At 40.5% G+C, this 140,026-nt stretch overlaps 2 protein-coding genes across 4 annotated transcripts; both read right to left on the bottom strand.

Annotated features, from left to right (window-relative positions):
• Positions 1-2,706: 2,706 nt before the first annotated feature.
• LOC139757826 (poly(A)-specific ribonuclease PARN-like) lies at positions 2,707-45,181 on the bottom strand. Its single transcript, XM_071678712.1, has 15 exons — positions 45,021-45,181; positions 43,177-43,309; positions 41,950-42,036; positions 38,936-39,057; positions 33,573-33,667; positions 25,855-26,136; positions 23,098-23,300; positions 20,776-20,963; positions 18,681-18,744; positions 17,887-17,942; positions 15,551-15,637; positions 13,716-13,807; positions 7,846-7,997; positions 5,395-5,471; positions 2,707-4,211 (listed from the first exon to the last, which is right to left on the bottom strand). The coding sequence occupies exons 1-15, from the start codon at positions 45,037-45,039 to the stop codon at positions 4,147-4,149; spliced, it is 1,722 nt and encodes a 573-aa protein (XP_071534813.1). The 5' UTR covers positions 45,040-45,181; the 3' UTR covers positions 2,707-4,146.
• Positions 45,182-48,595: 3,414 nt separating this feature from the next.
• On the bottom strand, positions 48,596-76,193 carry IFT54 (intraflagellar transport 54). Of its 3 annotated transcripts, XM_071678717.1 has the most exons (16): positions 75,920-76,193; positions 75,114-75,231; positions 74,402-74,514; positions 73,454-73,564; positions 71,099-71,416; positions 68,822-69,000; positions 67,142-67,256; positions 66,824-66,872; positions 65,015-65,146; positions 61,231-61,419; positions 59,991-60,219; positions 56,918-57,167; positions 54,552-54,728; positions 51,773-51,887; positions 50,966-51,074; positions 48,596-50,072 (listed from the first exon to the last, which is right to left on the bottom strand). In XM_071678717.1, the coding sequence occupies exons 1-16, from the start codon at positions 76,052-76,054 to the stop codon at positions 49,913-49,915; spliced, it is 2,499 nt and encodes an 832-aa protein (XP_071534818.1). In that variant the 5' UTR covers positions 76,055-76,193; the 3' UTR covers positions 48,596-49,912. The 3 variants fall into 3 exon arrangements, with proteins under 3 accessions (XP_071534818.1, XP_071534820.1, XP_071534819.1); XM_071678719.1 differs by lacking the exon at positions 71,099-71,416; XM_071678718.1 differs by lacking the exon at positions 65,015-65,146 and having other exon boundaries at positions 75,920-76,192.
• Positions 76,194-140,026: the final 63,833 nt, after the last annotated feature.

Genomic DNA, 140,026 nt, shown 5'->3' on the forward strand with positions numbered 1-140,026 from the left:
ATTGGAAGCAGAAATATAAATAAATGGTGCAGTATCCCATTTGTCCATCCATATTTCATTTATTATATGAATTTGTCATAATTTTGAGAACATGGCCTGCAGCCCATCATGCATTCCCATGCTGGTTCATTCTTGCATCACCATGTCATGTGGGATTATCGTGGGAACAGTCATATGGTCTTGTAATGGTGCTACTGTACTTGTGTGGTGAAATTATCTTATTTTCTTAATGAACTTTATCCATTATGCTGGTATTTTTATAATGCATTGTTTTGTGTATTATCAATAGTATAGGTATATGATATGAACAGTAATTATTTATTGGTGAGATATGTAAAATAAGTGTTTTATTATTTGCATTACTCAGGTTAATGTTTCCCACTTAATGTTTAAAAAACTGTATTGCACTTTGCTCAGTCATGTAAGGTTGGATAATACAGTACTCAGTTGAGCAGTGCTCAAATGCATATAGTTGCTCAAGTCTTGTGCACAAGTTTAGCAAGTACTCTTTAGCCATAATTGTAAGTAATACAGGTAATGTGTATGAATTGTTCATCTAAGTCTTATAAACTGTTACATTGAAATAAGGGTTGTTAGGTTCTTGAAGATATGTACATCATCAGGTGTTACAGAGTCATTGCCACCAATTATACCTTATGCTGAGGAGTTTTTTATGTTGGTTGGCGATGACATGAATTTGATGCTTTTGTTTGCACTCTGGGAAACATTATTTGAAAGAAACAATGGGGCCAATCCGGTTGATCGTAGTAGCGTGGCAAACACATGGATGAGGCTATGTTTTAACTCATGAAATGAAGCATCGCTAGAAGATTAGAAACTTCCGTAATACATCTTCCATTGTAGTGCTTAATGGGATGGCAGCTGATTTCCTTGTAGTTTTAATTTTAGGTTTTTATGATTTGCCTCAGTTTTTTATACCTGTTTATTTACATTATGTATGCCTTTTCCTCAGTTATTTCCTTTTCTTTATATGATGGTGTATTATGAGTATTGCCAAAGAAAAAATACTTCAGTACAGTAAATAAATTCTTAAGAAGGTGACTATGGCAGTAACTTGCAAATTTTTTAATAATTTCAATATCTTTGTTTTAGTGTTGTGACTGTTTGATATATCACATTCCATATATATATGAACAATATTTTTTACTAATGGTAGTTTATAAAATTTTCAACATTCCTTAGGTAGATTAGATATTTTTCATCTTCATTTGTGTGGCCAGGAGTAAAGCTTGTCATCTCATCGTGACCAAGACTTTAGTCTGTTAATTTGTAATAATTGGTTTACACAGGTCTGTGGGGACTGGATGTGGATAGGGAGCTTTGGTTTCAGTGCATTACACAGGACAGTTAAGAGAATGAGTGTGAATGAATATGGCCTTTTTTTGTGTTTTCCTGGCACTTCCTCGCTGAAGCAGGGGGTAGCAATGCTGTGTCCTGTGGGGCAGGGTATGTATGTATGTATATATTCATATGTTTTGTATATGTGCGTGTATGGGCATTTATGTAAATACATGTGTATATGAGTGGGTGGGCCATTCTTTTTCTGTTTCCTAGTGCTACCTCATTGATGTGGGAAACGGCGATCAAGTATAAAAAATTAATATAATAGTTTACACAGTACTTCATAAATATTTCATTAATAAAAGTTAGTTTTCCATGCATATTCGCCATTTCCCACATTAGCGAGGTAGTGTTAAGAACAGAGGAGTGAGCCTTAGAGGGAAAACCCTCACATGGCCCCCTTCTCTTGGAGAAGTAAGAAAAAAAATTAAGAGAGGATGATATTCAGCCCCCCTGCTCCCTTCCCTTTTAGTTGCCTTCTCAACACAGGGAATATGGAGGTAGAATTCTTTGTCCCCTACTTAAAAGTTATGTCCATAAAAAGAAGGCTAGTTGTAATCTAAAAGTAATCGATGAAAAAGCAGTGCATCAGCTGTGAACATTCATGAACAGCCAAATCGACTGTCATACTTCTTGGTTCATTCTTATACTTTAAATTTTTTTGAAAATTTTGTGAAATTTTCTAATTTTCTTTTTGCACAAGAATATTCCGTAGGATCAGTTACACAGTTTGAAGGCCTATTTGCTTCAAAGTAATAATAACCTCACAGTTATATGGGAGAGTATACTGCTTTTTTATTTTCTATATTTATGTTTATGTTTTATGAAAGATTCTTTTCTGAAACTGTTTTTTATAATAGATTATCCTTTAGGATCAGTTCTTCAGTTTAAGGGCTAAATATATATTAATTTAACTTTATTTTATTGAAAGGCTTAATTTTTTAAAACATTGAAAATGTATATTTATCATCTACAATCCACCATGAAATCCCCCAGATATTTTCATGTGATGTTCCTGTTTTTCAGTTTTATGTATTCAGTATTACGTATTTTACGTATTTTTAATTTTCCAAAAGAAGGAACAGAGAATTGGGCCAGGTGAGGGTATTCCCTCAAAGGCCCAGTCCTCTGTTCTTAACGCTACCTCGCTGATGCGGGACATGGCGAATAGTTTGAAAAAAGAAAAAGTATTCAAAGAAACTGTTTTAAGAACATGTGGGAAATATCCATGTTAATCTCTTCTGGTGATGTAGAATCAATTGCCTGAATATGTAGTATTGTAAATTTTCACCATTTATTTTTTTTGACAATATAATTGTGTATTGCTGTCAGAAAAAAATTCAGTTAAATCAAAATTTGTTTATTCTGATAACTTGTACTGTCAATGTATTCGTGTGTTATACTTCACAGGTGACTTATAAGCTCTTGACGCTGGACAAAAAATCATGCATGGGAACACTTGCAAGAATCAAATGCACATACTAAAGCTAGAATTTGTTAACTTGTGTAATTATATGTAATTCTAGCTTCATTTTTCAGTGTTCACATTTATGCATATAATTTTTTTTTCAACATGTCTTGTCTTTTATATATGTGGATTATAATACTTCATGCTGTATACAAGTACACACATTCATTAATTACTAAACATTATAGTTCAATTGGTTTCATCAATCAAAATACAAAAAATATAAAAATATATACAAACAATGGAGTCTATATACTCATGGTGCAAGGCTTCCATATACATATGTGAAAGAATTTAAGCATAAATCAGGTTTATAATAATAATAAATATACATCTTGCATTCTTTCCCCAATTTTGTAAAATGTGAGCAGTAGAATCAAGTCATAAACTGCATCAGATATTTAATATATACTATAAATCTGTTGCCCATTCCTTCCAGGGAGTGGCCATCAATTTTTACTTTTAAACTTTTTTCAAATATCATATTAACTGAAGGATGTTTCTAATTAAAGGGATTCAATTTAAAAAAGCTATCTTGACCAAGTCCGATGAAATGATCAAGAGGAACCACAGAATGGTCCATGGGGTTTGGCTAAAGGGGCTCTGATTTCAGTGCATTATCACAGAATACTAGGAGTGGATGTGAACAAATGAGGCAATTGTTTGTATATTCGTGGCACTACCTCTCCTGCAGGAAACAGCAAAAAAGGTATTAAAAAATTCCATAAAATTTGAATGCTGACACCAGTAAAACTGAATATCTTCAGTCATTTCCAAACATGTACAAATGAAAACATTTCATCAAGCACAACAATTCCAACTGGGACCATACATATTCTCAAAACCTTCACTAACAGCTGAGGATTTTTCTGAAATACTTGTTCTCATCACAAAATCACATATGATCACCTTTCGGCATATGCAACTAAAATTCTCTTACAGCAAGAAATATGCAACACCCAAATTTTAATGAATGACATGTACCTTGCTTCTATTGCCTTCGATGAAGACTTTTGAGAGTTTGGGAGTAAGTGAGATTATAAAACAAGTTTGTGGTACCTTTCCAAAAGCGGAGAGGTCATGAATGTATAACATACAAGATACAACATTCCTGTCATATGAACAGGAAAATTTAGTGCTTTAAGAATTCCAACTACTGTGAGCCTCACAGATTCTGAACAAAAATCATTAAAATACTAAATATAGCAGTTACAACAAACTGTGATGAATTTATGAAACAACTTAATATAGCAGTTACAACAAACTGTGATGAATTTATGAAACAAAGTATTTAACACACAAAGGATTTTGAGCAGCTACCACTCATCAGGTATAGAAAACACACCATCAAAAAGCGAATCTTGTGTGTCCACTTTTTTCCCTGAAAAAGAGAAAAAAAAATTAAATTTCCCAATAAATATGAACAATTTAGTTACGCACCCTACTTGCAGCTTGATCATAAGTATCATACAACCCTCTGTTTTACTAAAGATGAGTTTTACATAAACATTCTTGTGAAAACTATAACTAAACACCTAGAAAACCAACTATTGACAAGATTTTGCAATTGACAATAATAAATGAAGTTAAATAAGATATGAAATTTATGCAACAGGAATGAAGAGAGCTACAGAAATACAATATTATGAAATTTGTTATAGGAAATGAACATTTTGAAATATATGTTCCTAATCAAAGCCTGCTTGATTCTTTAATTAGAAATTTACACATCTGCAGAGTTAAAAAGTCCAGTTGAATGGTTCCGTGAAAAGGGATATAAGATGATGAAAGCCTAAGTCCAGTTGAATGGTTCTGTGAAAAGGGATAAAAGGTAGTGAATGCCTAGCATAGGATGAAATGTGATAAAGAAGCAGGGGTAGATGAAACTGTAGCCGAGCTTCTCAAAAAAAAAAAAGGCAACAGTTCTCCTAGTTTATTAGTCTGGCTGTCCACTAATTGTACAGCCCTGGGTAAGGTAAGCAGAATGCATGTATAATGCCCTTATATAGATGCAACAGGAAAAAAAGGCACTAAACTTGCCTTCTGTCAGAGGCTTGTTAAGGGTGAAGCAATAAAGGCTAAAAAGCAACTATGGAGTTCACTAGTTATTAAGATTATAGCCGTGGCCACTTCCTTGAGGGAGTTCCAGAAGGGAACAGGCATAAGAATATGGAGATAGATAGATGGTTGTAGAGAAAGTACATGATAGGGTTGACACAGGCCATGAGGAAGTTGCTACAAATATATAGGTTAAACAGACAGTTCTTAAATGCAGTGAAGAGTTATCAACAAAGTATGGCATGTGTGCAAGACAGAAGGAAAGACGATAAGTGTTTCTTGGTTTTAGTGGGTCAGCACCAAGGATTTAAGCATCACTCTAGTTATTTAATCTGTTTAAGGACAGGTTAGTAAGGGAGGTGAGTGCAACGGTTTTAAAAGTGTGAGGCAGGTCTTCAGCACACTTGAGTTGAGGAGGCATAGGAGGAGAATCAGATGCTTTAAGCATATGACGAAGTTCTCTTTTAAATTTGGTCTGGCTGAAACAACAAATTTTGTATTATTACCATTATCTCCATCACATATAGGAGGAGGATCCTCAGCACTGGGAGACTCTAGGGTCATCTGTGAGAGTTGATCAGATCTGTTGTGGCAAAGAAAAAAGTACATGAAAATTTGTAATATGTTCAGATTATTTCATTGACATCTCATATGATCAAAAATCAAAACTTGAAGTATCTTCACAATAAAATAATTATGTGTATGTGGGTGAAGTGCTCTGAATGGTCTGAACCAGGGCACATAAAACAGGGAAGTTGTGGAACAGTCTGAGGGGCTTGGTTGTGGATGTTGGGTTTGGCTACAGTGCATTATATATGACACAAGGTGAGTGGAGAAGAAATTGCACACAAAAACGACTGGCAAAATTCATGTATACTGTATTTAAATGAAGACAAAGGGGACAAGTGTGAATGTCTGAGTTACAGAAGTATATAATATCTCTTGAGGATACCTGTAAGAATGGTGACCGAGAGGGTTGTTACACACACATCTGACTGAATAGATGCAGCATGGCTCCGAGATAGGAGCAGCATGCACAGGCCAATTGTTTGAAGAATTTAAAACGACAAATAAAGACAAAGGGGACAGGTGTGAATGTCTGAGTTACAGAGGTATATGTCAGTTGAGTATACCTGGTAAGATGTATAGAAGAGTGGTGACTGAGAGGGTTGTGACACACACATAGCATCTGACTGGAGAGGAGCAGCATGGCTTTAAGAGTAGGATACACAGACCAAGTGTTTGCTTTGAAGAATTTATGTGAGAAATACCTCAAGAGGGATTTGAAAGGGCATTTATGGATGTGGAAAAAGCATATAACTGAGCTAATAGAGGTGCCTTATGGAAAGTTCTATAAATGCAAGGGATAAGTGATGAATTATCAAATGCAATGAAGAATATTTAGTACAACAGTAAGGCATGTGTATGAGTAGGGAGGGAGGAGGGTGAGTGGTTCTTGGAAAACATGAGAATGCAATGCACAAGAAGCTGACCAAAAGCACTGTGTGAGGCTATTGGTCAAGAAGGGTGGATATTATGTGCTTGTCTGTGTGAGGTGAGTGCAGGGAACTTATGGAGTAAGTGTCATGGTCTTCTAATTGAAAGTCAAATCTTGGGCAGAACTATGGTGATTCTGTGTTTGTAGTGTAGCAAAGACGAGTGGCATCCAGAGTAGAGAGAAGAAAGTGTTGTTTACACATACTTGGGTAACTTAGTTTCACATGTGTGTTTGGGAAGGCAGTTTAGTGATTGTTGAGTCGTTACTGTGCATACATGTTTAGTTAATGTCACGTTAGTTAATGAAGGGAGAATCTTTTCACTACTGATTGCTTAAGGGTGAAGCAAGGGTAAGTTTCTTGTTTCTGCTTGGAGTTGTAAGTCCGAAAGGATAGAATTTAAGACTGTATTAGGAGGGTGGTAGCTTACTGTATAACATCAACAATGCTATTATGGATTACGTGTTTGGTCAACGATATGTTTGTTGAAGAAAGGGAGATCTGTGAATATAGACTGCTAAAGTGCAAAATATTACTGATGGTTTTACTTGTTTGGGTGGGAGGGGTCCATGGCTGTTGTAAAGAACTGGGGGCCTAGGTTATTAAGAAGAGATAATACTGGAAGTATTTCTGTTTCACTGTGCACATGCTGAGTGTTTGTGGTTAACATGGAGCCAGTGATGGTTCCGAAGGCCTTGTTTTTGTGTAGTTCATACAGGGTGGATTATTAGGCACCTGAACTGTAGCTTACTGTGGAGTGAATGAATTTTTTGTAGAGGATGAGATATTCTTATCCTTGTCCAAAACTGGTGTCACTCAGTGTTCAGTGAGTTGCTAATTTGCTCATGTCCTTTGTACTGATGTCTGTGATGAGGGGAATCAGTGTCATGCATATGGGTTGTATGTGATACCTAGCATGGTTGGAGTTCTGTTTAGCTGAAATGGCTGGCCATTCAGGATTAGTACCTGTCTAGGGAGAAGAGGGTGATGGTGGATTTTTGTGGTTTTGCAGAAATTCTGTTTTGCATAAGCCCATGTTCTGAATGTGTGATGCACTGTTGCATGTTTGTTGTTGAGAAATATCAGGGTGTTATGATGTGATTCGGAGGTTATATGCACATGAGGGAACTATCACTCTGTGCCCTGTAGGAGTAACTAGAAGGTCATGTGAGAAGGGACTGAAGAGGGTTTGAAAAGAATTGCTCCTTGGGGTTTTGGAAGCCCATGTGAAGAATTCATAATTTATCAGACTATGAAAATGGTAAACCATTTTGACATTTTTGTGGAGAGTGGTGTCAATCATCTTTTGTGTGAAGATGCACCAGCAAAGAGAGGCAAATAATTTGTTGAAAAGTAAAGCCAATAATAAGTATACTTGTACTTGTGTTCAAACTTAAGTAAAGTTTCTGTGTCTGTGCTGCATATGTCATTAGGAAAATAAAGATGAGTCGAGAAACCTACCCAACACTTTTCAGTCTTTTGTACTCGTGTGCATGGCTTGCACCCCTCTCTTGATGAGGGGCTGCATCATCAGAAAGAGATTTTCTCTTTGAGCTTGATGTGTCTCCATACATTCTTACACGGATCAATGGTGGACATGAGGCTTGAATACCCTACAAAAGAAAGCACAATTAGACAGTACACAGACTCCCTACTTACCAAAATTATCACTGTCAATTTTGGAAAACCTAAACAATTATGTATAATAATGTAAGAGATAAGCAGGGAAGAACTGAGCAGATAGAAGGATGTGTTGATAAATAATATACCATTTGACTGAAAAATTATTATAAAGTGAAGGGGTTAACCCTGCATATGCATACCTTATATTTATTCTAAAGGCTTGTCTCTACTTCCAAAATTTGGTTTGGGACCATTCTGCACTGTTGTTTCTATGATCAATTATAAATTTGTAGCCATGCCCAAAGTCTGGATCACATGGTGCAATACACACACACACACACACACACATATATATATATATATATATATATATATATATATATATATATATAATTTTTTTTTTGCTTTGTCACTGTCTCCCATGTTTGCGAGGTAGCGCAAGGAAACAGACGAAGGAAATGGCCCAACCCACCCCCATACACATGTATATACATACACGTCCACACACGCAAATATACATACCTACACAGCTTTCCATGGTTTACCCCAGACGCTTCACATGCCCTGATTCAATCCACTGACAGCACGTCAACCCCGGTATACCACATCGATCCAATTCACTCTATTCCTTGCCCTCCTTTCACCCTCCTGCATGTTCAGGCCCCGATCACACACAATCTTTTTCACTCCATCTTTCCACATCCAATTTGGTCTCCCACTTCTCCTCGTTCCCTCCACCTCCGACACATATATCCTCTTAGTCAATCTTTCCTCACTCATTCTCTCCATGTGCCCAAACCATTTCAAAACACCCTCTTCTGCTCTCTCAACCACGCTCTTTTTATTTCCACACATCTCTCTTACCCTTACGTTACTTACTCGATCAAACCACCTCACACCACACATTGTCCTCAAACATCTCATTTCCAGCACATCCACCCTCCTGCGCACAACTCTATCCATAGCCCACGCCTCGCAACCATACAAAATTTTTGGAACCGCTATTCCTTCAAACATACCTATTTTTGCTTTCCGAGATAATGCTCTCGACTTCCACACATTCTTCAAGGCTCCCAGGATGATTTTCGCCCCCTCCCCCACCCTATGATCCACTTCTGCTTCCATGGTTCCATCCGTTGCCAGATCCACTCCCAGATATCTAAAACACTTTACTTCCTCCAGTTTTTCTCCATTCAAACTTACCTCCCAATTGACTTGACCCTCAACCCTACTGTCAGTGGATTGAATCAGGTTATGTAAAGCGTCTGGGGTAAACCATGGAAAGCTGTGTAGGTATGTATATTTGCGTGTGTGGACGTGTATGTATATACACGTGTATGGGGGTGGGTTGGGCCATTTCTTTTGTCTGTTTCCTTGCGCTACCTCGCAAACGTGGGAGACAGCGACAAAGCAAAAAAATATATATATATATATATATATATATATATATATATATATATATATATATATATATATATATATATATATATATATATATATATATTCACATTTACTCTTAACTTTCTTCTTTCACACACTTTACCAAACTCAGTCACCAGCTTCTGCAGTTTCTCATATGAATCAGCCACCAGCGCTGTATCATCAGCGAACAGCAACTGACTCACTTCCCAAGCTCTCTCATCCCCAACAGACTTCATACTTGCCCCTCTTTCCAAAACTCTTGCATTCACCTCCCTAACAACCCCATCCATAAACAAATTAAACAACCATGGAGACATCACACACCCCTGCCGCAAACCTACATTCACTGAGAACCAATCACTTTCCTCTCTTCCTACACGTACACATGTGAATAAGAGCAAGGTTATTAGGTACAGTAGGGTTGAGGGTCAAGTCAATTGGGAGGTGAGTTTGAATGGAGAAAAACTGGAGGAAGTGAAGTGTTTTAGATATCTGGGAGTGGATCTGGCAGCGGATGGAACCATGGAAGCGGAAGTGGATCATAGGGTGGGGGAGGGGGCAAAAATTCTGGGAGCCTTGAAGAATGTGTGGAAGTCGAGAACATTATCTCAGAAAGCAAAAATGGGTATGTTTGAAGGAATAGTGGTTCCAACAATGATGTATGGTTGCGAGGCGTAGGCTATGGATAGAGTTGTGTGCAGGAGGATGGATGTGCTGGAAATGAGATGTTTGAGGACAATGTGTGGTGTGAGGTGGTTTGATCGAGTAAGTAACGTAAGGGTAAGAGAGATGTGTGGAAATAAAAAGAGCGTGGTTGAGAGAGCAGAAGAGGGTGTTTTGAAATGGTTTGGGCACATGGAGAGAATGAGTGAGGAAAGATTGACCAAGAGGATATATGTGTCGGAGGTGGAGGGAACGAGGAGAAGAGGGAGACCAAATTGGAGGTGGAAAGATGGAGTGAAAAAGATTTTGTGTGATCGGGGCCTGAACATGCAGGAGGGTGAAAGGAGGGCAAAGAATAGAGTGAATTGGAGCGATGTGGTATACCGGGGTTGACGTGCTGTCAGTGGATTGAATCAAGGCATGTGAAGCGTCTGGGGTAAACCATGGAAAGCTGTGTAGGTATGTATATTTGCGTGTGTGGACGTATGTATATACATGTGTATGGGGGTGGGTTGGGCCATTTCTATCGTCTGTTTCCTTGCGCTACCTCGCAAACGTGGGAGACAGCGACAAAGCAAAAAAAAAAAAAAAAGAAAATATATATATATATATATATATATATATATATATATATTATCCCTGGGGATAGGGGATTAAGAATACTTCCCATATATTCCCTGCATGTTGTAGAAGGCGACTAAAAGGGGAGGGAGAGGGGGGCTGGAAATCTTCCCCTCTCGTTTTTTTTTTTAATTTTCCAAAGAAGGAACGGAGGGGGCCAGGTGAGGATATTCCAAAAATGGCCCAGTCCTCTGTTCTTAACGCTACCTCGCTAATGCGGGAAATGGTGAATAGTTTAAAAGAAAGAAAGAAATATATATATATATATATATATATATATATATATATATTTTTTTTTCAAACTATTCGCCATTTCCCGCGTTAGCGAGGTAGCGTTAAGAACAGAGGACTGGGCCATTGAGGGAATATCCTCACCTGGCCCCCTTCTCTGTTCCTTCTTTTGGAAAATTAAAAAAAATTGAGAGGGGAGGATTTCCAGCCCCCCCGCTCCCTCTCCTTTTAGTCGCCTTCTACGACACGCAGGGAATACGTGGGAAGTATTCTTTCTCCCCTATCCTCAGGGATATATATATATATATATATATATATATATATATATATATATATATATATATATATATATCATAGGGTGGGGGAGGGGGCAAAAATTTTGGGAGCCTTGAAAAATGTGTGGAAGTCGAGAACATTATCCCGGAAAGCAAAAATGGGTATGTTTGAAGGAATAGTAGTTCCAACAATGTTGTATGGTTGCGAGGCGTGGGCTATGGATAGAGTTGTGCGCAGGAGGATGGATGTGCTGGAAATGAGATGTTTGAGGACAATGTGTGGTGTGAGGTGGTTTGATCGAGTAAGTAACGTAAGGGTAAGAGAGATGTGTGGAAATAAAAAGAGCGTGGTTGAGAGAGCAGAAGAGGGTGTTTTGAAATGGTTTGGGCACATGGAGAGAATGAGTGAGGAAAGATTGACCAAGAGGATATATGTGTCGGAGGTGGAGGGAACGAGGAGAAGAGGGAGACCAAATTGGAGGTGGAAAGATGGAGTGAAAAGGATTTTGTGTGATCGGGGCCTGAACATGCAGGAGGGTGAAAGGAGGGCAAGGAATAGAGTGAATTGGAGCGATGTGGTATACAGGGGTTGACGTGCTGTCAGTGGATTGAATCAAGGCATGTGAAGCGTCCGGGGTAAACCATGGAAAGCTGTGTAGGTATGTATATTTCCGTGTGTGGATGTGTGTATGTACATGTGTATGGGGGGGGTTGGGCCATTTCTTTCGTCTGTTTCCTTGCGCTACCTCGCAAACGCGGGAGACAGCGACAAAGTATAAAAAAAAAAAAAAAAAAATATATATATATATATATATATATATTTTTTTTTTTTTTTTTTTTGCTTTGTCGCTGTCTCCCGCATTTGCGAGGTAGTGCAAGGAAGCAGACGAAAGAAATGGCCCAACCCACCCCCATATACATGCCTTGATTCAATCCACTGACAGCACGTCAACCCCGGTATACCACATCGCTCCAATTCACTCTATTCTTTGCCCTCCTTTCACCCTCCTGCATGTTCAGGCCCCGATCACACAAAATCTTTTTCACTCCATCTTTCCACCTCCAATTTGGTCTCCCTCTTCTCCTCGTTCCCTCCACCTCCGACACATATATCCTCTTGGTCAACCTTTCCTCACTCATTCTCTCCATGTGACCAAACCATTTCAAAACACCCTCTTCTGCTCTCTCAACCATGCTCTTTTTATTTCCACACATCTCTCTTACCCTTACGTTACTTACTCGATCAAACCACCTCACACCACACATTGTCCTCAAACATCTCATTTGCAGCACATCCATCCTCCTGCGCACAACTCTATCCATAGTCCACGCCTCGCAACCATACAACATTGTTGGAACCACTATTCCTTCAAACATACCCATTTTTGCTTTCCGAGATAATGTTCTCGACTTCCACACATTCTTCAAGGCTCCCAGGATTTTCGCCCCTTCCCCCACCCTATGATTCACTTTCGCTTCCATGGTTCCATCCGCTGCCAGATCCACTCCCAGATATCTAAAACTCCAGTTTTTTTCCATTCAAACTTACCTCCCAATTGACTTGACCCTCAACCCTACTATACCTAATAACCTTGCTCTTATTCGCATTTACTCTTAACTTTCTTCTTTCACACACTTTACCAAACTCAGTCACCAGCTTCTGCAGTTTCTCACATGAATCAGCCACCAGCGCTGTATCATCAGCGAACAACAACTGACTCACTTCCCAAACTCTCTCATCCACAACAGACTTCATACTTGCCCCTTTTCCAAAACTCTTGCATTTACGTCCCTAACAACCACATCCATAAACAAATTAAACAACCATGGAGACATCACACACCCCTGCCCCCAAACCTACATTCACTGAGAACCAATCACTTTCCTCTCTTCCTACATGTACACATGCCTTACATCCTCGATAAAAACTTTTCACTGCTTCTAACAACTTGCCCCCACACCAAATATTTTTAATACCTTTCACACAGCATCTCTATCAACTCTATCATATGCCTTCTCCAGATCCATAAATGCTACATACAAATCCATTTGCTTTTCTAAGTCTTTCTCACATACAACCTTCAAAGCAAATACCTGATCCACACATCCTCTATCACTTCTGAAACCACACTACTCTTCCCCAATCTGATTCTCTGTACATGCCTTCACCCTCTCAATCAATACCCTCCCATATAATTTCCCAGGAATACTCGACAAACTTATACCTCTGTAATTTGAATTAAGTACATGTGAATACATGTATACATCTGTGTGTGTATATATATATGTATACGCTGAGATGTATAGGTATGTATATGTACGTGTGTGGACGTGTATGTATATACATGTGTATGTGGGTGGGTTGGGCCATTCTTATATCTGTTTCCTTGCGCTACCTCGCTAACTACTTGAATATTCAAATCAACATCACACCAACGGTCACTGTAGAATTGAGGGTAATAAAAAGAATTTTGAGGTTCTCACAAAAGAACTTACTTTCAGATGTTGCTTGCATTTCCTGCTATCTATCCCCTCCAAAGGAATGACATAGACAAAAGTGTTGTTCACCCATACAAGCTTGACTGGCCCTGCAATGCATAAAATCCTTAATGGTGATTCCAGAAATATACAGAAAACAGCAAAAGGAACGAAGAATTCTTTATTTCTTTTAGCAGGATGATTTAACACAATGTCTATAATATGTAAACTATTTCAAACAATAAAATGAAAGATACTGCACGGTATACTTAAATTGCAGGAAAGCTTCAAAACATTATTTTGAATGTAGCAGAAAAATATATACAAAATGAAGAAGCTATGGTATGGAGGAATGAAATTACATTAATAGCTATCCTGTCAAAGATAAACAGGTATATTCAAAAGATGATGTAAGAGACCGATACATGTGAATCAGTTACACATAAGGATAGCAGGGTATCAGGTCTTTCTCTAGAGCTGGGCATTACCACCCTTTCGGCAAGGCAGTTGGGTTGAATCTGGGGACTCTAGCTCTACGAATCTTCCCCCACAAAAAGTGCATGTAGTCTTAGGCGATAGTAGCATCCCTGCGACTACTTTTGATGAGACATGCATATATATAAGGAAGAGTGGAACATGAAAGGAATATACGATGAATATGGAAGGATGAGACATAAGCAATTTAAGACAAGGAAAATTTGACATATTTGTTGTGTTTGTGTAAGACAAAGTTGTGCAGAAGTGGAATGTGTGAAATCGGGCCTTCAAGTTGATAAAGATGGTGAACCAAGAGAAGGTTATTGAAGGATGAATGGTTTGGAAAGCTGCTTAACTGCAAGAAAGTAAGAACTAGTTATTAGTTGTTAAGGTAAGAACTAGTTATTAGTTGTTAAGGTCAAATATCTGGGGTTAAGGATGACTGTGATGGCTGCATATGCACTGTATGATGATAAAGAAGGGGAGGAAAATGACAAATGTGAGCAAATATATGGACTGTTACACACACAGGCATAGTGTTGCAAATATTTACTTGAAAACAAACAATTGTTCATAAATACAAAAGGTACAGACAAAGGGAAGAGAGAATTGACAAGAGTATGGCTGATCTGTTTCTGGTGAGAAGGAATGTGATTAGCACTGTGCATGATGTGTGGTCTAAGAGAGGGTTGGGTGGGGTTTTGGTCAGGTCATACAGTAGTAATGTGTATGTCAGGCTTTTACTGTTAGATGGCATGGAGCTAGAAATGTGAATAATTTTTTTTAATAGCTCAACATCCCACTGGCAGTGGGCAACTCTAGCACAGCATTTTCAAAGGCTCCTACCTAATGTTCCTACCAATTACTACTGTCTAATGCATTTATCTAATGTTCCTCCCTAATGCTTCAGAGTGACTGCTCATGGCAAAATTAGTGAACCCATTGTTACAAGGCAGAATTAGGACTGGTAAAGTGTGTAAACCAGATTACTTCCACTTTGATAAACAGTGGAGGAAGCTCTGGAGAAAGAGGAGCATCTAGAATTTAAGAACATAAAAAAGCAGCTCTATGGGATTCTGACTTAATTTGATGTGCAAGGAAAACTTCTGAAAACAGTTTACATACCTATGAATATACAGGAAGTAAGAAAGTATATAGTTGTCATCTTTTCACTTGCAGATTAACTACATACAAGCAAAGTACACATACAAGTACAGCACAGCAACTCAATATATGAAGAAGCTAGTTCAAAGTATCCTTTAAAATTCCACAAATATAAATACATAGGCTTACACTTTTCAAAACTTAAATATGTACATCAAGAGCCTCATATGCTAAGAGTAATCTTAATTTCATTAGATAAGAAACATACTTACGTATCATTTGAAAAAGTTCATGGATCTGCACAGGGGTCGTAGTGGAGGGACATTCTACACAAAAAATTTGGCTTCTCTTTACCTCAACTGAAATAAGAAAAGATATATGCATGGAACATACTCACTCACATATTTATTTCTATTTACTTATTATACTTAATTGCTGTCTCCCATGTCAGCAAGGCAGCGCAAGGAAACAGACGAGGAATGGCCCAACTCATCCACATACACATGTATATACATAAACACCCATACACGCACATACACATACATATACATTTCAATGTATACCTACATATACATACACAGACATATACATATATACACATGTACATGTTCATACTTGGTGCCTTCATCCATTCCTGGCACCACCATGCTCTACAGGAAACAGCATCGCTACACCCCTACTTCAGCAAGGTAGTGCCAGGAAAACATGAAAAAAGGCCACATTCATTCACACTAATATATACATACTAATTTATATAAATAATTTCCTGCCCTTGGAGTCCTTTCTGTCTTTATGAGGTTCCTACAGTGCTCAGGAAGCCAGCTATGTCCACAGGTCAGGACCAAGATCAGAGTGATGCTGTTTGTAGTGCTGTATGAATGGGTGATAAATGGAGCATAAATGGGAAAGTGTGACTCATGTTTGTCTGGCAAGAGGTGTTTCTGATGGGTGTATGCCTGGTGAGGTGGAGTGTAAGACTGAGTTGGAAGGGAGATTGTTTAGTGCTTGACTAGTTATTTCAGTGTGCAAATGTTTCGTCTGTATCTGTGAGCAAAGGCTGCTTAAATGTGAAGCAGGGGTAAGCTTTTTATTTGTTCTTGGGGAATGATGGTTACTTTTATATGATATGGGTGAGAAGAGGTGTAGTGCTACTGCAATGAACTGAGTGCTAAGCACGTTGATTGTACTGGGAGGATCTGCATTTCACTGTGTGAGTGATGAGAGTTTGCAGTTGCTACTTAGCTTGTGACTGCTCTGAGTGCAATATTCTATGTGGTTTATAGTTCTGATACATTTGTTTGTGATAGGGAGGAAGATGAGGTATGTTTCAGAGTGGAACAGATGAAACGTGTATTCAGCATGTTAAAGAGATTCTTTGCCTTGTCCAAATTTCATGTTACTTAAGGTTCTGAGGGCATTTAGTTTACTTTTGTGATGATGTTACAGGGAGTGAGGATTGAAATATCATGTGTATGTCATATGGCTACTGTTCTGTTCAGTGGCAATGACTATCCATTCAAGGTGACTGGAGGGAAAGAGACTGAAGACTTTTGTGGAGAAGCAGACATTTTGTTCTGGGAGAGCCACTGTTCCAATTGTGTAATGTAGTGCCTCATGTATATTACTGTTACTGTGGTGACAGGGTGTCATGAGGTGACTGTGTGGTCATCTGCATACTTAGGGACCATGCTGTAGTTTGCCTGAGGTGATGGGAGGTCATATAGGAAGATTACAGAGGGCTAGAGAAAGAACTACTCATTGAGGAACCCCGTTGTAGAGTTTAGGTATTTTAGAAGAGGGAGTGACTCAGCAATGGTGACCAACTATGAAATTGGCCTATTACTTTTTGTCAATGTTGTTGAGGGTGGTATCAAGTATCTTTAGTGGAATGATGTGTTGGGAGAGCAGTGTCAAATGCTTTGGTTGAAGATATCTAAGATATATTGTGTGACATTACTGTGTAGTGTGGTGGTGGAACATCTGGGTTTCGAGCCATACTGTGTGGTGAGTGGGATATTTTGTTTGATTCTACTGTGGATTAGTCTTCACAGAGTTTGGATACTCAGGATAAAAGTGATAAAGAGGGAGGGAAGTTGGGTGGTTTGGAGGGGTTTAGGACTGGTATTGCTGGCAAGTCTCCAGATATTAGGGATTTTGTTGTGTAGCCAGGAGTGATTGAAGTTATCCGTAAGTGCTTGGACTGCCAATGTGCCAGTGTTTTATAAATATATTCTGCAGTATTTATTCTCCCTGGGGATAGGGGAGAAAGAATACTTCCCACGTATTCCCTGTGTGTCGTAGAAGGCAACTAAAAGGGGAGGGAGCGGGTGGCTGGAAATCCTCCCCTCTCGTTTTTTTTTCAATTTTCCAAAAGAAGGAACAGAGAAGGGGGCCAGGTGAGGATATTCCCTCAAAGGCCCAGTCTTCTGTTCTTAATGCTACCTCACTAACATGGGAAATGGTGAATATTACGAAAGAAAAAGAAGATTTATTCTCATTTATAATTACTAAATCCAAAACCTAAATCTGCATAAAATCAAGCAAAAATATGAACTGAAGCTTAAAAATTAAGTAACTAAGCATTTACGAAAACATATGAATGACATACCATCAGGGCCCACCAAGTTCAGGAATGGAATATCATGGGAGTTCATGTTGTTCAACCTGAAAACAGAAAAATCTACATAAAATACACATCTCAGTCTATGCTTTCCATGAATCTATAATCAAATAATGAGTCTGTGACAAAAGTGAAGAAAGTACCATGAGAAATGTAAAGAAAAAGTGACAGTTATTTTTAAGGGAATTCATAAAAAGGAGGGAGGTCTGCATGGAAAATGTTATCACTGACTTCAACCTAATTTTCTCATTACGTATTCATGGAATACATAATGGTGACAGATGATAGGTAAGAGGAAGACAACTTCTAAAGAAGAATACCTCCAATATCCTTCCCACACTCGCTAACGCAGGGAGACAGCAACAAAGCAAAATGAATAAAATATAAAATCCTTCCCACACATGCCAGCCACTCAAATGTCCTCAACACTTATTTCTAATGAAGACAACTGCAGAGGAGATTGATAGATGCAGTGAGGGAATTGATAAGGAAAAGATATTAAAAGATGAACATAACAAAGGAATGATTTAAATTAAGAGGCAACAGAAGCATTATGTGCATGGAATTAGTATGAAAGAAGATGGTATTACTGAAAACTCAATTTAAATGTGCAAGAAGCACTTCTATAGGAGTAAAAACCTGTTTCCTATTAACACAATGGGCAAGGGTTTAAGATGTGTGCAATTGAAGTTGCAGGGGCTACTTTTACTTGAACCAACACAATAAACTAAGAATTGAGTAACGATAATAGATAGACAGATATTCTATAACACTAACCTTACCTGTTGGCATATAAGACAAGATGTTTTGACTTCACTGCAGACTTCTCCTTCCAATGGATACCATCTGTTAACAAAAAAAAAGGACATCTGTGACTGGGGAGTAAATGCTTAAAGATCTTAAATAAGAATCATGAACAGATAAACTCAAAAGTAGCATGGTTGAAGAGGGGATTCAATTGAGAGAGTCTACAATTCTAGGGTAAAGGAGTTCATGGGTTTTATAAGTTCCTCTTTTCTTAAGTTACCAACATCATATGGGTAAAACATTCCTCAATCAAAGGCCATACTGTGTGAAAGCCTACCAACAAGGACCTCTGATAAAATTTTCCTCGATAAGTAAGGCAAGCACATAGTACTTACCACATTTACTGGCTGATGAACATTCAACCAATATTGTCATTACTGTATCAGCAATTCAATTGATGTTTCTGGTCTCTCCCTGCTCAAGGTTACACCACAAGTGAAAAGTCACATTTGGCTAGGGTATATCTTTAGAAGCATAGTCTGGTTAAAGAATTTCTCGCTCCAAAGGAGCCTATATATCCCTGCTACTTTTAGATGAAACAGCCTTAGGCTGCAGGAGCTTTTTAAAAGAATTACTGTGTAACACCAGGACTCTTTCATAAAATATGGACCTGGGGTAATGCTAAATATTAATAAATAACAATTCTTAACCATCAAAAGTTTTTAAGTCATCTGATATTACCTAAGTGAATGCTATCTTTTATAATGCAGGATGACCAATACAGATACTATCTCAAACATCATAATAATTATATGTATCCGCAGAAATACCGACAGAGATAACTTTTTCACATTCATCAAAACCTAAAGTTTTTGTTTCTCATTTTATTCATAAAGAGGAATGCATCATTTACTCACAGGCAGGCCTAATTATATGACTTTTCACATTCATGAGCTGTTTCTTTTGAGTTTACAGAAAAGCATCTAACGTACAGATAGTCTATCAATTTCTTAAATTTCAACTGCACTACCATTTACAATGTGGTAAATTAAGTACATACAGCCTCTCAGTTCACTCAATAAGTACCTTCAATACACATCCAGTGTACTAAAGTGAACAAAGAGTTCCACAATAATTCAAATAAAACCAGTAAACCATAATATTAAAGTTCCTCATATGTTTTATACTCATCTGCAGCACAATTAATTGTTCATTCTAAATACATGTGGTTATAAAGTGGGCTGTAATACCATACAATGATGGAAAATTAATAAGGCACATGGCTTTTGATTCTACTCTAATAGGTGGTAGAAGAGCCACTCAATTTTTGAGGTGAGGTAAGACCCAAGCTCACATGTAATAGCTCCTCATAAGAAAAATCACTGATTCTGTAATGTCAAGTCTGATGAAATTCTAACATAAGTGGAGTGTGGATCATACTCTGAACTGTAACATTTTGAAACTGAACAGCTTAAAACAAGTGAGACTAAGAAAAATATATGAGTACAAACTGTATTTTTGCACTACTGAATTTGATCAGGTTACTGCTTCCACATTCTGAGATGCTACACAGGTACACAATCAAAAAAAGGATATATACTCTGTGTAAAATTGAGTATCAAAATTAGAAGGAGAGGAAAAGTGTATCAAAAGATTTAAAGCACAAGATATAATTGGGTTATTTAAAGGCTGAAGAAAAAACAATCACAAATACATGCATAATATAGCATGTAATGATTAGTTATCAAAATGGTAGCCTTGGCACCATGTTGGAAAATCCACTCAGCCTTGCACACATATGCAAGGCTGAGTGGATTTTCCAAATGACACCTAGCAACTTATATATCAATAACAATTCAAATTACTAAACAATGATGCACATTTCCTAATAATTAGTGACAATGAGAAAAGCCATAGTTTTACTAACTACCTTTAGCAACATACCTCCAAAGGCTATGAATACTATTTACAAAGAAGTAAATGGAATATGTCAGCCAGTCTGCCCAAACACATGAAAAGAAAACAGACAAAACATACTTTGTATAATTCCTAAACAAATCAACTCTTCAAGCTATAAGATGAAATAAAAATATCATGGAATTACAACATAATGAAAAAAAAATAACTTACCAAGTCTTTTGACCATTGTCACAAAACAGACGCCTGTCATAAATGCATCATAGCCGGCGTCATGAGCTTTACTGCTCTCCCTAATACTGTAGCTTTCACATCCATCTTCAACAATAAATATTGGAGGACAGTATTTGCCACACAAAACACTATGCAGTGCTCCTAAAGATGTATTTGGAATGTCTACACTGAAAGAAAAATAAATGTTAAAAATTTCATGAAAATATATAAAGACTAAAATTGGTTCTCTTAAAGATACCTGCTTAATGATAATACTTTTCTTTCATACTATTCGCCATTTCCCGCGTTAGCAAGGTAGCGTTAAGAACAGAGGACTGGGCCTTTGTAAGAATATCCTCATCTGGCCCCCTTCTCTGTTCCTTCTTTTGGAAAATTAAAAAAAAACGAGAGGGGAGGATTTCCAGCCCCCCACTCCCTTCTCTTTTAGTCGCCTTCTACAACACGCTGGGAATACGTGGGAAGTATTCTTTCTCCCCTATACTGTCGCTAAAAATACAGCAAGTTAAACTAAAAAAAATCATTACTTTCTTACTTTTCAATGTAATGCTCTTGAAGACACAAATCAAAGCGAGCATTTTTAGCAATGCAAAGCATCCAAACCTGGAAAAGGTTCTAGCATTCCTTTTCCTTAACCATTCCTCATTCAAGTATTCCAATTTTAGAATATACAAACATCAACTTCCACTAATAATTATTTGAATTTCTAGGCTTCTAAATGTAAGGATCAGATTCAGACATGATGGCATATTAGCGCTCCTGATCTCAATATGCTAAGATATAGCCCGCTCATAAAAGATCTTTCGCAAATATCTACAAATCTGAATCTCCATACAGTTTCATCTCAATGCTGGTCCTAGAATGACAAGTTTATTTCACTATGGTTAAGGTAGTTATAAAATACTACCAGGAAGAAGAGGACTGACAACCATGATCAACAAGCTACAGCATCATAAGGAGGAAGTTCCAGCCCCTAGCCAACATCCTCCACACGGATCACGTCCAGTTTCCACCCTCCCACCTCAAAGGACTCTATCTTACTACTGTGCAAAGCACAGCATCAAACTGTCCCTGGCTGCTGTGCTGGTGACACCCAAACATTTAACACAAAATTTTTTTTCACCACTAGAGGATGATGCTGGCAATCATTCCCGGCTATTAGTTTAAGCTGGTGACATCACATTCACTCCTGAAACACCACGGGGCATCTGTCCACATAGCCAAACTTCTACCACCAGAAAGCACAACCCCATCAGATGCTTCCAGGAGGTAAAGCCTTCATTGCACATCACTCTCCTCTACAAAGGATTGCTCAGAGTTATGGATATGCAGCAACCAACTGAACATAAACACCTATATTACCCTACTAAACCATCATACTCTGGACAAGTAACAGCACAAAATACTCAACCCCACCCTTTACAAACTAACCCTACTGCTTCACAGAACCCTAATTTTACACTAAATATTATACAACTTGACACTAAATAATCTACAACTCAATACTATAAGACATCATTAACAAATGTACACAAGTATCTAACCTACTCCAAAAACAAAACATAAACATAGCACTCATCCAAGAAATCAAATTTACACCTATATTCACCTTCCCCCTATTCTTTAAATACACAACCTTGTGATAAGATAAACGTCAAGAACAAAGAGGAGGACTCACAGCACTTATACACCATAATATCCCATTCAGCACTCGGTTACAAAGATCACATGCAATAACAACACCTTTGATTTACACACTTTTCCAAACTTAGTCACTAACTTCTGCAGTTTCTCACTTGAATCAGCCACTAGAGCTGTGTCATCATTATCATCATTATTATCATTATACTTGTTTTTACTATATAACTCCTTGACCCCTTCTCTAGAGGTTCCTGCAGCTTCAAGGATGCACTGCAATCAGTAGCAAAGACAGGATGGACTCTTTTGGAGTTAGAAGTTCATCAATGAGTGTACTCTGATAGCACAACCTCACTGATGGTGAATTTTCACTAGTAGCATAACAAAAAGGCAAGTGGAGCTCAGTGATGCTGCCAACTCATCCATAATAGATTATACAACTATGGTCACATCACATATCCTTGACATAATGCATCAATAAGTCATTAAGATAGCCATGGATAAAGTGAGGAAACATATGAAAAAAAGAGGCATTACCATGACGGTGTGTAAAGTCCTGTGAAAGAAAAGGGATTTGAGGAGATTGTCTCCTTAAACAGATACAGGTAGAAAGAATGCAAAAAGAGAATGATCATATGTTGGTTGCATCATCATTTGTATACATACCAGAAGGGAGGATCCTTTGCTATGAGTTTCGTATCATAAACAGTAGGAATGTTGGACTTGACAACGGTCTTCAACTCTTCCCATTGTTCTGGTAGAGGCTGAACCATCTTGTCAATCACATGCAACAAATCTAACACACAATTATGACCAACTATTGGCTTATTGCTTTCCAGAATCTTTCGTATGACATGTGTAAAGCCAATCTGCAAAACATAAGTCATAACAGCATAGGTACAGTTTTGCAATATAAAGCATATCAAACATCATGATAAAATTAAATCCAAAACTGACTAACAACTGTCAGGCAAAACTAAAATGAAAAAATTAAGCATATTCAAAACTACAGTGACTCCATAATCACAAAATAAAATCACCTTAAACAAATGCTAATGCCTTCAAAGTCATATATTAAAAAGAGAATAAATGAGTAGTATAAAATAAAGTGTACTGGGATTACTGCACATACCTGTACAAATGTTTCTATATACAGATATAGACTATAAGTACATATGAAGGAACTGGGGTAAACCACAGAATTGCCTGAAGGGTCTGATTGTGGAAAGGGAAGCAGTGGTTTTCAACACAATACACATGACTGCTTGAGAATGGATATGAATGAATGACATATTTTCATCTATTCCTGAAGCTACCTTGCTTACATGGGAAAGTGAAAAATCATGAAAGAAAGATGTATGTATGGGAGCATATGTGTATGCATGTATGCATTTGTGGGTACGAGTAATGCCTGTTTAGCAACAGGGATACATTCCTGGAAACCTGTCATTAAGTGACCCACTTTTAAAGGGCAACTGAAGCCTAATATGTAAGAAGGGTTGTGTTCCTAAGCAAAAATTATCCATCTCTAGTGCTTAACTATGGAGTATACGTGAAATAGCATAAGAAAAACTTACACATTCTCTTATGTAATTTAAATGAAAATTATTCAAAATTTACTAGAAATGGGGTGATAAGGCTTGATGTGACAGTGGAGTAGGATTAGGTGAAGAGAGAGGTTTACTTAGAACTGGAGAGGAGAGAGAGAGAGAGGGGCACTAGGGTTGTCCACATAACCCCCTGAATTTTCTGATTCAAAAACTGTTTTAACTGAAGGAGGAGAAATGTTCCTAAGCCATTTGAAAAGGTATCCTGTGTTAGCTTTGAGGCTTGCCTCTTTCCAAATAAAGCTCCCTATAGTCATGTGAAATATCCATAAGCCCTCCAGAGAATAACAGGGTGACCATATCAAAATGGTATCCACTTATCCCTGTCCTTACATGCCTCCCTTGTATACACCATTCCACACAGTCTTCCCATTTTTCTTACTCCAAGACTCTTCCACTCTATTTCCATGTCACCATTGGTCCTCCTCTAACACCAATCCCTGTAATCATACTACCATAAACTCTCCTTGCAAAATCCATGTCTTGCATGAAATACTTCCAGAATATCTGAACTCATTAATAACAACCAGTTTTCTGTCTCAAACTACCAATCAGTTTCAAAAGTATGAAACCTGCTGTATTCTAATTCATTTTCAACATCCTCTTCCTTCATATTTTCATGCAAATATAAAAAAAGTAAAGTGTTTCAGATATCTGGGAGTGGATTTAACAGCGGATGGAACCATGGAAGGGGAAGTGAGTCACAGGGTGGGGGAGGGGGCGAAGGTTCTGGGAGCATTGAAGAATGTGTGGAAGGCGAGAACATTATCTTGGAGAGCAAAAAAATGGGTATGTTTGAAGGAATAGTGGTTCCAACAATGTTATATGGTTGCGAGGCATGGGCTATAGATAGGGTTGCACGGAGGAGGGTGGATGTGTTGGAAATGAAAAGTTTGAGAGCAGTATGTGGTGTGAGGTAGTTTGATCGAGTAAGTAATGAAAGGGTAAGAGAGATGTGTGGTAGTAAAAAGAGTGTGGTTGAGAAAGCAGAGGAACGTGTATTGAAATGGTTTGGTCACATGGAGAGAATGAGTGAGGAAAGATTGGCAAAGAGGACATATGTGTCACAGGTGGAGGGAACGAGGAGAAGTGGGAGACCAAATTGGAGGTGGAAGGATGGAGTGAAAAAGATTTTGAGCGATTGGGGCCTGAAGATACAGGAGGGTGAAAGGTGTGCATGGAATAGAGTGAATTGGAATGATGTGGAAAGTTTTGGGGGGCCTGGATGTGGAAAGGGAGCGGTGGTTTCTGTGCATTACACATGACAGATAGAGACTTAAAGTGAATGGATGTGGCCTTTGCTGTCTTTTCCTAGCGCTACCTCACACATGCGCGAGGGGTGCCATTTCATGTGTGGTGGGGTGGTGACAGGAATGGACGAAGGGAGCAAGTATGAATATGTACATGTGTATATATGTATATGTCTGTGTATGTAAATGTATGTATACGTTGAAATGTACAGGTATGTATATGTGTGTGTGTGAGCATTAATGTATGGACATGTGTATGTGGGTGGGTTGGGCCATTCTTTCATCTGTCTCCTTGCGCTACCTTGCTAATGCAGGAGACAGTGGCTAAGTATAATATATAATAATGTAATATATATATATATACATAATAAAAAAAAATAACATAGGTAAAAAAATATTTTTTTATTCCCTCTGTTTAAACTCTAAATACATAAAGCACAATTTCATCAATTCACATGGGTTTGCATTATGTGAAAATTGGTTTCCATACTATATCAATTTTTGTTGATTATACTTATTTACCATGCCCTCTCTATTGATCATATATAAAAAGAGATGTAACATACCTGTTTATCTAATTTCTGTTCTCTCTCGTCTTCTAGAAATTTAGTTCGGGACTCAGCAGAATCAAACTTGCGTATCTCAATATTTCTTTCACTGTTTGTGGTTATACTACGAATGAGAATATTTTGGTACTTGGCTACAATATTGTTGTACAAGAGCTTGCGAAAAAAACCTGAAATGGTAGTGCCAGGAATCACAAGAACATCTTGAGACTTGTCCATCATGAACACTTTCATTTTTGCTTCAGTCTCGTTCAAAAATTTTTTTGCACTCTCCTCTGCTACCTATGAAAAAAGAAAAAAAATCAGAATGTTGAATTTTAAGTAAATCTTATACAGGATACTGTATCTGTATTTCATATACTTTTTTCTATTTAATAAAAAGGTATGCTTGCGGCATGAGAAGCGTGGGAGGTGGGCAGATTAGAAAGGAGAGAGAGTGGCGGGATGAAGAGGTAAGACTATTAGTGAAAGAGAAGAGAGAGGCATTTGGGCAAATTCTGCAGGGAGATAGTGCAAATGTCTGGGAGATGTAAAAGATAGGGGCAAGAGGTCAAGAGAAAGGTGCAAGAGGTGAAAAAGAGGGCAAATGAGAGTTGGGGTGAGACAGTATCATTTAATTTTAGGGAGAATATAAAGATGCTTTGGAAGGAGGTAAATAAAGTGTGTAAGACAGGAGAACAAATGAGAACATCGGTGAAAGGGACTAATGGGGAGGTAATAACAGGTAGTGGTGATGTGATAAGGAGATGGAGTGAGTACTTTGAAGATTTGTTGAATGTTTTAGATGATAGAGTGCCAGATATAGGGTGTTTTGGTCGAGGTTGTGCACGAAGTGAGAGGGTCAGGAAGAATGGTTTGGTAAACAGAGAAGAGGTAGAGAAAGCTTTGCGGAAGATGAAAGCCGGCGGGTTAAGATGGTATTACAGTGGAATTTATTAACAAAAGGGGGTGACTGTGTTGTTGACTCATTGGTGAGGATATTCAATGTATGTATGGCTCATGGTGAAAAGCCTGAGGATTGGCAGAATGCATGCATAGTGCCATTGCACAAAGGCAAAGGGGATAAAGGTGAGTGCTTAAATTACAGAGGCATAAGTTTGTTGAGTATTCCTGGGAAATTGTATGGGAGGGTATTGACTGAGAGGGTGAAGGCATGTATAGAGCATAAGATTGGGGAAGAGCAGTGTGGTTTCAGAAGTGGTAGATGCTGTGTGGATCAGGTGTTTGCTTTGAAGAATGTATGTGAGAAATACTTAGAAAAACAAATGGATTCGTATGTAGCATTTATGGATCTGGAGAAGGCACATGATAGAGCTGATAGAGATGCTCTGTGGAAGGTATTAAGAGTATATGGTGTGAGAGGCAAGTTGCTTAAAGCAGTGAGAAGTTTTTATTGAGGATTTAAGGCATGTGTATGAGTAGAAAGAGAGGAAAGTGATTGGTTCCCTGTAAATGTCGGTTTGTGGCAGGGGTGCATGATGTCTCCATGGTTGTTTAATTTGTTTATGGATGGGGTTGTTAGGTAGGTGAATGCAATAGTTTTGGAGAGAGGGGCAAGTATGCAGTCTGTTGTGGATGAGAGGGCTTGGGAAAGTGAGTCAGTTGTTGTTTGTTGATGATACAGCACTGGTGGCAGATTCGGGTGAGAAACTGCAGAAGCTGGTGACAGTTTGGTAAAGTATATGAAAGAAGAAAGCTGAGAGTAAATGTGAGTAAGAGCAAGGTTATTAGGTACAGTAGGGTTGAGGTACGAGGCAATTGGGAGGTAAGTTTGAATGGAGAAAAACTGGAGGAAGAAGTGTTTTAGATATCTAGGAGTGGATTTGGCATTGGATGGAACTATGGAAGTGGAAGTGAGTCACAGGGTGGGGGAGGGAGCAAAGGTTCTAGGAGCATTGAAGAATGTGTGGAAGGTGAGAACATTATCTTGGAAAGCAAAAATGGGTATGTTTGAAGGAATAGTGGATCCAACAATGTTATGTGGTTGGGAGGCAAGGGCAATAGATAGGGTTGTTCGGAGGAGGGTGGATGTGTTGGAACTGAGATGTTTGAGGACAATATGTGGTGCGAGGTGGTTTGATTGAGTAAGTAATGAAAGGATAAGAGTAATAAAAAGAGTGTGGTTGAGAGAGCAGAAGATGGTGTGTTGAAATGGTTTGGTCACATGGAGAGAATGAGTGAGGAAAGATTGACAAAGAGGATATATGTGTCAGAGGTGGAGGGAATGAAGAGAAGTGGGAGACCAAATTGGAGGTGGAAGAATGGAGTGAAAAAGATTTTGAGCAATTGGGGCCTGAACATGCAGGAGGGTGAAAGGAGTGCAAGGAATAGAGTGAATTGGAATGATGTGGTATACCGGGGTCGACGTGCTGTCAGTGGATTGAACCAGGGCATGTTAAGTGTCTGGGGGTAAACCATGGAAAGTTTTGTGGGGCCTGGATGTGGAAAGGGAGCCATGGTTTCGGTGCATTATACATGACAGCTAGAGACTTAGTGTGAAGGAATGTAGCCTTTGTTTTCTTTTCCTAGTGCTGCCTCGCACATATGCAGGGGAAAGGGGGTGTTGTTTCATGTGTGGCGGGGTGGCAACGGGAATGAATAAAAGCAGCAAGTATGAATTATGTACATGTGTATATATTCCTACGAGTCCACGGGGAAAATGAAACACGAAAACAACATAAATATAGTATAAGAACGGGACAGGAATCAAATGCCTTGTTTAATCACGTTAAAAACTATGATCATTGTACTGACTGGAGTAACGCCATCTCAGTTGTTAACTCTAGCTCTATTACCAAGAGAAATATCATTGAATCTTCTATTATTAAATACACAAAGAATTATAATCTTAATATTAGTGATGGTCTGTACAAATTAGATAACTTTATTGTTGATAAGATTTGTAAAATGATAATTATGAACGCTTGTTGTATGTTTTGGACAATCACATGTTTACCAAATGGCGTCCTAGCTTTGTCTCTTCGATGTATATCAACTGACTATTATATTCCTCTCTTGTGTCTCCCCTGATGATGTGATTATTACACGAAAGTGCACTTGGGAACTTTTTGCGTTTCATTTTCCCCATGGACTCATAGGAATATCTTGATCACGCGCAAAATTGTGATCCTTTCCAATGTGTATATATGTATATGTCTGTGTATGTATATGTATGTATACGTTGAAATGTATCAGTATGTATATGTGCGTGTGTGGACGTGTATGTATATACATGTGTATGTGGGTGGGTTGGGCCATTCTTTTGTCTGTTTCCTTGCACTACACAGGAGACAGCAACAAAGTATAATAAAATAAATAATATATAATGTACTAAAGAATTTCGTTACATCAAACATATCTCTTACTCCTACATTCTGTCTTCCTACTTTACCTATGGTCTTCTAAAGTTACTCCTACCTATTATTGTAACACAACCCCTATAATTTCTTCATTCATCCCTCTACTCATTCTTTCTACTCATCATACATCCTTTAACTCTTTCATCATGCAAGGTTTCTGTTTTGTGTGCTCCCTAAACACAAAGAAAAAAAGAAATAAAAAACCTTTTTCCCTTACAGAATACTTCTGTACCACATTCTATTGAAGGAAATATGCAAAGAAGAAAAAATAGTATTTTCTTTATATTGGTACCAGAGGACACTGCATTGACAGGGGCAGGACCTGATTGGTGGCAAAAATGTGATTTCATTTTACACATATCTAAACGAATTACACACTGTACAGTTTTCTTCACCAAGAAAGATTTAAAATATCCTACACATTTAATATGCATATTTCTACCATATATTTTTTTTTTTTTTTTTTTGCTTTGTCGCTGTCTCCCGCGTTTGCGAGGTAGCGCAAGGAAACAGACGAAAGAAATGGCCCAACCCACCCCCATACACATGTATATACATACGTCCACACACGCAAACATACATACCTACACAGCTTTCCATGGTTTACCCCAGACGCTTCACATGCCCTGATTCAATCCACCGGCAGCACGTCAACCCCGGTATACCACATCGCTCCAATTCACTCTATTCCTTGCCCTCCTTTCACCCTCCTGCATGTTCAGGCCCCGATCACACAAAATCTTCTTCACTCCATCTTTCCACCTCCAATTTGGTCTCCCTCTTCTCCTCATTCCCTCCACCTCCGATACATATATCCTCTTGGTCAATCTTTCCTCACTCATTCTCTCCATGTGCCCAAACCATTTCAAAACACCCTCTTCTGCTCTCTCAACCACGCTCTTTTTATTTCCACACATCTCTCTTACCCTTACGTTACTTACTCGATCAAACCACCTCACACCACACATTGTCCTCAAACATCTCATTTCCAGCACATCCATCCTCCTGCGCACCACTCTATCCATAGCCCACACCTCGCAACCATACAACATTGTTGGAACCACTATTCCTTCAAACATACCCATTTTTGCTTTCCGAGATAATGTTCTCGACTTCCACACATTCTTCAAGGCTCCCAGAATTTTCGCCCCCTCCCCCACCCTATGATCCACTTCCGCTTCCATGGTTCCATCCGCTGCCAGATCCACTTCCAGATATCTAAAACACTTCACTTCCTCCAGTTTTTCTCCATTCAAACTCACCTCCCAATTGACTTGACCCTCAACCCTACTGTACCTAATAACCTTGCTCTTATTCACATTTACTCTTAACTTTCTTCTTTCACACACTTTACCAAACTCAGTCACCAGCTTCTGCAGTTTCTCACATGAATCAGCCACCAGCGCTGTATCATCAGCAAACAACAACTGACTCACTTCCCAAGCTCTCTCATCCCCAACAGACTTCATACTTGCCCCTCTTTCCAAAACTCTTGCATTCACCTCCCTAACAACCCCATCCATAAACAAATTAAACAACCATGGAGACATCACACACCCCTGCCGCAAACCTACATTCACTGAGAACCAATCACTTTCCTCTCTTCCTACACGTACACATGCCTTACATCCTCAATAAAAACTTTTCACTGCTTCTAGCAACTTGCCTCCCACACCATATATTCTTAATACCTTCCACAGAGCATCTCTATCAACTCTATCATATGCCTTCTCCAGATCCATAAATGCTACATACAAATCCATTTGCTTTTCTAAGTATTTCTCACATACATTCTTCAAAGCAAATACCTGATCCACACATCCTCTACCACTTCTGAAACCACACTGCTCTTCCCCAATCTGATGCTCTGTACATGCCTTCACCCTCTCAATCAATACCCTCCCATATAATTTACCAGGAATACTCAACAAACTTATACCTCTGTAATTTGAGCACTCACTCTTATCCCCTTTGCCTTTGTACAATGGCACTATGCACGCATTCCGCCAATCCTAAGGCACCTCACCATGAGTCATACATACATTAAATAACCTTACCAACCAGTCAACAATACAGTCACCCCCTTTTTTCATAAATTCCACTGCAATACCATCCAAACCTGCTGCCTTGCCGGCTTTCATCTTCCGCAAAGCTTTTACTACCTCTTCTCTGTTTACCAAATCATTTTCCCTAACCCTCTCACTTTGCACACCACCTCGACCAAAACACCCTATATCTGCCACTCTATCATCAAACACATTCAACAAACTTTCAAAATACTCACTCCATCTCCTTCTCACATCACCACTACTTGTTATCACCTCCCCATTTGCGCCCTTCACTGAAGTTCCCATTTGCTCCCTTGTCTTACGCACTTTATTTACCTCCTTCCAGAACATCTTTTTATTCTCCCTAAAATTTAATGATACTCTCTCACCCCAACTCTCATTTGCCCTTTTTTTCACCTCTTGCACCTTTCTCTTGACCTCCTGTATCTTTCTTTTATACATCTCCCACTCAATTTCATTTTTTCCCTGCAAAAATCGTCCAAATGCCTCTCTCTTCTCTTTCACTAATACTCTTACTTCTTCATCCCACCACTCACTACCCTTTCTAATCAACCCATCTCCCACTCTTCTCATGCCACAAGCATCTTTTGCGCAATCCATCATTGATTCCCTAAATACATCCCATTCCTCCCCCACTCCCCTTACTTACATTGTTCTCACCTTTTTCCATTCTGTACTCAGTCTCTCCTGGTACTTCCTCACACAAGTCTCCTTCCCAAGCTCACTTACTCGCATCACCCTCTTCACCCCAACATTCACTCTTCTTTTCTGAAAACCCATACAAATCTTCACCATGTCATATATATTTATATGTATTTTTTTTCATACTATTCGCCATTTCCCGTGTTAGCGAGGTAGCGTTAAGAACAGAGGACTGGGCCTTAGAGGGAATATCGACACCTGGCCCCCTTCTCTGTTCTTTTCAGTACTCATATGCCAGTTCTTTATTTAAAGTGATTGACAAACTATGCCCCAGTAATGGCCACTTTGAGTGGAAGGAAAACAGGGTAAGAAAAGACAGAAAATGAAATAGAGCTCATTAGGGGTCTGCAGACCTAATCTTAAAGGTACAATGAAAAGGGGAGAAGGAGGTAGCATAACTGTCAATCCTCACATGACTGGTCTCTACACAGGAACTAAGGGAAACAGCAAACGAACATGAGTCACAGGTCCAAGCCTTGGTGGCAGGGACACATCTGACAGTCTACACGAGCAGTGGCTAAAATATTACCTCAGGAAGGCAGTAAAGTCATGATGGAGAGAGAAATCAACAGCAACAGAAACATGAGACACTTGGCTCCTGTGAGCCTCAAAGCCCTGAAAAGAGATCCTTTCAACTATAGATATACAGTGAAAGGGTTGCATAGAACATCAGAGGTGTTTGCATCATAGCAGTTACGGGGAATTAATCATTAACATATGGAAATATTGCTCGGAAAAATCAAAATCATCAGCATTAGGCTTATTGCTCAAAGGTAGAATTTTCAAGTTAAGAGCCATGTCAAGTACCATGAGAAATTTTTCTAAAAGAAGTATATCCCAAGCACAGTTCAAACTAAAGAAATGGTCATTCAGCCAATCAATTCTTTACATTCTGGTAAACAAATGTATAAAATACAGTTTGATATGTCTGACCTAACTTTTCTGAGCTACACAGTTTCATATGTCTGACCTAACCTTTCTGATCAAGTCAAATCTTGTTATAGCCTGCTTAATTTCCATATCAAGCCATTTTTTAAGCAGGTATGCTTTTCAGATTTTCATGTATATCAATCATCTCCATTACACACTAGTAAAAATCTCCTCAAGCATAAGCTGTAAATTATGAGCTATTATCATTATCACTTTATTATACCCAATCGCCACTTCCTGCCTCAGCGAAAGAAAATAGACAAAGAATGGCCCATCTACTAATATATAACACTATATACATAAATGCCCATACACACATGATATATACATATACGTATCAACATATACACATCCCATTCCTCACCCAGTCCCCTCACGTAATTTGCTCTCACCTGCTGCCATTCTACACTAAATCTCTCCTGGTACTTATCACACAAATCTCCTTTCCAGGTTCACTTACTTTCACCATATATCATAATAAAGGCTGATGTAATAATGCATAAAGGAGAAAGTTCATAAAAAAGGCAGATGCAATAATACATATCGGACAAAGTTTTTGAAAATTCCAATCTTAACATTCTGCTCTGAATAAACTAATCTACTGGATTATCACGGCTATATTAAATTTCAATTCATATTTTCTATATATTTTACTCACCTTTAAAGGAGATGGCGTCAATGGTTCTAGTGACTTGACACTATATTTTGCTCTTGTCTCTGCTTCTTCCATCAAAGAAAGGTATGAAAGTCCACCTTCAAAAACAAAACAATTCAACTCACACTCTGCAGGAAATCTACTTATATATCAAAATTTTCCACAAAATGAGCGCAGTATCTTCATTCTTCACTGCTCAGTCCTATCTCCTATATATTTCACACAAGGAGACCTACACCATACATTTACATCTGAGAACATTTTATCAGATTTTTTGTATGTCATACCCATCTTGCAACCCTCACTGACTCAGATTCTTAGCAACCATTGATTTTCAGACAGATTATGTTCTTTAAGTAAAGTTTGAACATGAAAAATGTTAAACTTGAAGGTAACTTTCTACAGGAAATGAAGCGATGCATTCTGGTCTAAAGTTTCCATCCTCCAGTGCACCAACTTTAAAAAAAAAAAAAAAAAAAAAAAAAAAAAAAAAAAAAACATCATATTACAATGTACAATAGATTACTAATCAAGAACATTAAGTCTTATAAAATATATCAAAATACTAAAATATACAGAAACAATAGCATGCCACTTCACTGGACTAATTAATGCAATGAGCAATGAAGAACAATAGAGATTCAAGCACTGTAATGAATCTTACATGGCAGCATGCAGCATCGCAGAGACACAGAGGCTTTATTTAGCATACAGCATTAAAAAATCCAGATCCATATGATCTAATAGAATTTCACTGATAATATGTGCAAAATATATAAATGTAACACATAACTGGCTATAATTGACAAGTCTGACTGAAACAGATTCCATTAGTTCCTTTCAACAACAGAAATATGTAAAATTTTAAAACATGGTGAAGCAGTACACCATTCAAAAAATCATATGAAGTACAATTGCCACAGTCATATCTTGTTTTCATTACCTGTAAGCAAGTCAGTTTTTTACCCAAAAATAAGCAATGGCTATGCATGTTTTCCTGTTTTTATTTTTTCAAACATTTAGCACACCAGGCTGGTCCTTATTGTTCTTAAAGGAGGTACTACCAGCAGGGATAGCACATTAAAATCCCTCAGCTTATCACAATACCTTGAGGAGGAATGAGGAAAGGCTTCAAAAGATGATGAACCTGAAGAAATACTGAAGAATATGGATCTTATGATTGTAAAAACACCATTGATAACATGCACAATGGCAATGATAAGAATTCATCCATCAACTAACACTCTTCATCAAGTTAAAAAGATGATTATAGTGATGATGATGAAGGAGTACTTGCATTCCTGTACTGGCTGCGATTTTATCTACCATTTTCTTCACTCAAGATCCATAACTCAGTACTTGTGGTGGAACTAAAACAAACATCTACAAGAAAAGCATCATGTGTACAAAAGAAATGTGGAAAATAAAATCATGAAAAATTTGTCTTGACTGTCAATGAAGAAAGTGGCCTGGGCTAACACTGACATGACATCACCCTTCAGTTACCAACCTGGGTGCAACCACCCTCCACTGTAAAGCCACACTCAGATCTATCTCATTTTCATATCCATATGGTAAATTGTAACATCAGATAAAAACGATGTGTATTTTCATTAAATATGGGAGTGGATCTGGCAGCGGATGGAACCATGGAAGCGGAAGTGGATCATAGGGTGGGGGAGGGGGCGAAAATCCTGGGAGCCTTGAAGAATGTGTGGAAGTCGAGAACATTATATCGGAAAGCAAAAATGGGTATGTTTGAAGGAATAGTGGTTCCAACAATGTTGTATGGTTGCGAGGCGTGGGCTATGGATAGAGTTGTGCGCAGGAGGATGGATGTGCTGGAAATGAGATGTTTGAGGACAATGAGTGGTGTGAGGTGGTTTGATCGAGTGAGTAACGTAAGGGTAAGAGAGATGTGTGGAAATAAAAAGACCGTGGTTGAGAGAGCAGAAGAGGGTGTTTTGAAGTGGTTTGGGCACATGGAGAGGATGAGTGAGGAAAGATTGACCAAGAGGATATATGTGTCGGAGGTGGAGGGAACAAGGAGAAGAGGGAGACCAAATTGGAGGTGGAAAGATGGAGTGAAAAAGATTTTGTGTGATCGGGGCCTGAACATGCAGGAGGGTGAAAGGAGGGCAAGGAATAGAGTGAATTGGAGCGATGTGGTATACCGGGGTTGACGTGCTGTCAGTGGATTGAAGCAGGGCATGTGAAGCGTCTGGGGTAAACCATGGAAAACTGTGTAGGTATGTATATTTGCGTGTGTGGACGTATGTATATACATGTGTAGGGGGGGGGGGCATTTCTTTCGTCTGTTTCCTTGCGCTACCTCGCAAACGCGGGAGACAGCGACAAAGTATAATAATAAAAAAAAATAAGTAATTACAAATATCAAAGGAGCCTTTTTGAAATAAGTGAAGGGTCACTAGGAGAGATGAAGGATTCTTTTCGGGAAATGTTATGCCTGCTATTTACTAAGACTTTATCTGCTGGCAAAACATATCAAAGACCATCATTCACATCAGATGCATTGCATTTTCCCAGCCACTTCATATAAATTTCTTTTCCATTTCTTAAATGTTTTAGTTCCATTCTACTGCTACTGTGTGCATAAAATTAGTGCAGCAAATGTGCAAATCAATCATCTAATCATACCAGAGAGTCAACTTAGGGACAAGTCATTCTAGACGCAAACTGACTTTAACAACTACAGAAAACTAATTATCTTTTTTTATCACCATTCTCACTTGTTTCCCTTGTACTCCCCTTCCTCCTCCTTCTTCCATCCTGCTTAGCAATTGATATGACTTTTCCATTTCATCAATGTTTTCTTATCATCACACTAAAGCTATTGTGAAACTAAAAACTGTGCAAAGCAGCCATTAATCCAAACCAAAAAGTCAACTTAATGGTGGTGTGCATGAGGGGCATATTGTGGGGTGGTGTGTTTGAAGGGAAGGCAACAGACATAACACACAACCTCCCTATCACCCTCATCTCTATGGATTATCATTTAATGATTTTCTAATGTTTTATAAGTTATATAATCCCTGGGGATAGTCACTAAAGAATCACAATCACATATTTCACATGTGTTGTAGAAGGCCATTAAAAAGGGCAGGGGTGGAGGGCTGGAAATCCTCCCCTCGTGTAATTTTACTTTTTCAAAGAAGGAACTACGTTAGGAACCAAGCAAATGTTAACTTCAAAGGCTTAGTAATCTGTCCCTGATGCTACCTCACTAAAACAGAAAATGAAGAATAGGGATGAAAGAAAGATAAAAGAACTACTGTTTTACAATATCTGTAATCATAACAACAGCACATGTGCAAAGCAGTCTTCTGATTATACCAGAAAGTCAACTTATTGGCAGTGTGTGTGAGAATAAGAGTGGACAGTACAGTGCTGCTGTTTACTGTAAAGGGTTAATATTTTTTTTCATCATCATCTCTTTTAAAATTACAGGTACTTTGTTTTCTACATAAATTATTGGAGTAAATGAAGAAAACTGGAGCAATCTAGCAAATGTCTGAGAGACTTGCAGTGTATAGTAAATAGGTGGCAGTTTATATTGTTCATATTTGTTATCTTCTTGCCATTCAGAGGACATCATAAATTGCAGCATGCTATGTGTAAAAGAATAAAATGTTGAGAATTAATTTGTGAACATAGCAATGTGGGAGTAGGAAGATGATAAAAAAAAAATATCTGCAATTTCATATTATAATTTACAATATAATATAAACAGCAGAGTGATTGGTTCTCGGTGAATGTAGGTTTGCGGCAGGGGTGTGTGATGTCTCCATGGTTGTTTAATTTGTTTATGGATGGGGTTGTTTGGGAGGTAAATGCAAGAGTTTGGAAAGAGGGGCAAGTATGAAGTCTGTTGGGGATGAGAGAGCTTGGGAAGTGAGTCAGTTGTTGTTCGCTGATGATACAGCGCTGGTGGCTGATTCATGTGAGAAACTGCAGAAGCTGGTGACTGAGTTTGGTAAAGTGTGTGGAAGAAGAAAGTTAAGAGTAAATGTGAATAAGAGCAAGGTTATTAGGTACAGTAGGGTTGAGGGTCAAGTCAATTGGGAGGTGAGTTTGAATGGAGAAAAACTGGAGGAAGTGAAGTGTTTTAGATATCTGGGAGTGGATCTGGCAGCGGATGGAACCATGGAAGCGGAAGTGGATCATAGGGTGGGGGAGGGGGCGAAAATTCTGGGGGCCTTGAAGAATGTGTGGAAGTCGAGAACATTATCTCGGAAAGCAAAAATGGGTATGTTTGAAGGAATAGTGGTTCCAACAATGTTGTATGGTTGCGAGGCGTGGGCTATGGATAGAGTTGTGCGCAGGAGGATGGATGTGCTGGAAATGAGATGTTTGAGGACAATGTGTGGTGTGAGGTGGTTTGATCGAGTGAGTAACGTAAGGGTAAGAGAGATGTGTGGAAATAAAAAGAGCGTGGTTGAGAGAGCAGAAGAGGGTGTTTTGAAGTGGTTTGGGCACATGGAGAGAATGAGTGAGGAAAGATTGACCAAGAGGATATATGTGTCGGAGGTGGAGGGAACGAGGAGAAGAGGGAGACCAAATTGGAGGTGGAAAGATGGAGTGAAAAAGATTTTGTGTGATCGGGGCCTGAACATGCAGGAGGGTGAAAGGAGGGCAAGGAATAGAGTGAATTGGAGCGAGGTGGTATACCGGGGTTGACGTGCTGTCAGTGGATTGAATCAAGGCATGTGAAGCGTCTGGGGTAAACCATGGAAAGCTGTGTAGGTATGTATATTTGTGTGTGTGGACGTATGTATATACATGTGTATGGGGGGGGTTGGGCCATTTCTTTCGTCTGTTTCCTTGCGCTACCTCGCAAACGCGGGAGACAGCGACAAAGTATAATAAAAATAAAAAATAAATATAAACAATTCATAGTTTAACATATGGGTTTCCTTAAGACGATAAACACTATTTCTGAAATTAGTGACTTTCCAAAGACCTCTTGGTCCCAAGTATTTCGGATCAATGATACTTAAATGTGAAAAAGATGCAGATTAAAAAATCTATGAAGGCCACAACCATGGGTCAAAACACCAATGACACAAACCGAAGTCAACACTGCAAACCACAGCAAATGAATGATGGAGGGAGCCTAATGACATGACATGACATGACATCATAGGCTTGGGTGGGATGTGGGTCCCTATTCACAAGCATCTGCTAGCCATAAATATTATGGAAGATGAAGCAGTGGCTTAACCCCATAGGAGCAAGTGGTCTCTCATATGCTCTTATGCTTGTCCACATGAGAGGGCAATGGATACATTTAAAGGTAGTACATGCATACTATATACATAATACACATATCTACATAAAATACTTACTTTTAAATAATTTGTTGAAATTAAATCCATTATCAGCTAAGAATCTAAGACTGCTATTGTCGTAGTATAAAATCTCTCCTGTTTTTCCAAGTAGGTAGAAGCAGAATGTTGCATGACGATATCTGAAAGCAGTTACCATTATCACAGACCACCAAACAGTAAAGGAAAATCCTATTCTAAAAGTAAGGGATGAAAGGCACCAATCAGATACTCAACATAGTGAAAACAAATAAAGAGGACTCAATGAAACAGAGTGAAGTTGTGCAATTGTAAGAAAAATAAGTGGTTATTTCATTTATTCTAGATATACAGATATAAAATTAGTGAAATAAAGCAAAACTGATAAACTATGTGCATTCTTACTCATCTGCAACATTGCTTACTTTTCTCACCGTTTCTTGAAAAACCATAAGGAAAAAAATGAATGAGCTTAGGAGGAAACATCCTCATTTGGATCCTTCTGTTCCAACTTTCAGAAAGTATAATACAGATGAGAAGGATTTCCATCCTCTTCTGCCCCTCAGGGTTACCGTATACATCATGAAGATGTAGGGGGAGAATTCTATTTATTCATTTATCATCACTCAGTTTCCATTTCCAAGTGGAGGATAAGGTAAGCAAAATCTTGAAATGTCATTCACATGTACCTTCGACCCATGCCCAGTGTCTCAAGATGAAATATGAATTTCCACACTTATGAAGAGCTTAATTTTTTACTCAACAAATGATGTTGATCTGTCAAGTGAGACACACAACTCATTATTCATAACTCTAGATTTTCCTATGGTGAGCGCATTGCGCTATCCCTGCCTTTTGGCAAAATGGTACAAGCAATAGATAGCAGTAGTAGGTAGGAACATTAGATAGGAGCTTTTGGTTGAAACACTAGGTAGAAGTAGTAAGTAGGAGCATTAGCTGGGAGCAATAGTAGTAGGCTGTAACATTAGGCAAGAATATTAGGTAGAACTAGTTAGTAGGAACATTAGGTAAGAGCCTCTGAAAACTCTACACTAGAGTTGCCCTCTGCCAGTGGCCTGTTCAGAGTGAGGCACTAAAGTCTAAGAAGTGGTTCCTGGAGTTCAATAGTTATGAGATTCTTTTGCCGTGGCCAGCCCCGTGAGGGAGTTCCCAAAGGGAATGAGCATCAGAGATACAATAGACAGATAAGTAAAGTGAGACCATTTACACCATCTCCTTAAATAAAATGCTTCAATTTTACCTGATTTTCAATTTCTCTACCAACTATATCTGAATTATCCCTTATCCTAATCCAAGATCTCTCAACCTGGAGGTTATAACCCCAAGTGGGGTCACCAAGCATTATACTTGGGGTCAAAAAGCCACTGAGACTTCTCCCTAGCTGTCAATTCGTATCTGTTCTACTGCCAAAGTCTGCAGCACCTGTGTTAAAGAATACTTTAAAACTGTTATTAAGCTAACTGTTCTGTTGTTTGCTGTATCTGGTAACACCAGTTCCCCCAGTTACCCTATTCTTCTAGTTATAACAAACAGCCAGGCAAAAATATCCTTTCTTTTATTCTTGGATGAGGCTGCAAAAAGCTTGACAAAATCAAAATAGGTCATCACAGAAGTGATGAGACACTGCTTGAATCAATTCTTTAACAGCATCTACCCACATGTATTTACAGAAAGAGATCAATCACCACAAAGGGAGGTCAGCACTAGTACCACATGATATATAGCCAAATTCTTTTGAAGGAAAAAAAAAAAATGAAAGAAGCAGAACACTGACCAACCTGGCAATGTTGTTGTACACAAAATGGCACACATAACAATAATACATATGGAGTATCCAAAAGTGATATCAAATAAAGAACTGGAACACCATATATAATCAACATAATTGAGAGCTCACATCCAAACAAAGAAGGGTCTTCATAACCCATTCTTGGCACCACCTTGCTACATGGGTAAATGGCAAACAAGTATGGAAAAAATAATAAAGTAGTGTTCAATAGCAGAATTACAGAGCCATCAAAGGAGAAGGGAAAGCTTTGAGCAGTTTTGGAGAAACAGATGGGCAGAAACTGGTTTTTGAAGACATCAGACTTGAACAGGTTCCACTGACTCACTGAGATATCATGTCAAATGGAGTGGAGGAATTCTGCACTGTTTCATGCTACACCAGAAAAAATGAGAAACATGCATGTAACAACCACAGAAGCATTCAAAAGACAACTGGACTCCTCACTGAAGACAGTCCCCAATGAGCCTCGAATATATAATCATTTCGAAGACAAAAGAAATAGTGTAACTCAACAAGCATGACATATACCTTTCTTTTCTCTTTCACTAGCAATTTAATTCTCTGGGGTCCCTGTAGGGGATCCAACCCTTATCTGTAGAGTGAAAACCTAGTAGTGATCGCCAATAAATGCCTACAAACAATTTCAATTTGAGATATTTTGTTTCTTACATCTCTTTTTCACATTCAATTATTTCACAATTATTCCACATTATCATATACACTATACACTACATCTAAAACTAATAGCACAATTACAAAGTGAGTTTGTAGAACACCATGCTCAATAATCATCAACACTTTAAACTCAACCCACAATTTCAGTGGATTTTATTGCTTAGGGAGACCTTTTGAAAGTGTTAAAGATATGGTCTAAACAAAAACACGAGAAATAAAAAATACCATATACCACAGCACTGCTACACAGTAGATATCAAATATTTAGTGTCTGTTATTTTCATCATGACTGACAATGGATATTCAATGACTAATGACATTACACTTACAACTGAAAAGAAAAAATTAAACTTAGAAAGGGGATGACTGTCAGACTGAAGGTTAACTATATATTTTCACAGCAGCATCTCTTGGCAAAATAAACTAACAGCTAATCATTGTTGATGAGAGCCAGCTCTATGTAAAAAATACACTATAATACTTGATCAAGCACTTTTAAAGTAATAAAGAAATCATATTCTCCATGCATTAAAACACACGAAAAAAATACATAAAATGTAAATATGCTTACGCTGAATTTTCTCTAATGTATCTAAAGGTTGTTATTCCAAATTGAATCATTCCAAAAGACTTTGCAGCTTCTCTGACTTTGGCATATCTGAAAGGCAAATAAATATTACAGTAAATATTCAAGGAATTAAAAACTAAATCCTATTTCTAGGCAGTAGCTTAAAAATGAAAAAAAAAAAACTTTATGGTTCAAAACAACAGATATCAATCTGGAAAAATATTAGAGAAAATGTAATTTGAGTATCAGATTGCCTAGAAAGTTTTTAACAAATAATAAATACTGAAAATCAAAAGTTCTGGCACTGCCACATTTCAACTTAAGCAAGGTTTTTACTATCACCTTTCTCTTCACCATCCCATTTACCATGACTCTCACTCCACTTACCACCTTATCCCAAACAAACCTCATCTGTCACCTTAAAAACTCAACAGTTCTTCAATAGAGTCCACCTCCTTTCAACTCCTCTTTGCTTATTACCACTTGCCTTATCGCTCTCGTCATTCTTGCCCCATTTACTCTCTTTTTCTACTCGAACTCTTCACTTCCTTTCAAAACATTTGCTTATTCTCCCAAAAATTCATCAATTTTCACTCCATCTTTATCCTGATATCTTTTTCAGTTCTTGTACCATTCTCTTGTGCACCTCCCAATTACTCGAACACCTTCCCTTCACATACATCCCATACATCTCCTTTCTCTTTCATTAGTGACTTAACTTCATCCTTGCACTCACTACCTTTTCTCATACCTCTACCTCTCGCCTACCATATGTCACATGCATCAACCACACACAAAAGCCCTCTCATCCCTAACAGACTGCATACTCGCCCCTCTCGCCAAAACTCTTGCATTTACCTCCCTAACCACCCCATCCATAAACAAATTAAACAACCATGGGGACATCACACACCCCTGCTGCAGAACAACCTTCACTAGAAACCAATCACTCTCCTCTCTTCCTACTCGTACACATGCCTTACATCCTCGATAAAAACTTTTCACTGCTTCTAGCAGCTTACTTCCCAAACCATATACTCTTCAGACCTTCCAAATAGCATCTCTATCAACCCTATCATATACCTACTCCAGATCCATAAATGCCACATACAAATCCATCTGTTGTTCTAATAATTTCTCACACACATCCTTCAAAGCAAACACCTGATCCACACATATATACATTAAAAATACTGTAAAACAAAGACTATAAATTATCAATTTTCTAACCTTTCTTCTGCAGTGTCCAGCTCACAATATCTTGTGGTATCACCAAAAGATAAGCCTGTAAATTCTGCATCAACTGCAACAAAGTCTGCCTTCTTAATCAGATCAGCTACCTTTGGTAGTACCTCTTCAAAGTCTGCAAAAGATGACACAAGTCAACAATAAACACATCACATCCCATCTGCCATCCCATGTTACAACAATGAGTATAAGTTATCATGAAAGTAAAAGCAATAATACTACAGTAGATTTTCCTCTACTCGAAAATCAAGTCTTAATTTGGTGTTGTTTTATTTGGGGAGAGTCTGAGTTTGTGTAATACAGCTAAATGTTTTATGATTATATGCAGTATATGGATGACCCTGAAATGAGGTATTTGCTCCAGTTATGGCTGAGGAAGGCTAATGACACCTATGAGCAAGTTGTGAAATCAAACATTAGCTGGAAATTCAAATGTATGCAGGAACTATCAAACTGTCAACTGACAATACTAGAAGAGGTATGGATCATCAACTGATGATTACAGAAATTTAATGGTTAGTAGCTGAATTTATAGAAAAAATTAGTCATATGTTTGCTGAAATCCAGTCATTGTGATGTCACTCAATCATGAGGATTTCATATATTCTATTCTTATTTAATTCACCAAACATTTTCCCTCATCAAAGATTTCTTTAAGCAATGAAAGCCAACAAATACCACTTAAAATCACAAAAATCCAAGAGGATTCCAACCGAGTCAGACATACACCCGTAATAATGACGTACCACCACGCAGGATGTGTCAAGGCCAAGACAGCACTTACCACTATGTCTATAATACACACCCACCAGAAGTTTATCAATTCTCCCTGGGTAGGATGAGATGTATATAAATTTTCCCTTGGTTATGATTTTTTTATGCAGTTTCATTTCTTGAGAGAAATGGCTCTTCACATTACTTAAAAAAAAAACACCCAGCTTTTCAGGAAAAAAATGTCATTGCATCATTGGGATGGAGATCATTAAAGCCACAAAAATACATAAAGAGAAACAATAAAATGTTAATATCAGCACGAATTTCATTAGGAAACTGGGTATCTACAGATCATCATATCAAATAATAATTATGGCAGAGTGTTATGTATATTAGGAAAATTGTGGGGCTACTTAATGTAAAAGCGAGTTTAAACTCATAAAATATCAGAGAAACCTTTAAGAACTTCATCAAATGGTCGAAAGCGTAACAGAAATACATCACCATTGGTGGAGACCACATGTATCTGTTTGTAGGAGTCTGGTGCCATGTTGGTGCTGCATTTTCACTAATGTATATATACTTAACTAAGATATGAAAACATTAAAATAAATATCACCACTAAAAGGTTTAGATTTTCATATCATCTCTAGATTCTTCACAATGTAACCCCATAATTTACCTTGTATAGTTCAATTACACTATTTAATAGCGTTAAATGTACTGCTCAAACAATCATGCTCTGCAACTGTGTCTGTACTCGAGAAATACGACGCTAGCATTGCAGGAAATAGTATTACTCAATATCCAAAGTAACTGCTGATGCTGAGCCAACCTGGTAAATCCCAAGCTTAAACTAGGTTAAGCTTTAGATAAGAGACGACTACATTTATCGTTCAAACACGACATTACCCCATTATTAGCTCACTATCTATGCTTATTTATCTAGCTGAGGGGAATTTTCATTCGTATATGTGCATACTTATTCCAACCACTGAGAAGTAAATATATCAATTACTAAATCTTTTGTTCACTAGCGTTCCCTGAAGGTAACCCTAATCAAGCACTCGCCTTCCATCACTATACCGTTAACGTAATCAAATGTCACTCACTTTCCTTTGTAACCTCCATGATTTGTCTTCGCACTATCTCTTCCGAGGTGAAATCAACATGAAAGTGAATGTTTTGTGGGTAAACTTAAGGAATGCGGGTTAACGTTGAGGCATTAAAGGGATATCAGTCTCGAGAGACGTTGTTGTTGTGATACAGCTTGTTGATGCCATAACAAGCACTGCTGAAAACGCTATTTATCCGCTAACTTTCACTCTTTCGCTCCTCTATATAATCTTCGTCAAATAAATAACCATATAATTTATTAATATATTCCAAAAAATCATGTAAAAATATATTTATACGATAATGTGCAAATACTAGCGCTGTGTAAAATAAAGAGGAGATTTTCGCTATCTTGCTAAATGATATAGATGGTAGCACTACTTTATTGAAGCATTTACAAACCTCCAGTGCTCAAATAAGTAGTTCACATTCTGTTCATTTTTTTCAGAATATATGAAAATCAATTAAGTACTATGAGAAAGTAAAAGTCCTGAGGTACGTTAACGTATACAGATTAGCGAAAACGTGTTGCCCTACTGAAGACATGTCCTGTGCAAGTTTGAGCACGCAATGTACGCGATTTTAAAATAGATTAAATATATATATGAATATACATGTAATACTTTTGCAAAAAAAATACATAATGAGTGTAACTTCAAGATTAAGGGGTATCACACACTCGGTGAGGAGGGAAAGGATGACCATTACAGATTTATGAGGGGAAACTATGAAGTGCAAAGACATATAAAGACAAATATCTGCATTTTAGGGAGGATGTTGAATAATGTATTGCAATTTGTGTTTGAGATATGTCTTGTATATGCGTACGACTCGTAACAATGCAAGTTAAGGGACTTGCAGATGATTCACTCGTCATGATGAGAATATTACAATTGATGAATATGTAAAAGTAAATTGTAAATTATTTAACCTGCAAATTGCTTAGGTATGAAATCCATGCAGCATTTCTTTCAAGTAATGGAGGAACATAACTTTTCAATAATTTCTTTAATTTCTGTAATCACTTTTCAGTGGGTAATCAATGCTCTCTCCCTATCTTTTGTCAAGTATTACACTTTATTGTTTTCAAGCTTGAAAAACATCTTTCTCCCTCTACAGTTCTTGATAGTGCTGTTAGATTTACATTACACCTTCTTAGAATGGTCTATAAAAATGTTTATCATTCATAACTGCTACCAAGTCCATCAGATTTTATGTTACTTTTCTATGATAATTGTGGCACTTAAACTATTTAGATTTTAGAGGAACACTGGCTTTTGTGGCATCTTCCATTACCAGGATGATAATGTTAAGCTAATTCTTTGTGATCAAAATCGAGGAAAATGGTCAACTCAAAATAGAAAAGGAAGACTGGAAACTGTCTTTCCAAGAAATGGTGAGGAAGTCATCGAAGAAACTTTGCACTTGTATCATTTGATAAAATTCTGCACGGTAAATATTCTAAGGGTGCATAGACAAAATCATGCACTCAAGCTATACAATATGAACAAATTCATTGAATATGTGAACAACTGGCTGAGAGATTATGTGATTAACAGACTTGAATATTTTCAAAATTATCTTGATCAGAAGATTTGTAACTTTTTAAGAAAGAATGGTGTGACTCAAACTGGAAGAGGTAAATCAAACAAACCAACTTCATTCTCCATCATTTAGTTTAAGAATTTAGAAACAGTAACCTTATCAGTTAAAGATCTGGGATGGCCGGATTTGGCAGGAAAGAGATGACTAATGGTATTTTCATTCTTAAGCAAACAGGGAGGGGATACAAACTTTCATCTAGATACTGAGAGGGAGAAAAAGTACTTACCTTCTTTTTTGTAACATGATAAGCATTAAACAACCACCCTCCTAAATCAATCATAAACACTACCCCAGCAGACATGCACCCATCTGAAACCATTCCCCCTCAGACACATGCCATATACACTTTCAAGTATTTGCCCTGAACATTGCCCATTCCTACAACATTACATCCCAAACTTATTCATGCCCATGCTGCAACTACCATTCTGAAGACACAGAACATATATGTTCACTTATCTCACATTCTTCAGATATGGACCTGTACACATAACTACACTTTACGACCTGTGATTTTGCCCTGTGGACATGGCCACAGTGTTGTGGGAGCCCCATTGAAGATGGAAGGGTCTTCTAGGGCACTAATTGTAGAGTAAATTACTCTGTGGATGTTGAACTGCAAGCAATGGGAAAAGCTCTCTGCATAACAATAATCCATTGGTGGCAGAGAAGAGACAAAATTCACAATAAGACAAGTTCATTCATGTATACCAGTATGGTCTAATGGAATGATCTTCCACATTCAATTAAACAATCATAGGCAAAAGATATCTTTGAGTAACAAATAATCTTTATAGAAAAAGAGCTAATGATCTAAATATGTACCAAATTTCTAATTCTTCTGTATTGGTGCTAATAGTTGTGCTCATTTCTTTGATATTAGTTTTTTGTCACTATGAATAATTCTAGGTTCTTATCTAGATCATTTTAATTTTGTACTTGCTTATCGTTATTCTTTACCTTATTCCACTGATCATTTTGAATGTACTATGTGGACTATATTGGAATTGTGTGTTTTTGTATTTAAGTGCTATCTGAAGTGAAATATTCATGTATGTAAATTGTTTAAGTTTTTGACCACATAAATCTAACCCAAACCAAAAGGGTAAAATACCCTCTTAAATAAATGATGAGAGAACGTGGTAAACTGTTCCTCAACTGCACTGTTTCGTGAATATTCCTAAATGAAGAGTTAGATAAGGAAAAACTCTGTTCAGGAATGCAACCTCCCATAGATAATGGGTTTCAATTACTTAATTTATGATGATGTGAATTGAGGCAGGACTCCTAGGAAGGTAACGCCATTGTAAGTCAAGGAATTGGTGCAGTATCTTTTATTTTCGCTTGATTCTTATGTATTTGTCATTTCTTATTTTCTGTTCACACTGTGAGAAGTTCTTCCTTCAAAGTCTTCTTTACAACTTCAAGTTTTCTTCTCAGAATCTTATATACATTTCAAAGTCCTGTTGATTGCTACTTAATATATGTACCCTGTATACATTTTCTTTTATGCATTATAAAGTCAATCAAGCATTTAACAGGATAAAAACTAAGGTAGGGGTACTATCCAATAATGTTAGGTCACTGCCAGTCAAGCAAGCAAAATGAAGTGGTAGAAAGTTGTGTTCTACTATGTAACTGCCATGCTCTGATGTCAAGGCCCAAGGTAGATTAATGTATGGTTAAAAACCCCAGTGAATGAGCATCTGCTCATCTGATATTTTCATAATAGACAAAGGGAGTGAATTCTTATTGATTCACACCATTTTGCATGGTCAAAGTCGTGCTTCAACAAGTGAGCAAAAGCTCTCTCAGATGCTCCTATGGCTCTGTCCATAGGTGAGAAAACAGACTGAGTGAAACGAATGATTTTCTCAGCAAGCACAAATAAAGAGCTAATGCAGAAGTATAAAATAATAACTAGAGAGAAATAGGTGGTAGTAGGGAAAACAATAAAAGATGGAGATGTGGGAATATAGTCATGTTTGAAGGACTGTGTGGAGTTTAATATAACATTAAGTGATGTACCATACTTCAATGTGTTGTATGGAAATAAAACTTGATATTTGTATACAGTTGCCTCATTGAAATTGTTACTTATAAGACAGCAGAGTACAGTATTTCTAATCATCTGCACAGAGCACAGAAGAACGACTATAAAATGATATAAATTAAGACAATCTATTAAACTACTTTTCAGAACATCCTCTTGCACTGACCTTTTTGGAGTCATTTTGAAATTAAAAATTCACACTAACAATCAGTGAGAGCAATATTCATGAGTGAAATGTTCCCATATGGTCCCTGATGAGGTACATGTCCAGTTTTAATGATAAATTTCATGTCGTTGCTCAGCATAAAAGAAAACCTGGAAATGTACTTAAAAGTATTAACTACTTTGTACATTCTCTGTGTGGGCGATGAAATATAAAAAGATTGTGACTCAATAAATGATTAAGTAACTAAGTAATATATCTAGAAAATGGGTAAGGTATTCTTTGAAAAAGAGTTATAAAAGGTAAGATACAACATAAAATCATGAGTGGCATCCCTATGTTTACCTTCTCCTGAGGTCTATAGGAGGGGCATTAAAGGATTGGACATGTTTGTACCCTTATCACTAACTAACTAACTACTAACATGTTTTACCCTACCAATGTAATACAATTTATTGTTATGACACTTTCAAACCCTTTTAATTAATATAAAACACCAGAAGTAGTTGAAAAGACAGAATATATGAAACACTTCAAGAATAAATATTACAAAGACAAATTCTGTACACTTTGAACTACTCTGTATCACATTAGAAAACTTCATTCTGTGATCAAGTTTCAGATCACTAAAATAGTTGCTTGATGGGCTTAGTAAATCTGATAATGGACGTGGTTTGAATTTGTAACATTCTAATGAAATAATCATGCCAAGGCTCTTGTATTTAAAGGACCATCAACATAAACCAGAAGGAAGAAAAAATAACAGCATGTTAACAAAAGAATGAATTCATCTTTAAATAGACACCTGCTGAGTCACTTATCATATTTATCATAAAAATCTGGTTAACATCTATAGTTTGTGCTTATTACATAAATTTCATTCTTTACTACATATATACATTATGAATAAATAGTCCTCTAGCAATCAACAAAAAGCATTCTTCTCTCTAAGGATACATATCTATAAAAAAATAATAATCATATCTAATTTATGAGATTCTATACATTGAGATAAACCAGTATGTGCATAACAATATGAAATGACTTCATCACATATATCTGCTGCCTCAGATATTCAAATTTATGCCTGCCATTAGGCGTGAAATTTTTTCACTGTTCCTCAGGATGTTTGATTTAATGGTAGACAACTTATCTCGCTGTTCTTGAACTGCTGTCTCTAGTTCAAGAAGTTGAGATCGCAAAGGTTCTAGTGCTTGCTCAGTTAAACTGCAAAAATAGAAAATAACATTTCCTTTTTTGGTGCAATATGAATATCTTCTTTTGAATATTCCTTACATCATACTTAATGAATAATGCAATATCTATTAAAAAAATTTTGAAGCCCTTGTGAAATATGTTAAGTCCTGCTGATCAATAAGTATAACAGAATTTACAGAAAGTGAAATGATTGAAGAAGATGGTAAAATATCAACTAATAGCCAGTGAAAATCACTTATTTAAACTAGACTCTTCAAATGCCATCACCCTTAAGTAGATATTTCACAATATGTTACTTTGGAAAGGGAAGACAACTCATGAAACATGGTGAAAGTCATAGTTAATGCTTGCAAAATGTGTAACCAAAAGACATCCTGAGGGACGCCTAAAAAATTGCCTCAAATATAATGCTGTAATTATTATAAAGTATTTAGAAAATGTATTTATTTTTGCGTGTGTGGACATGTATGTATATACATGTGTATGGGGGTGGGTTGGGCCATTTCTTTCGTCTGTTTCCTTGCGCTACCTCGCAAACGCGGGAGACAGCGACAAAGCAAAATAAATAAATAAATAAATATTTAGAAAATGTACATAGAATCAATCAGTATGGAGGTAATGTCTTAATCTATGTTATACAATTTCTGGGGTCGTAAGGACCTGGCTCCAAGCAAGTAATTTTTTAAGTTATGGTAGTAATTTTGCTAAGAAAATAAAACTTTCTTTACAGGCTCCAGATGATTTGTCTTGAAATGATAGTTATGTGGAAGTTTTTTGCATTCAACATCCTGCTTAGCACACAAAACAACAACTTACAGAATTTGGATACACATATCAGACTCATTTGAATACATGCTTTAATAAAGTAATATCCAACTTGTAAAATATACTAAAGATAGTACCTTTGTTCACGCCTCAGAGTTTGTGTCAGCTGTTTGTTCTCACTTCGCCACATCTCCAGTTCCTTCTGCATGGAGTCTAGGTCCTCTTGAAGATAATCAAGCATTTTGGCTGTAAGAAAGAATATACCTGATACCTCTATGAGATTTTTTCATAATGAAACATTAAGTATAATGACTTTCATTCAGCACTTTCAATCATTTACTGTTTTACTGTAATTCAATTAACATTCAGATTCATCACCCTAAATTGCCTGTCGCTTTTAATCCCCAATATAACTGGTGGACCTCATTGCTGCTTTTTAGCCTTTAGCACCTCACCATTAACAAGCCACTGGCAGAGGACACGTTTCCCAAAAGGAAGCATGTCCAAAAGACCAAAATTTCAGTGCACTGTGTTTGCCTGTTTTAAAAACTAATTTCTTAATGGAATTGGGCAATGTCTCCACCTTTGGTTCCATCCCTCAGGGTGTTCTAACAAGTACATCAAAAGAAGGCAGAGTGGGACTTGGATACTTTAGAAAACTAGAGTATCCCCTTGAGGCACTGAATTTTAACTTTTACCAATTGTTGAGCTCTCTGGTAGCAGCATCTCCCAATGTCACTGGTTATGATACTGCCGAAATGCAAAAGTATATATTGACATATCTTCTGCATATTACCTTTATGACAACCAACCTTGCAAGCATTATGTATGTCACTATAAAAAACTTTTTGAAAATATCACTTTGTTGAATGAATACATTATATCCCAATTGCATTAAATTTACACCATTTTGCTTTCATCAATATGTTATTGCTAAAACTTACCTAAAGGATTGACAGATCTAGTGATGGATTGAATGGAACCACTGAGTTTTTGTACATCTTTTTGAATCAGTTCTCGTTCTTTCTTACGGTTGGTATCACTCAAAAGAGACTGCTCCTGTTTCAGGAAAGATCAAGTAACTAGTTAGGCAAAAGCATTTTGAAGTGGGAGACATTCTGTGTTGGTAAGCAAGGAAATCTTAAAATCATACCCTGCTATAACTGCTTCATATTAATCAATTTTCTATACATTAAAATCTCTGACTGATAAGTTCTTCCTTGCGATGGAGCAGTCTATTCTTTGTAGAACAAGTGATGAGAGTCAAGCAAAATATACTCATCAATAAGAACCTCTCCAGCACAAATTTTCCCTTCATCTTTCTTTCCATTCTTTTGGGTCTTCCTCTACTCCTAGTTCCTGTTTCCACTACTCGTAGTTCCTGTTTCAACAAATTTCTAATCTTAACTAATTACAATTGTTCTGAAAGTGTTCTACTCCTACAGCTGTCTTGTTGCTCTTTCATTCAGTCTGGTTATTGGAGGCTGCAGCCTGTATTTCTAGTTAACCACAAAATCCTGGTTGGACATAGCACATGACGTAGGGAACACATCCATTCTAAACAACTTTCCAGAATTCCACACTCAATAATCAGTATTTCAAATGGTTTTGGAAATGTATAAATAATTTTGGGTCCCAGTATGTTGCTCTCTCCTACTATGCTTATGGCCCTTTTGAATTTCATTCGTACTAATTTAGTAAACCATGGCTGTTGTGCAAAGAGGGAAAAATTTCTGGAAGCAGATTAAAAACAATTTCTTTTATGATTTTCGAAGCGTAAATTATGATAAATCTCTAGTGTCTGTCTGCACTCTAAAGAGCACAGCCTCAGTGCTATACAGCGTTCAAAGTAGTTTAGCTTTCTAAGTCTCAAAGACCATTATGCAAGATCTTTACAAAAATCCTCTCCTTGTCTCTAGAGTTGACATTGGCACACAACGATTTCTAGTTGGGAGATGATAATTGCCTTGAACAGCAAGACTATTACTTTTACTTTTCTTGTCTTGTAGGTCCAAACAATCTAGCCTGAAAGGCATGATCAATGACTTAACCACTTGTCTCAAAAATATTGATAGAATCCAACCTGCTATCATTTTTGAAAAGGTAACTATGATTCTGTGAACATTGTATGTTCAATGAATGTATTATTATCCACTGCCCCTCAAAGATGTGACAGCGCTCATTTTTGTTTGGTATTCTGCACTGTTTGTAATTTCTTCACATCTAAAACAAAGATATTGAAGCTTTTTCCATTCAAGAGCATTTTATCATGAATGGCTTGTTAGACGACTTGATTTATGTCTAGTTGAATTCTTTACTGTCTCCTACTCATGAAATTTCCATATTTTTTGTTTTTCTTTTTGGTATCAAATGCAGAGATGATATGAAATTTGCTGTTCATTCTTATATCTATGTCAGGAATGAAAACAAGAAACAACAGAGGTCCAAGTACAGCTCCTTGGGAAGAGGGCTTCTTACCAAAACAGTGCTGTGGTATGTTAGTATATCTATCTTCCCACTTTTATAGTTATTCCAATTTTACTTACCTATGCACTATGACACCATGGTCACATCTGTCAAAAGCTTTTGCAAAGTTTATGTTCATGACATAAGCTTTTCGTCTTCTCCAGTCATGGAAAGAAACTTCAAGACATGCAAGAAAAGGTGTAAGCTTAAGAATATCCTTAAGAAATGACCAGGAACTCTGATCCATTCCTATATGTGATTCTCCATTGAACATATCTGGGGAAACAAGAAACAAACACAAAACAAGAAGTTGGTACTTCATGGCATGTGTTCAGTAATTCTGCCTGCCTCTCTGATTTTCCTAAAAGAATTGCCTGTATAGCATTCAGTATACAGTGGTAGTTAGAAAAGAGACACAACATTTAACAGTCTCTTAGACTTAGAATGTTATAACACTGCTCAAACTGGCACTTACAATGAAAAGTGAAACCATACAACCCAGCTGCCTTCTGGTTACCGTGGTAAAAAATAATGGAATACTGTTGATGATATATTCAGAGGATGCCAGAGCCATGAAGGTTGTGAGAGTGATTAAAGGCCACTAAAGTATGTGATGATTATCATGTCAGTGTGCTATTATCATCAGCCACATTTTCTAATTTTCCATCTATATTCAATACACAGGATAAGGAAAACCTGATCACAGTTATGATGAGTATGGAAATGAGTTAATTTGATTAGAAGCATTAATGAATTTCAGTTTTGTTGTATCATTCCCAGTATCAATACCTAAGTCATGTAATAAGACTCCATATAGAATAAACACTTTTTTCTTTTCTTTTAAACTATTCGCCATTTCCCGCGTTAGCGAGGTAGCGTTAAGAACAGAGGACTGGGCCTTTTTTGGAATATCCTCACCTGGCCCCCTCTGTTCCTTCTTTTGGAAAATTAAAAAAAAAAGACGAGAGGGGAGGATTTCCAGCCCCCCGCTCCCTCCCCTTTTAGTCGCCTTCTACGACACGCAGGGAATACGTGGGAAGTATTCTTAATCCCCTATCCCCAGGGATAATAGAATAAACACATCCTGCAAATTAAAAAAAATCAGTTTCTTAAAATACTCTGAAGCACTTATTATCACTTGCATTAACCATGTAGCATTATCATAATATCAGTAAACAGAACATTATTTCTTTTAATCACAGAAAAAATTAAATCTCAGACACCAGCTCAGTCTTGCTTTAGAAGTATTGTACTCACAATTGGAACTCGTCTATGACCTGGTGTCTCGGGTGAAAATGCATTTCGACGCCCATCCTCAAGCTCCTTTTTGGTTTCTAATATCTGAGCAACTAGAAGGCCTGCTCCCTCACCATCTTCTCCAGCAGCAATGGCTGCTGCTGCAGCTCCACTAGATGCCACAGCATCTAAGGGCAACTGAAATGACATAAAAGTACATGGTACAAAGCAGCAACTGCTAATCATATTTCTTTTATTCATCCCTCTGCCATAATGTTTACATTCAGCTTTAGAAAATTTTTATGAAAGCAAAAATCACTTTGTACTACACATAAATAATCTGTCTTTACCATTTCTATACAAAGAATAAGATTTTCTCTCCTTGGGCAGCATCTCATCTCTTTTCTATCATTCTCTTTCCTGTATTCTTTGTCTCTTCACTAAGATTGTTCTCCACACCCACCCCTTTATGGTACTGCTATAGAAGTGATTTCTTCATATCTCTTCTGATTTTTCTTTTCCTTGGGACTTATTGTATTCCTTGGTTGACCCTATTTGAAAGAACTAATCATTCATGACACTATTTACATGACTTAGGAACCCGAGAGTAATCATGTCTTCCCTTCACCTCTTTCGAATTGAAGCCTATATTGCTGTCTTCTCCATGTTGCTTTTTGTGTGCACTGTTGGATTTTAGCAAATCTAATTGTCTGTAAGCAGAGTGACCATACTGGTAATGTACAATCCCAATGGCATCTAATATTTATTCATTTTATATTCATTTTGCTTTATCACTGTCTCCCGCGTTAGCAAGGTAGTGCAAGGGAACAGACAAAAGAATGGCCCAACCCATCCACATACCCATGTATATACATACACGTCCACACACGCAAATATACATAACATCTCAACGTATACATATATATACACACACAGACATATACATATATACACATGTACACAATTCATACTGTCTACCTCTATTCATTCCCATCGCCACCCTGCCACACATGAAATAACAACCCCCTCCCCCCTCATGTGCGTGAGGTAGCGCTAGGAAAAGACAAAAAAGGCCACATTCGTTCACACTCAGTCTCTAGCTGTTGTGTAACAATGCACCGAAACCACAGCTCCCTTTCCACGTCCATGCCCCACAGAACTTTCCATGGTTTACCCCAGACGCTTCACATGCCCTGGTTCTAATATATGCTGTAAATATATACTTTTCTAATCTTATCTTTCTGGAAATTTTGATGGTGACCAGAGTATAGTTTCCTCCCTTTACAACACTTAATGTGTTGTTCTGGCAAAAATCTGAATGCTTTGATAGCCTCTAAATCCACCTCATTCAAGAGATTCCAGTAATTTGCTTAATACGAGATGATAGTCATAACCTGGCCTTGCTTTACTGTGTCTAACATCATCAGTTTGCATTTGGGAATGCTGAAATTCATTAACTGTGTATCTGTGCAAAGTTGGAGCCTGTCTAGGTCTCTTTATAGACAAAAGCAATCCTGGACATTGTTCATTTATTTCATAAGTTAAGCATCATCTACAAACATTTTCAGATACTATTCAAATCCTTCTGGCAAGTCATTTAAACATATCAGGATTATCAGCAACCCTAAGATGAAGACCTCTAGGACACTAGAGGATATGTGTCCTCTACTCCCTTCTGCTGAGACAGTATTAGACACACTAAAGTAATCTTCTTAGTATACCTAGCTGAAAATCCTTTTTTTTTTTTTTTCACTGCCAGCAATATGAGTTTCACACTGTCTTACAGTACTACATAAGTGACTGTAGCATATCATCACAAAAAAGTTAAGGAACAAAACCAGTGTGCACCAGAATAAAATTGGCAAATTAAGCTTAAAAAATCACAATGTCTATCAAAATGGGTTTCTCCGAGGAGAATGAAAGACAAAGAGATTAGATAATCGGGAGGATATTCAGAGGACAAAAAAAGTACAGATGATGTTCTTCAGGATTATGAATGTTTAAACAAAATGAGCATATGAAGAACTGATAAGAGAGTGCACATGAATGAGAAAGGGCAAAGTAAATAACTGGATGGTAAAGATATGAGACAAAATGATGAAATAGATGAGCAAAGCAAAGGTAATACAAGCAAATATGCACTTACCAAAGTATCAGGAGAAGCTTCAATGTAATGTATCAAAGGCAGTTTTCTAAGTGTGGTACATTGCTTATTTGTAATTGTAGATTCTTTTGTGACATGTGTATGCATAAACTTTACATGTACAAGTGAATATTTTTGATATGTGGTCCAATCATAAGTGAATGTAATAATATTTTTCATATGAATGATCTAATGCTGTATATAGTCTGGTTAAAAAGAATTTTATCTGTAGAGAAGAACTTACAGACTCATCCTCCATAGTCACGGTTGGTTTGGATTCCTCAACCATGAAATTATCATCATCATCATTATCAGCTACATTGGAAGAGAGGATTACGTTAGCCACAGGTTTACTCGTAGCAGGCCGCTGCAGTTCTTCCTTTGGGATCTCCCGTCTCTCTCGAACCCTTGGAGGTGCTGGGCGTGCACTAGGAGGCCGTGCAGAGCGCCTCCCAGTTCGAGGTCGCACGTACGTTTCTCCTGAAGGATGTTCTCTGCAAACAATTGAAAATGCTATTATCAGAAATTCATATTTATAAATCTACAAGGTCTCATTATGCTCTAATCTTGTTCAACTTAGAAATTTTCCTTTAATGTTCTTTGTGTATCAGCTTAAAACTGTTCTTATAACTTCTATCAGAACAAATGCAGCATGTCCTGATCAATCTTAAGCTTCCCTTTGACATCATAGTTAACGACTTTGCTCTTCTCATAAATGATTTGTTCTCTATCACAGAATTCACTTAAGAGAAAGTACTGTCCTAATGATGTTATTATAGGATGTCCAAGGCTGACATCCAAAAAGTGATATAGGTGGGTGCAAATAAACTTTCATTTCAACCAAATACTTCCCTAAATGCTACTTTCCTTCACTCTATAGCAAACTTTCCAAGAAAAGTGCAAAATGCATTTTGGAAATGAATATATCATTCATTTCATTTTATTAAACATAATCACTGTTTCCCACATCAGTGAGGTAGCACCAGGAAACAGATGAGAATGACTCATCCACTCATATACACATGCAAATACATAAATGCCCATATGTGCACATATACACATACATACATACAAACACACAGCCATATACATATATATGCATGTACATATTCATACTTCCTTGCCTTCATCCATACCTGGCACTACTCCACCCCACAGGAAACAGCATCGCTAACCCCCCACTTCAGCGAGGTAGTGCCAGGAAAACACAAAAATGGCCACATTTGTTCACACTCAGTCTATAGCTGCCATGTGTAATGCACCAAAACCACAGCTCTCTATCCACATCCAAACCCCACAGACCTTTCCATGGTTTATCCCAGATGCTTCACATGTCCTGGTTCAGTCCATTGACAGCAATAAATAATCTGCACATAAGAGCCCATGTCCAATTTACAAACACAACTCAGGTCCATATTTTAATCCAAAATAATATCAACTATTTCCTAATATACGTATAATATCATTTTCATAAAATCCCTGGATCCATTTCATGATGCCTTTACTGCTTAAAGATTGCACTCCCATGCATCAGAAAAATGACGATCACCTTTGCAGCAAGGTCTTTAACAAGATTGTACTCCTTTCTGTTCATTAACTATGATAAATCCTTGCCAAAGTAAACTTCTTGCTTGTAGTCTAACTTCAATCAGGCAGAGTCCATGAACACCAATATAAATTTTTTCATATGTATTTGCCATTTCCAGTGTAAGTGAGGTAGCGTTACGAACAGAGGACTGAGCCTAAGAGAGAAAATCCTCACTTGGCCCCCATCTCTGTTCCCTCTTTTGGAAAAGTAAAAACTAGAGGGGGGGGGGATTTCCAGCCTTGGGGATAGGGAAGAAAGAACACTTCCCACGTATCCCCTGCGTGTCATACAAGGCGACTAAAAGGGAAGGGAGCGGGGGGCTGGAAATCCTCCTCTTTCATTTCTAATTTTCCAAAAGAAGGAACAGAGAAGGGGGCCAAGTGAGGACATTTCCTCTAAGGTTCAGTCCTCTGTTCTTAATGCTACCTCTCTGCTGTGGAAAATGGCGAATATGTATAAATATATATATGTACATATCATCCCTGAGGATAGGGGAGAAAGAATACTTCCCATGTATTACCCTACGTGTTGCAGAAGGCGACTAAAAGGGGAGGGAGCGAGGGAATGGAAATCCTCCTCTCTTGTTTTTAATTTTCCAAAAGAAGGAACAGAGAAGGGGGCTAAGTGAGGATATTCCCTCAAAGGCTCAGTCCTCTGTTCTTCACGCTTCCTCACTAATGCGGGAAATGGCAAATAGTATGAAAAATAGAATACATATATATGTTTTTTCGCACATTCACCATTTCCAGCATTAGTGAGTTAGCATCAAAACAGATGACTGAGCCTCAGAGGGAAAATCCTCATTTGGCAAGCATACTTTTAGACTTCTAGAATGCTCAGTCTGTTACTTTCTGTACTCAGGGTGGGTCAAACTTGAGAGTTACGTAAACATCAATCATAGCAGGTTTGTACAGGGACATGGAGAACCTGGCTATGTGGGATATGGTAAACAGCCAATCCCCCAGAAATTCTATATTTCTTCTTACCTTAAGATTATCATGAAATACATATCCTCTGTGACTGAGGATCATCTGGTAGTGGTAACCTCTGCTTCAGTTGTGTAACTTTCCCCAAAGGCATCCTAATTAGTGCTGTGTTAGAATAATGTCTTGAAAATTCTCTGACAAGAAATATCAGAATTATATCACTTAAATTGCCAGTATGAATACAGAAAGAATACCACCATCATATGAAATAATATGGCATCTCATAAAAAAGCCTCTTATTCATACTTAAGTTGCCTTTGAGTGGAAAGAAGCACTTCCTCACTAATTTCATGACTATAAAAGAATGACTGTAGACAGCTGAGGTAGTGGTGGAATGCAGTGGCAATTACATTTTTGTGTGCATTAAGCAAGACTGGTATTTTTTGTCAGGTATTTGCCTATCTAGCTGATGTTAGCCTTTGGTGGATTTAAGAACTCCATAGATAAAGGGTATGTAAAGGATTAGTTCATAAAGAATATCATATGAACACATAAAGCTGTAAGGATTCTGTCAAAAGTTATTCATCATAATATTGCACCAAAGAGCCTGTTTTTTGGTTTTTGAGAAAGTATTAGCAATGATTCTTAACAATGTCCTTGATCAAATCAGGACACTGTCAAAGAAGTATGTAACTGGGATGAAAGAAAAGTTTAAGCAACATTACAGAGAACAGAGATATCACCCAACTGGAATTACCAGGTTGAAGTTACTGAAATAAAAATATTATGAGGTGAAACCTTACTCATTGTCATGTGTGGGTGGTTGTGTGAGTGGAGGTGAAGTAGGTAAAGCCCCCTCGCTAAACTGTTCCATTGCTCTCAGTGGCTGTGGACCAGGTTTAGGAGTTGCAACCATGGGCAAGTTCTCACGTTCTTTTGGAGAATGCTTGGGAGAGTCCAGAGAACCTACACCTGAGTCCGGGGGTTCCAGGTTTGGTGGAACTAATTGTCCATTCCCTCCTTGTAGCTGATCTGAAATGGTAAATAGTTTTAATCTGAAATTGTTTTTCTTAGTCTAATATGAATGGTTATTTCCTCTGTATGATGAATGGTGCACATGAAAAATCTGTGGAGTCCAGTGGACTACATAAATTTTGTGCAAGTTTATCATGACCATCATGTTCAAAGGTGTGGTTGGTTTGTGAGCAATTTTTGAGAAGTATTTCATATGAATGTCTAAATGTCCTTGGAGGAAGGGATGCTATTTGCTTGGGTAAGAAACACTTCATGTGTAAGGGTCAGGGTGGCATGGTTGGTATGAGTTTTTGGAGGAAGGGATGCTATTTGCTTGGGTAAGAAACGCTTCATGTGTAAGGGTCAGGGTGGCATGGTTGGTATGAATTTTCTTTGTTTATAGAGTTGGATGATTTTGGATCAAAGTTCAGTGTGTTCAGGAAACAGCACTAAATTGCTGCTAGTTTTTCAGTGATTAGGTTGGTGGTGGTGATGCTTTGGATCTGTATTTTTCCCTAGAACTATACCAATAGTTAGTGACTTTATTTGAGTAAATTTCTTTGCTTTTTGAGTTCTGCAATTTGTGGGCTAAAGTCTGGGTTATAGTGACTTTTGTTAGCTTGGTTAATAATACTGTTGAAACATGAGATGGCATGATGTCAGGATGGAAAATCATCTAAGATAAAGTTTTGAAGCCTTAAAGAAGAGATATTGTCCATGACATATCTTTGGAGGGCTAATCAATTCATTTTGAAAGTGTAAGGCAATCCCTCTTATAACATATCACAACAACATTAAAGACAGCTCTAGTCTGAAGTATAGCTAGATCAAACTATTAACATCATCACATCAAATTATTACAGAGGGCTATAACTTTACGAACTGCTGGGTCAACATTATCCAAATCATCTTACTAATAACAAAAAACTAAAGCTTAAAGAAGAGCTAGGTTACTTCTCTCTACATCATACAATTACAGGGAGCCATAGCTTTAAGAAATGATGGGTAATACTTCTGAGATCATCTTACCATGATCAGGAGCCATAGCTTTAAGTATAGCTGGGTCAATGTTGTTATTTTCCCCAACAAGTGTGTCTGATATTACAGGTGGCTCTCCTCCTTCACCAGATTTATTCTCCTGCACCCCACTAACCACCTGAACTAATGATTCAGGTTCAGCAGGCACCATTAAACCATCCTCAGCTGCTGTATTGAGACCTAAAGTGAAGACAGGAATTATGACATAAGAATAAAACTACCTAAAAAAATTGGCTTTCATCTTGTAAAAAGCATGATTTTGATTGAGAACTATCACTTGCCCCCTCTGTCATATTCAGAAGCTTTCTAACTACTCCATCTATCTATGTAAGCTATATCTCTAAAACCCATTTCCTCCAGGAACTCCCACCAAAGGGATGGCCATGGCAAAAGAGTCACCACTTTTTCCTGTCCTTACATTCCTCCCTCGCATACACCAATCCACGCATTCTTCCATCATTTCTCTCCCTCCAGTACTCTTCCACTCTATTTCCCCATGTCACTGATGGTCTTTCTCTCAACTACATCAGGTATCCTATGCCTCTCAATCAAGTGTATTCTCAACTACCATATCACCAATTCTTGCATTTAGATCCCCTACCTCAGAGATTTCATCCCTTGCATCAAAATTGCCGAAGAACTCACTTCAGCTCTCCCAGCCACCAGTTGCATAAACCTGATAATCACTCACCTCTCAGTCTATTCTAATTCTTATCCAAATCAGTCTTGAACTCACTTCTTTACACTCTATAACACAGTCCTGCAGGTCCTCCTTCAACATAAGTGCCAACTACTCCTTTGCTACTGCCCTTGAAAACTCTAAACTTTGAAACACGAACATTCCTAAACCATTCTATCCCTTTCTCCTTCACCTTAGACTCAATCAGATCCAAAATATCTAGCTTCCTCTTATCAAACCATAGCAATTAATCTCTCTCTTCTCATTCTCATTTCATCCATCCAATTTCAGATATCCCAGCCTCACCCTTCAGGAAGCAATCTTTGCTTGGCTCTTTCTTTTGTTCCTGTTTTTGGAAAGAGATAATACAAGAGGTGAAGGGTTACCAGCCCCCAGCTCCTGTCTTGTAGTCACATCCTATGACATGCAGGAGATGTGTAGGTACTTTTCTCACTCTTGTATCCCAGGGATAAAAGAAGTTTGTCTTTTAGGAATGACAATCAAGTGAATTACATATCAAATATTATATGGGAGAGATGGAGAGAAATTTTCTGCTTGTGAACTGAGTTCTAGCAACCTAAATATATGTGTGACACAAAAAACAGCAACCTGGAGCTGGGAGGGGAAACATAAAAGCCACTGTGCTAATGTCCGTACTCCTCCTGACATCCAGGAAGAAGTACTCCCATTGTCAGTTCCTGCCTACCACCTACTACCTATATATCAATATCATGCAAAATAGATATACGAATCAATATGTGATAACACAAACACTGAAAAGTGCCAATACAACAATACCATACTAATGTAACATAAACAAGATAAAAATATAAGCATACTCATACATTTGGCTGCATAGACTGGCTGATGTCATATCCCATGATGCCTTATGCAAACTATTGGTATAACCAAGTGCATTTGAATGAGTTCTACACATCAAGGAGTGGTCTTTTATTCAATACCACAGCAAAAATATGGGAAATATCTTTTTAGTTTTTGCTCCCACTAGCCACAGTAAGGTAAGGAGGCTCTTTTCCCACCTGCAGTGAAAGGATTAATCTAGTCATAGCATGAGTATACTTCTGAGTGTCTGTAGTTGCAATTCCAGTGTTAACTGCAGCCTCTGGCATCAAAGCTTCCAAAATAGCACAGAACTTTGGATAAGATGGAATGTTTATATTGATGAACTTCAAAAAGAATAAGAATAAGCTATGTCCTGTTGTGAGGAGAACAACAGGGCAAATGAGGATAATACTGAAGAGACCAGGCGGGAAAGTGGTTACAGACAGATGTGAAAAAGATACAAAGCAAGGATTTTGAGGGACTTCTGAGTGTGTTAAATAAGTAGGTCTGACCAGATTTGGGATGCAGAGTAAGTCATGGTAAGTAGAGTGGTAAAAAGAGAGGAAGCAAAGAAAGGCATGTGCAAGAGGAATTGTGTTAAAGTTTTGGGGGTGGCTGGAATGGCAACTGACTTTCTCAAGAAAATAGGTGATAGTGCTGTTGTCTGACCAACTTGGCCGTTTGAAATATTCTGGGGGTAAAACTATATTTCAGTCCTCCGTCAAGCAAGGGGTCTGTCAAAAAAAATGCTCACACAACATACACATAAATCAAGAAAATTCTTATGACAAAGACTTGAAGAAGATTGGGGGTAGCTTTTACTTTCTACCGTATAAATAAATAACTAAAGAATCCTCTTATGGCATTCATAATGAAAAGAGTGCATATGTATGAATGTAAGTTCGTACCATATGAAGAATAAATGTGGGAGTGAATATGAGCTGGGTTAGGTTAAGCTAGTGTTAGGGTCAGCTAGCCTAAGCTAGCAATGAAATACCCACAGATGCTTAATATCTATAAGGAGTGAGGAATTCATGTGAAAAGTAAGAGATGGGTTAATTACGGGATATGACTAAACCAAATTAAAAGTGAGTATAAGTCAATACAGTTGTAAAACACAGATGTTTCTTGACAAGATCATAATAAAAGTTGGGCAGATTGTTTAGTTGTTTCATAGTGTATGTAGGAGGAAGATGCTGAAAATAAATGCAAGGAAGGGCAATGTTGTTTTGCTTGAAAATGATGGGTAGTATTAGCATAATAAAGATTTTGTAAGAAGAATTAAAAACAGTCAGTAATTGTACAAATCTGGACTAGTGTTCAACAGCGATGGCATGGGGCATTGTTAATTCTATCTTGAATGCACTTATCCACTCGCAACCAATCTTTAAAATAAACATGTCCCAGAAAAAGTTTAAGTTCAGTTGTCCTATGATTTTGTAGCATCTTAGCACTAGGCAACTCCTCTGTTATTTCTCTACAAAAGTGGATTATGCTAAAATACAGAACATTGAATGTGAATACAATTGTGGGTAATTAATACAAGAGAAATTGTGAGTTTTAGTCTCTATAGTGTTCATGGAAGAACTGAAAGGTACCATCAATGTTTTAGCCCAAGCCATTGACATTAAACTATCATATGATGGGAGATTTTCATGTATTGGGCATACTGCATTTAATCACACTTTTCTACTAATTCAAACAAGTTTTCAACTAGGAGTGCATCTCACAGAGGTAAAAGTAAGCAAATGTAAAGGGAAGCATTTAGGTCTCTGTCTTGATGAAGGATTCTATGACGTGCTGAAGTAAAGGTATAGGAGAGGGAGATTCAGTATCAAGCATCTTGCTATATAAAGAAAAAAGATCTATGGGATAAACAAGATAAATATATATAAATATATGCGTAAGCAAAAAAGTTGTGTTTGTTTCAAAATTTTGTGCTTATCACAAGTACACAAAAGGTGAAAATGATAAATAGCCATATCTTAACAACCCAAGAAACACTCATTGTAGGTTAATACCATATTCAGTGTATAATACTCAGTATCAATATAAAAGAATTTTAGCAACAAATTGAAAACAGCTGCAAATATTTCCAATGAGATTAAAGAAATTAATTATTATGGATATGAAAATTCCATCATAAAAATTCTTACAGTTTTTGTATCACCTCTACCATTTTTCTTAATAAATAAACTGGGGTTGCATATGGCTATCAAGTAAACACAGACTTTCCCTTTGATTTGAGAATACCTTCATTATCCATATTATCAAAGAATGGTTCAGGCTCAGGGGGAACCTCAGACTCATCTGGGGTTGCTTCCTGTGTGACTATGCCTTCATCTATGGACTCGGCTACAACTTCCGCAGCTTCCTCACTAACATCTACATACCAAGATGAACTGTTATACTATAACTCTACATTAAATCCTTAAGTGATAATAAAGATAAGAGAAGTGTAACTAATTGGAATGGTTTTAGTGTAACCTAATTGAAGTGGTTTTACTCACTTAGCTTAATCATCTAACTTATACAGTTGCTTAAAAACCTATTGGGCTGCATAGTGGGTTAACATAAAAAAATACCATCATCTTTTAATAGGTCTTGAATATATATAGTACTACAATATAACTAAATCACTCCAGGTTATTTCATTCTTTTGAAAGAAAAACTATTTTCATACCATACTTTATCAATATTGAATTACTTTTTACACCTAATTACAGTACATTTCCCACCTTAGCAAAGTAGCATCAGGAGCAAACAATCAAAGGCCCCATTCTGGTGTCATATATGATGTGCTGAAACTAGAGACTACTATCTACATCCAAGCCCCACAGGTTATTCAGGGTTTACCTTGACTGTCGTTCCCACGTACCATCTCTTCACCATTAGAAACATCAATTCAACATATAACAAGATCCTTAAGGTAGTATTCATACATATATATATTTTGGGTGAAGAATAAACTCTTGTTTAAAAATAAAACATCTCTTATTAACAATGAATTGTATGCTAACCTTTTGACTGCAGTAGTGAGTCAAGGCTTTTATGCTATGCTGAATTTCCCCTAAAGTATAATCATTAGAACATATCTGTCTTGTATAATGGAAGAAAATAAAACATTATTGGTGAAAATATACATACATGAATCGGAAGCCTTTGTACTTTACATAATGATGTACGAAAGTTAGATGTTACGAGGCAGACACAGAACTTTGATATGTGTCGACTCATGCACATATTAATCTTCCTCTGACTTAAAACTGAATCATATGAGATACATCCTCTCCATACAGCTTATGATTCACAAAAAATTGGAAACTTCTCTTGCATTCAGGCCCTATATTTAGATGCAAAGGCTGTATCCACTCTCCTTCATGTCTAATGAAAAATGACATGCACATTTTTTCAAATGCATTATATAAATATCTGGTGTTGTAAGGCTGCCATTTAACAAAATGAAAATCCATATTTGAATTAGTATGTGAACTTTGAGGAAGTGGATATATGAAACTCATAAACAGGTATTCCCTGCTGTGGAAGTGGATCAGTATCAGTCACAGGCAAGGGTTAAACTGTAAACAGTAAAAAGTGAGAAAAAGGAAGTAAATGCTCTGTCAACAAAATGGTGAGTGCAATTAAAAAACCTTATATCATAGTTGTCTTGATGAAGCATGAATTTCATTATTGGTAAAAAGTCTTTATTGGTTTCACCATTTCAGGAACACTTCTGTTGACAGCGAATGAAAAAGTACTAAACATCTTGGAAAGGAAAGAGGAAAAAACAGTCCTGGACACACATTTTACTCACTGGGCTCATATACTTCTCTTCATATCAAGAAATGCTGTCTTTCTCCATAAGTTCCTTTTTCATCTAAACCAACTTGTTACCAGCAGTGACATTTATTAGATATGCTTTAGGATGTCAGTTTATTTTTTGTGAAAAAGAAAAAGTTTGAGAGAAAAAGGTTAATATGGGCTGATACCAACATGGATGTGAATTTACCATCAATGTGAAATCAAGATAAATGAATTTCTGCACAGATAAAAATTTCTCACCTATTTGGGTACTTGGTGGTCTAGCTGAGTCCAATCTGGTGGCTGATTCCTGTGGAATAAAATTTAGTGCTGGAGGTTATAATACCTAAGAGAAAACGTCTTAGAGGTGCAATATAAGTGCGTGTCAATGTGATTTTTTTTCAAGTTGTCTACAAGGGATGAATATCTTTTCCATTATTATATCCATGATAACTTGCTACACTAAACCTTTACAAGCTACGATTTACCTTACTGTACCTCTACACAAAGGGGTTATCATTAATGAAAAACAAGCTACAAAAACAAAATGAATACATCTATTTGGATTTACTACTTTACCATTTCCTCCACTGCTGCATTCTGATTAAGGATCATCTCTTCACCTTCAGTTATCTTCTGTGGTGGTGAGTTTTCTTTCCCTGATTCTTTAACTTGACCCATGCGACTTGTTGGTCTGAAGATATGCAAATAACATCTACTAGACAAAAAGATGTTATGGTTTACATGTACTTATTCTATCAATTTATAATTACCCCAACACCAGTTTCTATGACAGGGTCCTACAGCCCAAGGCTACAATGTATGTAGTAACAGGGAAATGTAGATTCCCTCGGAGCAAAACATCTGAGAGAATATGAAAATGTTTTGGAAGGAGGTGAATAGTGGGAGTAGAATAATTTGGAGTGACAGAAAGGGGAGCAGTTGGGAAAGTGGTAGGAGCCAAATAAAACAGATTAAAAAGAGATGGAATGAGTATTTCATAGAACTGCTTAATGTGATGGCAGACATGATAAGTTTGGAACAAGTAGGTAAGCTGAGTGATAAGAGTCCTGCCAAATGATATCTGAAAAAAATTGAGATAGAGTGAAAGTCTTGCATATGATGAAGTTTGGCAAAGTGGTTGGGGTGAGTGGGATTGCAGTGGAGTTTCTTATAAAAGGCAATGACAGCGTAATTGATAGCTTATTCAGGTCATTTAGCATTTGTATGGCCTAAGGTGAAGTGCTTGAGAACTAGCTGGTTACATGCAAAGTGCCCTTTTTCAAAGTTAAGGGGAACAAATGTAAATGCTCAAATTACAGAGGCACAAGTCTGTTGAGTATACCAGAAAAGTGAATGACAAAGTGATGGATGCAAGCACAGAATATCTGTTTGAGGAGGAGCAATGCAGCTTTAGGAAAGATAGAGGATGCGCAGACCTGGTGTATGCTTTGAAGCATGTGTTTGAGAAATAATTGGAGAAAGAGAATGAATTCTATATGGCATATATAAATTTGGAGAAATGCCTTGTAGAAGGTGCTACCAAAACATGGGGCTAATGGAAAGTTACTATAAGCAATGAGAAGTTTCTAAAAGGATAGTAAATCATGTATGAAATTGGGAAAGAAGGAGGATGAGTGGTTTCCAGTAAATGTACCTCTGTATCAGAAAGAGTGGTTCTGAGTAAATGGAGTTTTATAAACATGGATATATAATGTCCCTATGGTTGTTTAATCTGTTTGTGGATGGGGTGGAGAGAAAGAAAGGTAAATGCTAAAGTCTTAGGAAAAGGAGTAGGTCCACAGTATTCTAGGGATAGGAGGCACAGAAGACGAAAGACATTGTTTTGAAAAATGTGTGAAAAGCAAAATCTGACAGTAAAGATAAATAAAAGGAAGGTAGTAAGATGTAGCAGGGAGAGGAGACCGGAAGGTGACCATTTTGCTTCTTGACCAAAGTATCATCTGCCATGTATTTTACCTAAGTATATCATAGGGTCATTCTACACCTCCTTACTTAAATCCCTTTCATTTAAATATTGTACTCCTTTCACAAGATTCAATGGTCTTCATGCACACTACAGAATCAGTGTTCATTTCAGTTGTTTTCTACATCTACTATGACAAAACATTTTAATTTCCTCAACACCACATTCATTTTTTGCTCTTAGGTTCTCTCCATACACTGCCTCAGTGCAAAAATGCCTTTCTTGTCTTTTCTTGACACTTAACTCAGAAGATGACATATCAAAATACTGACCTCGATTTGCTGGATTTCATTCTCTCAGGTGAACTGGTCTTAGGTTTCCTTTTTTCCTTGTCATCTTTGCCTTCCTTGCTTCTCCGTTCTTTACTCTTACTACTACTCTTCCCTTCTTCCTTCTCCTTACTCTTGTTTTTTCTACTTGATCGCTCCTTATCATCCTTACTTTTTGAACTCTGAAAAATCACATGATTTGTTAAATCATTTTCTTAATCTAATTTTAATCATATATACCTAGGACCCCTTTTACAGGGCTCTTGCAGCTACAAGACAGTACGACAATCAGTATCAAGGAAAGGCCGACTCCTTTGGAGTGAAAAGTTCTTCAACTAGCCTATAGTTCATTTCATCAACTGAGGATGATATAACTTTACTGAAGGTGGCCTTCCATCCATGGTACAACCTGGTGCAGGTTGAGTTCAGCAGCACCTATTATATTCTTACAGTGTAATAAATAACTACACCACAGGAAAATCAGAACCTGAGATAAAACTGTAGTCCTTGATTATGAATCGAATCTGAAAACTATAATCAATAATATAAACAGCCCCTAGCACCCTTTTATGGGGTTACAGCAGCTTCAAGGCTGTGCTCATATCAGAAGGAAATTGATAGTTTCTCTAGGACTGAAAAGTTCATCAAAGAGACTATGCCTCTTCATCCACTGCCAATGACAAATCTTTGCCAAAGTGACTTCAACTGCAGTGTAACCAAATGCAGGCAGAGGCCAGTAACATCCTGAAAACTATTATATATCCTCAAGACCCCTTCTCTTGGGGTTCCTGCAGCATGGAGTATGAACTTCTTTGACATAACTGTATTCGAAGAATACAACCTCACTAAATGCAACTATGAATAGAAATACAGAAAGGTTCTGTTAAAAGTCATCCCAATATACTCTATCTTGTTTCCAATAGGAGTTGTCAATAAGAAAAATACAGTAAAACCCTGTTCTAATGGACTTCAGTGGACCTAAGGCTTATCACAAACACAACTTCAACACATCCCAAGACCCTTTATGCCTATGATGCAACTACCATAATGTAGACACCAAGCACTGGCTACTCAATTGCTCTGCACAGTCTGCATATAGATGCACACACATCAGAACACTTTATGACCTGTGGTCCTCACCAGTGAATGTGGCCAACTTTTGAGTGCTGCAGGAGCCTCATAATGATATAAGGGACTCCTGGAGCAGGAAGATCAGGTAAAGTGTATATGAAAAATATAAACAGGAAAATAGCAATGCAAGAATTTTACTTTGAAAGCTCAGTTTTTGATGCTACATTAACAAGTAGGGAAAGACAAACATGTATAAATGAAATAATGAATTTATTTTACAACATATATTTCAGAAAAGAACGTTTATTAAGTTTAAAACTTATCAAAAGTAGTGTTACCACATAAGCTCATAAAAAATAATTCTTGTGAAAAAGAGTGAGATTTGAACAATGAAAAGTTGTTTCTCTCCGGGGTGGCATCCCACAAACTATTAAAGGATCTCCATGATCTCAGGGGATTAGAAGCATCTTACCCTCTAGCCTTGAAGATGCAGGAGCTCCTAGGTTATGTAATAATATACAAAATCTACACTCCTAGTCGAACTATAAATATAAACCTGGTAATGTCAATTAATAGTTGGTAGATTGGGCCTCAGGCTATTAACTGAAAAGGACTATTTGGCATCACATCATGAGATAACAATAAACCATAATTCTCAAACACCTTCCGAAGTTGTTTAATACAAATCTAAAATCATAACACTTTACTAGTAAGTGGTTCCCTGCCGAAAGGATGTCTCATAAAGAATAAAAGAAAATGAATGTACCGACAAGCTTGGAGATCCTGAGAATTATGTGGTGGTCAACCTGGTGTGGCCTGAAATTGAGCAGAATGATGACATTATTACCAGATGGTCACGCCTAAGTAAAGGGGTGTGCACTTGGAGTGAGCAAGAACTACTGCAACTGAAAGGGTGGTGTGTGAAGGATGAAAGGCATTAACCTTGCCATAAGGCAGAGGGTTAGATGTTTTTAAACCACAGAGATCATGGAAAGTCTCTCATAGCTTGTGGGACAAACTGACCAAGAGAAAAATATTGATTATGTTGTGTGATACTATCTACTGACAACATAAGAAAGTAACTTAAAACAATAAAAATATATGAATAGTGACACAAATACTTAACAAACATTGAATGAGCATTATCAAAAAACTTCAGTGACACACACACAGTAATCAAGCACAACACTTCAAACCTTCCTAGAATACCTTCACTGGAGAGCCTTTGTCTTGTGAGGGTTTAGGTGAGGATTTACCCTTGGTAGCATTTCCTGACTCATTGCCCAGTCTGAGTTCTCTGGTATTTTGGGGGTCTTGGGTTGGCCTGGATTCACTGCTAGATGTGGGGCCTTTGGTTATGATGGGATCTTTAATGACCTGAGGGGCTCTATCTGACTTAGGATCTTTGCTAACTTTGGGGTTCTGGGATAGTTTGGTGTTTTTGGTGGGTTTTGGGTCTTTGGCTTGTTTTGGATCTTTGGTTGAATTTGAGCCATTACCTCTGATACCTCTATTTTTTGCTGCTGCCTAGAAAAAAGAAAAAATCAAGAGATAAATCAGCACAAAAAAAATATTCAAATTATAAAAATAGATAAATGAAAAACTATGAATGCAAGCCATGCATGAACTAAACCGTTATCACTGCATTATTACTTCTATATTTTCATTTCCAGGGGGAGGACCAAGTGCATACAGCCTCTCAGTTCACTTACACACATCAGAACAAGCTTCTATGCTCATACAAACAATCCTCAATTTACACATGTGTCCCCATTGCCACTCCCACCTTCCTACAAAACATGAAAAGTTATTCCACAAGCATCTTCATCTGATATACACCTACCACTTACTGCATCTTCTGTAGGTTTCCTCTTCTTGTACCTTCAGCTATATCACCATATATCTTCCACATCAACCATCATTTGCCATGCATTCTTCACGGCAATGCCATCCTAAATCACTTTCATCACTACACATTTCTCAACTACTTTCTTCACACAACATCTCACATCTTCACAGTTTATTCCATCTGTTTTTCTAATTCCAACAATACTTTGCAAGTTATCCATATCTAATGGCTTCACTCTTTACCTAAAAAGACTATTTCATATACATACATCAAAACAGGGAAAGCTCTATAAAAGAAAATCTTCTTATGACTGTACCTAAAAGGAATCATTCTTATCCACAACATATTTCAATGTACTTTAGATTTTTTCCCATGCATAACTACAGTCAATTTCAGCTTTTCTACTACCATCCTTACTGATTACCACTCCTAGAAAGCTAAATTGCAAAAGTAAAGGGGAACACCAGCTTGATGAAATAAACAAATGTGGATCTAAGGTTTCTGAAAATCAAATCAAATGATTACTATCTAAAATAAAGCCTTCATGCATCAACTTTTTATTTGCAGAATAATCCTGTTACTCGCTTATGGTGCAGATACTGTATGTCTGGCAACATAATGCTGTACAGTCTTAGAAGTCATGATTAGCTGCCTCACTTACCCAGTGGTACTGAGAGCATTCAGTGAGATTTCTACAATCTCTGTTCAGCGTGATATATTTCCTATTCCAGAAACTTATCATGGGTCCTAAGAAGTTGATCCAGGAACACAATGCCTATATTTTTGCTTGGAGGCAAGAAAATACATCTGCATATGAGGTGTCAGGGCATACTAGCAGGGCCAAGTTCACCATCAAGACAAGTTTTCTAGGAGTGTAAACCCACTGTCAAACTGGAAGTCTGGGTACTTGCAGTTTCAATTGTATCTGAATTCTTCACTCTTTTACTGGCATTTCTGTTTCTACCAATGGCTCTTAATTCTTCATTCCATCTTAGTGATTTCCACATTCAGTTTCATGTTTAATTTCTTTAATTTCAACCATAGACCTTAACTGTGTCCGGACTTAAAGCTATCCAATTTATACTACATTTTTATGATTATATGATATCTTTATTATTATTATTAGCATTTGTAATATAGTTCCATCTTATTTGCATTTATAAGATATATAGTAATTACTGGAAATCTGAGAAATGTGTCATTTGCAAAGCAATGGTGTGTATACAGGAAGCTTTATCCATCATTATGCAAAGTAATTTTTCAAGTGCTATACTGTACTGTATAGTCGAATGCAATATGGATAAAGTATAAAAGCCAGTTCATTGTCAGGATCAGGAGAAAAGGTGGAAGATAGGAGTATAAGCAAGAGGTTCTGTAGAACATCCTCTTGTACTGCAGCAGAAGATAGAAATGATACACAACTGATCATCTGTTGCATCTTTGCATGCTTAAATGGAATAAGATTTATGTGGCTGACTACAAAGTAGAACTCCACTGTAAATGTTGCAAAATAAATGGGTCATAAGTGATAAGAGGGAGGCCTAAATATGGCCCACCTATTTTCTAAAGTTCTTTTACCTCAGCAGCAGCAGTTCTATAAGTGACTATGAACAATAGGTGTACTACTATACAACTTCATTCTGATTACATGCTCTGGTAACAAAATCTGTCACTTAAAGTGTAAGTGAATTTGTAACAAACCCCAAACAACATACCTCTTTCTTTCCTCTATCTTGCTTTTTATCAGATTTTTCCTTATCAGACTTTCTATTTTTTTCTGGTTTTACTCCACTAAGTACTTGCTGAACAGCAGTAGAGGAATCAATCTGAAATTAAGGAGAGTATGAACATGATAAGAGAAAAAATATGAACATGTGAAAAATGTTCTAAACAAATTTAGTATAAAACTGAGTTGCCTTGCTGAGAAGATAAAAGGGGAAAAAAATATTAATAAATCAAGCTATTTCTCTTCGAGCTATAATATGACAATAGCCCATAAATCTGATATTCTTTAACTGGTGCACTACGAGCTATGAGAGAATCTCCATGATCCCCATGGGTTTGATACCATCAGAGGCTCCTAACCATCAAGATATCATGGAGATTCATAGCTTGCAAGATAAACAGACTCTAGAGAGAAATATCCCACATGATGTCCTCTCATTATACACTTATGGCTACAAACCCATTCAAGTTACTTAAGAATACTTTCAAAATATTTAGCATTAGACTGTCATTATCACTCTGTTACACTTGTGCTCTGCTTCAACTACTTCTTAATGTGTTCTATCAATACTACAGTTCAAACCTGTGTTATCATTATTGCACAGCACATATTTATATATGAACACATTCATGATCTATATCAGTGAATTTTGGGTAGATATAACTGTGACAATTGGTACAGTATCAATGTGTTAGGGAAACAGAGTCTACCTCTTTGCTACTGAAATTGCACACTGAGGCTGGGAGATTTTGATCATAATGACAAGGTAATATGTCAAGATATTGTAAGCATGTTAAGGATTTGGACAAATATTCAAATAACATTTCTCTGAAAGCAGCACATGAGCTAACTTCAAGTAAGCAACAAATTATTAATGAATCAACATTGCTAAGCAAAATAAGAACCAAATCATTAACTTATATATACGAAAACCTACATTCTGTGCAACCGCCCGTGCCAAAGCCTGAAGCCATTCGTTGGTCTTGTCTGCTTCATGGCCAGCTACAATCTTACTTGGTCGTACTGCCAAGTTCTCCCCAGTTGCTAAAACTAAGAAAAATAATCAATTAATCAATGTTTCTAAATCAATGAGATTAAAACAGCAAAAATAAGAATGTACTCATAAACACATGAATAATATACAGTTGTTTAAATAGCCCCAGAACCCCATTTAAAGGACTCCTGTAGCTCTGAGGCTGTTCTTCACACAAGAGAAGGAAGATGTCAATGATACTGTACTCCTTTCCATTCACAAATGAGTAAACAATTTACTGAAGGTGACAATTTACTAAAGGTTAATCTAGTTAACAGGGCTGATATTAATCTGTTAAAAAATCTGTGGCACTAAGATTAATCTGAGAGGTATCATTCTGATTTGACAAGTTTACTTGCCTGTCTACACTAGTTTTCAAGAACTTTCCCAGCCTTGGATGAATCCACCTTTCCTATTAAGCTGCTGTTGTTACATCAAAGTTCTGACTTATGATCACTGAGTTTTTCTCCATAAACTAAAGAACATCACCTGTGGACCTTTTGAGTTTTTGCTATTATTTCTATAAATGAAGACTTATTCACACTAAAAGAAAAAAAGGCAAAAGCATATGGGGCTCAGTCTGTTCTTTCTGCTTCTACAAATAATGGAGACTTACTTGTTGCATCTATGCATTTTTGCAAGAAGGCTACTTTAGCTTCCTTATCCTTTATATTTTGAGAACTAAGCTCTTCATCACTAAAGAGACCAGAGAGAAATCCAGTCTCACATATAATCTGAAAAAAAAACGCTTTTATTACACATCAAAACAGAATACACTGACATAATCCAGTGAGAAAAATCACTTCACACCAGCCATATTCAAATAATATAAGTAAATACTTTTCCTATGCATTTATATATTCTTTAAATCCAGCTCCTATGCTTAGCCTGGCCCTTAGGGTAACAATTTTTTTCCACCAGCAAATCTTTCTTTTCTTTACACTTGACCCTACTTTGCCGCATCCAGAACTATTACATGCAGAATTACTAATATCATAAATAACATATATAATTAAGTGTTAATGACCTTCGATTCTGTCTAAGACTACACTTATTCACTGAAATGGAAATAGCAACAGACCACTGGGTCCTTTCGAGGCAGTCTGTGACAGTGTAAACGGTCAAAAACAACAACACAGAGCAAGAATGCAAGGAGGTGACTAGAGAGAAATACCTATAACCATTATACGAAACTAAGTAGTTGCAAATAACACCAGTCGTGGACTTAAAGCAAGACAGTTGTCAAGCCTATTTCAAATATACCTCAAGTGTTGCTTTGAAATCCTCTAAATGCTAACTCATTCCACATAATAAAACTCAGATCAATTTCATGAGTCAATACGTTACTTCTAAGGAACCTACAACATAAAGCTTTATCCACAATAGTATTCATTTAAAGTCTCTAGCTTATTCAATACTTACCGCATTGACAATGTCATGTAAGAATCGAAAAGGAGGCTTGTTTAACAACTTGTCTGTAAGAGGTGGTTTTTTAATATATTTCCCAAGTTCCTCTTGAGTCCTTTTGAGTACTTCTGGGCTCACAGCAGTACTCATATTTTTCAGTGCCTAAAGTATATATATACGCCACACATTCCCCACAGTATATCTATCTACATATATACAAGTCACGCTGTCCTCTGCAACATTTGGATCCTACAAGCTCCCAAGTTTTGTTTTGGTATTCATCGACACTAAAAATGCCATCACATGGATCATGGACATTTGTAAGAAAACATAAAAACATCGGTAATACTACAAAAGTATACGAAAATTTGGGTTTGAATTTATCTATCAAGTCTAAAGCGAATTTACTTCGCTTTTTCTCCCATTGTCATGACGTTTATTAAAGCTGGTTACCCTGGCAACGTACAGTAAACAAACATGTTTCGTGGAAATAGGGAGGCCATATGTAAGGAATTTGCGTGTATGATCTATGAAAAGTTGAAAATATACCAATATTCCAATAAAGCGCACACAGAAATTCAGGAGGAAGAGGGCAAAAGCTAACAAAGTCAAGATTCTCTGCATTGAGTGGTGGGGTTTAGTGCCAGGCCTTAGTCTGGCTCGAGGATCTGTCTTGGAAGCGGCATGTTCCCTTTTTCTCCTCGCAGGTTTACATGTTATCAACCTATACACAGTCATTGGGAAATATCTTCATGTCTATACAATTAACATAAGTATGGAATAAGGAAGTAACTGTTCCATTTTATACAGGAGAGTAAGAGTGTTTGTAGGAAGAGAGGAATGTGGGTCCATAGCACATATAACCAGGTGTATGGTCAAGATTGTGACTGTTAAAACAGGTTAGTGAACACCTCGTTGGTAAAGAATTAACTTAGTTTTAGGAGTAGAGAAGATTGCATGTAGATCAGATTTTCGAAGTAGGAGAGAAAGCTTTAGGGAAAAAGTTGATGCAACATTTATCGATTTGCATTGAACAAGAAAGCACTTTAGGAAGTGTTGAATCACTTTTGTACAAAATCTTTTATGATGAAAGTAATACATGTACGAGCAATGTTAGCAAAGGAGTCGCTTTGGGCTCCGCACTTTTAAGTCTGAAAGCCAGCATTCAAAGGCTGTGAATGTAATATGTACGTCGAAATAAGCAGATCAATTATTGGCTTCTCATCGGTGAACACACGATAAGACAAATCATTGTCACGAAAATAACACGGGTAACAACGTCGACCGAGAAGTCGCTTTCGTTGAAAGGCCTTCTTTAAGTCTGTCCTACTCTCATTACTATGCATCTCATTGGGATGAATTTGAAAGGCCTTCTTTTACTCTGTCCTACTCTCATTACTATGCATCTCATTGGGATGAACTTGATAAGGCATGTGTCAGACCAACTCTTTAGAGTTTAGGTTTCACATTTGAGTTTGTCTCGTTCCACACAGGGCGTTTCAAAAGTGAACAATATTTGATAGCCAGTAGAATATTGTTACAATCTTCATATTCATTGTAAGATGATGATTGTTATTATCCTAACACATAGTTCCTCCTTAAAGGTGTTAACAGTAGTTCTGTCTAAAAACAAGTAGGATCTAAAAGTTTGAATGTAAGGTATAAGTAACCTGGTTCAGTGTAAGCTGAAACTATGAGTGTTACCCGTGAAAGAAACCTGTATCAAAGAAAATGGAAAGGATCATTCATAGAAAATAGCTCTCTATTATCCGCAAACCCTTTTAACCCACAAGTTATGTTGCAGGGGAGTACATGAAGGGCGTCGATATATGGTAACATACATCCAAATCTACAGAATGTTGTAGAAAGGATCTTTCACGCATTTGCTAACTCCTCCACAACATTCTAAACCCTTTTAAAAGAAATATGATTATCCTGACCTTTTCATAACAATAAAGCACTTTCCCCCCCACAAACATGTCTAAAGATATACAATTAAATTCTTCATATGCAACCATCTATATTTTCCAAAACACCCCAACCTCTCGACATCTATCCTGATATTTCAATGTAACAATACTAATCCACTCACGGTCATCCTGACAACTTTCGAAGTTTTTCCTTTTTCTGAATTTTCCAGGATTGATTTTACTCTTCTACAGCTCCTCTCATTATTTCTGCATTCTTACACTCAGTATATTTTGACTGAGACAATAATATCCGGTATATCCTACTCGAGAACGAGAACACAATGATATTAGCTGACTTTTCTAATCAAATGTGCCAGTATTCAACTCAGTGTTACTCGATATTACAAGTTCTGCAGAGGGTCCAAAGGAATGGAACGATAAGGGTGCCAAGATGGAATGAAATGAGCTACGGAGATAAGGCTGGAAAGCCCTAAGTCTGTCCACACTGGAATGAAAAGGGAAAAACTGGGAAGACAAAAGCTTCATATCAGAGGAGAGTCCAGAAGAAAAGGGGGGGGGGGAGCTGGAGTCCAGAACAGGAGGGGAGCAACTGGAGTCCAGAACAGGAGGGGAGCAACTAGAGTCCAGAACAGAAGGGGAGCAACTGGAGTCCAGAACAGAAGGGGAGCAACTGGAGTCCAGAACAGGAGGGGAGCAACTGGAGTCCAGAACAGGAGGGGAGCAACTGGAGTCCAGAACAGGAGTGGAGCAACTAGAGTCCAGAACAGAAGGGGAGCAACTGGAGTCCAGAACAGGAGGGGAGCAACTAGAGTCCAGAACAGAAGGGGAGCAACTGGAGTCCAGAACAGGAGGGGAGCAACTGGAGTCCAGAACAGGAGGGGAGCAACTGGAGTCTAGAACAGGAGGGGAGCAACTGGAGTCCAGAACAGGAGTGGAGCAACTAGAGTCCAGAACAGAAGGGGAGCAACTGGAGTCCAGAACAGGAGGGGAGCAACTGGAGTCCAGAACAGGAGGGGAGCAACTGGAGTCCAGAACAGGAGGGGAGCAACTGGAGTCCAGAACAGGAGGGGAGCAACTGGAGTCTAGAAGAGGAGGGGAGCAACTGGAGTCTAGAAGAGGAGGGCGCAAGTGGAAGTTTGGCTAGAGAAGCGTAAAGGAGGAGAAACCTTTTCTCCAGCAATAAAGTTGTGGCCTTGCTTGTCGAGATCAACGTATAGTGTCTCAAGTGAAACTGACGTACGAAGCACTTTTATAAGTGTGCAAGTCCATGTCTCACTCCAACACACTGGGCATGGGTTGAGGAACGTGTGTGAATGATGTTACGGAAGCTGTAGGTATATCTACTACCCCATTAAAATAGGGGATTGGAGTGATGAATGAGAGAGAGAGAGAGAGAGAGAGAGAGAGAGAGAGAGAGAGAGAGAGAGAGAGAGAGAGAGAGAGAGAGAGAATAACCATTCTCTTCTTCTGTCTTGCCTATGGACACTCTTACCATAGTCATTTCAATAGATGCTTGAAAAGGAGAAAGAAAAATAGATAAATAATCTGCTCTGAGCTGGAAATCATGCAAGGGAGATATATAGCTCTTGCCCCACTGGATCTACAAGCAGTGTCCTCCCATAATTCTCGTCTCCAGTTCGGGCAGACGACAACGTTACTGTAGGTGGGGCAAGCATCGCCTCCTCCCAAGGGGAAGGCTGTGTCTTATATGCCCTCCACCTTCGGAGGATTAAAGAATCTGAGCTACCAGAAAAATATAGGGCCAAAGTTTTTCAGTCATTTGCATAGCATTACCATGATGGCGTGGCATTACGCTGGTGTTCTGAAGAGCATCGTAAGATGACCAAAGACCATGACAAAGTGTATTTCTTTTCTTCATTTTCTTTTTCTTGGCCTTCGTTTTCTAAGGACGTTGTCTCGTCCCTACGTAATGGACGCGTCTCTTCCGATCTCCGAACGAGAAAGTGTATGCGGTATTCATCACGTATGATTCTCTCTCTCTCTCTCTCTCTCTCTCTCTCTCTCTATATATATATATATATATATATATATATATATATATATATATATATATATATATATAGATATATGGCGTCCTAGCTACGTCTCTTCGTTGTATATCATCTGACTGACATATATCTTTCTTATATCACCTCTGATGTGATTATTACACGAAAGTGCACTTGGGAACCATCGTGTTTCACTTCCCCGTGGGCTTATAGGAACACATACAAACGCACACACACAGACACACACACACACACACACACACACACACACACACACATATATATATATATATATATATATATATATATATATATATATATATATATATATATATATATATATATATCTTCATGTAGAGTACACTGGTCTACTTATGATGCACCGCCAGTATTACTATTAAAATATTCTGGCTCAGTCACTCGCGGCAATGCCTATTAATATACGCAGCTAAAACTGTCAAACATATTTTGTAAACAATTATGGAAACATTGTTAGCAAGTACTACATAACAACGACCCTCGCAACCGCTGTTTGTCGTCCTCCATCATATATGTATATATATATTTTTCTTTTTTCATACTATTCGCCATTTCCCGCGTTAGCGAGGTAGCGTCAAGAACAGAGGACTGAGCCTTTGAGGGATTATATATATATATATATATATATATATATATATATATATATATATATATATATATATATATATATATATATACATATTGGAAAGGATCACAATTTTGCGCGTGATCAAGATATTCCTATGAGTCCACGGGGAAAATGAAACACGAAAAGTTCCCAAGTGCACTTTCGTGTAATAATCACATCATCAGGGGAGACACAAGAGAGAAATATAACCGTCATGTTTTGGACAATCACATGTTTACCAAATGGCATCCTAGCTTCGTCTCTTCGATGTATATCAACTGACTGTTATATTTCTCTCTTGTGTCTCCTCTGATGATGTGATTATTACACGAAAGTGCACTTGGGAACTTTTCGTGTTTCATTTTCCCCGTGGACTCATAGGAATATATATATATATATATATATATATATATATATATATATATATATATATATATATATATATATACATATATATATATATATACACTGTCTTTACTCCTATGTATGTATGAACGTACACCCTAGGGTATGCCAGGTGTGTGTGTGTGTGTGTGTGTGTGTGTGTGTGTGTGTACTATGCACTGGGTAAATTTTCCAATTTAAGTATACGACACGATCAAAGTGATGCTTCCCTTGACGGTGCGGGACGGGAAACGCGTTTCCTACGCGACGATTTTTAATTACGTACTTGCGAGAGCCAAACGCATTCATCACGGCTTCATTTCGCAGTGTCGGATTGGATGGCGGGTGGGGAGGGAGGGAGATAGATATCACGGAACGCCGCGTCCAAAAATGTTGATATGGACGAGTCCCCCCCCCCAAAAAAAAAATTATCGCCAGCTGGGGGAAATGTTTGCGTATCACAAAATGCGTTTTAGGGAGAAGCTGGTTATGCAAGACTCTGGGGTCATCATAAAGCCTTGAGGAAGCGCGGGAGCCTGCGGGATCCACAGGAGTCTAGGGGAGCCACAGGGGCCTGGGAGAGCCACAGGAACCTGGGAGAGCAACAGGAGCCTGGGGGGAGCCACAGGAGCCTGGGGAGAACCACAGGAGCCTGGGGGACCACAGGAGCCTGGGGAAGCCATAGCAACCTTGAGAGAACACTAGAATCAGGAAAGACCATAAGAGCCTGGAAGGAACAAAAGAACTTTGAGTAAATCACAAGAAACTGGAAGGACCCCAAGAGCCTGGAGGGACTAACTGAGTCTGGAGGGACCTCCAGTGCCTGGAGGGACTACAAGAACCTGGAAGGAACAAAAGGTACTGGAGGAACCACAAGAACCTTGAGGGAACACAAGAGCCTGAAAGGACCAACAGAACCTGGAGGAGCCACAAGAACCTGGAGAAACCACAAGAGCCTGAAAGGACCACAAGATCCTGGAAGGACCACAAGATCCTGGAGAGAACACAAGAACCTGGAGGGAACCACAAGAACCTGGAGGAGCCACAAGAACCTGGAGGAGCCACAAGAACCTGGAGGAGCCACAAGAACCTGGAGGAAACACAAGAACCTGGAGGAACCACAAGAACCTGGAGGAGCCACAAGAACCTGGAGGAGCCACAAGAACCTGGAGGAGCCACAAGAACCTGGAGAAGCCACAAGAGCCTGGAAAGGACCACAAGATCCTGGAAGGACCACAAGAACCTGGAGGAACCATAGCCAAGGATTACTTGCATTTAAAAAGAAGTTCCTTTTGGCAATATTTTGTTCTTTTTAACAAGCACTGACAACAGTTTGGTGAAGCGAACACATTTTTACTCGACAGCAGCCACCACTCAGCTTCCCACACTAAATCAATCATGTCCCCAACTGCCTTAAGATATCTCTTGAACCCATCTACACAAATTGCCTTATTGCAGCCCTTTAAAACGCAATACCCTAAAAAAAGAAATAATCTTTCCTTTTGCTTTAAATTTCTCGAGCTACTTATACAACCTGCTTCAGTTTGGCCCTTTCCAATGGCTCGTTCTACTTTACTGAACTGATTCAATAAATCTCCAACATCATCTCTCAGTCTGCCTCAAGTCCATCCTCCTCAACTGCCCTAAATAAACTCTCCCAGCTAGTCTTTTCCACGAACCTTCCTCCCTGGTTTGTGCTCCTCTGGCCCTACACGAGAGGGGCGGCCATGCATCCTCGGTCTTGGGATATAAAACGCATGAGGGTAAACTCCCTGGGTCAACAATCAGGAAGATCATATTTGGCAACTTTCCTCTCCACAACTTCCAAGAGTCTCCGGGTTCCCTGACCCGACCACCGAACCTCCTCCATCCCACCGCCCGAGCCAGTAGTTGTGGGTGCTGGTCTGTCCCTCTCTCAGCCAGTGCAACTATAATGCTCTCAGCCAGTGCAACTATAATGCTCTTAGCCAGTGCAACTATAATGCTCTCAGCTGGTACAACTATAATGCTCTTAGCCAGTGCAACTATAATGCTCTTAGCCAGTGCAACTATAATGCTCTCAGCCAGTGCAACTATAATGCTCTCAGCCAGTGCAACTATAATGCTCTCAGCCAGTGCAAATATAATCTTTTCAGCTGGTTCGACTATGTTCGAAACGGTCCATCACATCCGTGGATCCATTCCAGGCTCGTAAGAAAAAGGGGGCACTTGGCATTGTCTCATTTCCCGACTGGAATCTAAGTTCCTTTTATCTTAATGCGGTGAACTCATACGACGATTCTGCTTTGCTCCGTTTCTTTACATTTGAGAACAACACACATTCGACCCTGTGGTATTTCCAACGGGTAGTGTAGTGTGGTCACAATATGCCAAGGTTTAACAGTCCTTCTCATGATTTTGCAATAGGAGAAGCCGAAATCTCAGGGGAGTGTCGCAGAGAGAGATTTCACTGACACTGCTGTGCTGTGTGGTCACACCACGAGTCTCACACTCACACTGCTGTGTTGTGTGGTCACACCACGAGCCTCACACTCACACTGACGTGTTGTGTGGTCACACCACAAGCCTCACATTCACGCTGCTGTGTTGTGTGGTCACACCACGAGTCTCACATTCACAGTGTTGGGTTGTGAGGTCACACCAAGAGCCTCACACTCACACTGCTGTGTTGTGTGGTCACACCACGAGTCTCACACTCACACTGCTGTGTTGTGTGGTCACACCACGGGCCTCACATTCACACTGCTGTGTTGCGCAATGTCACTAGCATCTGCACAGTTCTGCGCACCGTCGAGCCACCTCGACATCACACACACGTCAACATGGTCTTTAGGTTACGATCTCTTCCTCCGCCATAACCCTTCGTCTGCAGCTGTGCGAGGACGGATGGTGGAGTAGTGTTGAGGAGGCGGTGAGCGCGAGGCATCAACACCTGAGGCGAAGGGAGGGTCAGTTCCAGCTGGCCTCTCGTGAAGCTTTTGACGGGGTGGGGGAATCATGAGCCATGTCTGGTGGCGTGGCTCAGGATGATGTGGTGCAGAGAGAGGAGAGGAGACCCGTTGTGTGGTGGGGGTGGTGTGTGGTGTGTGTGTGTGTGTGTGTGTGTGTGTGTGTGTGTGTGTAATCAGTCCTGTGTTGATGTCTGTTTCTAATGTTAGCTGAGACGGCATGGGCAACTGAAGGCCCCTAATCAAGGCCATCTCGTGAACGCTATATATATTCATATACCCTATAGCGTGAGCCAGGTACCCGTATTATCGACCAACCTTTAGACATGGATTATATATACCCTATAGCGTGAGCCAGGTACCCGTATCATCGACCAACCTTTAGACATGGATGAACACATGGGTTGACTGTGGACCGATTGCCGTAACCAGGGTTCAAACCTTTGCTCTCGACCCTGGGCGGCCCGTGTATGCGTCACGGTCAGGCACGCTAATCGCTACACCACAGTGTATAACGCTGTAGTTTGACTTGCATTGTAGGGTGATAGAGGATTGCATAGAGGTGTGGTGGATTTCTAACTTGTAGCGTGGCTGTGTCTTGTGTTCTTGTGTTGTGGTGTGAAGCGATTTGATGGTATTCTGCACTTCTGTGGTTGGGTGTTGTTGGGTGTAATGTGTAAACTTATTTCCGTATCTCTATGACTCACGATGGTAGCACAATCCCTCATTATCCTACGTTACTATTGAGTTTTGCAGGGGTCGACTGTCCGTAAACTCAGTTCAGCCCATAGCCAAAGCTTCGCCCCCCATATACCACCAACGCTTTAATTCTTTCTATCCCAAACACGCCTGAATGTTCAGGCCTTCGTCAACTCCTGTCAACTCCACGGTCTAACCCCAGGTGTCCTGATGAACGGGTTCTTAGAGAGAGAGAGAGAGAGAGAGAGAGAGAGAGAGAGAGAGAGAGAGAGAGAGAGAGAGAGAGAGAGAGAGAGAGAACCCAGCCCACCCTTCCTCCTCAAGTCCAATGCGTGACTTCTCACTGGACCAATACCCATTACTGTAATTGCTGCAGAGGTACCTGTGTGGTGGCGACCCGCGACCTCCCCCCCCACATCACGCTCAGGTTTACATCTGCATCAATGAAATGACCCGGGCCTGTAGTTGCCTGTCTCTGTCTCTACCCTAACTCGAGTATGTCTGTTTTAATTGTCTCTTTATATCCCTCCCTGTCAGTCTGGTAAACATTTCTATTTGCCTTTCTTGTCAACTGTTTCTCTAAACCACTATCTGTTTGTCTCTTCTTCTTTCCCAATTATATTTTTTGGGTATATATATATATATATATATATATATATATATATATATATATATATATATATATATATATATATATATATATATTTTTTTTTTATTTTTTTTATTATACTTTGTCGCTGTCTCCCGCGTTTGCGAGGTAGCGCAAGGAAACAGACGAAAGAAATGGCCCAACCCCCCCCCCCCCCCATACACATGTATATACATACGTCCACACACGCAAATATACATACCTACACAGCTTTCCATGGTTTACCCCAGACGCTTCACATGCCTTGATTCAATCCACTGACAGCACGTCAACCCCGGTATACCACATCGCTCCAATTCACTCTATTCCTTGCCCTCCTTTCACCCTCCTGCATGTTCAGGCCCCGATCACACAAAATCTTTTTCACTCCATCTTTCCACCTCCAATTTGGTCTCCCTCTTCTCCTCGTTCCCTCCACCTCCGACACATATTCTCTTGGTCAATCTTTCCTCACTCATTCTCTCCATGTGCCCAAACCACTTCAAAACACCCTCTTCTGCTCTCTCAACCACGCTCTTTTTATTTCCACACATCTCTCTTACCCTTACGTTACTCACTCGATCAAACCACCTCACACCACACATTGTCCTCAAACATCTCATTTCCAGCACATCCATCCTCCTGCGCACAACTCTATCCATAACCCACGCCTCGCAACCATACAACATTGTTGGAACCACTATATACAAGTAATCAAAGAAGAGACTTAAACCTTATAACTCATCGATCTTCAACGTACACAAGAGATACATTCAAATACTGAGACAACCTCCGTATCTCAGTGCCATGTTCTACAACAGGGTAGCGTTATAATGTTCTGCTTATGATAATCTGTGCATGATGATAATGGCTTTGAACAAACACATGTCATCTCAGTCTGTATGAACGTTTGCTTTCAGCTGAATCCCTGCATTTCTTGCTTTCACAGTCGGTGCCTGCAGGCGTGAGGTATACATCACAGTTAATTAACAGCTGTCAGGCAAGACCTCAGAGTAATTACGTATATATGTTGAAGTTCACCACAGTCTCAATTGCAGGCGTCGGAGTCCGAGGTGGACGGGAGGGTATCGGACCATCACTACGTCTTAATGATATCTACAAGCTATTTCGATGCCAAACTTGTGCTATACGTAGGCTTATTCCGCCTGTATTTGCAGCAGGAGAAGCAAGAACAAAATGGTTTGATACTGGTAGCGTTACTACCGCCCAGACTTGGTATATTCCATAACAAATGTCATTTAGATCAAGGAGAAGGTCGGGGAGAACTGCATTCCGTTTCCTCGTTAGCGCAAGACAAAGGTCGAGGTGCCATATGACATGGGCCCCGTGTCGGTCAGAGACCAGGATAGTCCTACAACACGAACCTCCTTATGCCGTATCGAAGCCTAAGTAGTGACCTGTGAGAAGCGAACGAACACCATGTGTCTTCTGATGCCCAGAAATTCAGTGGTAGCAAGATCCTTCTATCACAGAGAATGGACTCTTGTTGTCTGTGAGACTCGTCTGAAGATTCTGGTGAACGCTACTGGTGGCTTGAAGTACACAGCCTTTGTAATGGGAACATTTTTGTCCGCCAACTTTATATCTCCCTTTTTCTTCCCGTATGTCAAGTCCTTCAGTCTTGGAGATGTCCAGTCTGTTGTCAAGAGGTGCTTATACGCTGACGTCCTACATTCAGCACTCGTATTCCTAAGAATGATAGAGTATGGTGTTGAAAACTATATATAGGCTGGGATTGTCTCGGTCTCCAACAATATTTAGGCTTTCAGAACCTTCATCCATCTGTGAATTCGGAGGACTGTCACCTTTTCGTCCCCCATAGTGGGTATACCCTACCACTAGCCTGGTCTGATATGCTTTTGTTTCTGCCGTAATCTACTTTCGAAGCCTTTATAGGAAAGTCTTGGGGTGTGGTACCAGCAAAGCAAGCAGATCCTCCTCCCATCACATGCAAGGCTCCCTCTAAGCTCCTTATCTCAGATAAAGGACCAGGATTCAAGGGTTATATAAAACGTGCGCTTAAGGGTAAGATACACTATTATAAGGATCGTATAGACGTGCTCAAGGGTGTACAATACACAGTCATAATACATCTGCCCAGTGGATATTAGCAATGATGATGTAGTAGATCGTTGAAGCTATGTAGAACTTTCCGCCGCCCTTATGAACAACTGTTCTATCAGAACGGTTGTTTCCGTCGGCACTAGGGCTTTGGTCATATGTTCTGCCGCGTTTCACATCGAAGGGTTATCAATTGCCCTCACAGTGGAATATTTCATGTGGAGTTTATCTGTGACGGTCGGTCATACCAAGCGTAATATATGCACCATGGCATAATTTACATAATGAGGCTTTGTGTAGCCCATGACACAAACGTAATAGCCTGGGTATGTAACTGTATATATTACTGAGCCAAAAATTCATATAAAGATATATTGGACGATGGGAGGGAGGGATGGATGGATGGAGGGAGGGAGGGAGGGAGGGAGGGAGGGAGGGAGGGAAGACAAGGGGACTCTGGTCTGGTCTGGGCAAAGCCCCCTTTTCATACTGTTAATTAAAACCTTCTTTTCATTCTGTACCCATTTATAGGAGTTTCATTTTCATCCTATATCCATCTATGTTATCTTGTTTTTCATTCTATGCTCACCTTGAGGATTTTTTTTCCATTCTATACCCATTGATGGGATTTTCTTTATCATTCTACAACACTTCATGGCCTAAAACTCATTCTCTCTCATTATTTTGTTCATGAATCTCTAACTTACTTCTATGGCAGAATAACTGGAAATTTTCCAAGAGAAAGGAAGCTCAGCTACAATCCACGCGAAAAGGGGGAGTAAGAGACTATTCCAGTGCCTTAGAAAGTAGTGGGAACAATGGCATTATGTGTTCAGTTGTCACACTTAATAGTACCATCGTGACATGATAGTGTCTGTTGGCCTTCACAATGATAATGTAACACGCTTTAGAAAAACACACACACACACACACACACACACACACACACACACACACACACACACACACACACACAGAATCAACTATAATATTCCACTTACACCAATACACCACGATTTTATACCCAATCCCTCCGCTGCCACTCTGCACACCAACCTCACACAACACATCCTGGATGGTTTCAACGAGCGACAGGGTCCCCTTCCCGCACAGTTGAAGTGGCAATGGTCACCGACAGCTTTTGGACACCGTACCCCTGAGACGCCTCTGCACAGAATACAGTTGATAACCAACCAGGCAAATAACACAATAATTGTTAGCCAACTTCTTCACAGCTGACCAGGAGCTAGAAGTCATTAGAAAAGGCTTTATTTCCTTAATATTCAAGTACTGCAAGGGCGTCCACAAGTGACCAGTACTTGCCTCAACCCTCCTCAAAATCTGCTCCACACTTGATCCTCCCATTACACTCTGCCAACTCACAGTGTGAGACACCTGACTCTTCTCTCTCATAAGCAGCTCTACTCACAATCACATCCCAGAACCCTAACATCTCCCCGGAAAAGCAACAACAACAACAAACAAACAAACAAAAACACGAGGGCACGGTGACATGAAAGTATGCTTCATATTCAGTCCAGTCCAGAGGGGCTTATGTGCCTCCGACCTCTCTCTGGAGTGGCCTTTCCTCCTCTTCCCTCCACCTCCCTTCCCTTCCACCCCTTCCAAACCCCCTCCCTCACCCCCAACTCAAGTCGCCGTTGGATTAAAAGTCATGTATCTTGCTCAAGTTTGGCGGGAGAACATTCTTCTTGCTCGTCTTGCATGCCTAATTTTGGGAGAGGGAGGGAGGGAGGGTTAGAATCTCGACGTCCAAGGAACCAGCGGGAAATTCCGGCAACTCATACGCTTTGATGTGGCAGTTCCACAAGCGGAACTTTGGCAGGAGGAGAGGAGGAGACAAGTTTAGTCGTTGTCATAGGTATAAAAAAAAAAGGAGAAGAAGAAGAAAAAAAAGGAGGATGGGGGATGGGAAGCTCGACGATGAGATTTGGAAACTTCGTAGATGAAAAATCTAATTTCGCATTCGCTCAGTGTCGTTAGAATCTGCAGGAGTTAAATGCAATCAGCGAAAAATCTATTAATGCATATCTCTCTTGAAGTCGAGCTCAGCGGGGAATATATGTAGGATCGTGGACGATGGGCGATGCATGCCTCTGGTAGTCACAACGGCGAAGGGTTTCCCTAGCCCGTTCCACATCTTGGTCCCACGCGCCATCATCGTACACGCCCCAGATATGGCACTTTCATAGAAGTAGCATTTTCATTCTCCGTCAAACTGTATAGCCTTACCTACCTATGTCTCCTTTGCTATACATACCCTTACTATGGGGCTCATGCCTCTTCAAAACTGCGCTACATACAGTCAGCAGGGAAGTGTGGACTCCATGGGATGAAATGTTACTCGGTCGAGACCATACTCCTTCTCTCATCGTCCATGGAAGATGATACAACACCGCCGAAGGCGCCTCTTCTCTCGCACCGTACTCAGCTATGGACGGAGTAACACCAGTGTCAGATGAAGGCTGACCATAACATAGAGAATCTAACACCAGTGTCAGATGAAGGCTGACCATAAGATGAAGAATCTAACACCAGTGTCAGATGAAGGCTGACCGTAACATGGAGCATCTAACACCAGTGTCAGCTGAAGGCTGACCATAACTTGAAGCATCTAACACCAGTGTCAGATGAGGGCTGACCATAACGATGGAGCATCTAACACTCTGCCAAGAGTGCCAGATCGATGCACAAAGCCTCCCAGGACCGCGAGACATCGGTTGTGTGGGAGACAAGACTTCGAGGTTCCTGCTAATACCCAGTTACTGCTGTGTGTTCTGGCCCCACTGGACTGATTGCTTTTCTTGCGAGTAAAAATTTTTTTTCTTCTATCTTATTCCATTCACGACAAGTGAGGTTCAAAGAGACACGTCCGCGATGGGTGTTGATATGAATAAACCTGAGTCTATCTCTCTGTCTCTGTCTGTCTGTCTATCTGTCTCTGTCTGTCTGTCTGTCTGTCTCTCTCTCTCTCTCTCTCTCTCTCTCTCTCTCTCTCTCTCTCTCTCTCTCTCTCTCTCTCTCTACGTAAGGAAGCGGGATGAATAGGGGGCCAATTTCACCCACTCGTACAAGCTTTGTACAGCCGTGTGTTGGTGTTGTGGAGCCCGACCGGGACAAAGGGAATCTCTCTCTCTCTCTCTCTCTCTCTCTCTCTTTCTGTGTGTGTGTGTGTGTGTGTGTGTGTGTGTGTGTGTGTGTGTGTGTGTATAACATCCCCCCTTGACACGACCCTTAAAGGTTAGGTCATAAAAAACAAAACACAGGAAGTGACGGGGTTTTAGCCAGACCTATACGCTTCGAAAAATTAGGTCTTTTTTATTCATGGATTTTTCTTTCATATTCCATGAGTTAATATTAATGTATAAACTCTCTTGTGGTTCCGTAATACACAGACATCTTTCCCCAGAGTCGTGGACAAAAACACAAACACACAATAGCCCTGGACTGCGCGCTATTCTAAAAGTCCTCAGAATTCGCTGTACCATTTTCTGTTCTCTTTTGCTTTTTCTCTCCTCTCATTATTTTTTTTTGGTTCTCTGAACCTTAAACTTGATTGGATTTATTCGTATTTGCTGTTCGTCGCTCCTGTGGTGATCTCTATTGGCTTTCCCTTCACCTTGCCTAAGCAACGACTCCAGAAAAGGAACAAATTTGATAAAAGCTCCCCTCCCGTTTTTTAAATTTTCCAAAAGGAACATAGAAGGGGGCCAAGTGAGGATATTCCCTCTAAGGCTCAGTCTTCTGTTCTTAAAGTTTTATCTTTTTTTTTTTTTTTACGAGCGATTTTTTCTTCTTGCATGATTCGGTTGTCAAGTGTTTTTCATTTTGGTTCTTGTGGTATAGGAGATAAGGTTCACCTTGTCTTCAGCTTCACGTGAATTTTCTCTTCTATTCATCATTTTCTTTAGAATTTCCTCATCCAGCTGGCTATGCTGCTGCTGGTGTGTGTGTGTGTGTGTGTGTGTGTGTGTGTGTGTGTGTGTGTGTGTGTGTGTGTGTAAGGTTTGTTTTGGAGGGACTTAATTTCATTAAGAGTGGAAGAATTTTGAGAATCCAGTTATTACTGGGAATTGTGTTGAGCTCAGAATTTCGTGATGGAGGAGGTGGTGCCAAGATGGACAGGTTCTGAGGGAGGGATTCTTGCGGTATTTTCCTATGGTATTGAGTTCATCTTTACCTACGTAGCCACTCACAGTCTACCCTCATCTTCCCGGGTCTGTAGGCTGGCGGTATGGATGGATAACTGTCGGTCTTAATAAATGAGATCACTAAACCTCCAGGTTCTTCCAGGTGCTGAAGTGACGTCCATGGAAAAAGGCACAGGAGGAGATAAAAGGCATTCTATGAAATGCTCTTTGACAGTGTCTGTATCAATCGCCTCGGCCCTCCTACCATCTCCGGAATGGATTCCTAAACTCAAAAAGGGTTCATAAGGATGCCGAGGGGACGTGGAGGGAAGTGGACTGTACCTTTTATATATTCATAACAGGACTAGTTGGTGAAGCCAGGGGAAAAAAATCTAATTCCAGGTGTAGCCCACACCAGATTGAAAGCCAGATTTCGTAAAATTTCCTAACATATTTCGAAAGACAGAGCAACATTCATCAGACATCAGTCTCAGTGTATGATTAAAGTCTTTTAAAAGAATTGGTGATTGGGAGGAAGAAAGAAAGAAAAAAAAAGGGAACCCTCACAAATTCCAGTACTGGAACAGATCCTCAAACATATGGATACGAAGCCCATGTTCTCGTAGAAATCACCTTTCCAGAGTGGAGGCGAAGCCAATATCCTTAGGAAGGACGTGTCTCGAATACCAACATCCTCCACCTAGTTTACGTAGAAGGAGAGAGAGAGAAAAAAAAAAAGAAGAAGAAAGGGTTTAAGGTTTTTCTCGACTGTCTTTCTCTCCCTGTATCTTTCTGTCTGTCTGTGCGATTTTCTCCCTCTCATTTGCCTCATCCCCGACGCCACCAACAGACGCCTCCCAGCCCCACCTCCCTCCATTGTCTGACAATTGCCAATAAAACAGCCTCCCACCTGACGCAGGCAGCACAACACTACATAAGTCACTTGCCCAAGAGACGGGGGGCGGATGGGAACCAGGAACATGTGTTTCGCATCAGATATTGTTAAGGGGGAGGGAGGGGAGAGGGGAACTGGAGGCAGGAGGGAAGGACCTGGGTAGAGCTAAGAGGGAGGAGGGAGAGATGATCGGAGAGGGAGGGATGAAGTGAGGGAGGGAGGAAGTGAGGCATGGGTGAAGACTGACTCAGGGTCTGGAAATGACGACCACAGGGATCACTCAGGGATGATGTTGGGTTACGAGGAGGAGCTCGGAGGTGTGGTAGGTCACGCGAGGAGCAGCTTGTAGGGCAGGTAGAGCCTGTAGGGTAGGTAGAGCCTGTAGGGTAGGTAGAGCCTGTAGGGTAGGTAGAGCCTGTAGTGCAGGTGCAGCCAGCAAAATAGGGAAGACAAGGAAGATGGGGGAAAAAAAAGAAGTTTCATATTTTCCTTTTTCAAAGACGAGCGCACACACGTCCATGGACAAACAAACAAACGAAAAAAAACAGACTCTTAAACGAATGCTCTCTCTCTCTCTCTCTCTCTCTCTCTCTCTCTCTCTCTCTCTCTCTCTCTCTCTCTAACCCCCCCTCACCCACCCACCCACCCACAGACAGAGCTCGTAAGATCAAGCAGGAGTTAACTGACCATTAAGGAGATTCTCTTGTCATGTAACTAATGAGCACTTTGTTGGCAATAGCGCGGGGTGTGTTGGGGGAGGAGGAGAGGAGGTAGGTAGGGAAGGGGAAAGAGGGAGGGGTGGGGAGGGAGCGAGAGCGAGCGAGCGAGCCAGGCGAGAAAGGGAGAGAGAGAGAGAGAGAGAGAGAGAGAGAGAGAGAGAGAGAGAGAGAGAGAGAGAGAGAGAGAGAGAGAGAGCCGGCGGGTAAGTAGAGTACGAAGGCGGGCATGAGAGAGAGAGAGAGAGAGAGAGAGAGAGAGAGAGAGAGAGAGAGAGAGAGAGAGAGAGAGAGAGAGAGAGAGAGAGAGTTTCTTTTTCTGCACTTGTGATACTAACTAGAACGGTCTGATAAACAGACGAGTGACCATAGTGTTGGAGAAGCCGACATGTCTTAGTGTTAGTATGTGTGTATGTGTGTGTGTGTGTGTGTGTGTGTGTGTGTGTCTGAGATGACTGTATGTGGGCCCGTTACTACGAAGGGGCTACTGACTCAGCCCTCGTCTCCCTCTGGGACCTGTGTATGTGTGTGTGGGTGGGTGTGTGTGTGTGTGTCGATGTAGGGAGCAACTGTAGTAACTTTCCAGATCAGCGTTTCTTAATCTGGAGTTCCCTGGAACGTAAGGGCCCTTTAAGCACGCCCTTAAGGGTCCTGCCAGGATCTGTCTTAGATTAGACTTACGTAAGCCTCCTCGCTCATAATTCATAGCCAGAACTCAATTCTGAGATGGGCTGATGGTTGCCACAAAAGTACGTATGAATCTAGAACTTTCCTGCTCCAGAGAGGAGAAAAGATTGGTTGGAGAATATCAGGGTTCCAGAATATACCTTATATTATCTACAGTATTCTCGGACGAGAGAATACTGAAGAATATTGGGATTCTAGTCATACGCATGTGTATAGGGAACCCTGTGCGAACGTAGGGTCAGTAAGTATTCCCATAATAGGAATCTGTTTTCCATTTCTTTGACAGAAGCGCAATAAAATCACATACATACTCTTCCTACTTAACGCATCGTTCTTTTAAGAAAACGTGATCGCTTAACGCATCGTTCTTTTAAGAAAACGTGATAGCTTAAATGTTCGGGTCATTCCACCGATTTTCTTTCAAGATATGAATAAATGACTGGGGGGAATGGTCTTTGAAAATTGATGTAAGACGTTATGGCTATCATAAAGATGAACATATTGCAGGCGCAGGGGAAATCAACACACCCTTGTCTATGCTCATGAGGCACTGTAGGACTGCCCTTCTTACGTGATAGAAACATAGAATGACAAATGAAGATAGCGATTACACAGTGATGCCCTTTGCGAACCTATAGAGTGAGAGATGAGAACCAGGATAAAGCAATGCCTAAGGGAAAGGCGTTAGATGCTGTAAAGTAACAGTTACTCAGTATAAATAAAGGAGAAATCAAAGTGTAGAAGCATTTCACAATATCTTTCAATCCCATATCTTATATATACCTTCAAAGTTAGGCACGAGAGGCGATACTTTCAAAGTAGTTTGCCCAGCTCGAAATGAATAAGATTTCTCCCTTTGAAAAAAGGAATTGTGTGAGCGACTTGTCAAGGGCGCCGCCCTAGGGGCATGAATAACCATCAAGACGTCTCCAGACATTCATGAGGCACCCCAGATACATCAGGCGTATGGAGGTCTCTCGAGACGACTCCAAGCGTATATATGCATATAGGCTTCTAAAAAAAAAGACCCCAGTTGTATACGCATCTCTTAAAATGACCCTAGTTGTATACGCACCTCTTAAAATGACCCCAGTTGTATACGCAGCTCTTAAAATGACCCTAGTTGTATACGCACCTCTTAAAATGACCCCAGTTGTATACGCAGCTCTTGAAATGACCCCAGTTGCATACGCAGCTCTTAAAATGACCCCAGTTGTATACGTACCTCTTAAAATGACCCCAGTTGTATACGGACCTCTTAAAATGACCCTAGTTGTATACGCACCTCTTAAAATGACCCCAGTTGTATACGCACCTCTTGAAATGACACACCAATTAAAATGACTCCAGTTGTGTATACACACCTTTTAAGACTCATCTACGCACCTGAGTCTCTCTCGAGACGACCCTGAGGATACACATATTCCTTAAGGTGACACCAAAACTAGATTTTGCATTTGAGATTCCGCAGACGGTAATATACATATCTTAATCAGACTCTTCGTACTAAAGTAGCACATTAAGGGACCTCTGTTACCACACTGGTCCTCTCCTGTGGAGAACAGGAGTGGAGCATTTTATTCAGCCATTTGCTGGATACCGACAATTCCCGGGTGGGAGATGACAAGACGGTGGGGAAAGGGGAGAGGACAGAGGTGAGGAAGGGGTAGTAGGTCTGTCATGAGGGAGGGGACAGGACAGTGGTGAGGAAGGGTAGGACAGAAGTGAGGAAGGAGAGGACACTGGTGAGGGAGGATAGAGAAGGGAGACAGAGGACGGGACAGAGGAGAAGAAGGAAAGGAGAAAGGTTGGGGAGGACAGGACAGAGGCAAAGGAATGGACAGGACAGAGGTGAGGTACGAAAGAACAGCGGTGAAGAAGAAGAAGAAGAAGAGAAGAAGAAGAAGAAGAAGAAGACGAAAACTAAGGCGTGGAGGGAAAAGAGAGATGAGAATTAGGACTAGGCAGAAAAACAAGGAAAGGCAAAGTAGAAACGAATAGATAAAACAGTCAGAGAACGAAGAAATGGACAGAGCAGAGGCTAAGATGCATAAGACACTGGCAAAGAAGGAGAAGAAGGAGGAGGAGAAGAAGAAGGAGGCAGAGGACAGGGGAGCCTGAAGGAGAGAGAGGTGTGGAGATTTTAGCCTGCCCTGGAGACCGTAAATTAGGTTTGTGTGTAAAAGGCAACGAGGTTGTTCCAGGTCCAGGCTGCCTCGCCCTTCTAACCCTTCCCTCCCCTTGTATCATGAAGACCTCACCTCACCAACACACTCTGCCTCCCTCCCCCAGTACAGTCACCTCATCCCAACCCTCCCTTTCCTTCCCCAGTATTATGAGGACCTCACCCCAACCCTTCCTCCCTCCCACGGTATTATGAGGACCTCAACCCAACCCTTCCTCCCTCCCTCGATATTATGAGGACCTTAACCCATCCCTCGCTCCCTCTCTCTGTCCCCCAGCATCATGAGGACCTCAACCCAACCCTTCCTCCCTCCCTCGATATTATGAGGACTTCAACCCATCCCTCACTCCCTCCCTCTGTCCCCCAGCATCATGAGGACCTCAACCCAACCCTTCCTCCCTCCCACGGTATTATGAGGACCTCAACCCATCCCTCCCTCCCTCCCTCTGTCCCCCAGAATCATGAGGACCTCAGTCCCCCTTCCCCTCCAACCCTCCGTCTCTCCCCTAGCATGTTAATGTCGTCACCTCCAGCTCTCCCCTCCCCCAGTATAATAAGGAAAGTGCTGACATGTCTGACATTACGCATGTCAAACGCCTTACAATTTGCGTCTTTTGATCTTCCCTGCAGATCTTTATCATATTCTGATCTTCCCTCCAGATCTTTACCATATTTTGATCTTCCCTGCAGATCTTTATCATATTCTGATCTTCCCTCCAGATCTTTACCATATTTTGATCTTCCCTGCAGATCTTTATCATATTCTGATCTTCCCTCCAGATCTTTACCATATTTTGATCTTCCCTCTAGTTATATTTGAATCAATTCTTCTTGTAAAAATATTCGGTATATTCTTTCAGGTTTTAAATGGAAGTGTAGAGTTTGTCTGAAGATAAAAAAAATGATAATCTCTACCCATAAGAGACTGGGGTTATGATAATTTTGATCAAATTGTTTCACCGTTCAAAGAAAACTAAAACGGTATATAGACACTCAAGCTTGCATTATTACTTCCATTGGTTGGGGAAGAGTCGATATATTTCTATTCGTTTTTGCGTTTAAATGCAGATATATCAAGTAAAGTTCTTTTAGCTGGCAACGACGTTGTCAATAACGTCCCTTTAACTTTAAAGGATGACAAAAACAACGTACCTTTAGTATTCAAAGGCGTCGTGAATAACGGTCCCTTTAGCTTTCAACGTTAATAACAGCAACATACCTTTAGTTTTCAATGATGTCAACAACGTTCCTTTAGTTTTCAATGATGTCAACAACGTTCCTTTAGTTTTCAATGATGTCAACAACGTTCCTTTAGTTTTCAATGATGTCAACAACGTTCCTTTAGTTTTCAATGATGTCAACAACGTTCCTTTAGTCTTCAACGAACAGCAACGTTCCTTTAGTTTTCAAGGAAGATGGTCATCGGAAGCTACAATCTGTATTTCGTTACTTTACCATGTACGTGTAAAACCCAATTTCCCGTTGAAGCCAACCGGATCTTCCTTCATTTCTACTCTTTTTATATTTTGTGACACGAGAAACTTCTTCGCGGCGAAGACACGGGCATTGCGTTATTATGCTAATCCCAAGGAAAAAATAACGCAGAGCCCCAAGGAGTTTCGGCTCCTCTGACCCATCTTGGTCCATTCTGGGATCTAAATTGGTTCTTCTTGACTTTTCTTGGTCTATTCAGGTGTAAATTGAAGCGCCTTTGCTGTGGCAAGTGTGGCGACACCCTGGCCCGCCTGTGGGATAGAGGGAATTGGGGTGGTCGTTGGAGTGTGAGAGGGTATTGCTGCAGCTGGTGGAGTGGTGCGAGAGGGAGTAGAGGTGGCTGGGGGAGTTGTAGGAAGGGTTTAGAGGTGGCTGGAGGAGTGTGAGACGGTGTAAGGGTGACTGGTGAAGTGTGAGAAGGATATAGAGATGGTTGGGGTGTTGATGTGGGTGTAGAGGTGGTTGGTAAGATAGTGTAGAAGTGGCGGGTAGAGTGTTGTGGAAGGGTGTAGAGACGCGGCTGGTGGAGTGTGAGACGGGGTAAAGGTGACTAATGGAATGTGGAAAGGCTGTAGAGGTAGCTGGTGCAGTGTGGGAAGGGAGTAGAAATAGCCAGTAGAGTGTGGGAAGAGTGCAGAGGTGACTGGTGGAGTGTGGGAAGAGTGCAGAGGTGACTGGTGGAGTGTGGGAAGACTGCAGAGGTGACTGGTGGAGTGTGGGAAGACTGCAGAGGTGCCTGGTGGGGTGTGGGAAGACTGCAGAGGTGGCTGGTGGAGTGTGGGAAGACTGCAGAGGTGGCTGGTGGGGTGTGGGAAGACTGCATAGGTGGCTGGTGGAGTGTGGGAAGACTGCAGAGGTGGCTGGTGGAGTGTGGGAAGAATGCAGAGGATGCTGATGCTGATTTTGTTTGCTTCCCCTTTTTTTCCTCTATATCAACCTGGGCTTTTATCTGTCCGTTTTTCTGTCACTTCTTCTTTTCCTTTATAATCTTTCTAGTTCAAAAAATAAGGTTCCTGTTTTGTTTGTGCCTCGCGGTCCTCAAAGACCCTAAGAAGCATAATCATTCATCAGGTCCTCTGTTATCTCTCTCGTGTATTGCCCACGTACCTCGTCCCCGTGCAGTAATCTTCGTCCTCTCGCTCGAGACCAAGTAGGATATTTCTCAGGTAATCTCCCTCCTCTCTCTCTCTCTCTCTCTCTCTCTCTCTCTCTCTCTCTCTCTCAGACAGAGGCAAGGTCCTGTTGACACAAGGGTGCCGAACAGAGAGACAGCTTCCCCCTTTTGGTTCCGTTGTATCGGCAACAGTTGTGATGATAGGGAGGGATAAAGCCCCATCTCAACCATGCAGGCCCTGGTACGCTGTGATAACCTCGTCAACCCTCAACTCTTTTCTCGTTTGTTTGCCCTCCTCTTGCTCTTCCTCCTTCTCATCTCTCCTCTGCTCCTCAGCCCTCCACTCCTCCTCTCCCTTGTCCACCTCTCCTTACCCTCCCATCCCTGTCCCCTCTCATCCTAATGGTGTTGGAACCACAATGTTGGAGAAGCCACTCTCCACTTTTTTTCTTTCTTCTTTCTTTTCCTCTTTATCAATCATTTTTCTTCTTACACTTTTCTTCCAAATAATAATTCTCTTAAATTCTTCGTGTGCCTATTTTCCTGGTTGTCTGCGTTTTGTTTAAGTGTCTGAATCATTGTATTAAAGTCTGCACCTTTACTTAGCGTTTTTTATTTGTGTGTCTGTCGGTCTCTCTCTCTCTCTCTCTCTCTCTCTCTCTCTCTCTCTCTCTGCCTATATAGCTATCTTGCCCCTTTCCCTTTGGCTGCCCATTCACAGTCTCCTCCACGAACACTCTTTCCTCATCTGGTGTTGCCATTTGTCCCTCCCTTCCCTCCTAGTATGAGATATTGAGCCAGTGGTAAGGGTTACATAGGACCAGAGTCACTTCTCATATCCAGTGTTGACTCAGCATCTGGACACCAGCTTAGGACTGTGCCTCAACACCTGGCCACCAGCTGAGGACTGTGCCTCAACACCTGGCCACCAGCTGAGGACTATGCCTCAACACCTGGCCACCAGCTGAGGACTGTGCCTCAACACCTGGCCACCAGCTGAGGACTGAACCTCAACACCTGGCCACCTGCTGAAGACTGAACCTCAACACCTGGCCACCAACTGAAGACTGAGCCTCAACACCTGGCCACCAGCTGAGGACTATGCCTCAACACCTGGCCACCAGCTGAGGACTGTGCTTCAACACCTGGCCACAAGCTGAGGCCTCCCTATGGTTAATCCTTCATACATACATCACACATAGATCCTCAGTCCTAGAACAGTCTCAAGTTAGCCCCACTGATGAACTATCAATCCTAAATCATTTCGCACAAAGTCTGGAAATACTAGACTTTTACAATCGTTCATAGACCTTAAACGCTAATCACAATAGAGCGGAAGACTATTAAACAGTAATAATTTCCTCCTTTTTTTCTCCTCCGTTCTCCTGAATGACTCCAGTGGCAGTAAGAAGAAAAGAGTTCCCTCCCCCATCCCCACTTACTGCTCGGAACCACCACCTAATAATACCCACTGGACATTCTTCCCATCCCTGCTGGTTCAAGACAGTAGTGGGTCCTGCAAAGGCCTTTAGACCCTAAAACCCATTCCTGTAACCTATTTCCAGCCGTGCTGGATCCCATTGGGCCCTGGCTTAGTAGCATTTTAAGGACTAATGGCTAGAGAGTCGATCCTAAAATTTCCAGCCGTGTTATCCAAAGCCTCACTACACCCACACCCTTCCAGTTGGCCTCTCGTATGTCCTGGAAGTGTTCCGCCCACGGGCAGGCCAGAGCCTCCGACGTGGCATTCCAGAATATGTACACCTCACCTTTTTCCAGGATATCTTCCCGAGCTTGGAGGGAGCATTGCTGTACCTGTACCCCTTACAGGCACTGTGACTGTCCAGCCATTACAGTTAATGTGAACAATGCATTTGAAGCCTTATCTTTATATTTCTGGACGGTTAGATTTGAGATGGTAACGTTGTCAAAAACTCTGGACATGACATTACTGTCACGGATCTTGAAGGTGGTAACAGTGTCAAAGATCCACGAGTTAGTGACACTATCGAATATTCTAAAGTTGTCAAATATTTTCAAGTTGGTAAATGTCAAATATCCTATCGTTGGCAACACCTTCAATTGTTCTAAAGCAATTGACACTGTCAACCATTCTAGCAATAACGCGTCTAAATTCACTTAGAATTAGAATGCTCTCAGTTCGTCTTTGGTGACTGAAGAATCATTCTGAGAATGGTGAAGGCAAAGGTCACATCCCCCCATGACTGTATGAGAGGATCAACTCTACTGAGAGTGAGCGTGTGTTGGTTAGCTAGTTCCTCTCTCTCTCTCTCTCTCTCTCTCTCTCTCTCTCTCTCTCTCTCTCTCTCTCTCTCTCTCTCTTACGTAAACACAAGACCAGTATCAGGGCTATATTTCAAGCTGAAATTGAATCTGGAGTCGAGATATATGTTGGAGGAAATTAAAGCCTGTAAATAAGTAATCAAATGGTACCCTTTTTTTTTTTTTTTCGAAGATTCTGTGATTATTCGGTTCGAATTCATTGGTCATCATGTCTTGGGGAAGCATTATGTGATATTGGGGAAGCATTATGATATATTGGCAAGCATTATGTGATATTGGGGAAGCATTATGATATATTAGGAAGCATTATGTGATATTGGGGAAGCATTACGTGATATTGGGGAAGCATTATGATACATTGGCAAGCATTATGTGATACTGGGAAAACATTATGTGATATTGGGGAAGCATTATGATATATTCTCAGTGAGATACACCTCGAGATCACCACTACCTAACTGCCGTAACCCGAGAGCTTTGCTTTATCACCCTAACTCGCTTGCATCACAAGGACAGACAACACCATTACACTTTATGACCTGTGGTCCTGCCCTGCGGACGTGGCAGCCTTCCTGAGCGCTGCGGGAGTCCCGTGGAAGGCATCCTTGCGGCAGAAGAAGGTATGGTAAGGAATAAGTTCCCAAGTGCACTTTCGTGTAATAATCACATCATCAGGAGAGAGATTCAAGACAGATGTATATAACAGTCAGTTGATACACAACGAAGAGACGTAGCTGGGACGTCACTTGTTTACCGTCCTAGCTACGTCTCTTCGTTGTATATCGAATGACTGTTGTATTTCTTTCTTGTATCTCCCCTGATGATGTGATTATAACACGAAAGTGCACTTGGGACATTATCGTGTTTCATTTTCCCTGTGGACTCATAGGAATATACTTGATCACGAGCAAAATTGTTATGCTTTCCAATATATATATATATATACATATATATATATATATATATATATATATATATATATATATATATATATATATATATATATATATATATATATATGAATACAGATTCACACATTAACGATCATGAATGAGACAGCATCATCATCAAACAGTCCAAGCTAATCAGACGCTCGTTAAGGTGGAAATGAATCTGGAAATAATTGGGGGTCATTAAAAGTGCCTATTAGCGCGTGCATGACAGCCGACAATGAGTCAACACGTGGTAATGAGTTGAGGCGCGCACGCATGGATCATTTTGCCGTGAGGGAAGATGGGCATCGTCATCCTTACTGCGTGAGACTGAGGTGCGGAGGCTGGATTGGGATGTCACTTTCTTGACATCTGTGACCTGTAAAATCGTCACTGTTGAGACATTTTTTCTCTTGTTTCGTTTTTTCTTTTTTATATTGGCAGGAAGAATGATCTTCCTTTCGTTCACTCTAATTGATTTTGAATAGTGACCTTTCCTGGGTTGGTATTCAAATTTTTTTTCCAAATCTCACCCCCTTTTCGATCTCTCTATATCTTTCTCTTCTTGTTTATTATTCTCTCTCCGTTCCTTGAGCTAGTCCTGCCATACGTCAAAATCTCTTCAGGCAATAGCTATAGTCTCTCTCTCTCTCTCTCTCTCTCTCTCTCTCTCTCTCTCTCTCTCCCCCTCTCCTTGAGGCACTTGGCTTCTAACCTTTGCACGGCATCTGCTAAAAAAAGGGCAAAAAGAGACGCATCATCTGTTGGAATATTCAGGGAAAAAAAAGGCACTCTATTTCCCCTCCCCCACCCCAACCTCTCCCTCCATTTACCCTCCTCTACCCCCTTTCTTGCCCGAAGGGCAAGAAATCGTAGCGTTTCTTCCCCCCCCCCCCCCGGGAAATCTGTGAAAGCAACGATATATATTTGATGCTTCTTATTTCCTATTTTTTCTTCAGATATTTGGTTCTGGTTGTATTCATATGAGGTAAATATTACTTGCTCCAGTGTGCAGGTGTATACATACATATGTAAGTACGGACATATGTATATTTACACCAACAGATACATGGATAGATTTGATACATCTATTTTCCTTGAGTGAGTCAAGTCATTTTTTCATATTTTCACCAAAAAAAAATTCATCGTTTCCTTCGTCAATGAATACATGAAGGAGATTCATGTGTTCATGTTAATTCATCTAGACAACAGAAACTTGGGCAAATTTGCTGAGGCTGGACTCTGGGGCGGGAAACAAAATAAAGAGGCAGAGAAAACGGAGAAGTAAATCCGGATTGATATATTCAAAGGTAAGCAATGGGAGGAAGAGGTCAGTGAAATATCGGTGTTCTTTTAGGTATTCTGTACTGATAATATATTCATGGATACTGAATATATTCAGGCGGTAAAAGCCAGTGTTATTCTTTATATATATATATATATATATATATATATATATATATATATATATATATATATATATATATATATATTTATATTTCTACGATCCACAGGCGTTAGTTTTTTCATTTAAAGTAAGATATGTCGTATTTGGTCGAGGGACCAAATACGAGTGGATATTTGGAGACAAGACAGACAGAGAGGGTGACGCGACCAGATCACGCCAGTAACTCTTAGAGTTGTGTAGACTAGGTTGTGTCAATTCTATCGCCGTCTCGACGCTGTCATGTGGATAAGACCAGCTACTGTGACGTCAGACGACCTGGAGCATTGCCCCTCTCTCTTCTCCTCTCTCCCGCAAAACGACAACCTCCTGACCCCGCTGATAAGTTGTGAGCTGAGTAACGAAACTACGAATGCAGACAGAAATGGAAACAGATGTGGGAGAGTTCGAGAAGGCTCAGGAGATAAGGATCTCGCGGGTGTAGAACTTCCTCCCCGTACCGTGCGAGGATGTGATTACGAGGAGACGTCTGAAGACAAGACCGATTTCGACGATGAAGGCCTGCACTGTGGCTGAGAGATTGACTTGAGGAGGCAGAAGTGATATTGTGACAGTGATTGTGTCAGCGTCGCGTCGCCTCGCCGCAATGTATCGAGACAGACTTCCCCAGAACTTTTAAAGGGGAAGTAAATGTTTATAGTTGTGTTACTGGAGTGATAGTTTTCATGCATGGTGTTTTTGACAAGAAAATAGTGAAGTTGGAGAAAAATGTAGCTTAGACATTGAAGCTTATTGATACAGTGGTGAAATTGATGAGAACTGCTATTGACGTTTGTGTGAATAAATTGTACATTTCCTTTTCCATAGCCAGAGGTTGAACCATTATGTGACATTCATTTTTTCATTCATTTCAAGCTAAAAGTTTGTTTTCTAAATTGTTTCTTACATTTTTCATATGTATATATATGTATGTGTGTGTGTGTGTGTGTATGTGCGTATGTGTGTGTATGTGTGTGTGTGTGTATATGTATATATATATGTATATTATCCCTGGGGATAGGGGTGAAAGAATACTTCCCACGTATTCCTCGCGTGTCGTAGAAAGCGACTAGAGGGGACGGGAGCGGGGGGCCGGAAATCCTCCCCTCCTTGTATTAACTTTCTAAAATGGGAAACAGAAGAAGGTGTCACGCGGGGAGTGATCATCCTCCTCGAAGGCTCAGAGTGGGGTGCCTAAATGTGTGTGGATGTAACCAAGATGTGAAAAAAGGAGAGATAGGTAGTATGTTTGAGGAAAGGAACCTGGATGTTTTGGCTCTGAGTGAAACGAAGCTCAAGGGTAAAGGGGAAGAGTGGTTTGGAAATGTCTGGGGAGTGAAGTCAGGGGTTAGTGAGAGGACAAGAGCAAGGGAAGGAGTAGCAATACTCCTGAAACAGGAGTTGTGGGAGTATGTGATAGAATGTAAGAAAGTAAATTCTCGATTAATATGGGTAAAATTGAAAGTTGATGGAGAGAGGTGGGTGATTATTGGTGCATATGCACCTGGGCATGAGAAGAAAGATCATGAGAGGCAAGTGTTTTGGGAGCAGCTGAATGAGTGTGTTAGCGGTTTTGATGCACGAGACCGGGTTATAGTGATGGGTGATTTGAATGCAAAGGTGAGTAATGTGGCAGTTGAGGGAATAATTGGTATGCATGGGGTGTTCAGTGTTGTAAATGGAAATGGTGAAGAGCTTGTAGATTTATGTGCTGAAAAAGGACTGATGATTGGGAATACCTGGTTTAAAAAGCGAGATATACATAAGTATACTTATGTAAGCGGGAGAGATGGCCAGAGAGCGTTATTGGATTACGTGTTAATTGACAGGCGTGCGAAAGAGAGACTTTTGGATGTTAATGTGCTGAGAGGTGCAACTGGAGGGATGTCTGATCATTATCTTGTGGAGGCTAAGGTGAAGATTAGTATGGGTTTTCAGAAAAGAGGAGTGAATGTTGGGGTGAAGAAGGTGGTGAGAGTAAGTGAGCTTGGGAAGGAGACCTGTGTGGGGAAGTACCAGGAGAGACTGTGTACAGAATGGAAAAAGGTGAGAACAATGGAAGTAAGGGGAGTGGGGGAGGAATGGGATGTATTTAGGGAATCAGTGATGGATTGCGCAAAAGATGCTTGTGGCATGAGAAGAGTGGGAGGTGGGCTGTTTAGAAAGGGTAGTGAGTGGTGGGATGAAGAAGTAAGAGTATTAGTGAAAGAGAAGAGAGAGGCATTTGGACGATTTTTGCAGGGAAAAAATGCAATTGAGTGGGAGAAGTATAAAAGAAAGAGACAGGAGGTCAAGAGAAAGGTGCAAGAGGTGAAAAAAAGGGCAAATGAGAGTTGGGGTGAGAGACTATCAGTAAATTTTAGGGAGAATAAAAAGATGTTCTGGAAGGAGGTAAATAGGGTGCGTAAGACAAGGGAGCAAATGGGAACTTCAGTGAAGGGCGTAAATGGGGAGGTGATAACAAGTAGTGGTGATGTGAGAAGGAGATGGAATGAGTATTTTGAAGGTTTGTTGAATGTGTCTGATGACAGAGTGGCAGATATAGGGTGTTTTGGTCGAGGTGGTGTGCAAAGTGAGAGGGTTAGGGAAAATGATTTGGTAAACAGAGAAGAGGTAGTAAAAGCTTTGCGGAAGATGAAAGCCGGCAAGGCAGCAGGTTTGGATGGTATTGCAGTGGAATTTATTAAAAAAGGGGGTGACTGTATTGTTGACTGGTTGGTAAGGTTATTTAATGTATGTATGACTCATGGTGAGGTGCCTGAGGATTGGCGGAATGCGTGCATAGTGCCATTGTACAAAGGCAAAGGGGATAAGAGTGAGTGCTCAAATTACAGAGGTATAAGTTTGTTGAGTATTCCTGGTAAACTATATGGGAGGGTATTGATTGAGAGGGTGAAGGCATGTACAGAGCATCAGATTGGGGAAGAGCAGTGCGGTTTCAGAAGTGGTAGAGGATGTGTGGATCAGGTGTTTGCTTTGAAGAATGTATGTGAGAAATACTTAGAAAAGCAAATGGATTTGTATTAGCATTTATGGATCTGGAGAAGGCATATGATAGAGTTGATAGAGATGCTCTGTGGAAGGTATTAAGAATATATGGTGTGGGAGGCAAGTTGTTAGAAGCAGTGAAAAGTTTTTATCGAGGATGTAAGGCATGTGTACGTGTAGGAAGAGAGGAAAGTGATTGGTTCTCAGTGAATGTAGGTTTGCGGCAGGGGTGTGTGATGTCTCCATGGTTGTTTAATTTGTTTATGGATGGGGTTGTTAGGGAGGTAAATGCAAGAGTCCTGGAAAGAGGGGCAAGTATGAAGTCTGTTGGGGATGAGAGAGCTTGGGAAGTGAGTCAGTTGTTGTTCGCTGATGATACAGCGCTGGTGGCTGATTCATGTGAGAAACTGCAGAAGCTGGTGACTGAGTTTGGTAAAGTGTGTGGAAGAAGAAAGTTAAGAGTGAATGTGAATAAGAGCAAGGTTATTAGGTACAGTAGGGTTGAGGGTCAAGTCAATTGGGAGGTGAGTTTGAATGGAGAAAAACTGGAGGAAGTGAAGTGTTTTAGATATCTGGGAGTGGATCTGTCAGCGGATGGAACCATGGAAGCGGAAGTGGATCATAGGGTGGGGGAGGGGGCGAAAATTTTGGGAGCCTTGAAAAATGTGTGGAAGTCGAGAACATTATCTCGGAAAGCAAAAATGGGTATGTTTGAAGGAATAGTGGTTCCAACAATGTTGTATGGTTGCGAGGCGTGGGCTATGGATAGAGTTGTGCGCAGGAGGATGGATGTGCTGGAAATGAGATGTTTGAGGACAATGTGTGGTGTGAGGTGGTTTGATCGAGTAAGTAACGTAAGGGTAAGAGAGATGTGTGGAAATAAAAAGAGCGTGGTTGAGAGAGCAGAAGAGGGTGTTTTGAAATGGTTTGGGCACATGGAGAGAATGAGTGAGGAAAGATTGACCAAGAGGATATATGTGTCGGAGGTGGAGGGAACGAGGAGAAGAGGGAGACCAAATTGGAGGTGGAAAGATGGAGTGAAAAAGATTTTGTGTGATCGGGGCCTGAACATGCAGGAGGGTGAAAGGAGGGCAAGGAATAGAGTGAATTGGAGCGATGTGGTATACAGGGATTGACGTGCTGTCAGTGGATTGAATCAAGGCATGTGAAGCGTCTGGGGTAAACCATGGAAAGCTGTGTAGGTATGTATATTTGCGTGTGTGGACGTGTGTATGTACGTGTGTATGGGGGTTGGGCCATTTCTTTCGTCTGTTTCCTCGCGCTACCTCGCAAACGCGGGAGACAGCGACAAAGTATAAAAAAAAAAAAAAAAAAAAAAAAATGTCGTATCTAGACACCTACCGTTTCAGAAGTCCAACTTAAATCATATTTGTCTTTCGTACATGATTTGCATAAAGTTCTGGGGAAGGATTTTGTGCTCGGGTCAAATGAGAGACGCAGGTATAAAATATGAAATGAGCAAATTTGTGAAACTTTTTTTTTCTCTTTTCAATATACGGAAGTATGAAAAGTTACTGATCAACTTTGGTTCTTTGTGCAAAAGTACGAAAACAATTACTCCAATTTTTTGAAAAAAAAATATCACACTAACACTCACATATACCTTGGACTGAACTTGTTGTCCTGCATTTCTCCAGCGACCAAAACACCATCGAGTCATATCTACCATATAATCGTCTTCTACATTGTGAGCTTTGAATCGTACACAGGTGAATATTGTAATGATACATCGTACACATTTCAGTGTTTGGAAATCGCTGAAACGATACTGTTTCTACGATACACTGGTTGAATATATATATATATATATATATATATATATATATATATATATATATATATATATATATATATATATATACGTGCGATACAGATGTCTAAATTTAAGCTGATATAGACGTTGCATAAATAAAGTGGTGCCGCCCATTACACGATAGCATGTAACCTGTTGAATTAAAACCTGGAGGATATCTTGTTACATCAGAGCTGACATGACAGCGTATAATAAATGGTATGATAATACGTGAGTCTGGAGAGTGCTAGGATGAAATATATATATATATATATATATATATATATATATATATATATATATATATATATATATATATATATGTGTGTGTGTGTGTGTGTGTGTGTGTGTGTGTCTGCATCCCCGAAAGAGTGCGTCAGTTTAACACTGATATATATCACCGAACCTTTTGAAATATTAACGAAGCTGGGGAGAACGCGTTGGTGTAAATAGCTAACTGTTAAAAAGAGTTTCTCGAACTCCCTATAGACGTCTGGCAGTGGAATGTGTTTCTCCTTACTGCGCGTTGCCGGGACGAGTTTATACTTTTCCATTTGATACATGACACATTCTCTCTGATGGTTATTTAATTAAACCTATTGAGTTGGGGTTGGGTATCCATTCATACAAACGTTTGGTATTTGGCATACCTTCATACAAAGGTATGGCGTCTGGCGAAGACCAGATGCATACATGCTTCACTTTAATTTTTTAAGTTCAAGGGTATTTCAAACCTATCTTATGACACCCAGACGTTTATATTTTCTTCCCAATTTCCCTAGAATAGATCATATCCCACACTATAACTTATCATACCACCAGTATACAATAACAGCATATCAACGAAACGCAGAAAAACACGATCAAAAACATAAGAAATGACTTACAATGAACTCAGTGTTGACCAGACGGTACGTTTCAACCTGTCTCACAGAACTGAGTCTCGAACTGGAGACCGTATGGACACAGAGGCACCCCACCTGCCGGGTCTTCGGGTCAAGCTTCCTCTGGCTCCCTGTCTACCTCTGTACGCAACAGATCACCTACCCTCCACTAATGAGCCAGTTCGAAACCATATCTCGTTTTGATTCAGTCTATCCTCTGCCTGCGCTCGACCCGCATGTGAAGCAGTGTCATGAATCCCGAACCCATAGACTTGCTAACCCCCTAGTTAACTTGTGACACCCGTTGAGCAGTGGCCACACACACACACACACACACAAGAGTAAATACATGATACATACGTACACAAAATTACATAGGTATGTATGTTCTTGGATTTAATGCAGATATCATAAAGTCACGAATTACCTTATCAAGTTACGAACGTAATGAGGTTTTACGAATGAGGTCGTTAAACTAATGGTTGAACCAGAGGCCATCCAGCGACTGAGGTCGTTAATGACACTAACGTCAAGTCACACCCACTAACCGAAGAATCTTCACCACCTTCGTCAGGTGTTCAGAATAATCATGGTTAATCGCCAGTTCTCGCGTCGGAGATGTAGCGCCTGGGACAGCAGACAAAAGACGGCTTCTTCGCTCATCCAAGTCGTCAGCTTACAACCCACACGCGAAAAATCTTTCAAAAGTGAGCATTAAAGATAACTCTATATACACTCACACGATGGCCTATGTTGTTCATGAAATAAAGATAACTTTACCTCGTTTGATATGATTTTTTTTCTCAGCATCTTAGTGAGGGTAATGGTAAGAATAAATTTCTTTTCCTAATAAGAAAATGATATTGAATCAGTTCTTACCGTCAAAGTTAATTTGGTCCAGTGACATAAACCTGTATCTGAATGCAGTTGTCATATTGCTATACACACACACACACACACACACACAGATACACACATATATATATATATATATATACGGAAATACGCTTTTGAATTAATGCTGACAATAGCATTCCATTTTGTTATTTCAATTGATAGTTCTAAGCCTTTTTATGTAATTCCGCACGACAACAATATGAATATCCCCCGTTTTCAACACAGTGTATATATATATATAGACTTACGTTTCATATTTTCTGCCAAAATCTCATCAAACCAGTTTCCTATATATTCTCTCCATCACTCCCACGCCTCTCTCTCTCTCTCTCCTTCTCTCTCTCTCTCTCTCTCTCTCTCTCTCCCTCTCTCTCTCTCTCTCTCTCTCTCTCTCTCTCTCTCTCTCTCTCTCTCTCTCTCTCTCTCTCTCGTACAGGACGACACTACCACCACCTCCACCACCTATGAGGTGGGGACGACCCCACCTCCACGAGCCACTGCACCTCCCTCAGATGACTACTGGGGAAGCCACTGGCATCTCCCGAGCTCCAATCATCTTGGCTCACGTCGTCTGTTCCCAGGTCTGGCTAGAAGTCTCGGTGAAATTTTTTCCCCCCAGCGTCTCAGCTTTATATATATATATATATATATATATATATATATATATATATATATATATATATATATATATATATATATATATATATTCCTATGAGTCCACGGGGAAAATGAAACACGAAAAGTTCCCAAGTGCACTTTCGTGTAATAATCACGTCATCAGGGGAGACACAAGAGAGAAATATAACAGTCAGTTGATATACATCGAAGAGACGAAGCTAGGACGCCATTTGGTAAACCAAATGGCGTCCCTGGTCATTTCATTAGTAGGGTTACGAACTGCCATTTAGAGTTCCGTGGTCATTTCATTAGTAGGGTTACGAACTGCCATATAGAGTTCCGTGGTCATCTAGACGAAGACCTGGGTTAAGTATGAAGGGTCTAGTTCCTTATACTAGTATCAGACAAGGGTCATATATGCATTTAGAGTATATACGAGGTTTCTAAAGACATTTTGAACGTTAGAATGCGTTCAAAATTCTCTGACTGGTTTTGACGGCCTGGCGCTCGATGTGTCAAAAGTCCACAGATAATCAACCAAAGAGAAATGTCTTAAGAGACTTAGATGTTATAATCAGTTAAGCACAAAGGAAATATTAGATAGATCACTCAACATATCGAAGATACTGTCACAAAATATATTCATGAAGTCTGTGTCACTGCGTTTGAAAATAATCGGTCAATCAAAAGCTGGGGGAACAAGAATCAGTACAGTGATACAAAATGATAAGATAGGAAAAATAAAAAAATATCAGTCCTCATTAAAAGGATATTTTTGCGAGATTAAGGGCCTGTTGCACTTAAAGGCTTAATTAACAATTAATCTCTACATGCAGGAAGTTCAGGTGTTTGAATTAGAATGAAGGCCGTGTTATGCAAATCAAGTATCCATGAATGTGTCCAGTGAACGTGTTTAACCTGATTACCATTTTCTATATGTTGACCTCTGAATTATCAGAACGTAATTTAGTGTTTGAAGACTAATTCAAATTCTTTGATATCACTTTGAGATCTAAACTTCAATGGAATGTACACTACCATCCGATATTCTCAGTGTCACGAACTCATAATCACTGAACCGCAATTACGTATACTTTAAGGACCCCAGAAAGTGTTCTAGTCCAATGTTAAGAACGCAGAGGAGAAGGTCTAACGCGTACATGTCTGGGTGGTGTAAGTTTGAGATGGGCGTCTGTCTGATCTGGTGGAGTGGTACCAAAGAGCGAAAAATGGTTAGTTATCAGCTGATCCCTGGAGATAGGGGAGAAAGAATACTTCCCACGTATTCCCTGCGTGTCGTAGAAGGCGACTAAAAGGGGAGGGAGCGGGTGGCTGGAAATCCTCCCTTCTCTCTTTCTTTTTTTAATTTTCCAAAAGAAGGAACAGAGAAGAGGGCCCGGTGAGGATATTCCCTCAAAGGCTCAGTCCTCTGTTCTTAACGTTACCTCGCTAATGCAGGAAATGGCGAATAGTATGAAAGAAAGAAAGATCAGCTGATCCTTGTTGATATATTTCAAAGAGCTCGCCTCAACTCCATCACATCATCACGAGGAAGGACGTTTTCTCTATGGAACCATAACTGACGTTAGTTTTCGTTGAGGAGGTCACTGTGATCTACATACCTCATACCTACTCTCCTCAATACTCAAGGCATCTCCAAAATACGCATCTCGCTCTTCCCTACGTCTCAGCATCGCGCAACTTGACTCCCTCTATCGAGACAGACTTTGTACAACTCGTGTACCTACGGTTTCCTACTTTGTCTTTTTTTTCAAGAGAAGGAAAGGCTTCAACATTTTCTTTACCCGAATCCTGGCTCCTAATCCCTTCCTCGAACCCTGGTTTCCGTCGCAAATTCAGCTTGAATCCGTGTCTGTATCGTTTTGAATTCCTTGTTTTGATGCTGTTTTCTTCTAGTCTTCAGCAAAGACTTTTTGGGGAAACTCTTGTATTATCACCTCTCTGGAACACGGGTCATTCGTTAGACAACCGTACACCTAAAAACAGGAGGGATGTGTGGCTTATTTCAAAACATCATGGGAGCCTAAATACTTTGGGATTCATTGAGGAACCTCCAGTGAGTGATGCGCGTCCCAGAGATGAGACCTTGGGAGCATTTTGCTTCCCGACAGCGTCAAAGTTCTCACCTCAACTTGGGTCTTTTCCGACGACCACTCACCTTTTCACCTGCGCTTCTACGTCCCTCAAAGTTGTGTGATCCTGGGCCTTATCGAACTCAAAGATAACAGCATCTTCTTCCTTCTCCTCTTCCTCTTCCTCCTCCTCCTCCTCCTTCTTCGTCTTCTTCAAGATCCCTTTCACCCCCATCTCCCTCCTTGACACTCTAAGGCTCCTTGTTCTCAGGTGTCCGAGTTGTATTACTGGCGCGGGATATTGGAAGGTCTTATGTCTCTCGTAGACCAGGACATTCAAGGGTTTGGCTGGCGGTGGGGAAGCTTCTTGGGGGTGTTGGGATCGATGCTTAACATTTCCGGAATGCCAAGACTGGAACGGAGAACAGCGTCTGGTGATCAGAGGCCCTTCCATTCTTGCAACCGAACTCCCGTTTTCCGATTTCATATATGATCTTTGCTGACGTGTGATGATGTTTATCTAGCTGTTTCCAGTATAAGCGAGGTAGCGCCAGGAAACAGACGAAGAATGGCTCATCCACTCACACACACACACACACACACACACACACACACACACACACAAACACATAGACACACACACACACACACACACATATATATATATATATATATATATATATATATATATATATATATATATATATATATATATATATATATATATATGCATATATATATATATATATATATATATATATATATATATATATATATATATATATATATATATATATATATATATATTTATATACACGCACATATACATGCATGTACATATTAACATATACATACACATACATAGGCATATACATACATAAACATGTACATATTCATACTTGCTTGCCTTCATCCATTCCCGACCCCAACCCGCCCCACTGTGAACAGGAAACTAAAATACATAAATCATGTCAGAACCGACATTCATTTGTGTCAGAATCGACTTTCCGATGTATCAGATGCATCACCTACTTTTTATCATAACAATAGGTAAAAAAAAAGGGAGCAACTGATTAAACAATCATCATTACTTGACAAGATCAATAGACATTTGCATGTCTAGCATCATAAAGGGTCAATGCTTCTATTGTCTATATGTGAGCATCATTTAGATTCGCTTGTCGGCAGGTTAGGCCACACAGTCGAAGGAATCTAGTTGCTTTATAAGGGATCATGTCTAAACCCCGAGTGCACTTTCGTGTAATGATCACATCATCAGGGGAGATACGAGAGAGAAATAGAACAACCAGTTGACATACAACGAAGAGATGTAGCTAAGATGCCATTTGGTAAATAAGGGTCTACCCAAATGGAGGTCGGGTGAGAAAGGAATATATATATATATATATATATATATATATATATATATATATATATATATATATATAATGTCATTCAGTCTCTCATTCTCTTAATTTTCCCAGACACTTGGACGCCTGTCATTTATCCGGGCTACATTCAGCTCCACCCTTATCACTCGGCTTCGAATGCAATGGGATTCAAATAACATTAACCGGTTTCGACTCCATGCAAGAGCAATACAAATGTTTATTCGACGCTCGGTTGGCTGGCATGAAAGGCTAGGATGCTGGGCAAGAAGGGATTAGACACTTCGGCCTTGAATGCTCTTTAGCTATAGGACGAGCGAAGGAGAGGCGACGTGTGTGCAATAATTGCATTCTGTTGTTAGTCGCTAGACAGTTCTCAGCCGTGTGTGTGTGTGTGTGTGTGTGTGTGTGTGTGTGTGTGTGTGTGTGTGTGTGTGTGTGTGTGTACGAGTATATACATGTACGTGATTATTATTTGTGTGTTACGGGGAAGAGCTTTTAGTAAGTATGTCATGTCTTCCGCCCATCTTACGTCAGGTACCCTTTCATCAACCAGGGACAGAGAGGAGGGTAGCAATATCTTGGGGGTGAAAGGAAGACCACAATATCTGGGGGTGACAGGAAGACACCAATATCTGGGGGGATGACAGGAAGACAGCAACATCTATGGGTCAAAGGAAGACAGCAATATCTATGGGTGACAGCATTATCTGGGGATGGAAGGAAGACAACACTGTCTGGAGGTCAGAGGAAGACCACAATATCTGGGGGTGACAGGAAGACAACACTATATATATATCTGGGGGGTGAAAAGGAAGACAAGAACATCCAGGAAGGCACGTAGCGGGAAGACAGTGAATTACCAAAGACTAAAAGAGAAAAAGAAGTGGAAGAGAGAGAGAGAGAAAAAGCGGCTCTCTCTCTCTGTCTCCAGGAAAATCTCAATGTTAGCTCTCCCAATTTCGCTCCTCGATTAAAGGCAATCCACTCCAAAGGGGTTTTTATGACTTCCTAACTTTCCTGACAATTCAGTAAAGTCGGTGCCCAACTGTATTACGGAAATTCATGACTTCCCTCGGTGTCCAATACTTGACTTGCACCACTTAACGTTGGCTCCACTAAATACAGAAGAAATTCAAGATTTTATTCTCCCTTTTCGGTACATGTCTGACTTTTCTTTTTTTTTAGCCAGACTTTGAAAAATAAGAGAGTTGAAATCCGTGATGCCTTATCCAACATACTGATAAATGAGAATTGCCTAAAAAAAAAAGGCGAATTCACGATGCCTTTTTCAACCTATTAATAAACAAAAATTGCCTAATTGCCTCAAAAAGAGACGAAATTCGTGATGCCTTTTTCGACATATCATAGAATAGAAATTGTCTCAGAAAGAGACGAAGTTCGTAATGCCTTTTTCAATACATCATTGAATAAAAGCTGTCTCAAAAGGCACGAAATTCGTGATGCCTTTTGCAACATATCAATGAATAAAAATTGTGTCTCAGAAAGAGACGAAATTCGTAATGCCTTTTCCAATATATCAATGAATAAAAACTGTCTCAAAAAGACACGAAATTCGTGATACCTTTTTCAACATATTGATGAATAAAAAATTGTCTCATCACCCTCAAAACTAGTATGTCTATGGAAAAGAACCATTCTCTCTTTTGTAGAATTGGTCTACCTCGACAGACACACGGGGCGTTGAAAAATCAGGGAAAAAATCAGGTTGCTTGAGATAATGCAGGTTTATACCACCTCACTTCGTGGTGAGGGGTATACCTGGACGTAGGAGGTTGCTTGAGATAATGCAGGTTTATACCACCTCACTTCGTGATTGAGGCGCATACCTGGACGTGGGAGGTTGCTAAAGATCCTCGTAGGTAAGTACTCGTAGGGTCGGTAGACACTGGTATGTCTCTCTCTCTCTCTCTCTCTCTCTCTCTCTCTCTCTCTCTCTCTCTCTCTCTCTCTCTCTCTCCTTCGAATCCCAACGAGGAGATACAAGATGCCTCGCTAATTTGACGTGGGAGCAACGGACGAGCTGGTACAGAACTTGTTCAGGATTTTGGCCATTCAGACCATCAGTTTCCATTCTTAGGTGAAAGTTTCCGTTATTGATACATACGTATCCAGTAACTGTCTCGTAGCTGGTATTAAAGAGGTGGAAGGTTGCTGTGTATAGTATTACACAAACCTATGATTCCTTCTCTGGCATCAGGGGGTTGTGATGTGAGAGAGAGAGGTCGTCTGCATATGATAGGATCATCATATTTGGTTTCCTGGAGGTAATGACAGGTCATATATATATATATATATATATATATATATATATATATATATATATATATATATATATATATATATATATATATACCACTGAGTCTTGCCATAGTGGCTGTAGGTCACCACCACATCTGAGTTGCGAACCAGCTCTCTGAGTCCTTACGTGAAACACCAGTTTTTCAGCCTATTAAGCTAATGCATTTCTCCAGAGAGGGTGGCCAGTGTTTGATAGCCAGGGTGTGTGTGTGTGTGTGTGTGTGTGTGTGTCTTGCCTTATCAGCGAGCATTACTCAGCCAGCCCACAGTTCTCCCGGGTTTCCCCACCTCCCCCTTAAAGTTTTCACCAGCGTGAGAGTCTGAATTATGTCGTCTTGGTTCTCTTTCCTCGCTCCTGCGTCTCGAATCTGCTTCATTCGACCTCTGGTCTCACTCACAGGGTTGAACTCGCTTACACAGGAATCTCCGTCTCGTAGGCATTCTTCTGAGCAATATCTCGAATGAATAACATATGAACATTCACGTTTAACTGTTCATTACGATATAGATTACTTATTTGGATAGAATATGATACGCTAAAGCTGTGAACACTGGTTCGAAAACAGGCTGACTGAGCTTGTTACAAAGCCACAGGCAGCAGAGAACAGAACAGCCAAATCATCTAATTGCTTTCATCTGGGGGGGGTGAGGGAAATGTGATAAACAAGCAGTAACGTATAAATATTCTGCTTGCCTGCAGGAAATGGATTACCCCTCATCTCGCACTCCTTCGCTGCGGAGAGAAGAATAGCAGGCAACACAAGCGCTCGACTCGGGTTTCACTCGCGAGGAGGTAAGACGATTCTCCCAATCAAATTACCTCCCCCCCACCTCTCTCCCTCTCTCCAGTTTGCTCTCCAGCCAAAAGTTACTGATCGGTTCAAGGTTCCTGCAGGTTTCCCTCCTCGCCCATTGCGGATTACAGAATAATCCCTTCATCCACATTTACAGCTGCTATGTAATCCCTCTTAACAAGGGCTTTAGGTCACCCAGGAAATGTATTCCTTCGGCTCCTGAAAGCTCCCGAAGAGAGATGGTTATTTCTCCTGTTATTCTTCTTCCCAGGGCGTTGTCTTGCGACAGACCCTGCGTGTGTTGTAAGCAGCTTTCTGTCGTTGGTAGAGTAAATACTAACGCAAGTCCCTTTAGCTGGTCTTAGCCTTCTTGCTGTTGGTGCTGGACTGCTGCTGATACCATAAGGCCGATGGTTGCTGGTACCATACTTGGTGCTGGTATCATACTCGGTGCTGGTACCATACCACAGCTGGTACTATACTACTGCTGGTTGATACCATACCACAGCTGGTACCATACTACTGCTGGTTGGTACTATACCACAGCTGGTACCATACTCCTGCTGGTTGGTACCCTACTCCAGCTGGTACCATACTACTGCAGCTGGTACCATACTCCAGCAGGTACCATACTGCAGCAGGTACCATACTGCAGCTGGTACCATACTACAGCTGGTACTACACTCGTGGTACCATCATACTTCTGTTGGTACCATACTTCTGCTAGTACCATACTGACATCATTCCTGCTCTCCATACAACTCCTGCTAACGAGCACCATTTCTGCTGTTGGTCCCACAAACTACTGAGAGAACCATTTCTGATGCTTTCTAATGGTCTTACTGGTGGTACCATTCCCATCTATGGTAATAGTACCTATACCAGTGTCACTTTTTGTTTACTGGTCGAAAAGACCGCAATAATCTGTTGCTTTCTGAATTCCCTCAGGAAATATTCAGTCAACATCCCATGAGTTGACGTATTTGCATATCCATTTCAGCGAAGGCACACATGGGTATGAGTACTGAAATTCATAACACGCATTTCGAAAATCTGTTGAGCACACGAAGGTAGAGAGAAAGAGCTTGTGAGTTCTACCTGTGAGTTCGGGGTTTAGAGACAGAGTGAAGGTATGACAGATTTCTATGTTATATGAATATCTTCTTTTTATATCATAAAGACGAGTATACGTCGTAGCAAGAACCCAAAATGAGTCGTAACAGTTAAGACACAGCTGGATTTAATGAACAGCAACTCTCCTATAAAAGGTTCAGATCCAATGAGTACAAACGATCTAAACCTACAAGGAGAACCTTTTTTGTTTTAGTAAAGTTGCCATAAAAGCCTACGTTACAAGCACACTATAACAACTAACCACAATCATATGTACGCAGTTCTCTCCTTCTCGTTCATAATGTTCCTCTTGTTCATTATCTTCTGATGAAGAACACCCCATTCATCGGTAGCACGACTATGTTCACAATGCTCTTCTTGTTCATTATGCTCCTCTTGTTCATAATACTCCGGTGAGGAGCACTCCATCCCTAGGCAGCGTTATTCGTTCTCGCTTTAAGGTTTCTATTCAAGAAATCCAGGTCAAGACTTATTGATCAACATAAGTTGAGGTAACGCGATAGTCTGGCACAGAGGCCATGTACGCTCGGTCTGGAGGGGATCAAGTGTCAGGGGATCAAGTGCCAGAGGATAAGGTGTTAGAGGAGAAGGTATCATGGGGAGAAGGTATCAAGGGATCAGGTATTAGAAGAGGTGGTGTCAGAGGAGAAGGTGTCAAGGAAACAGTTGTCAATGGCGCAGGTGTGGGAGGGTGGTGGTTGAGGAATCGGTTTCAACAAGGGAGCAGGTGTTATGGGAACAGGTGTCAAGGGAGTAAGTGTGGGAGAACAGGTGTCAGTGGAGCAGGTGTGAGGGGAACGAGTGTTAAGGGAAGTAGGAGGTCAGGGCATCTGGTCTGAAGATGTAATCCTGCGCTTCACCTGTTCTTTGAGGATCTGCTTTCTCTTGAAGCTTTGAGAGAGAGAGAGAGAGAGAGAGAGAGAGAGAGAGAGAGAGAGAGAGAGAGAGAGAGAGAGAGAGAGAGAGAGAGAGAGAGAGAGAGAGAGAGAGAGCGCTGGAATACAGCTGGCTTACGACACGATGTGTATGCTATATAAGGCGCTCCTTCATTATATATGGTATATAAGGCGCGCCTTCATTATATATGCTATATAAGGCGCTCCTTCATTATATATGGTATATAAGGCGCTCCTTCATTATATATGCTATATAAGGCGCGCCTTCATTATATATGCTATATAAGGCGTTCCTTCATTATATATGCTATACAAGGCGCTCCTTCATTATATATGCTATACAAGGCGCTCCTTCATTATATATGCTATACAAGGCGCTCCTTCATTATATATGCTATACAAGGCGCTCCTTCATTATATATGCTATATAAGGCGCGCCTTCATTATATATAAGGTTTATAGTGTAAGGAAGGAGTAGACACAGTCTTGCTCTTTTGTCCAATGCTGTACAGCTCTCCTTCTCTCTTGCTCTAGCTGTCTGTTTCTTCCTTCATTTCCATCCGTTTCTCTATCTGCTTCTACGTCTGTCTGCCTATCCCTCTCACCTTTTCAGTCTATTGGCCTGTATAACTGTTTCTCTGTTCGATTTCTGTTCCCCTTTGCCGTTTCTGCGTGACTGTCCGTCTCTATCTTTGTCTATCCTTCTCGTCTTTCCCCTATTCTTCTGTCTATATATGCATTCAATCCTCACCCTTCTCTCTCTCTCTCTCTCTCTCTCTCTCTCTCTCTCTCTCTCCTCCCGTATCCATATCTACCACCCAGAACGCCCCCCCGTCCATCCAAATTGTTTCTCACGTTCGTTCTTCACCCACACACTCACTCACTCCCTCCCTCCCTGCCAGGCATCTCCGGAAGCCTTGCCCTCACAGCTCTAGTCTTCCCTAAACTCTAGAAATTTCCCTAGGGATGTTCTCAGGTCCCTGAACCCCTCCAAGTGGAGAGGACCGTCCTCTCCGACGAGGGAGACTAACAGTCGATTATCATGAAAAATACATGGGGTCGAAACCCCGTAGAATTGTATTGGTCACAAGGCACAGGAGGGACGGTAAATCACCACAGAAATACGGTAGAAGTCAATGACGAACACTGGACTCGTAGATAGTACGCTGAATTTTATATCAATGCTGAGGTCGATCACGAAAAGGAAAATCATATATTTTTCGTATTGAATATATATATATATATATATATATATATATATATATATATATATATATATATATATATATATATATATATTTCTTTTTTCTTTCAAACTATTCGCCATTTCCCGCATTAGCAAGGTAGCGTTAAGAACAGAGGACTGGGCCTCTGAGGGAATATCCTCACCTGGCCCCCTTCTCTGTTCCTTCTTTTGGAAAATTAAAAAAAAAAACGAGAGGGGAGAATTTTCAGCCCCCCGCTCCCTCCCCTTTTAGTCGCCTTCTACGACACGCAGGGAATACGTGGGAAGTATTCTTTCTCCCCTATCCCCAGGGACAATATATATATATATATATATATATATATATATATATATATATATATATATATATATATATATATAGATATTTTTTTTTTTCTTTTTTTATACTTTGTCGCTGTCTCCCGCGTTTGCGAGGTAGCGCAAGGAAACAGACGAAAGAAATGGCCCAACCCCCCCCCCCCCATACACATGTATATACATACATCCACACACGCAAATATACATACCTACACACCTTTCCATGGTTTACCCCAGACGCTTCACATGCCTTGATTCAATCCACTGACAGCACGTCAACCCCGGTATACCACATCGCTCCAATTCACTCTATTCCTTGCCCTCCTTTCACCCTCCTGCATGTTCAGGCCCCGATCACACAAAATCTTTTTCACTCCATCTTTCCACCTCCAATTTGGTCTCCCGGACTCTGCCTTTTTGGGGATACACAGCGAGTGAAAATGAACCATTTGGCAAGGCTTATGTTCGTCTGTTGGTGAAAACAGAGTCTACTCCTGTCAAAGAACTTGACGTGTGAGGATATGATAACACCTACGGATCAAATGGTCGTAAGAAGCAGGCATTTTTTGGGCCAGCCCAACGTTGCTGCTGCTCACTCGCCTTCATCGGACGTTCCTCCCTTGGAAGGACCCACACACACACACACACACAGACACACACACACACGAGGGGAGAAAGCGTTCATCTCGAAAGACGCGAATACCAACAAGGGGAGGTCGTGAATAATGTGCATGGGGAAGGAGGGCCAACTGGGCTTCTGACGGCGGCGCCTTGCTCGATGCTGCTCAGGGCCACTCCTGGGGAGAGAGAGAGAGAGAGAGAGAGAGAGAGAGAGAGAGAGAGAGAGAGAGAGAGAGAGAGAGAGAGAGAGAGAGAGCAGTCGTACCCGTCCCTCCAATCGACCTACGTCCATTTCGACCACACCCAGCCACCTAGATAAGAGCCACAGCTGGTGGCAACTGGACGATTGGCGGACAGTCGACATCCGTGCGAGCAACGCGACTTGCCAGCCAACCAACCACTCGTCAACCATCCACCTATACCTACCACTTCCCTAAAATCTCCCCCACACTGTTACCTGTGGACGAATTCTCTCTCCTTTCCCCCCCCCTTTCGCTGTTGCACCGATCGCTAACGATTGAGGTTCGAGCCCCGGGTATGAAACGGCCGATTGCCTCCCATACCATCGAGCTGCTGAGGGATTTAAGAGTGAGCCGTTGACAAAAACAACAGCTGGGGTGGTCCCATAGCATCGACTGCTGGTGATTTGCGGTGTACAGTCGCTGGCATAAACAACAGCTGGGCTCCCGTAGCATCGACTGCCGGTGACTTGCGGTGTATAGTCGCTGGCATAAACAACAGCTGGGGTCTCCCGTAGCATCGACTGCTGGTGATTTGCGGTGTACAGTCGCTGGCATAAACAACAGCTGGGGGGGGGGGTCCCGTAGCATCGACTGCTGGTGATCTGCGGTGTACAGTCGCTGGCAAAAACAACAGCTGGGGGGTCCCGTAGCATCGACTGCTGGTGATTTGCGGTGTACAGTCGCTGGCATAAACAACATTTTGGACGCCATATGTAACCAAGCGTCGGTGATTTGGGTTAAAATATCTAAAGCGAAACTTCGGATCGCTGTATGACAGCATCCACCTACGTCGTGGGGGTCTTTGAATCCTGTTCGAAAGCGCTTCGAAAACTCGGAAGTTTTCTAGAAATCACAGACGCACGAGAGAACCCCCAGCGAAAAATCTCATCACTTCATTCGTACCCTTTGGAGACCGTTTATGGGTGGTGGCGAGCGAGAATTACGGCCTTATAGAGGGTCCGCTCCTACACCAGTGGCAAGAGGATGTTATAACTAACACCCCAGAGCGGTGGTCAGCGAGACTCGGGTCTTTGGGGGCTAAACCAAGTGTACCTGTGGACGTTTTCGACGAAATCTATCGCAGTCCTGCATCCACCACCCACCAGTATTTTGCCGTCTGGTTTTGTGAGTGTGTGTGTGTGTGTGTGTGTGTGTGTGTGTGTGTGTGTGTGTGTGTGTAAGGACACAGTCAGAACACGTAAGCAGGTCGTAAAGATGGTAGGTAGATTGTGAAGCAAGTAGGTAGGTAGGTAGGGTAAGTAGGTCGTAAAGATGGTAGGTATGTAGATCATAAAGCAAGTAGGTAGGTTGGTAGGTAGGTAGATAGGTGAATAAGTTGATAGATAAATAGATAGATATAGGTAGATATATGCAGCAGGTAGGTGTAGTATGTAGACATAGGTAGATATATGCAGTAGGTAGGTGTAAGAAACTGCGTCACACAGTATCATCAGGAACACGAGGAACAGCGTCACACAGCCATCACCAAGAAGAGCAGAACAGCGTCACACAACCATCACCAAGAACAACAGAACAGCGTCACACAGCCATCACCAAGAACAACAGAACAGCGTCACACAGCCATCAACAAGAACAACAGAACAGCGTCACACAGCCATCAACAAGAACAACAGAACAGCGTCACACAGCCATCACCAAGAACAACAGAAGAGCGTCACACAGCCATCACCAAGAACAGCAGAAGAGCGTCACACAGCCATCACCAAGAACAGCAGAAGAGCAGCGCCTGGTCGTCGGAACACCTCCTAAACACCATTAAAGGCAGCACAGCACAATACAGACATTTTACTACTGACGCCTTCTGAACCCCCAGATGATCCATGGGTTCTGGACAGGTGAGATATAGCCTCTATAAATATTCCCGGCGCGTCCGAAATGGGGAGAAAAATGAACGTTGGACATGAATATCATAATTCACTCACTCACAATACACACCCGGGCGCAGGAATGAAATGAAGTGAGCGAAATATGGAACTTGAAGTGAGGGAGGCGATTCAACAATTGCCGAAGGAAAACGAAATCCAGAATTACAGGAAAATCAGTTTCCAGAGGCGTCGCAAGAAGGCCTTTTGGACCGGACTGGACTGGAAGGAGGTTTGCCTGGAAATACAAACAAGGAAATGGATTTGTTGCTGGTGGTGGTGATGGTGATGTTGGTGGAGAGTTCATGAGGTGATGGTGATGTTGGGTGATGGACGACGATGCTGGCGGTGAAGTAACTTGAGAGTGATGGTGATGGGTGCCGGTGTGGACACTGTAGATGGTGACAGGAGACGTGTATCGTGATGATGGTGAAGACGGACGGTAGATGATGGTGCCCTTTGTTGCTGGTGGTGGTGATGGTGATGTTGGTGGAGAGTTCATGAAGTGATGGTGATGTTGGGTGATGGACGACGATGCTGGCGGTGAAGTAACCTGAGAGTGATGGTGACGGGTGTCGGTGTGGACACTGTAGATGGTGACAGGAGACGTGTATCGTGATGATGGTGAAGACGGACGGTAGATGATGGTGACCCTGTGGATATAAAAGGCAATGGTAATGTCAACGCGAAAGACAGCGAGTGGAGGGTAGGGAAAGGTAGTCCCCTCCTGGAGTGGGTAGACAGCGAGAGATTCAGACGACAGGTCGGCAGTGGACGAGGAGGAGGAGGAGCAGGAGGAGGAGGGAGTCATACAATAGCTTATGGCAGAAGATCTGACAGCTTAAAAAACCCACCCGTTCCAGAGCAAGTGGCTGATGAACCATCATTTCTACGTCCTTATGAGTCTGTCTAGCAGGGCAGGACGCCAGAGGAAAATGTCTTTTTCTCTTTTCAATCTGGACGAGTTCATAGACGTCTGATTATCATCATAATTCGTATATACCAAAGACGACCAATACAGAAACAAGATAATGGTATAATAGACTTATACCAATCCCGAATTGAACGATAAATGGTCGGATCCTTCTCAGCCCTTGGGCTCGTGCTGAGGAAAGCTGAGGAAGAGTGTTCTGTGGCACGACATACATGAGGGCCTAGTCAAGTCGAGCTGACTACAGTACCTTCCCTTCAACGTGATCCACAGTGCACACGTCAGATGGAGGCGAACATGAAGCTGGATTTAGAAGAGCTGGACTAAAAACGATGTATCAAGCCTCCAGCACCTCTCTCTCTCTCTCTCTCTCTCTCTCTCTCTCTCTCTCTCTCTCTCTCTCTCTCTCTCTCTCTCTTTCAGGCTTGTAGCTTTATGGAACCACGCCTAATGATGTGCTATCGAGGGTCGGAGGGAGAAGACACCACTAGGAACCGTTTTAAGCTCCGATTGTCTTAATGATATCAAGACCTCGATAGCATCGTGAAAATATAGCCAGATGCTCGACTGATGGGATCAGAAAAATATTAGGATCAAATGGTGATCAAAAAGAGTTGCTAAAAGACTTAGATGCGCTTACACTGGACGGCACGACCCCTGAGCACGATGGGTCCACAGTTAAACAGGACGGGACGACCCTTGAGCACGACGGCACGACAGTTGGGCTGGACAGGACGACCTTTGAGCACGACGATGAAGCCCTTGGGTATGAGGGCGTGATCTCCGACCCCGATCTTCAATGTCTGAATTACATGCCAGACCCAAACACCAACAGATCGTATACCGTCGAGGTGATCAGTCGGACCGACGTGTTCAAAGGTCGAACTGTCGTGCTAAATGGCAGTGCAGTCGTGTTCAAAGATCGTACGGAGGTAAAACAATGTTCAAAATGATCTCGGATCAGAGCTCTCATTTGAATCAGCCCTTCGTTATTTGTAGTGAAGCTTCGAATCCTCCAGAGGGAGGTTCTCGTGACAGGGTCGAGATAAAGTTCAGACAGGATCAGGGCTCTCATTCAAATCAGCCCTTCGTTAGTTGCAGTGAAGCTTCGAATCCTCCAGAGGGAGTTTCTCAAGACAGGGTCGAGACAAGGTTCAGACAGGATCAGGGCTCTCGTTCAAATCAGCCCTTCGTTAGTTGCAGTGAAGCTTCGAATCCTCTAGAGGTAGGTTCTTGAGACAGGGTCGAGATAAGGTTCAGACTATATGTGGACTGGGAGGCGAGTGATGTTCCCTGGGCAAACGTAACACTTTCAAGGGGAAAAGAAAGAAAACGAATGACAGTAAAGGAAATAGAAAGAGGGAATGTTTTCATTTGTTATGGTCGACGCAGCGTTGTCCTTAATTACTGCTGGGTTCGCAGGGAACGACCCGACAATGAAATCGTCTCATGTCCTTGGACACGACAGTACGACCCTTGAGCACGACTGTGCGCGACCCTTGAGCACGACTGGACGATCCTTGAACAAGACGGTGCACGACTCTTGTGAGCACGACGGTACGACCTTTGAATACGACGATACGACTCTTGGGTATATATGATAGTGTCATCTTTGACCTGACTCATTAGGAAGAGGTAGGCCATGACATCGAAGCCAAAGGGGGGGGGGTGTATCACCGTCGTGCTCGAAGGGCCGTACCGTCGTATTCAAAGATCGTACCATCTTCAAGGAGGGGCATACCACCGCCGAGTCCAGGGCCCTCCCGTCGTGCTCAAAAAATCGTACCGTCGTGCCTAAGGGGTCGTACTGCCCTGCTCGCGGGTTTAAGACAGGATCGCGTGCTGGCTCCGTGCTGCTCGATGCCACACACCACACGCCAGGAACCATCCGGCCTCCAGGAATTATTATAATCAAAAGGAAATAACGTGAGTTTACGACTGCGTGGCTTAATTACAGCATGTAATCCTTGACAGGATACTATCATTACTTATCTTTATATATTCATTTCCTAGCCCACATGCACAAAAAAAGTTTCTTATATCTCAATTTCAAAACTACATGATACGATTTCTCCTTTTCTTTTCCCGGAAAAACACCGAAGCCACTCTAAATAGAACTGTTGGTCTGAAAAGCCACTGGTCTTGTTCTTCTTACCTAAAGAAACTACAGGGAAAACGAACCCCCGTGAGACAGACTAGACACGAGTGTGTGTGTGTGTGTGTGGTAGAGTGTGGATTACAAAGCCCCAGGGAGACGTAGGCTCAAAGACCAGAGGACCTGCTCAAAGACCAGAGGACCTGCTGAAACTCGACATGAGTCGGTTCGTCTCCACCATCCCGTTCCAAGACTGTGATATACTGAGACATGACTGGATGCTCTTCGAAGCTTCATGGCCATCTGAGATAGAGTCAACAGAGAACGAGAAGAAAAAAAGGCATATTTGAAGCATCAAGAGGTATCGAACCAATTTCAACACAGGATTAGCTCCTCTCCTTTTTAACAGAAAAGTGCTTCATGTGTCTCCCACCTCACTCAGATGTTAGAATGAATACGTTCTATCTTCTATACCAACCTCAACGTGTCTACTAGCGATATCTAAGCCGGGTAGATTCTCAATGGCATGTCTTACTGATGCGCAAATAGATACACCTACTGAAGGAACGTCCAGAGGAAGGTCAACTGGTGGTCTTGTCGTCTTCTTGCACCATAGCAATTTCCTGGTGTCATCTCTTGAGGTTTTGATGATCAGGTTATGAATATCTTTCTGCCTCTCTTCTCAGACCTTGGCTCTCAATAAGATATGATGTAATCTGATGCTGGGAAAATTCCTCGAGAAATGGAAAGTCATATAAATGTATACATATAATTATCCCTGGGGATAGGGGAGAAAGAATACTTCCCACGTATTCCCTGCGTGTCGTACAAGGCGACTAAAAGGGGAGGGAGCGGGGGGCTGGAAATCCTCCCCTCTCTTTTTTTTTTTTTTAATTTTTCCAAAAGAAGGAACAGTCCTCTCTTCTTAACTCTACCTCGCTAACGCGGGAAATGGCGAATAGTTTGAAAAAAAAAAAAAAAAAAAAATATATATATATATATATATATATATATATATATATATATATATATATAAATATATATATATATATATATATATATATATATATATATATATATATATATATATATATATATATATATAAACAACTGACTTATATTTCTCTCTTGTGTCTCCTTTGATGATGTAATTATTACACGAAAGTGCACTTGGGAACCTATTGTGTTTCATTTTCCCCGTGGACTCATAGAAATGTCTCAACCCCATCTAGATACATTCATACACACCCCAGGTTGTACCAGAGACCCACCCATCGACCAGCCCGAAAGGGGAGGATAAACAGGTCTGGTTGGCTTTGAAACAGACGCCTTGTCCCGGGTTCGAATCCATGCCAGTTTTGAGACTGGTGGGCCACGAGACGAACCACACTGTACGAGGAAGGCTCGTGTATGTCTTTATATATAATTTTCAAACGATAATCATCACCAGAATAATCCCGACATAGTTCGATAATGGACTGTAGCCTATTGACGATCTGATAATGTAGTGACGTTAATTTAGACCCTGCTGGACCACCGTTTCCTCGACCTTATCCAAAGGTAGAGCTCTGGGCAAGTCATACATTTTCCAAAATGTCCCTTTTGTCCTCGTGACCTGAACCGACTTCTCTTTCGAGGTTTCCCGTATTTCCTCTCTCTCTCTCTCTCTCTCTCTCTCTCTCTCTCTCTCTCTCTCTCTCTCTCTCTCTCTCTCTCTCTCTCTCTCTCTCTCTCTCTCTCTCTCTCTCTCTCTTACCTTTCTCTTCCATCTCGTTCTTCCTGGGCCTTCTCCTCTTTTCTTACCTCCTTCCCTGACCGTTCCTTCTCCTCTCTCTCTCTCTCTCTCTCTCTCTCTCTCTCTCTCTCTCTCTCTCTCTCTCTCTCTCTCTCTCTCTCATATCCGCACCGTCGTGCACAGAAAATAGCACTTGGTGTCACCAATAGGAGTCCAGCTCGTGACTTAAATGCGCCCACTTGCTATTGGGTCAGGTGAGGCAGGTTCGCCAACAGGTCTTATATATATGTCTGTAATATATATAGAGCTGGGCGGCCACTCGAGGATAAAGAGTTCACTTTACAACCTCGACCCGTCTGAACCCGCCTGAGACGCAATGAATCCCGCGTTCGAAGCTCAAAGATAGCAGGATGATGAAAAAAAAAGGAAGAAAGGGTAAAGAAAAAGACATTACCCAGAGAAATATTTTTGACTCTCTTCTAAAAAACCCCAGGTCTTTGAGGAACAATCTACCACAAGGCAGTATGAAATATCAGGAAGGTAAAGGAGAGAATCTGAAATAAAAAGACGACGAAATAGAAGAGGGTATAAGAAACGATCAGGTCTGTTTCGAACGTGACAAATGAGATTATCGAGACTTGGAAGGAGCCGAGATTAAAATCTGACTTTTCCAGAGAAATGGTGAAGGCAATAGCGCTCCGCGTCACGTTTGAGGGTTTTGTGGTAATGTTTCTTCCAGTAGTGGGAAAAGTTCGGGAGGAAAAGGAGGAGAAAACGGAGAATGAAGAAGAAGAAGAAGGAGAAGGAGAGAGGAAGGGTGCCATGTTGATTCACCTGGCACACGCTGTTCGTCTCGAGAGTAACAAAGACACAGAGTTACGGAGGAAGAACAGGAAGGGAGAAACTGGCATTTGAATGGAAGAGAGAGAGAGAGAGAGAGAGAGAGAGAGAGAGAGAGAGAGAGAGAGAGAGAGAGAGAGAGAGAGAGAGAGAGAAGGGGGAAAATGAAACTAGGTCGAGGAGGAGAAGAACCTCGAACCTAATATCGCCAGGGACTTGGAGAAGCCTCACTGGCAGAATAGAAAACGTGACCACAGGAGTAAAAGGGAACTGCAGTGTGATGTTAAAAGCAATCGTACACTGTAGGATATGGCGAAAATCAGCTTAACTTCTTAGAAGGATCTAAAGATTGAAGGAGTTTCTACGCGGGTAGATCTCAAATCACATATTTCCCTTACACACACACACACCCACACACACACCCACACACACACGAGTATTCAAGGAACCGACAGTGAATTCAAAAGTATTTTCACAGTGGAAGACACTATAGCCCAAAACCAGTGGGATGGAATGGGGAGGTGGGGTGTCTTGGTAAGCACAGACATACTAAAGAAAAGACATGAAAAGAATACTCAAGGGTCTTGACCTATACATAAGGCTCATGGTCCTGACGAAATTTCTCAATATGTACCGAAGATGTGTGCAGACACACTTAACAAACCACCTTGAAACGCTGTTCAAGACGTCACTTAAGAAAAACGTAAAGTACCTCGGGACTGGAGGAAGGAAGAAGCTGCTGTATTACCCTCGCCACCAGCATCTCCTACCATTTGAGATCCAATGTCCCCGAGTTGCAAGAAAAGCCCTTAATTTAGGAGCATCCTTAATAATCAATACATTGCCACCTAACTTTTTGTGTCTGTGTGTCTTTACCCATCTTCACTGTTTTCACACCGATCTATCTACATTGCGTATACAATTTTCGTATATTTTCAGTCTAAATTGCCAGACATTCGTCCATTCCTGATGAAACCTCAAACTGAAGGTTAGCAGAAGCATCCCACCATCACTGTCTGTGCTTTACTTCGTGTCCTGCTGAAATATAAAAGGGACGTGGCATGTTCTGGTCACAAACCACTGTGTTGTGACTCTCCTCCCCAAGTCCCCACTGACTTACCACTGTAGGGATGATACCTACAGGGGAGAAAAAGCCCACTATTACCTACCTATTAGCCTTTGGGCATACTGTATGTATATACGTAGGTTTAAAGCAGTCGTATGTACGCACTGCTTGGGTGGGTAATGATAAAAGGGGCATAGATTGAGATGTTGATTTAGCCCGTGGTGACAGAAGAAGCTGTTTCTCCTCCTCTGATCCTGGACTGGTAAATATTGGAACAGGACAGGCAAAGAAGGTGCTTTTGCGATGCACAGTGAATATTCCCTGCTCTCGCCTTTAGATCCCCTTTGAAATACTGAAGGATGGAGGCCTACGAACGTAAAGGAAAAAAAACAAAACACAGTCTAGAATCTAAATAACCGTAAATCAGATCCGATTTAGATACGTCACGAATGCCATTGCGGTGTCCTTCGCTCGGGGTCTACTGAGCGAGGCAACGACAACCTCAAATGAGACTCCCTCAAAGACGTTGCTTGTGGCTACAGTGGACGAAAGGAAGCACAGGCTCGTCGAGGAACTTCTCACACCAAAGGGGTCCATCCATCGTTACCCAGCAGCTGGAAGTGGCGCAGCGATAGCGAAAAAATCGTATGAGATACCCCGACCTATCCATTCTAAACAAGCAAGCCGCTCTGTTGATTTCCTTCGTCCCTCGTGAGGATATGACGTAACAGTCGTCTGAATGCGTCTGAAGGAAAGCTGGCGAGAAACGGAATATTTGTTCATTCTTTTAAGAATTGTGTTCATTCTTTTAGTATTTGGGACTATATGGATATTTCTCTCTCTCTCTCTCTCTCTCTCTCTCTCTCTCTCTCTCTCTCTCCTCTCTCTCTCTCTCTCTACCTGACTTTGAGAGAAATGGAATGATTCGAAAAGCTACAACCACTGACACTGGGGTATTCTGTTAGGGGAAGGTGTCTTATGTCTAGAGGCAAAGAAAAGACTGTATCAAAGATACTATAAATCTACCAGTCAAAGGAAAGACTACAGAAACGGTATTCTACATCTACCAAAGGAAAGACTACAGGAAAGGTATACTACATCTACCAGTCAAAGGAAAGACTACAGGAAAGGTATTCTACATCTATCAGTCAAAGGAAAGACTACAGGAAAGGTATTCTACATCTAACAGTCAAAGGAAAGACTACAGGAAAGGTATTCTACATCTAACAGTCAAAGGAGAGACTATAGAAAAGGTATTCTACATCTACCAAAGGAAAGACTACAGGAAAGGTATTCTACATCTACCAAAGGAAAGACTACAGGAAAGGTATTCTACATCTACCAAAGGAAAGACTACAGGAAAGGTATTCTACATCTAACAGTCAAAGGAGAGACTATAGAAAAGGTATTCTACATCTACCAAAGGAAAGACTACAGGAAAGGTATTCTACATCTACCAAAGGAAAGACTACAGGAAAGGTATTCTACATCTACCAAAGGAAAGACTACAGGAAAGGTATTCTACATCTACCAAAGGAAAGACTACAGGAAAGGTATTCTACATCTACCAAAGGAAAGACTACAGGAAAGGTATTCTACATCTACCAAAGGAAAGACTACAGGAAAGGTATTCTACATCTACCAAAGGAAAGACTACAGGAAAGGTATTCTACATCTACCAAAGGAAAGACTACAGGAAAGGTATTCTACATCTAACAGTCAAAGGAAAGACTACAGGAAAGGTATTCTACATCTACCAAAGGAAAGACTACAGGAAAGGTATTCTACATCTACCAAAGGAAAGACTACAGGAAAGGTATTCTACATCTACCAAAGGAAAGACTACAGGAAAGGTATTCTACATCTACCAAAGGAAAGACTACAGGAAAGGTATTCTACATCTACCAAAGGAAAGACTACAGGAAAGGTATTCTACATCTACCAAAGGAAAGACTACAGGAAAGGTATTCTACATCTACCAAAGGAAAGACTACAGGAAAGGTATTCTACATCTACCAAAGGAAAGACTACAGGAAAGGTATTCTACATCTACCAAAGGAAAGACTACAGGAAAGGTATTCTACATCTACCAAAGGAAAGACTACAGGAAAGGTATTCTACATCTACCAAAGGAAAGACTACAGGAAAGGTATTCTACATCTACCAAAGGAAAGACTACAGGAAAGGTATTCTACATCTACCAAAGGAAAGACTACAGGAAAGGTATTCTACATCTACCAAAGGAAAGACTACAGGAAAGGTATTCTACATCTACCAAAGGAAAGACTACAGGAAAGGTATTCTACATCTACCAAAGGAAAGACTACAGGAAAGGTATTCTACATCTACCAAAGGAAAGACTACAGGAAAGGTATTCTACATCTACCAAAGGAAAGACTACAGGAAAGGTATTCTACATCTAACAGTCAAAGGAAAGACTACAGGAAAGGTATTCTACATCTACCAAAGGAAAGACTACAGGAAAGGTATTCTACATCTACCAAAGGAAAGACTACAGGAAAGGTATTCTACATCTACCAAAGGAAAGACTACAGGAAAGGTATTCTACATCTAACAGTCAAAGGAAAGACTACAGGAAAGGTATTCTACATCTACCAAAGGAAAGACTACAGGAAAGGTATTCTACATCTACCAAAGGAAAGACTACAGGAAAGGTATTCTACATCTACCAAAGGAAAGACTACAGGAAAGGTATTCTACATCTACCAAAGGAAAGACTACAGGAAAGGTATTCTACATCTAACAGTCAAAGGAAAGACTACAGGAAAGGTATTCTACATCTACCAAAGGAAAGACTACAGGAAAGGTATTCTACATCTACCAAAGGAAAGACTACAGGAAAGGTATTCTACATCTACCAAAGGAAAGACTACAGGAAAGGTATTCTACATCTACCAAAGGAAAGACTACAGGAAAGGTATTCTACATCTACCAAAGGAAAGACTACAGGAAAGGTATTCTACATCTACCAAAGGAAAGACTACAGGAAAGGTATTCTACATCTACCAAAGGAAAGACTACAGGAAAGGTATTCTACATCTACCAAAGGAAAGACTACAGGAAAGGTATTCTACATCTACCAAAGGAAAGACTACAGGAAAGGTATTCTACATCTAACAGTCAAAGGAAAGACTACAGGAAAGGTATTCTACATCTAACAGTCAAAGGAAAGACTACAGGAAAGGTATTCTACATCTAACAGTCAAAGGAAAGACTACAGGAAAGGTATTCTACATCTAACAGTCAAAGGAAAGACTACAGGAAAGGTATTCTACATCTACCAAAGGAAAGACTACAGGAAAGGTATTCTACATCTACCAAAGGAAAGACTACAGAAAGGTATTCTACATCTACCAAAGGAAAGACTACAGGAAAGGTATTCTACATCTACCAAAGGAAAGACTACAGAAAGGTATTCTACATCTAACAGTCAAAGGAAAGACTACAGGAAAGGTATTCTACATCTACCAAAGGAAAGACTACAGGAAAGGTATTCTACATCTACCAAAGGAAAGACTACAGGAAAGGTATTCTACATCTAACAGTCAAAGGAAAGACTACAGGAAAGGTATTCTACATCTAACAGTCAAAGGAAAGACTACAGGAAAGGTATTCTACATCTACCAAAGGAAAGACTACAGGAAAGGTATTCTACATCTACCAAAGGAAAGACTACAGGAAAGGTATTCTACATCTAACAGTCAAAGGAAAGACTACAGAAAGGTATTCTACATCTACCAAAGGAAAGACTACAGGAAAGGTATTCTACATCTACCAAAGGAAAGACTACAGGAAAGGTATTCTACATCTACCAAAGGAAAGACTACAGGAAAGGTATTCTACATCTACCAAAGGAAAGACTACAGGAAAGGTATTCTACATCTACCAAAGGAAAGACTACAGGAAAGGTATTCTACATCTACCAAAGGAAAGACTACAGGAAAGGTATTCTACATCTAACAGTCAGACCAACTTCTTGACCGGCTAATCTTCCCCTGAAGAACGCCTCTTGGCCCTCCAGTCTTTCCTCTAACGGACCCCTCTTGACCCTCCAGTTTTACCCTGAGGGACCCTTCTTGGCCTTCCAGTCTCACCATGAAGGACCCCTCTTGGCCTTCCAGTCTCACCATGAAGGACCCCTCTTGGCCTTCCAGTCTTACCATGAAGGACCCCTCTTGGCCTTCCAGTCTCACCATGAAGGACCCCTCTTGGCCTTCCAGTCTCACCATGAAGGACTCCTCTTGGCCTTCCAGTCTCACCATGAAGGACCCCTCTTGGCCTTCCAGTCTCACCATGAAGGACTCCTCTTGGCCTTCCAGTCTCACCATGAAGGACCCCTCTTGGCCTTCCAGTCTCACCATGAAGGACCCCTCTTGGCCTTCCAGTCTCACCATGAAGGACCCCTCTTGGCCTTCCAGTCTCACCATGAAGGACCCCTCTTGGCCTTCCAGTCTCACCATGAAGGACCCCTCTTGGCCTTCCAGTCTCACCATGAAGGACTCCTCTTGGCCTTCCAGTCTCACCATGAAGGACCCCTCTTGGCCTTCCAGTCTCACCATGAAGGACCCCTCTTGGCCTTCCAGTCTCACCATGAAGGACTCCTCTTGGCCTTCCAGTCTCATCATGAAGGACCCCTCTTGGCCTTCCAGTCTCAACATGAAGGACCCCTCTTGGCTTCCAGTCCTCACCATGAAGGACCCCTCTTGGCCTTCCAGTCTTACCATGAAGGACCACTCCTGGCCTTCCAGTCTTACCATGAAGGACCCCTCTTGGCCTTCCAGTCTTACCCTGCAAGAGGACCTCTTGGCCTTCCAGCCTTCCCCTGCAAACGAAGTCTAAAGACCATGACCTCACCGGTCTCCGTCTGCAAGAGCAACGCTACACAGCGAGCGAAAAGTCACCTTTGGCGAGGCTGGAGCAATATTGGGAGTACAGCCCCGTCAAAGCACTCACTCCTAAGAAATCAACACTTCTTTCCCTGCTACTGGAAAATAGCGCAGCCCTGGTCTTGCGGTAGCCTTTAGAAAAATCCTGGATAACACAAGGTTACTGTTTCATAAAAATCCTGGATAACACAAGGTTACTGTTTCATAAAAATCAGTGCCGGAAAAATTTACAAACAGGCACATGTGTGATAAATGAATATGTAATGAATAAAAAAATACAAGCATATGATCAAGTCATGTGTCTCCACATTCCTGAGAGAGAGAGAGAGAGAGAGAGAGAGAGAGAGAGAGAGAGAGAGAGAGAGAGAGAGAGAGAGAGAGAGAGAGAGAGGCAGTAACCACACCTTGCGATGCTCGCCTGTCGGCGTTGCAAACTCTAACGGTAGAGAGAGAGAATGAGAGAGAGAGAGAGAGAGAGAGAGAGAGAGAGAGAGAGAGAGAGAGAGAGAGAGAGAGAGAGAGAGTGGGAGCGATGTTTGACCAGATTGCAAAACTGCACAGCAGTGCAATATTTGCCGCACTGATTTGTTTGAACAGCGATCGCAAACGAGGATACCTAGCTGGCACAATCCTGCAACATTCTATCGATGTATTTTCTTCCAAAAATTCATTAATACCTCCCCTCCCCCACTTAACCCCAACCCAAAAGAAAGAAAATAAAATCCTCATTCGGTTATGCATGGAAGGTAATCAGCTACGCACTGGGAGGGGATTCAGGGCTGATGTCCACCTGCTTGTAGGTATATGTATATATATTTTGATGGTAAACAGGCAGCCATTGAAAAGAAAATTGGTTATTACCAAGGGAGCGACTGTGCTTAGCTGCTGACGAGGAGAGGGGTGGAGGTTGAGGGGGTTAGGGGGGTAAGAAGCTTATAACTGTCAAGTATAACCAGCGTGCCGGTGAGAGAGAGAGAGAGAGAGAGAGAGAGAGAGAGAGAGAGAGAGAGAGAGAGAGAGAGAGAGAGAGAGAGAGAGAGGCAGTAACCACACCTTGCGATGCTCGCCTGTCGGGCGTTGCAAACTCTAACGGTAGAGAGAGAGAATGAGAGAGAGAGAAAGAGAGAGAGAGAGAGAGAGAGAGAGAGAGAGAGAGAGAGAGAGAGAGAGAGAGAGAGAGAGAGAGAGGCAGTAACCACATCTTGCAATGCCCGCCTGTCGGCGTTAGCCAACTCGAACGTACCCAGTCATTATACATTTTCCTCGGCAGCACCGAATCACTCGTGTAATTCTCTACTTGTATCAGACCCACTTACAGGTTTAGCAATACTGTCATTCTTATGTTATGAGAGCCATCCTCGTCTTTTAGTTCTTCGCGCTCCTTCGCCGTTTCCTGCGGGAGCGAATTGGCGCCAGGAGCAGACGAAGATGAAAATCCTCATTCATCCATTCTCTAGCTCTCGTGAGTAATGCATCGAAACCACAACCTCCTATACACAACCAGGCCCCCCCCAAAAGACTTCTCCCATTACTTCATATGCCCTGATTCAGTCCGGTGAAAACACGTCGCCCCCCGTATACCACATCGTTCCAATTCACTCTTAACCTGTGCGCGCTTTACACCTCCTGCATGTTCAGGCCTCGAGTACTTGGCCAGGCACGGGGGCGCCCCTTGTCTTTGACCGGCGCCTTCTCGCCCAAGGTGGTATATAACCTTTCAGCACATTAATCATGGTGATAGTACCCGGATAAGCTATCCCAGGGTTGGAAGAGGAAGAGGAAGAAGAGAGAAGGAAGAGGAAGAAGAAGAGGTGGAAGAAGAGGAGGAGGAGGAGGAGGAGGAGGAGGAGGAGGAGGAGGAAGAGGAGGAGGAGGAGGAAGAGGAGGAGGAGGAGGAGGAGGAGGAGGTGGAGGTCCCTCTTGAATAGGGCCTCACCCTCGGGTTTACCTCATTCCTCTCGCTCCGATTCAGGGCGCAGATTTAATCAAAACTCAGGAGATTGCGCGCGGTATTAAATTAGCTTCTAGAATTACCACTCAAAGACCATTGTTAAAAATCATGGCTCCGTCCATACGAATGTTTGTCCAGGATACACAAGAGGGAACAGCAGGGGTTGTTGACGAGGGACAGAAGAGAACCGAAAGCGACATTTTGAATCTTTTTCTCCTCTCTCTCTCTCTCTCTCTCTCTCTCTCTCTCTCTCTCTCGTCTTTGACATCGACGTCAAAGGACATATCGTCAACCCAGCTTCTCTGGGAGTCAGAGGGAGGGTACCAGCTTGTCGTGTGCTTCAGCACTGTTGCTGGTCCTTCTCCTCGCATTCTACGAAAAGGTTACCTCATTCTCTCCTTCTAAGCACTCAAGGGCCCCCCCACTTACGTGGCATACCAGAGGGGGTATTCTTAATTCCCTCCAACTTGGCACTTGAAGGGCCACTTACATCAGAGTCAAGGAGCGCCACACACCCGCTCTATTCTGAGGTCTGGAGGGCGAAGGTAAACCTCACTGTTGCCACACAACTCGATACAGAGGGATCTTACAGGTACGTGGATGACACGGAGTAGGAACTTTGGTATAAGGCACTATCGCGTAGACATCAGCAACACCAGATGGCAACATTGTAGGTGAGAGAGAGAAAGGGATCTGTGGCTTCTGAAGTTGAAGACATTATATATATATATATATATATATATATATATATATATATATATATATATATATATATATATATATATATATATATCAATTGGGTTTAGCTACAGAATAAAAGACAGGCATGTATATACAGAATACAGTCGACATTGATAATACGAGACGCTGTTCATTTTTCCTCGTTAATTGGCTAATGAAATCACGTCGCTGGAAGACAAGAGCGCCAGGGTGCCATCATCCAGCCTCAGTGAGCGCTGGGAACCCTGCTGTGACTTTACAATACACGACGGAGCCTCACTGTGGTGTGGTGCCTACGACACCACACTGTGGAGAGAAGAGCCAGAGCCATCCCCCAGCTGACTAGAATTCTGATACAGCTTACATTTCCTTTACAGCTCAGACGTGTGCGGAGGGTGGGACAATGGTGTTAGCTAACACGTAATAATACCGCTTAAGGGAGAAAATGCTTCGTTCTCACAGAAGCCGAAGGATTCAGAGCATTTCTAAAGCGTCAGGCATTTATTAATACTGATGCTAAATGCTGGCGTATTAAACCGTTGCCAAGTCTCGGCTTGGCTGGCGTACGGTCTACAGATGTGCACGGCTGTTGCACTGTGGAAACTCCGGTACTGATAACGATATTCCGTTTCCTTTTTGAGACGAGGAATGAATATACAGATATGAGACAGTCCGGAATAATAGCGATGAGTTTCCTTTTAGGTCAGAGAGAAGACTTAGGAGGGCTTCATTTTATCTGTCTTTCGCATGCTCTTCTCATCAAACTCTGTCCCGTCTTTCTCTTCATTTCCATTCCTCCCACACTTCCATCTCTCGATTTCGTCTTCCTCCTCTCCCATTCTTCATTCTCCCTCCCCTTTCTCTCATCTCTCACTCCTCCTCTCCTATCCTAGACTCCATTCTTATCCCCCACTTGCTCCCCTCCCTCACTCTCCCGGCCCCAAGCCCCTCTTATCTACCCATCACTCCCTCCTTTCCCATTTTCCCTTCCTACACCACACCTCTTTCCCCCCTCCCTCACCCTCCGTCCTCACGTTCGGTGTCCACTCATCACTCACAGCCATTTCCCCAGTCATTCCCTCCTTCCCGATTTGGTTTCTCAGTCATGTGTAATTTACAAAATGATCCTGTGGTTATATGTTCTCTCTCTCTCTCTCTCTCTCTCTCTCTCTCTCTCTCTCTCTCTCTCTCTCTCTCTCTCTCTCTCTCTCCCCTCCTCCTCCTCCTCCCCGTCCTCGCGTGACTAGAGGGGTGGCAAGAGAGAGAGAGAGAGAGAGAGAGAGAGAGAGAGAGAGAGAGAGAGAGAGAGAGAGAGAGAGAGAGAGAGAGATTTCCGGTGGCGGGAGGCCAGCAGATGGTGGTGGTTTGAGAGAGAGAGAGAGAGAGAGAGAGAGAGAGAGAGAGAGAGAGAGAGAGAGAGAGAGAGAGAGAGAGACTATACACACGAAACAAAAAAGACGGAAACGTGAACAGACAGACACAAAGACAGACCAAATAAAAGGGGGACGAGGAGGAGGAGGAGAAGGAGGTCCCAGACTCCTCGCTACTCCACAGCAAAGCAACGCAGGGGCAACGACAGAAGCACCAGCCACTACTAGCAGCACCGGAGAGTAAAGCAAGCAGGAGCAAGGTTTATATTACAAGGCCTTGGCCCCAGAGTGCTGTTGGTGGCGCAAAGGAATTGTTATTTTTGTATTAGCCTCACGAGCAAGGGAATATTCACGTCTGAATTGCCTTCAGGTACAAAAGGAATATTCATGTCTCTATTGCCTTTCAGATACAAGGGAAAATTCACGTCTGCTTAGGTACGAGGGGAATATTTGCGTCAATATTGATTTCAGGTACAAGGGAATATCGGCGTCTTCACTGACTTTCTGTTAAAAGGGAATATCCACGTCTATATTGCTTTTAGATGCAAGGGAATATTAGCGTCTCGATTGCCATCAGGGACAAGGACAAGGGGTAAGGGAATATCCACATCTGTATTGCCTTCAGGTGCAAAGAAATACTCATGTCTGTATTGGCTTCAGGTGCTGGGGAATGTTTACGTCTGTCTTGCTATCGGAAGCACCGGCGGGATATTCACATCTACAATATTACTCCCACGCGCCAAAGAATATTTGCATCTTGGTTGCATTTAGCAGCCAGAGAATATTCACATTCTGTATCCAAGTGCCAGGGAATATTCAGGGCTGCTTTTGCTCCAGATGCCAGGGAATATTCACACCTGCGTCGTCTTGAAGTGCCGGGGAAGGTCTGTATTTGTATAGCCTTTAGGCTTCATTTCCACTATATTGTCCCTTAACATGAAGATCTCAAGACTCAACTAGCGTGCTGGGCTGTCTACATCTCGAAGCTGCCGTGCTGTTAAAATCATCATCTTCTATTTATCAAATTCGCTCTGAGAAACTATATATGTACATGTACGTATATAAAACCATGTACTTGTGTGTCATTACCATAGAGATGAACTCGATTCTATACATGTGGGGAAATATATATATGTATAACA

Source organism: Panulirus ornatus, chromosome 28 (assembly GCF_036320965.1).
Source record: "Panulirus ornatus isolate Po-2019 chromosome 28, ASM3632096v1, whole genome shotgun sequence".
Classification (NCBI taxonomy): domain Eukaryota; kingdom Metazoa; phylum Arthropoda; class Malacostraca; order Decapoda; family Palinuridae; genus Panulirus; species Panulirus ornatus.

Excerpts from the sequence above, each read along its gene's own strand:
- IFT54 (XM_071678717.1), bottom strand. The coding sequence starts at position 76,054 with ATGAGTACTGCTGTGAGCCCAGAAGTACTCAAAAGGACTCAAGAGGAA. Across the intron at positions 67,257-68,821 it reads ATGAAATCCAGCAAATCGAG|ACCAACAAGTCGCATGGGTC; the intron begins GTCAGTATTTTG and ends GCATATCTTCAG. Across the intron at positions 66,873-67,141 it reads ATGCAGCAGTGGAGGAAATG|GAATCAGCCACCAGATTGGA; the intron begins GTAAAGTAGTAA and ends TTTATTCCACAG.
- LOC139757826 (XM_071678712.1), bottom strand. Across the intron at positions 39,058-41,949 it reads TACATTAGAGAAAATTCAGC|ATATCGTCATGCAACATTCT; the intron begins GTAAGCATATTT and ends AACTGCTTTCAG. Across the intron at positions 20,964-23,097 it reads GCAAAGGATCCTCCCTTCTG|TGTAGACATTCCAAATACAT; the intron begins GTATGTATACAA and ends TTTTTCTTTCAG.